This window comes from Chelonia mydas, chromosome 2 (assembly GCF_015237465.2).
Source record: "Chelonia mydas isolate rCheMyd1 chromosome 2, rCheMyd1.pri.v2, whole genome shotgun sequence".
NCBI lineage: Eukaryota > Metazoa > Chordata > Testudines > Cheloniidae > Chelonia > Chelonia mydas.
The window spans coordinates 5969172-6113350 of NC_057850.1; positions in this window are offsets into that span (position 1 = coordinate 5969172).

The window sequence follows — 144179 nt, forward strand, 5'->3', positions numbered from 1 at the left end:
GATTGGGGGTGGGGGGGAGGTTTAAGGGTCACCTTACGTGGTCCAAATCTGATGGCCCCACCTCTCCATGGGGCTCCGCTCTGCCAGCCGCCCCATGAGTTACTCTAAGCATCCAACAAACTGCTCTGCTCCACCAGCCGCTCCGCTCGCCGTCCCGCAAACTGCTCCACCATACATCTTCAGGCTCCCCCACTACTTAACACAATGCTCAGTGATTTCAGCTCTTAGTCAGTTCAGCTCTTTTGTGATTTCAGCTTGTAGTAGGGGAGCCTCAGTGCTGGTGCACCATTAGCCCAAAGTGAATTCAGCTCAGCAGCCTGTAACTAGACTCCTAATGGAATCAAAATTAGCTCTGATATTCCACAGTAGAGAGAGGAGGAAGTGCAATTAGCATGTAAGGCCCTCTCCAGGGGGCCCATGCCACCAAGTGTTAATACCTGTTTGTTTCCAGCCTCTCAATTCACAGAGTTTTGGAACCCATGTCCCTTGCCTAGCGAGTGCTACTTAGTTGATGGCAAGTCCCTCCATCATAACAAAAGGCCAAGTACAGTTCCACTGTCCTTGATTCCCATAATCAGGGTAATAACAATTTATTCTTCCTGCCCCAATAACAGAGACACTGGGGATACCACAGCAGCCAAAGTGACCATTTGGGCAGCTATGGCCTCATTCTAGGAGGGGTGGGTGTGCCTAACCTGGATTTGTGCTGGAAATGGCTCTACTTGAGGATCACTTTAGATAAGCTGTTGCCAGCGGGGGAGTGAGGTGGGAGGAAGTTTTGTTTCATGGTCTCTGTGTGTATATAATGTCTTCTGCAGTTTCCACGATATGCTATGCATCCGATGAAGTGAGCTGTAGCTCACGAAAGCTCATGCTCAAATAAACTGGTTAGTCTCTAAGGTGCCACAAGTACTCCTTTTCTTTTTACGAATACAGACTAACATGGCTGTTACTCTGAAACCTATGCAAATGAGATCAGCCCCTGAAGTTCTTTTCCACAACTTGCCACACCTCACCACCAGATGTCAGGGTGGAGCTCATCCTGACTCTGCTTACATCTGTTTTAAAGAGTTTTTGTAAGGAAAGCACAACATTCTCTTGCCATGTTAGCTAGGCTCCCTGAAGCATCCTTCTGATCTTAACTCTTTTTCAATGCCATATTTTATTTGCAAAGTAACCTAATAGCCAGTTCTTCTTGGACAGTCTGCTCTGTCTGTCTTGCACCAAATGAGGTTTGGAGCATCATCAGTGCAGCATTGCCAACTCGCATGATTAACTCACACCATTTTAGCACAAGTCTTGTTTTCTTGTTTCTCCAGCTCCTGGAGTCATGTTAACACAGGATAATCTCCATTTTCTTTTTTTTTTCTTTTTTTGGAAAGTCAGTTTCTAGCTCCCATGGTTGCATAGAAAAACTTAAAAATATGAAGCAAGTGAAACCAGAAAGTCAATAAAGAGAACCCCAAATGTATTATTTTTTAAACAAAATCTCATGATTTTAAGAAAATCTTGTTATTTTGCGGGGGGGCTGACCCATGAGGTTTGAATGCTTGCAATGCAGCTAGTATCAGAACAGGACGAGCAGAAAGATTGCAGACCTCCTGCACAAAGAGAAAGGAAATATGATTTTGTAGTTACAATGGTAGAGGAGGGTTCTGAGTTCTATCTCCATCCCTAGCTCTTATATACTGTGCTTTCCCAGCTTTGCGCTCTTTTAATGTGCTTAGTTTCACAACACCCCTGTGAGTTAGGAAGTCGCTATTATCCCCATATTTACAAACAGGGAACTGAGTCACAGAGAGACTAACTGTCTCTCCCAAGGTCTCGTACAAAGTTCGTGACACAGCAAAGAATTGAACGCACATCTCCCAAGTTGTCAGTTAATAACCTAGCCATGGAACCACCCTTCCTCAGCTGGTCCTGCCTCCTTCATGGAACTCCAGCATCACCTTAGACAAGTCACCTTCCCTCTATGTGCCTCTGTTCTCTCATTCGCAAAAGAGGGATCATTTATCTACCTCCCCTAGTGCGGATTCTGACGAGTAATGGCAAGCGCCTGAGAAATGCCAAGAATTATCCAGCAGGCAACAAATCAGCTTGCATCAGCTGTTCGGTTTGCAATGCTGACTGGTCTGCCTGGGCGATTATAAATCATTGCTCAGCCGTCATCAGGAAAGCAGTGTCCAGGAGTACCCAAGGAACGTGTTTTGCCGGAACGACTCATCTCAGACAGCTCTCAGAATGCTGCTGAATTCTGAGCAGAGAGAAGACTTGTGTTCCTGCTCCAACGCTCCCACCAAAGATGGTGTCATAAAAATAAAGGGAAGGGTAACCACCTTTCTGTATACAGTGCTATAAAATCCCTCCTGGCCAGAGGCAAAATCCTTTTACCTGTAAAAGGTTAAAAAGCTAAGATAACCTTGGTGGCACCTGACCAAAATGACCAATGAGGAGACAAGATACTTTCAAATCGGGAGCGGGGGTTGGGTGGGGGAACAAAGGGTCTGTCTGTCTGTGTGATGCTTTTGCCGGGGACAGAACAGGAATGCAGTCTCAGAAACTCTGTTAAATTAGTAAGTAATCTAGCTAGAAATGCAGTAGATTTCCTTTTGTTTAATGGCTGGTAAAATAAGCGGTGCTGGATGGAATGTATATTCCTGCTTTTGTGTCTTTTTGTAACTTAAGGTTTTGCCTAGAGGGATTCTCTCTGTTTTGAATCTGATTACCCTGTAAGGTATTTACCATCCTGATTTTACAGAGGTGATTCTTTTACCTTTTCTTTAATTAAAATTCTTCTTTTAAGAACCTGATTGATTTTTCATTGTTCTTGAAATCCAAGGGTTTGAGTCTGTGTTCACCTGTACAAATTGGTGAGGATTTTTATCAAGCCTTCGCCAGGAAAGGGGGTGTAGGGCTTGGGGGGATATTTTGGGGGAAGATGTCTCCAAGTGGGCTCTTTCCCTGTTCTTTGTTTAACACGCTTGGTGGTGGCAGCATAGGGTCCAAGGACAAGGCAAAGTTGGTACCTTGAGGAAGTTTTTAACGTAAGCTGGTAAGAATAAGCTTAGGGGGTCTTTCATGCAGGTCCCCACCTCTGTACCCTAGAGTTCAGAGTAGGGAAGGAACCCTGACAGATGGTCTCTTGGTCTCTTTTCTCCAGTGGAAGATGCTCCCTTCCCTGCTTGTTTCTTTGGAGTGTTATTATAAAGTACTCCAGCAAGCTGTTTGTGAGACGGAGCACTGCTAACTGCAGGGAGCAATAGAGAACAACAGTAATTTATAAACTCAAAACAGACGGGCAGACGAGCCCCTGGTAATAAATCTGGTTTAAAGCACAAGTAAAATTGCTACTGCTTTATAACGTACCGAACACGCTTGTCTTCTTGATGGCTGCACCTAGAAGAAACCACATCATAAGTGCAGCAGCTTCCTTCCTCTCCACCTGCCAATCAACAGACCGTTTCATTAGGTACAGATGCTTGCACAAGAGTTCATTGCATGACTCTCCCCGGGCTTGAGAATGCCTTGCACCGTTGAGGTCTTGCATGAAAAACCCTTGCACAGACACCTGAGTGCACAGGAGCGCATGGCATGGGTGACCCCTTGCGTGCAGGATTTCCTGCATGAGAGTGCATTGCACGGGTCATCCCTTGCACAACAGCGCAGTGCAGGAGTTACTTCCTGCACGAGAGCACCTTGCACAGGTGACCTCATCCGGTTTGGAAAATGAGTCAGAATAGCGTCAACTAGTTTGTCATTGGAACTGAGTGATGCGATTGGCTGAATATTCCCAGATGCATCATTCATAGAGTTATAGCTGTAAGGCCAGAAGGAACCATAACAATTTTCTAGTCTGACCTCTTGCATAGCACAGGCCAAAGAACCTCCCCCAGAAATTCCTGCATCAATCCCATAACTTCTGTTTGGGCTACAGCACATCTAGAAAGACACCCCAGCTTGATTTAAAGTCTCCAATGGTGTCTCTACACTGCAATTAGACAGGCCCATGCCAACTGACTTGGGCTCCCGGGGCTTGGGCTGCAGGGCTGTTTAATTGCAGTGTAGACCCTGGCAGGGTCCAGGAGCCGGGGCTCCAGCCCAAACCCAGATGTCTACACTGCAGTTAAACAGCCCCTTAGTCCAAGTCAGCTGGCATAGGCCAGCCAAGGGTTTTTGATTGCAGTGTAGACAGACCCTGAGTTATAAAGAATCCACCACACCCACTGGTAAATTGTTCCAATGTTTAATCACCCTCACTGTTAAAAATTAGCACCTTATTTTTAGAGTGTATTTGCCTAGCTTCAGCTTCAACCTTTGCTTCTTCTTGTGCCCTTGCCTGCTAGATTATAACTGCGGTGAGGTGGGGGACATTATATACATCAGTAAAAGATAGAGGTAGCTTCAAGATGACAAACTTCCATCTGGGTCCAGGTCTCAAACACTTTTGAAGGTCAGGGGAATTCAAATCCAGGGTTCTGGTTCAGCCAATCTCTTAATAAAGAGCCTTGTCTAATAAATTTAGACCTGCCTTTGTGTTAGTATTCCTACAATAGCATGGAGATGCACCAGCTGAAATCAGGGCCTTGCTGTGCTGGGCGTTGCACAGACATATAGTGGGTGTGCTGTAGCTGTGTCAGTCCCAGGACATTAGAGAGACAAGGGGCGGGCGAGGGAATATCTCATATTGGACCAATATGAGAGACTGTTGGTGAGAGAGACCAGCTTCGGGGCTCGGAGAAGAGCTCTGTGTAAGCTTGAAAGCGGGCGTCTCTCACCAAGAGGAGCTGGTCCAATAACAGAGATGAACTCTCCCGCCTTGTCTTGCTAATATAACAAGTACGTCCACACAGCCGATGGGGAGTATGATTCCCAGTTGCAGGTAGACAGACGTGGGCTATCCTGGCTTGAGCTAGCACGCTGAAAACAGCCACGTGGCTGAGGTGACCTGGGCTAATCCCACCCAACCAGCTGGGTATGGACTTGGGTGGATAGCCCAAGCGGCTGCCAGGGCTGAGGATTCACGCTGAGCTAGCGCGTCTGTCTACCTGTGCTGGGAATCCCACCTGCCATCTGCTGTGCCGACAGCCCCATTGAGAGAACGTTCCTGCCCCAGAGAACTTGCCACCTAGAAGGTGGTGGCTTTCTGACCGGTGTCATTGTGTGGGTGGGAATCTATGCCATTAACTCATCAACTCCCAGGGAAAAGGGGAGGGTTCTTTCACCTTGGCCCTTCCTAGCTGCTCCAGGAGAAGAAATCAGAGCGATCTGCGTACCTGGAAAGATACTTCCTTGTAAATTCTCTCTCACAGTTTCTGGGAGACTGTGATGGGGGCTGGGGTTCCCTTTCCCGGCACACAGTCCTCAGACACTCCCCTGGCAGGTGCAAACTCCCCTGGCAGGTGCTGTATTTTTACCACTCTCCAACTGCTTGTTCCCCATGGCATAAGGCTTTTACCTTCTCCCCAGATGCAATGTGAGAGGGGGGGAAGAGATCTCACCTCCCTGAGAACCTGGGCGTCTCTGGCCCTTCATTCCAGCCTTCCCTTCCCACCTCTCTTGGAACTGTCCTCAGCTCGGGAGCTGAATCACTTTGTTAATTAATTAATCACCTGGTGCTTAATCAATTAGCTTCTCAGTTTGGCCCATGTTGGATGCATACAACGTGCACAGAGCAGTGAGTCAGCTGCAGTGCTTTAATGAAGATGCTCTTTAAGCCAACAGGAGAAAGCTTCTCCCATCAGCTTCGTTAATCCACCTCCGCGAGAGGCAGTAGCTATGTCAGCGGGAGAAACTCTCGCTGTCAATACCAGCGCTTAGGTCACTATAACCACCTCGCTCAGAGGGGTGGATTATTCACCTCCCTGAGTGATGTAGTTCTAGCAAAAGCGGCAAAGAGTCCTGTGGCACCTTATAGACTAACAGACGTAGTTCTACGGAAGTCATTTTGTAGTGTAGACCGGGGCTCGCTGTATCAGGATTAACTCTTACTCGCCTGGCTTTGTGACACATCCAGCTGTGAAAAGCTCAACGCCAGCTGAACAGGACAAAGGACTCCACCCCAGCTCCTAAGGGAATGAAGGTGACAGATTGGGATCTCCCCAGGTGTGGGGAAGAACAGAAGAAGATAAGAATGGATCAAACCATGCCTCCATCTAGGTCATACCCCATCTGACAGTGCCCACTACCAGCTGCTTCAGAGGAAGGTGCAAGAAAAGTGGGCAGTGATGGGTTAATCTGTCCCCAGGGAATGTTTCCTCCTAACCTGCCATAGTTAGAGGTTGGCTTAAACCCTGAACGATTCCTCTAAGTAACCAGGTTTGCTAGCAGCATCTGGCTACTGGTTAGCATTCCTGACTTTACTCCACTCTGCTCTTGGGGGCTATGACCTGCCCCCGCTGGACTGAGCTCATGAATTTTAAGACGCGTAGTGAGCCACATAATCCCTTTTCCATCATTTCTTTGGCCTCTTCTCTTGCTTCCCCCACCATCCTGTGGAACTGCAGCAATGGCTGAAATCCCAGCTTCTCTGCCCAGAACAGTCTGCCACGCTTGGCATTGTCTTTTACCCACTGGTCTAGATGGGAAAGTGGTTTGGGTTTCAGTTTAGTTTTTTCAGCATGCGCTGCCTTGCATACAACCACAAAAGTTCTTCTCTGGAGCAATCCGGGCCTTTTAGCTGGCTTGAATTAATCCCCTTTGAAAGCGGCATGACTCTCTTCTGGAGTGACCTGCACCACGGTAAGGATTGTGTGGATGTGCAAGGCAAAGTCAGGGCTCTATTTTGGCATGCACACCACAAGGGAATGACACCATCTTAGAAGCATAGAAGATTAGGGTTGGAAGAGACCTCAGGAGGTCATCTAGTCCAACCCCCTGCTCAAAGCAGGACCAACCCCAACTAAATCACCCCAGCCAGGGCTTTGTCAAGCCAGGCCTTAAAAACCTCTAATGATGGCGATTCCACCACCTCCCTAGGTAACTCATTCCAGTGCTTCACCACCCTCCTAGTGAAATAGAGTTTCGTAATATCCAACCTAGACCTCCCCACTGCAACTTGAGACCATTGCTCCTTGTTCTGTCATCTGCCAACACTGAGAACAGCCGAGCTCCATCCTCTTTGGAACCCCCCTTCAGATAATTGAAGGCTGCTATCAAATCCCCCCTCACTCTTCTCTTCTGCAGACTAAACAAGCCCAGTTCCCTCAGCCTCTCCTCGTAAGCCATGTGGCCGCAGCAACCTCATCATTTTGGTTGCCCTCCACTGGACTCTTTCCAATTTGTCCACATCCTTTCTCTTGTGGGGGGCCCAAAACTGGACGCAGAACTCCAGATGTGGCCTCACCAGTGCCGAATAGAAGGGAATAATCACTTCCCTTGATCTGCTGGCAATGTTCCTACTAATGCAGCCCAATATGCCATTAGCCTTCTTGGCAACAAGGGCACACTGCTGACTAATATCCAGCTTCTCATCCACTGTAACCCCTAGGTCCTTTACTGAAGAACTGCTGCTTAGCCAGTCGGTCCCCAGCCTCTAGCGGGGCATGGGATTCTTCCGTCCTAAGTGCAGGACTCTGCACTTGTCCTTGTTGAACCTCATCAGATTTCTTTTGGCCCAATCCTCCAATTTGTATAGGTCACTCTGGACCCTATCCCTACCCTCCAGCATATCTACCTCTCCTCTCAGCTTAGTGTCATCTGTGAACTTGCTGAAAGTGCAATCCATCCCATCATCCAGATCATTAATAAAGATGTTAAACAAAACTGCCCCAGGACAGACCCTTGGGGCACTCCGCTTGATACCAGCTGCCAACTAGACATTGAGCAGTTGATCACTCCCTGTTGAGCCCGACAATCTAGCCAGCTTTCTATCTACCTTATAGTCTATTCATCCAGCCCATACTTCTTTAACTTGCTGGCAAGAATACTGTGGGAGACCGTATCAAAATCTTTGCTAAAGTCAAGATATATCATATATATATGTCTTGGGGTTGCACATAGAGGGATGTTTCCCATCTATTTCTGCACCAGCTGGGGGACCCCATTCTGGTAAACTGCAGTGCTGCGTATCTCCCTGGTTTGCCCATTCGCTTTTGGAACAGAGCCCTGCTCCGCTTCCTGGGGACTCACCTCAGGGGAACACCCTCCAGTATTAGGACAGCCTGCAGAGGTGTCCATATAATTACTAACCTGCCCCTTGAGGATCCCCCTTCCTTGGCGCTACACCCAGCCCCCCCATCAGCATTAGTACAGGGAACTAAGGTGAGAAACATTTTACTATCTCCTCGCGCACCCCAGCCTTGGAAGGGCAGAAGGGAAAGAAAGTCCAAAATTAAGAACAAAAAGCAGCATCTGATCATTGCTGGAAGGGAGACCAGGATCGGGAGCGGACAAAAATAACTTGTGCTCTTTCTCTGTCCTCCTAGCACCTGGCATGACCCGGCCCTCACGGAAGAGGCATGATCAGTCACTCAATGCCTGGCAAACTTCCAAGGGAGCAGAGAGAGGACGAGGGAGGATATCTTTGATGACAGCGTCCTGGCAGAGGGCCATAAAGACCGAAACGCGGCGGGAAGGTTTCTGGAGATGTTAATGCACTTTGCACAGCACCCCACCCCTAGCCAGGTCTTGCAGCCCACGAAGGACACAAGATCCTGGGAGCCCTTCCCATGCCATTCCACCCCCACCAACACACAAACAGCAATGAGCCCACCCAGACGTTTCTGTCACCCTCATCTGCACAAAGACGTGTGCACTCAGCCCTTGGGCCATGGCGGCCCCGTTTCCATTGGTTTTTAGCTCTGCGCTGTGTTAGCTGTTAAACCAAACAAGCCAACTCAGCCTGAAACGTCTAACGGAGGAGCGTCCGTTACTGCTCCCCGCAGTAACATCCATTCCCAATACAATTGTTACACAAAGCGGGGTCTTTTCTTCGGTTGCAGAACATGCCTGTCCTCCACCACAACCTGGTCTCAGAGTGGAAGCACCACAACTCCCTCTCCCTGGCTCTCTGCTCTCTTATACCACAGCACCCCCTTCTGGCATTGCCCGGTGCAGCAACCACTCCGCTTCAGTTTCCCAGCTCTCTTCTCCGGCCCTGCCCAGCTTCCAGCGCCATCTGGGTTGCAGAGGTTTAGCACTCTGGCTATGTCGCTTGTAGGGGCACTCAGACCCCCAAATCCCCAAACAAGCCTGAAGCAACATTAGCCCACTCTTCCCCTTTGCTCAGGAGATCTGCTGGGCAGCTGCCTTCCCTGGTAGCGGGTGAACCCCTCCCCATTTGGGGAGGCTAGCCCCCGCCCCACCCCATCTCCCACCACAGGCTCCGCCCCAACCCCACCCCCTGGCTCAAGGACCCGCCCCTATTATACCTACCACCCCTCACCTGTCGGAGCCAGAGGAGCCCCAAGCTCCCCACTGTGGCCTGAGCCCCCCTGGGCCCTGAGCCTGCGGCCAGCCCAAGCCCCTGCCAGCTTCAGGGGAGAGGCGGAGAGAAGGCAGGGCCTCAGGGTGGAGCATGGGTGGGGCCATGGCCTGGGTTTGGGGAGGCTTAGCCTCCCCTGGCCTATTATACCTGCTACCCATGTGCAAAGCATAGCAAGCAGCTCTTGGATGCTTGCTCAGAGGCCTCCAGCCTCGTCACGAGATGCTTCCCCCTCCCCACATAATCTTCCGGATGCCCCCTCCCCTCTCATTCTGCAACTCCTCAGGGTAGAGTGAAACAGCACTGTCCCCCTGTTCAATGCAAGGCTTCAAAAGCCAGGGAAGCGGAGGGCGAGTGGGGCTTCCCACAAGGACAGGAAGAATCGCACAGCCATGAATGGCCATGATGATCCTGGGAGCAAAAGTCCCATTTTTCATTGCCTAAAGCAGGGGTGAGTTTCTAAGGATCCTGCTGTCACCGACACTGCCCCTTATTAAGAATTGTGACCCTTCCCGGGTGATCAACCAGGCTTTGAGGACCCTGGAGCAATGCCCCTTTCTGTTGATGACCCCTGAGGCCTGGTGCATATGGTGGAAATAGTAGGCAGGTGGGTCCCATCAAGGGCCCCCTGTACGATCTGGGAACCCAAAGCATGCAGATCCATCACTAACTCCCTGTGCATTGCCAAGCGGCGCACACCTCCAGGACAGTTGATCTACCAACCCCAAACTGGTTAGCAATGAACCGGTAGCAATCAGGAGGGGTGGCAGGGTGAGATTCCAGGCACCAGCGGCCACACGTTTCTCCATCCTGAAGACAGCGCTCAGGGCGGTTTGCTGCCGCAGCAGCTCCAGGGGGAGATCTGCATAGAGCTCCAGGAAAGTTGCCTCCTGCATCCTGAATTTCTGGTCATCCCAGTTCTCCAGCACTATCCTGTCTTTCTGTTCTGTGTTTGTACAGCACCTAGCACAATGGGGTCTTTGTCTGTGACGGGGGGAATAATAAAGGTGCAGTGGGATCTGGGGGCAGCTGAGTTTTCCAACAACTCCAGCTCTGCAACACTTGCTAACTGCGTGCTGGTGCCCTGCTCTAGAGGGGAAGAGTACTGTGGTCAGCAGCTGATGTGAAAGATCTGGGTATAATTCTCTGCTTCACCGCAGGCTTCCTGTTTGACCTTGGGCAAGTCACTTAGCCTCTCTGAGCCTCAGATTCCCATCTGTACAGTGGGTATAATAGCACTGCCCTGCCTCAGAAGGGTGGTATGAGAATAAATACATTGAAGCGCTTTGAGAATGACTGAGGAAAAGCGCTATACAAGAGTAAGCTATTAGTCTCTCGGAAGGGTGGAGCGCTGTAGACAGCAGGCTTCAGGTATTGTATTCTACCGTGTTTAAATACAAATAGTTTGCGAAATATGACAGCTGCCATCTCGCCTGGCACACCCGGGAATTGAACCAGGGACCTCCAGAACTAAAAGCAGCTGTTACAGCTTGAGCGTTTGGAAGGATGTTTCATTTTGCAATGTCAATCAATTCTAATTAAAAAAGCCATTAAAAAAGGTAAAAAAAACCCCAAACCCTCAACAACAAGATATTTTGTTCAACCTGAAATGACTACCCCCGACCTCAAATTTTTATTTTCACTGAAAAAATTGAAGATTTTTCCACTCTATGATTTCCCTCTATTCAGCACTGGTGAGGCCACACCTGGAGTATTGCATCCAGTTTTGGTCCCCCCACTACAGAAGGGATGTGGGTAAATTGGAGAGAGTCCTGTGGAGGGCAACAAAAATGATTAGGGGGCTGGGGCACATGACTTATGAGGAGAGGCTGAGGGAACTGGGGTTATTTAGACTGCAGAAGAGAAGAGTGAGGGGGGATTTGATAGCAGCCTTCAGCTACCTGAAGGGGGCTTCCAAAGAGGATGGATCTAGGCTGTTCTCAGTGGTGGCAGATGACAGAACAAGGAGTAATGGTCTCAAGTTGCAGTGGGGGAGATCTAGGTTGGATATTAGGAAACACTATTTCACTAGGAGGGCGGTGAAGCACTGGAATGGGTTCCCTAGGGAGGTGGTGGAATGTCCATCCTCAGAGGTTTTTAAGACCCGGCTTGACAAAGCCCCGGCTGGGATGATTTAGTTGGGGGTTGGTCCTGCTTTGAGCAGGGGGATTGGACTAGATGACCCCCTAAGGTCTCTTCCAACCCTAAAATTCTATGATTCTGTGATTTTCATTTCAATTCAACACGAACCACATTTTCCCTCAATTTGGCCACCAGATCCAAAAAAGAAAAATAAATCAGGTATTCACACAGCTCTAGTTGCATACACACAAGCTTTCTGGGCCTTTCTGAGAACAACAACACAAGCACCAGCTATTAAACCATCAGCATAACTTCCTACAGCATTAGGAAGTCTTAGCTGTTTTTCACAGGTCTCCTATCTACATTTTGACCCAGCCCAGCCCTGCTTAGCTTGTTTGATCACACAGATTTTTTTTTCTTTGAGAGTTAAAATGTTCCTTTAGGATTTCCCTTGATTCTCACAGAGATCTCTGGAGTCCAGCTCAGGAGTCAATCCTACCTTTCAACTGGCCACCCTATTTTGCTTATCCTCCAATTATTTGCTGCAGGAGTTTCTCTCTTCCCGGCACACCACTCCTTTCAAAATATCTTCTGCAAGGTTTAATGATTCTCTGCAGACAATATGCCATCTGTGTACTTTACCTCCATTGCTTCCTCTCATTTAAATGAAGATAAATGCCACTAATGAGTTTTGAAAGGCACCGACTCCAAGAGAATGTGGAATGAGCAGAGGAGGAAGTGGTTTGGAATCTCAATCAGCGATCGCCTGGAAGAATCTATAAGGGAGGGATGCGTGACAGCTAGGGAAGGAGATGCAGCTAATAGCCATGTGAGCATGAAAGGGGGTCGGGCTATCAGATATGCAGGGCAGCACTGGTGTAGTGAGTAGGGCACTGGAGTGGGAGTTTGGGGACCCCGTTTGGCCACTAACGTACCGTTTGATTTTGGGCAAATCACTTCTCCTCTTTGGATGTGTCTACACAGCAAAATCTGGGCACAGGGTAGCCTACTGGAGTTAGTTTGAGTCCAGTTAGCATGGGTAACTATAGCAGTGAAGACAACCTGGCACGGGTTAGAAAGCAGAGTCCATTCCCATGGTCCATTTCAGGCTTGTCTTACACGTGCTATGCCGTCTTCATTGGTATTGTTACCCATGCCAGCTGGATTCAAGCTATCTTGGGGAGGCGAATATTATTATTATTTATTTTTTGTACTATACTAGAGCGTAGGAGCCTAAGTCATAGACCAGGCCCTCGCTGTGCTAGGGCACAATGTACAAACACAGAGCAAAAAGATATCCTCTACCTCAAGGAACTTACAATAGGAGACAAGAAGAGATGGAACAGCACAAGGAAATACGGAGACAACATTGATCAGCATGATAGACAATGGTCTCAGCACATGAGCAACCTAACCCTGCACTGCTTCTGCTGTGTAGATGTTCCCTTCGTGTTCCCATGCCAAAGGATACACATGCAATGGAACGTTAAGGCTAATAATGAGGACCTGCCTGGCTTACGGGAAGGTAAAGGGATGTAGGACCTTCAGCCCAGCTATGGGCATAAACAGTGCCTAGACTGTGTTGGCTTTTGACATGGGGGCTGGATGTCACTCGTAGCTAGCAGAGCTCCACCACCATAGTGGGACTGTGCAGCAAATTATTCTGATTTTCATGGACTACATTATTCAAATCACTCCGTTCCTGCTTTCTCTGCTAAAAGCCCATGCCAGGATGGAAATATTGATGGATCAAAAGAAGCGTTAATGGGAGTTTAAGTGGAAACACCTGCGCCGAGTGTCATTATTGTTATTAACATCCCTTTTATTCTATTACCCTGGAAAGCATCATAAATATGAACACCAGGAAAATATTTTTCAGCCCCTGATTTTAGTTCCGCACCTCACAGTAGATTACTTGGCCTCAGGTGGATGAAACCATTAGCTGGAATTGCATTATCTCCTGTTCGCACAACTACAAAACACTAAGCACTCCGGCATCCTTTAAACTCTTGATTCAATGGGAGAAGGGCAACCCTAATACAGGGGAACGCTCCCTTCCTCTTCAGCACTCGCGGTTGTTAATAACCGCAACTCACTTAATCATAGAATCATAGAACCATAGAATATCAGAGTTGGAAGGGACCTCAGGAGGTCATCTAGTCCAACCCCCTGCTCAAAGCAGGACCAATCCCCAATTAAATCATCCCAGCCAGGGCTTTGTCAAGCCTGACCTTAAAAACTTCTAAGGAAGGAGATTCTACCACCTCCCTAGGTAATGCATTCCAGTGTTTCACCACCCTCCTAGTGAAAAAGTTTTTCCTAATATCCAACCTAAACCTCCCCCACTGCAACTTGAGACCATTACTCCTTGTCCTGTCATCTTCTACCACTGAGAATAGTCTAGAACCATCCTCTTTGGAACCACCTCTCAGGTAGTTAAAAGCAGCTATCAAATCCCCCCTCATTCTTCTCTTCTGCAGACTAAACAATCCCAGTTCCCTCAGCCTCTCCTCATAAGTCATGTGTTCCAGACCCCTAATCATTTTTGTTGCCCTTCGCTGGACTCTCTCCAATTTTTCCACATCCTTCTTGTAGTGGGGGGCCCAAAACTGGACACAGTACTCCAGATGAGGCCTCACCAATGTCGAATAGAGGGGAACGATCACGTCCCTCGATCTGCTGGCAATGCCCCTACTTATACATCCCAAAATGCCATTGGCCTTCTGGGCAACAAGGGCACACTGTTGACTCATATCCAGCTTCTCGTCCACTGTCACCCCTAGGTCCTTTTCCGCAGAACTGCTGCCTAGCCATTCGGTCCCTAGTCTGTAGCGGTACATTGGATTCTTCCATCCTAAGTGCAGGACCCTGCACTTATCCTTGTTGAACCTCATCAGATTTCTTTTGGCCCAATCCTCCAATTTGTCTAGGTCCCTCTGTATCCTATCCCTACCTGCCACCGTATCTACCACTCCTCCTAGTTTAGTATCATCCGCAAATTTGCTGAGGGTGCAATCCACACCATCCTCCAGATCATTAATGAAGATATTGAACAAAACTGGCCCCAGGACCGACCCTTGGGGCACTCCACTTGATACCAGCTGCCATCCAGACATGGAGCCATTGATCACTACCCGTTGAGCCTGACAATCTAGCCAACTTTCTACCCACCTTATAGTGCATTCATCCAGCCCATACTTCTTTAACTTGCTGACAAGAATACTGTGGGAGACCACGTCAAAAGCTTTGCTAAAGTCAAGAAAAAATACATCCACTGCTTTCCCTTCATCCACAGAACCAGTAATCTTATCATAGAAGGCGATTAGATTAGTCAGGCATGACCTTCCCTTGGTGAATCCATGCTGACTGTTCCTGATCACTTTCCTCTCGTGTAAGTGGTTCAGAATTGATTCCTTGAGGACCTGCTCCATGATTTTTCCGGGGACTGAGGTGAGGCTGACTGGCCTGTAGTTCCCAGGATCCTCCTTCTTCCCTTTTTTAAAGATGGGCACTACATTATCCTGGCCCTTGGAGAAATATGACCCTGTTATCAGCGCTGAGGAGGAACGTAGTCCTAGACTTGAGCTCACAGAGGAGTCGGGTCTCCTGATACTGGGAGGCACAATCTAAAGTGGAGGACATGTGACTGTCCCATGTGTCTCCTCTGCCCAGCGACCGCCCCCCTCTACACACCCTGCAGCCAGCCCAGAGCCACCGAGTCTCCCCATCTCCACCGAGTTAGCTGTGGGGAGGGAGGGCTCTGTCCTTCTCCTGCTGCCCGCACATTCGGCCGCTCTCCCTGGCAAGCAGGCCCAGGCGGGGAGGCGGGAGGGAGACACTTCTCATGCTGACTAAAGCTGGCAACTCTAGTCATGGCTGCTCTGGGCAGTGCAGAAGCTGCCTAAGAGAGCCTGGCTGGGAGACGTGGCGGAACCCGGGCCCGGCTGCCGGGGACAGGGGCCAAGAGAGCTGCAAACATGCCGGGAGGACGGGGTGGGGGCCTCAGACTAGCTTGGCCCCTGTCCTCGGCAGCCAGGCCTGGGCAGGGGGCAGCCCGTCGCCGCCACGTCCCCAGTCAGGTTCTCTCAGGCAGCCGCCATGCTGCACAGAGCAGTGACCCGGAGTGGTTGGCATGAAAAGCAGGTGGTCCTGCCCGCTCCGTTCCCTGCCCAGCTGCCAGGAGCCGAGCACACTGGGGGGGGCGGGTGCAGCGGGAGAAGGATGGAGCCCCTCTCCCTGACCCCCTGGCAGGCCAAGCAGAAACTGGGGGGGCGGGCGCCACTTGACCCCACATGCTCCCCTACGCATCGCTTATGCTTGAGCTGCACACAGTAAGCATAGCAGGTGGAGGTCCCTAAAGCCAAATCCTGCTCCCACTGAACTCAATGAGAGTAGTGTCTCTGTCTTCGACGGGTGGCAGACCTGGGCCTTTAAAGATATCACATCTTGCCAGGCTGCATAGTTACTGTATGACTGGGGCTCCTTGGTGCATGCTATATCCTGTATGTAATGCTTTTCATCAGCAGATCTCAAAGCGCTTTACAAAGGAGGTCAGTATTATGTGTTATTTCTCCCTACGTGTCTTTAATATACACACACATATATACACACACACACACAAAATTACCACCACTGCATTAAAATGCTCTTAGGAGTCTGATTAAAAGCCAGGATTGAATTTCTAGCCCTCCCACTGGGAGTTTTCCCATTGACTTCAATTGGAACAGGATCTGCCCCCCCCCCGAAGAATAAGGAATTTCATAGTTTCATGATTGTTTCATCGTTAAGCCACTGTTGCTTTTAGGATTTGCTGCATATTGAGGGCTGAATTTTCAGCAACCTGAATATGGGCACATCTCTTTAAGTGTGTCTAGCTTAGGCGTGTAAATACCCTGACTTGCACACCTACCCCAGGATATTTGCACACCTCTGACTGGCACAAAAGTGTGCATGCATGTGTTTGAGAATTCACCCTTTAGCAGGATAACACACTCTTTTGAGACCACCAAAAGGATTTGGAACAGCCATGCCTGGGAAGGAGAGAGCAGCAGCTGGGAATAGGATTGTCTTGGCTTTTGTAGAGTCTTCATTTTAGAGAGACATAGTCAGAGGCATTTAGCCATATGGAGTGGAAATCTATCAACTTCATGAAAATTTGTTAGTCTCTAAGGTGCCACAAGTCCTCCATTTCTTTTTAGGGGCATTTCATTCACTCCTAATTCCTGTCAGTCTTTATTCCCTATTGGATAACACAGCTGGCACCCATCAGCGTTATGTTTTCACTCTCATGCGGTAAGCCTGTTTTCCAGGAGACCACTTAGGGCGTCTATAAACTTGACTCAGCTACGTTTACAGCCACAAAGCTTGAGACTTATTCCAAATCACCAGCCTTGACGTTTGAATGCATCCCTTTGTCACCTCATACGCAGTATTGCCAGCCGCAGACATTCAAAACCCGTGGGTCAGGCCTCCCGAAAACATGAGACTGGCTGAAAAAATCATGAGATTTAAATAATAGTACGTCTGAATTCTTTTTAGTTCCCTGCTGTGTGTTGAGCCTTTAGGGTGCGTGGTTTTAAGCTTTTCCCTACAACCAGGAAGTCTAAAAATCTGACTTTTTTTTTTTTTAAATGTAAACTGAGTTCTGCAGCTGGGGCTTTAAGACCGAGAATAAATATCACAAGATTCATGGTCTGATCATGAGAGCTGGCAACACTGCTATGACAACGGCACAGAATCCCAGAACAAGTCAATTCCTCTAACGCAGACAAGGATCTTTATTAGAATAAGGGAAACACTCGTACCCCTAAAGCTCTCTGCTTTGGCTTCACTGCAGTGCATCTGCCTAGACTCTGCCCCAGTCTCCCTCTTGCCTGGCTTCAAGTACCCACATCCTCAGACCTGTCTTCCTCTCTGAGCAGTTTTCTGCTTCAGCATTAATTGCCACTAAACTTTAATAAGACCATAGAACCATAGAAATGGAAGGGACCTTGAGAGGTCAGCAAATCCAGCCCCCTGTGTCGAGGCAGGACCAAGTGAACTTAGACCATCCCTGAGAGGTGTTCATCCAACCGGTCCCTGCTCTGAAGATAATGGGACCATGTGGGAAAATATAATCATGTGGGATTATGAGATAAACCTTTAACTAACTAGGTTATTGATTGAATGACTTTTTGGGCCAGAGTTCTTTCCACTGCAGCTCACTGTGTGCGCGATGGAGAGAAAGTGCACTTCCTTGAACTGGAGCAGACAAAAATATTTTAACTGTCTCCCTACAGCAGCTGTGCCAGCCTGAGATCAGCTAGACCGCTGTAAATTCAAACAAAGTCCATTGGTTTCAATAGAACCAGGTTGGGTTGTCCACTGGTCTGCACGTAGGGTGACCAGACATCCTGATATTAGCAGGACTATCCCGATATTAGGGGCTTTGTCTTATATAGGCAACTATCCCCCTACACTCACTATCTGGAAACAGAAGGGGGGACTCCTACCTTCTCGACCAGCAGGAGTGGGATGAGGGACCCTTCTCTGGTCAGGAGGCAGCTGCGGACGCTCCCTTCTGTCTGTGTGTGGGAACCCATGGGTCAGAGGGGCAAGAAGGGCCTTGGCCAACCCCTAACGAGGTCCCTTTGCTCTAGACATGCCGTCCTGAGGCCATGGGAGGCATCTGGAGAACATGGCGGGGATACGTCATGCGGCTATCATTTGTGTGAAGCTAAGGATTTGACTGGAGGTGTCAGACTGCTGAAGCAGAGCCGTGGCAGAGGAGGTCACGAGGGAGGATTCATTTGCACACTCTGTTTATCTAGAAAAAAAGCCTGGAGTTTCCCTGCATCCCACGGACTGGTGTGCTGGGAGGCTGCCAATCAATATGGCCAACATCTGCTGCACGAGGGGCCGAGCGACATCAAGCCTTGATTTTGGCCATTTGCAAATATAAAAGGGCTTCAAACCCACATGACTATCCAGAGTGGCCACCAGCCAGCGTGTTGTTTAGCTGGGGGATGGACCTAAAGCATCTGCGCTCATCTGACATGCTTGTTGGCTCGTGTCTGCTCCAGAATTCTAGCCCGCAGCCCTTCAAGGCTGTATCCTTCAAGTGAAAATGACTGAGCTTGTTTGCTTGAGCTGGGCGTCAGGGGCTGCGTTTGCCTATTTGCATTTGCTCACTGCAAAGGTATGCAGATCAGCTATTAGGGAAATCAGCCCCTGGCAGAAAAGCTGTAGGTGAATTCTTGGGTAAGCCAGCGAAAGTTAGAGGGAGGCTGTGGGGTTTGCATGGGGATACAGCACTCTGATCACTGGTGTTTGAGAGTCTGGAACTCACTGCAAGCCCCACTCTTGCTGGAAACATTCAGAGCACCCATGTGGCTCCCTGGCAGGAAGTGATGGGGTCACAGAAAGGGGACCTGTGACCAGGCGGCCTTCAGGGGCCAGAGGGGATATTTCTTCCCACCCACAGAGGTTTCCAACCAGTAAGACCATGGCTTAGAAAGGTGGCCAGTTTGTAGGGGCCTGTAATGGCATTGACACCCGCCTCTCACAAGCACCCCCCTGGCCCAGGGTTCTCTCAGCAGATCTTCAGCGATTCAGCCCTCTGGCCAAACACACTGTCCCCCCTTTCTGGGGTATACAGTCCTGAGTTCTTATCATGGCCCTGGTATGGGCTGTGTGATGGGTTGGGTCACAGAAACTCCCTCAAGACGGTCACTAGATGTGCTGGGATACCACTGAGAACACCCCCCCCCCCCGCCAGAAAAGGTTTCCCTCCACTCCCATCTTGCTGAGCTAGACACACCAGTCTGCTCCAGCACAGACCAAGAGGTTGGGCCACGCCCTACAGCAGTTCAGCAACTAAGATTCACTTTGCCCAGGGGCTTCTCAGTTAACAGGGACTTTCCCAGCACCCACTATTCAGTCTTTCTGGGAGCCTAAACCCCAAATAAATCCATTTTACTCTGTATAAAGCTTATACAGGGTAAACGCATAAATTGTTCATCCTCTGTAGCACCGATAGATATGCACAGCTGTTTGCTCCCCAGGTATTAATCACTGACTCTGGGTTAATTAACAGAAGTGATTTAATTATAAAAAGTAGGATTTAAGTGGTTTCAAGTAATGACAGAACAAAGTTACCAAGCAAAACAAAACAAAACACATAAGTCTTAGCCTAATACATTAAGAAACTGATTACAGATGAACTCTCACCCTCAGAGATGTTCCAATAAGCTTCTTTCACAGACTGGACTCCTTCCTAGTCTGGGCCCAATCCTTTTCAGACCAATGTTGTAGTTTATGGGCTGGGTCCAGCAATCACTCACACTCCCGTAGTTACTGTCCTTTGTTGCAGTTTCTTTCAGGCATCTCTTTGGGGTGGAGAGGCCATCTCTTGAGCTAGCTGAAGACAAAATGGAGAGGCTTCCAGGGCCTTTTATATTCTCTTTTGTGGGTGGAAACCCCTTTGTTCTGCTGTGCAAAAATCACAGCAACAAGATGGAGTTTGCAGCCATCTGGGCCAGTTACATGTCCATGAATGATTCAGCTTTTTGCATGCCGACGCCATTGTTTACATGTTACCTTGAATGTTCCCAGGAAGGCTCCTCATATGTGGATTGGAGTCTCCAAGGTCCATTGTCAGTTAAGTGTTTCTTGATTGGGCATTTAATCTGAAGAGTCCCTTCACAATAAGCTGGCCAAATGTATCACTGGTGCTACTTAGAATCAAACACATTGAGATACAAGTACATAGCCAATATTCACAACTTTAAATATAAAAAAAGATACAAGTAGGATGAATATATTCAGTGGAACATAACCTTTGCAGAGACATGTTACATGGCATATTTAGCATAAAACATATTCCAGTTAGGTCATATTTACACTCATAAGCATATTTCTACAAAGCATTATGGGGTGCAGCATCACAGGCCATAGCTCTTAGGTTACTTCCCAATGGCACTGCTTCAACCACCCAGCTGGGACCCATCTCAGTAACCTCAGCTAGTGTCCTTTGCAGCAGCCCTCCCTGGGCTCAGTCTGAAACCAGACCAGCAGGGACCATCTCAGTACCCCTGTCTGGTCTGGCTAGATTCTGTGCTGAGTCACCCTGGGCTCAGCCTGCCCGCACTGACCTTTCGATAGTCCTGCTGCTCATCCTATCCGGCCAGCCAGCCACCTGGTCTTTGGTAGCCTTCCCTGAGCTCAGTTTTGCCTAGTGAGCTCTCTGTGGTCCTGCTGCTTATCTAGCCAGCCAGGCACCCAGTCCTCCCTTGTCAGACTCCACACAGGAATTGAAGGCTCAGCTCTGCTGCTTGCCTTTTATCTGGTCCTTCTGGCCCTTTATTGGTTGCTCCTGCAGCCCCTCTGATTGGCCACTCCTCTGCAGCCACTCTAGGCTGCCTGGAGGACTTCTCGCTGCTCTGTTCTGGGACAGGGTGACGCAGGGTTGCAAGACCTCCAGCAGGGAGCCTCTGAACTTAGTCCACCCTGCCACAGGGCCTCTCATGCAATAACCATGCTTTGGGCTTCTCCAGAACCTTTAATCCAGAGCTCTCCAGGCTCTTAATGCCATACGCCTTGTAAAACTCACGGAGATTGTTATGCCCATTTTACAGAGGGATTAAACTGCAGCATAAAGGAGTTAGGAGTGTGGTTCAACAAGTCAGTGGCAGGGAAGAGAACCCAGGTGTTCTGACTCCTATTCCCACCCTAGGCTCTTTGAGAAGCCAAAAGAGGCAAGGCTAGCTTTGCCCCTCCTAGGACGCTATTCTGTTCAGTTTCTGATATGGGACCCGTCACCGTGGTATCTATTTCTTTCTAATTAGGAGTGGTTTACCAGGAACTCTCTGGCTGGTCCGATTTACTTACAAAGCGCCCTCACTACTTTCCTTTGCACCTGCAGTACACTGGCCGTGCTAGCAGGCCTCCAAAAGAATTGATGCATCACAACTCTCTGTGCTAAGCTACGGCAGGAGCTAAGCGTGTACCTTTCTCCTGTATAGTCTCTCGAAGACCACATCAAACAGCCCTGCTTGTGTTGTGTGGTACTTTGGCACCAGAATTTCCATACAGCAGGCCTTTCAGTTTCTTTGTGTTGTCTCCCAAGTCTTCTGTTCTCGCTCTTCCTTTCCTTAGGTCACCCCACATTCATGTTCCCTTCTGTCTGCCTGAAGCTTTTTTCCCTTTCTTCCATCTCATCACCCTCTCCTCTTCATTGCCCCTTTAGGCTCTCCTCCATTCCCCTCCACTTGCCCCCCCAAATTCACTCCTCACCCTGGAGGAGAGAAGTTGCTGATAGGGCCGCTCCTGGGATCTTGCTTCCTGCAGTTGCCAGGGGGTGCTACAGGGACCCAGGTCTCCTCTTAGAATCATAAAATCATAGAAGATTAGGGTTGGAAGAGACCTCAGGAGGTCATCTAGTCCAACCCCCCGCTCAAAGCAGGACCAACCCCAACTAAATCATCCCAGCCGGGGCTTTGTCAAGCTGGGCCTTAAAAACCTCTAAGGAAGGAGATTCCCCCACCTCCCTAGGGAACCCATTCCAGTGCTTCCCTGCCCTCCTAGTGAAATAGTGTTTCCTAATATCCAACCTAGACCGCCCCCACTGCAACTTGGGACCATTGCTCCTTGTTCTGTCATCTGCCACCACTGAGAACAGCCGAGCTCCATCCTCTTTGGAACCCCCTTTCAGGTAGTTGAAAGCAGCTATCAAATCCCACCTCACTCTTCTCTTCTGCAGACTAAATAACCCCAGTTCCCTCTTGAACCTTCTGGTGGTGAAGGTTCTCCATGGTTCCCTGGAGGGAAGAGGCAGCAAGGACAGATGTGGAAGGGGCACCTCTCTTCCTCCAGTTCAGTGCTGCTGCTGCCCCACATACTGGTCAGGCTCCATCCCCACCAGCTTCTCCCACTGTCTTGTGAGCAAGTGCAGGAGCTCTCCCTCTCCTCTTACCCATGCCCCTCCACACTTTAACCCTGGGGCAGAGCCATGAACAGATCCCTGGAGCCCCCGTCTAGTGCTTAGTGCTGTCAGGTCCTCTTTCCTGCCTGGCAGTGGGGTTGATAACAACCAGCCACCACCGACTCAGCACAGAATGGATTTCCAGCTGCCACTCAGGGCACGTCTACACTATGGGCGCCACAGCGGTACGGCTGCAGCGCTGCGTGTGTGTTGCTGTAACGCCGTAGTGTCGATCGAAGGGGTCTTTCTGTTGATGTAGAAAATCCACCTCCCTGAGCAATGGTAGTTAGGCTGATAGAAGAATCCCTCTGTCGACCGAACCATGTCTCCACCAGGGGTTAGGCTGACTTAACGACAGCGCTCAGGGGAGTGAATATTTCACACCCCTGAGTGATGTATCTAGGTCAGTCTAAGTCTCAAGTGTAGAGCAGGGCTCAGCTGTGAATACCCCCATTATGCCCTGAACCAGCAGCCTCTCCTGACAAAGAAAACCAAAAGTAATGCAGCTCACCTTCAGCTATAGATCCCTACTCCACCCCCTCCCCACTGCGCCACACCCCAGCCCCCTAAAGTATTCTCCCCCCGCAGGAGCAATGCAAACATTAAGTTATGAGGCTGTGATTTGGCTGAATCTGGACCACCTGTGACTTGAGGCTCCAGCCAGTGACCAACATTGATTTTCTTTCCCCTACCTCCTTTTTGGTGCAGGCCGTTTGATTTATAACGTTATTATTAAAAAAACAACTAAGATCCTACGATTACTATTTCAATAGCCTATTGATCTCCTCCACCTTGCTTCCTTGCACCGTTCTCCTGAAGCTACCCTGCTTATGGTTTATTTTGATGTATATATTCTTAAACTGATGCTTTACTCGTCTATGAATCATCCCAGCTGACAACGATATTATTAAACTATAAAGCATGGGGAACAGAGGGCAAGGGGATAGATTGATGTAGCAATCAATTACACATTGCTTAGAGCTGCTGTCACCTTGTGATCGATTGATATTTGGACCATATTGCTCAGTGGTACATGGAAAGCCCTTATGAGGGGTCAAGCCAAGAACCCCACATTCAGAAGGATGTACCATGACCCCATGCTGAGCTCTCAGTTAAAGGCTGGTGGATTTTTGCCATGCTGCTGGGTTAGTATCTTTCCAGGAGATCTAGTGGTCTCCAGAGCTCTGAGTTTCCTTCTTGAGGAAGATAAGAGTCTCACATAGGAGTAGAACTTCATGTTGTAGACTGGACATAGTCAATCAGACTTAGTGCTTAGAGTGGGGAAAGGTTTCAGAGTAGCAGCCGTGTTAGTCTGTATTCGCAAAAAGAAAAGGAGTACTTGTGGCACCTTAGAGACTAAGATTCCTGGTCCTGCTTGCAGGCCAGGGAGCTCTGTAGGGAAGTATGCAATCACAGTCAGTATGGAAAGAACCAGATTAGAACAAGCTTGGGTGCGATGTACCACTCTGCCCTCGAGAGCAGCCTTATTTGTCTCTCTCTGGTTTCGGTTACTATGTGTTATCCTTCTGGATTCTAAGGGTAAAAGTAGTTGCAAGAGTATTTGATGTTTTTATTTGACTTCTCTGTTCTCATGAAAATAACACTTGGAAAATTATCTTTTCAGCCACATTCTGAATAGAGATAAGTGTGGCAAGATTGTGTCTGTCAAGGCCAGAGAGAAGGATGTCAAGATGCTGAGAGTCTGCATGAGAGTTTTAGCTGGGTGGGTGGATAGGAAATGCCAGATATCAGAGATGTTTTTGTAAGGGTTTAGACACAGCCCGAATGTGAGGAACCGTAGAGAGAAGCAAGTGTTATCTCTGTTCATATATTTAGTTTGTAAATAGAGCTCTGTGTGGATAGAAAATTTGTATCTGCATCCGATCCGCCATCTGCAAAAATAATCCACAGATATCCACACCCATGGATGTGTATATCTGCTGATATAAAGCAGATATCCACAGATTTTCAGGGCTTTGGATATGAAATTTGGATCCACTTCCATCTGCAATCTGCAAAAATGGTCCATGGATATAAAGCAGATATCCCTGGATTTGCAGGGCTCTATTTGTAAGCTCTTGGGGCAGAGACAGTCTTTTTGTGATATGCGAGTATAAGCACAATGGGGCTCTGATTCCTGATTGGGGCATCTAAGCATCACCCCAATATAAATAATCATTGTAATAAAACACAAATTCTTTTCCAAAAATATTATAGGATAGATATTCTCTCAGTCCTGGCAGAGGCATTGTGAGGGAAGTTTGCATTCTCTTTGCACTTAGTTTGCAGACAAAAAGAGGATTTCAGTCTCGACTACTCAATCCATTTTGAATTAAGAAAGAAAATCCTGGTGGAATCACTATGAAAGTAGATCCACACAACTGCAGTTTGCTGGGCTTTTTCATGTACAATGGGACATAAGCCAGAAGTGTTTTTTTAATGTATGACAAATAATTCTGGCATCATGTATCTGTCATACTAAACCCCCCTTCTTTACTGCAATGTAAGAGAAAGTTTTATTGATAAATTTCTCTGAAAATATGTCAGTCATTCATGAAACACTCATGGAAAGTCCTGAGCACGCTTCTGAATGAAGACATATGTGCACAAGGGAATATGGCCAAAGCAAGCAACATTCAAGATCTCTGATTCACCATGTTCTGCTTCCACTGAGCCGACTCATAAATCCTGCGCTAGGGTTTCAATATTTCAGTGTCAGGAAGAGACTAGTTATGCAATATTTATGGCAATAAATCACAGCGTTAATGAGTGAATCATAGAGAATTCAGAATATTTTTAGGAAATCAGTTTTATTTTTAAGCTGCTGCATACTCTGCCCAGAAGCAAGTCACATTTTGATTTTCCCCAATCATGGAAACTCCTCAGTCATCAGGGTCTGATTCAAAGTTCATTGAAGTCGAGGACAGTATTTTCTTTGACTTCTGTATACTTTGGATCAGGCCCTATATCAGCCCTTTTAATCTTCAAAGTGCTTTATGCATGTGAATTAACCTACCCTATTAATCACATCAAAAGGCCAATTAAAAGGCCAATAAGGAAGAAGAACTGAAAAGTTAGGAAATGCCAGCATTAAGGTTGCCTGTGCCACCTTAATTTAGCCCACTTGGGAAAATGCATAATGATAGTTTTGCTCAACATCAAATAGGAAGTCCCTAACAGAGACAAGAATAGAACCCAGCTCCCCAGAATCCCTGTCCAGTGCCTTAACCACAAGAAAACATCCTTTCTCTTCTTATAAGCCTTTACCTCGTTCACTGTCCATCCTGCCCATTGACTGAGGCAGGGACACTCTAGAATAAATAGCATGTGATCATGTAATTAAAGGCTGCTTCGTAATGCACATGAAAAAAGCAGCTGATGCAAGGTTGCACATGCCACCAAAATCCTGGCATTTCCTGGCTTGACTTTGCCATCTTTGCATTCTTATAACAAAGTTTTTTGTATGTAATTTCCAAAGTTTTTATAAAAAAAACACAAGCAAGCAGAGAAAGCAGAAGTTCTAGGTACCATGGGTAGCAGCACTGCAAACTTTCCCTACACTAGCCCTTCCAATGTGTTTCAACATTGCGTGGGCATCACCCCCTCTACTGGTAAAAGGGCAGTCTATCTCAGTCTTTGTTCCTAAGAGACCCTCATTGCCACGGTTCAGAGTGCCTCTCTTGTGTTAATTTCGATGCAATAAATGGGCCCAGCGAGTCAAAGGCGTTACCATGACCCTGTCACTGTCCAGCACTATGCAGTTAAACAAGGTTTGGGGTTTCAAGTACAGAGACCTTGGTGGCCTGTTTAGTCCCATGGCAAACACACCATGAGAGGCACAGAAAAAGAAGGGAAAGGAGTTAAAGTATCTGAAATGTAAAGTGTTAAGTGAGGCTCTCATTTTAACAGTGCCCCTTGTTCCTTTAGCTGTAGATTGTTTTTAGAAGGATGGTCCTCCTGTTTGACAGTCTCTCCGATGGTATTAAAGATGGAAATAAATGTCCTTTTTGGAGGCGGAAAGAGAAGAAGTCAGTTGAGCTGAGCTGAAACTGTTGTGGTTGCTGTTTTTGTAAAAGCTCTATCCTGCTTCCTTAAAGACAGATCAGGACAAAGACACACAAAAGGGGAGAGAGGAGAACAGCAAAGATGGAGAATGCAGCTCCTGTCTCTGGTGCGGACTCTCACCTGCAACTTCACTACAGCAGAAACATCGGCACTATACACAGTCTGATCAGCCACTCTGAGACCTGGAAAACTTGTACCAAAATTGGGCTGCTTAAGGCAGTGCTTTTAGAAGCCATTCTGGTCACAGGCTTACAGTGGCATTGCAAAATATCAGTCTTGACCAGCTAAGAATGGCCACACTGGGTCAGACCAAAGGTCCATCCAGCCCAGTATCCTGTCTTCTGACAGTGGCCAATGCCAGGTGCTTCAGAGGGAATGAACAGAACAGGGAATCATCAAGTGATCCATCCCCAGTCACCCATTCCCAACTTCTGGCAAACAGATGCTAGGAACATCATTCTGGCTAATAGCCATTGCTGGACCTATCTGCCTAAACCAGACTCTTGTTACACAGAAGGCAAAAGGAGCAGGATAGGAAAGAGAAGAAGTAAGGTGGGGAAGGAAAAGGCCACATGAGGGAAGAGATGACAGCAGGAACCACGTCTCACATCCCAGGTGGTGTTTGGGATTCAACAGAAGCCAGCGGAGGTGGTGATGAAATCTGGGTCCCTCTCTTTGTCCCGGTGTGGTCAAGACATCTCTAAGGATTAGGACCAGCTGGGTCCCAGGAGATGGTAGGGGTGGCAGCACAATGGTGAAGCTCTCCCCTTCTCATTTCCCTGTTTCTCCAGCCAGTAGTTTAGTCATTTTAAGAACCCACTGCTAGGCAGAACAGATTATCCCCTCAGTTAGGCTTAATTTCCAACACACCAGTTTTGGTCCATTGATTTCCAGTCTCGTACTCTTTTTGTTTACCAGACGGGTTCTTAACAGTCTTTAAATTATATCAGGAGGCTTTTTTGGTTGGGCTAATTCAGTCTTTTTGTCTCCCTTTTTGTACCTTGCCCATCCACGTTTGTTTGTATAGATATTGGGAACATTTTCTAAATTTTTATCCACGTTCCCAGAGTTGAGCTCACAATTGGGGTAGGCCCGCCAGGTCCCAGTTATTACAACACCTCACAAACATCAATAGATGTATCCTCACAACAATGGTGACAGCTGGCCTGCTATGACTGCTGCTTATCATGCTGACCTGTGTAGTCTCAGGGTTTCTTTGTGCACCCCAGTCTGTCTATCTGCTATGTTTTGTCTTATGACTCATTCCAAGATGAAAGCTTCCAGAAAACCTTTGACAGGTCCCCCACCAAAGGCTCGTAAGCAAAGTAAGTAGTCATGGGATAAGAGGGAAGGGCCTCTCATGTATCAGGCTATAAGATAGGAAACAAAGGGTAGGAATAAACCAACGCTTTTCACAGTGGAGAGAGAGAAATAGCAGGGTGCCCCAAGGATCTGTTCTGGGACCAGGGCTGTTCAACATATTCATAGATGATCTGGAAAAAGGGGTAAACAGTCAGGTGACAAAGTTAACAGACTATGGAGAATTACTCAAGATAGTTAAGTCGAAAGCAGACTGTGAATAGTTACAAAGGGATCTCACAAAACTCAGTGACTGGGCAAAACAATTGCAGATGAAATTCAATGTTGATAAATGCAAAGTAATACACATTGGAACAATGGTTCTCAAACTTTTGTATTGGTGACCTCTTTCACATACCAAGCCTCTGAGTGCAACCCCCCTTATAAACGAGAAACACTTTTAAATATATTTAACACCATTATAAATGCTGGAGGCAAAGCAGGGTTTGGGGTGGAGGCTGACAGCTTGCGACCCATCATGTAATAACCTCGCGATGCCCTGAGGGGTCCCGACCCCTAGTTTGAGAACCCCTGCATTGGAAACATAATCCCAATGATAAAATTGGGGTCTAAATTAGCTGTTACCGCTCAAGAAAGAGATCTTGGAGTCATAGTGGCCAGTTCTCTGGAAACATCTGCTCAGTGTGCAGCAGCAGTCAATGTTAGGAGCCCCTAGGAAAGGGATAGATAATAAAACAGAAAATATCATAAAGCCACTATAGAAAGCCATGGTACGCCCACACCTTGAATACTGTGATCGCCCCATCTCAGAAAAGATAGATTGGAAAAAATACAGACAAGAGCAACAAAAATGATTCGGGGGATGGAACAGATTCCACATGAGGCGAGATTAAAAAGACTGGGACTTTTCAGCTTGGAAAAGAGACGATTGAGGGGGACTATGACAGAGGTCTATAAAATCATGACTGGTGTGGAGAAAGTGACTCAGGACGTGTTATTTACTCCTTCACATAAAACATGAATCGGGGTCACTCAATGACGTTAATAGGCAGCAGGTTTAAAACAAACATACGGAAGTACTTCTTCACACAACGCGCAGTCAACCTGTGGAACTCATTGCCAGGGGATGTTGTGAAGGCTAAAAGTATAACTGGGTTCAAAAAAGAATTAGATAAATTCATGGAGGATAGGATCCATCAATGGCTATTAGCCAAGATGGTCAGGGATGCAACCCCATGCTCTGGGTGTCCCTAAATCTCTGACTGCTAGAAGCTGGGACTGGATGACGGGGGACAGATCACTTGATAAATTGCCTTGTTCTGTTCACTCCCTCTGAAGCAACTGGCATCAACCACTGTCAGAAGACAGGACACTGGGCTAGATGGACCATTGCTTTGACCCTGTATGGCCATTCTTATGTTTTTGTGATCTTATGAATCATGGGATAGTGGGAGAGGAAACATGGGAGTTTTTGAGTTTGACTCCAAATCCCGGAATTCCAGTTGCTTCTGGCTGACTTCAGCTATATATCCCACACTGAACAGTGAGAAACATCCCAGAATGCATGGAGCCCAGCAGCAAGGCAAAGCACCATGGGATACCCTCCCACAATGCCATGGGCTTACTCCATACAATGTCCCTGCTTTGTACGCGCAGGGATTCATATTGAAGCAGGAGACAGCTGACAGTGTGCATGCAATGACTGCAGACTATCTAAAGTGCACAAAAACCAGAGTGTGAATTAACCTCCCCTGCCAGGCAGACAGGGCCTTCAACTTGGCCCTTTGAGCAAGGGACTGTCTCTTTCTTCCATGTTTGCACAGCATCTACCACAATGAGGCCCGGATCCATGACTGCAGCTCTTAGGTGCTACGGCTAAACTAATGCTACTAACAAACTCCCTGAGAATTAGGGGAATATAATCCCCTTGGTGCAGCTGAAGAACTGAGCCCCAGAGACGGGAAGGGACTTGCCCAAAGTCACAAAAGAGGCCTCTGGTACAGCTGGGATTTGACAGGGGAGGGTTTCTCCTGTAGCTAGGGGTCAATTCTCCTGCTTCATTAGAGGCTTCCTGGGTGACCTTGGGACTTTCAGTTGTGGAAACGTTGCTGGAGGAGGTTTTGTGGCCTGTGCTGTGCAGGAGGCCAGATTACATGACCATAAACAGGCCTTGAAATCTGTGACCCCAGATGTCCCAAGTATTGGCCCCAGAATTTGAACCCAATGGCCGTCCTTCCTTCATTCTCCTTGCCTGCTCTGCTGGGACTGCGTGAGGATCTGAGTTGATGCTCGTTGTGATGGTGGTGGCTGTAATGTGTACACCTCCCTCCGAGGTGGTGGTCTGGTCACTTGTCTTGGTGGGGTTGTTGCTGATCTTTAAGTTTGACTGAGGCACTTTGATTGCTTCTTACAAAAATGCTGAAGATCTTGCAGTTCTCTCCCCCCCATCTCGTTTTATTTTTTTAGAGTTTAAAATTAACATTATTTCCACAGGGAGGCGGGAAAAATATTAGCCTCTTCCAGCTGTCTTAGGTCTGTACCGGCAAAGGGTTCAGTACAGTGGAGCTGAGTTTCTGTCTAATGGTTTCACTTTGCAGCTGTGTTAGAATGCTATTAACTCCTCTTTATGGGTTTTATCTTCAAGCCATTACTGTATACATTTCAACTAAGCCACGAAAATGATGATCCTTCTTCTAACTTGTCCTTGGAAGTCTGCCAGGGAATGTGAGTCTCTTGATAGGGCCAGCGTTCTCTTTGGAGGGAGCATCTGAGGATGGAAGGGTGTAGCTTTGCAGCTGTTCCAAGGTGAATGTGTGTGGGTATGGGTGGGTTGTGAGTCACGTGGCCTGTTGATTGCATACTGGGAAGAAGGAATTCATGGGCACCAGTGCAGGTATGAAACAGGGAGGAGAGTAGAAAGGGACTTGCTGTGTCCAATAGAATCAGAGAAATGTAGGGCTGGAAGAGACCTCAAAAGGTGATCTAGTCCACCCCCCTGCACTGATGCACAACCAGTAAACCTAGACCATCCCTGACAGGTGCTTTACAACCTCCAGTGATGGGGATTCCACAACCTCCCTTGGAAACCTGTTCCAGTACTTAACTACCCTTATAGTTAGAAAGTTTTTCTTAATATCTAACCTAAGCCTCTCTTGCTGCAGCCTTTAACATATTTGACAACTGTCAGATTCCCCCTCAGCTGCCTCTTCTCTTGGTTAAACACGTCCAATTCTTTCAGCCTTTCCTCACAGGTCAGGCCAGGGCAGGGCAGGGCAGGGCAGGGCAGGTTTTCTAACCCTTTGATCATTTTCATTGCTCTCCGCTGGACTCGCTCCAGTTTGTCTACATCTTTCCTAAAGTGTGGCGCCCAGCTCTGGACACAGCTCTCCATCTGAGACCTCCTCAGCGCCGAGGAGAGCGGGACAGTTATCTCCTGGGTCTTACATACAAGGCTCCCCAGAATGAGATTAGCCTTTTTCACACCTGCATCCCACTCGTGACTCATATGCTCCCATGCAGCGTCCGCCACAACACAGCTGGAGGGTGCAGGCTGTGCTCGCTGCTCATGTTGCCACAGATGGTAGCTGCCTAAAAGCGAGCTGGGAGCATGAGGAGAAAGCCAGGTCCTTGTAGAAGAATGGACTCAGGGCTAAAGCACGCCCCCTTGTGTCTGGTGCTCTCTTCTTGCACCCCTGGGTGATGACCACCTGGCCCTTGGTGGTCTGGCTCTTCTATTGACTCATCTCTTAGTCCCCACCTACGAAAGTAACAGAAAGTCCAACAGAAACACATGTCCCATCGCCCTGTCCCACCTGCCACCCTTGATTCTGGGCCTGGTGGTCCATACGCCTTTTATCAGGGCTTCCTTACTCCTTATGTTAAGAGCTTCACACCACCTTCCCTGGAGAGCTCAGACCTTCTTCGACGCTGGGCTCCAGTCCAGGCAACCTAGCAGGGTCAGCAAGGTTCCCTGCACCAGACTCCTTGCTTGTACCTCCCTGGACTTCTTCCTATCAAACCTTTCCATGGGCTTTCTCCTCACCCTGTAAGAGTCTTTTTGCTCCCTACAGGCCTCTTCACTCCGTACTACCAGGAGAGGGACTGCAGAGTGTCTCCCTGCAGCCCGCTTCGGCTCTAACTTCCTCTGTTTATAGCACCACCCACCTCTTCCCCAGTTGCGTTTCATCATTCATTAGGCCAGGCTGACCTTCTAGGTACAACCAGATGGGCTAATTGGCCTCTCCAGCCCACACTGGACCTTTCCTCTCCTGTGTGGGGTAGGCACCCCATCACACCTTTCTGTGTGCTGACTGGGCGCAGAGGGAGGCACGACGGAGCTGCCACTCCTCTGCGTGCTACCCACGACATCCCAGTAGGAATTCCAGCTGCGTCACGCCGTGGCGTTGAAGAGCTCTGGATCAGTGAGGGGCCTGGTCCTATTGTCTCCTATTGTGACTCCGTGTTTAGCCCCCACTGTCAATGAGAGCCGAGCCGAGCCCATCCCCATGTGGAGGGGGACATGGGAGCGGCGAGGGCAGAGAGACACGCTTAGAGGAAGAAAGCTATCCCTTCTACCCGGCAAAAATATTTTAAAAACTAAAATCTGCATGGGGTTATTTGCAAGAGCGCCAATCTCTACAGCTGGCTGAGAAACGGGGTGAAATTGTTACCACCATTTTTGTGACAAATTTTGGCCGCTTTTGAAATCAAGCTTCCAAATTTCAATGAAAAACGTCACTGGGGGATGGCACAATGGTCTGGCCAACTCCACCGTGCTCCTCCTGGCTGGCTGGTGGCTTATTTCAAACTCAGCCTTTGAAACGGGATGATGGCCCAACGGTAGTTTCATTTCCACCTGCTGAAAACGTTGGCTTCACTGAAGTCACTTATAGACTTCCACAGGGGGGGAAATGCAGACTTAAGCCTCTGTTCTCTCCCCCCTTCCCTTTTCAGTAGCTTGAAGATATCGTTCTGAAAAGAAGACGTCATGAATTCCCCCAGAATGGGTCTCTCAGCCACAGAGCCCCACCCAGCTCAGGAATCGTTGAGGGAGCCCATATACACAGCTGCGTTCCTTCCTTCACACTCCCTTGCCTTTTCCAGAGAGGCCCCAGCACAAACTGATTCATTATTATCATAGCATCTGGAGGCACCGGCTGAGCACGGGGCCTTCTTGTGCTAGGTGCTGTACAGACACATGGTGAAGGATACGCCCTGTCCCAAAGAACTTAGACCCAGACCCTCCAAGGTATTTAGGTGCCTAACTCCCAGTGACTGAGGATCTGGACCTTACAGTCTAAACAAATCCGGAGAGGTGAAATGACTTGGCACACAGCAGCTCAGTGGCAGAGCCCAAAATATGCTGGAGGACTGGGTCACTGACTGAGAGAGGGAAGCAGCAAGCCTGTTGAAACCCCAGAACCACTCCCTTCTCCTGAGTCCCAGCACTAGGCCTTACCCACTGGATCTCACTCCCTCTTCGGGAGAGTGTCCTTCCTTCCTGTTGTGTAGTGGGTCTCAATGACTGGGTAGCCCAGGCGAGAGTGATGGAAGACTTTGTGGTGGAGGCAATGCCGATGCTCTTGCTCCCTCCCAGCCTCTCCCCCCATTGACTGTAACTCTGCAGGGTAGCACTGCCCTTCTTTTCCCTGTGCCTTTAAGAGCACAAGGCCCTGTTCTTATGGCAGAATTATTATTATTACAGATGCAGCCTGTGGCTCATAAAATCGCAATGACTGCTCCGCTTCCTGCTTTGCAATTAGCGGAGATCATCTGTGGCACTAAACAGCGATTCGTATTGCACAGGAGTTAATCCGGATGGATAGCAAAGGCCAAGTGCCCGTGGATGCTGCTGTGGAATTATTACGATTATTTACTATTTGTATTATCCTGCAGCACCACAGGGGCTGAAATACGGTTGACGATGTTTCCTCCTAAGCACCCCCAGCAAGTCATTTTGAGCAGGGGGGGCTCTAAATGTTTTTTTAATTGGTATTTTGTTTTCCAGTGGGAGGCGTATGTGGCTGCCATAGCAAAACAGTCCATATCACTGTCTGAACCCTAAAGAGCCCAAGTCACATTCTTGTTTGGTCCAGGGAAACGGAGTAATCCGAATATTTTGTTTGGATATCAGGATACTCCAGTGACCAGTGGGTCTCGGGAGATTTGGGGTTTACTCCTAGCTCTACCAGTGACCAGGTGCGTGCCTGTGGACTGTCACTTTTGGTGTGTCTCCATTGCATGCTGACTGGTGGTGGTGTGTAAGGTACCATAGCTACATGCCGCGGTGAAAGGGTCTGGCGGGGGGATGCAGCAGGGAGAGGCTGCGGCAGCTCCTGCCATGGGGAAAAGCTCCCTAGGCAGGACACTACGCTGCTAAAAATAGCCGTGTAGATGGGGACGCACTGCTTGGACATGTAGGGAGCCATGTAGGGGACATGCCTAAGGTTCTTGTCTGTCTCTGCTCACCTATGCAGTGCCTGAGTACGAATACATACCCATGCTGTACCCAACCCACACTACTGCTAGAAGTGCGGTTCCATCACCAATTAGGGCCCCAGTCAGCTCATAGGGTTGCACATTAAACGTCAGCTGGCACCCGCGTTGCAGATTTCCTGCACACGTTGACATCCACGGCGAACGCTCTGTTGAATGGTATGTTCAGGCGGGCAGTCTGGGAAACAGCAGCTGCTAATTGCCGAGCTCGAGAAATGTTTTTGAACTCCCCTTGTCCGACCCTTTTCGCTTAGGACCTCCGACGAGACCCCAAGAGAAAACAGTAGCAAGAGAAACAATGACCAGGAAGCTTTAAGAATGTGCAAGATAAAATAGGGAGCATTCCCCCAGTTTAATGTACACATTCTTCACCTCCTAGGTTCTTGGAGTGTGTTACACTAGCATAAACTCCCTTACATGTCGGCGAGTGGGTGTAAACAGGTCTAAAGGGCCTGAGTGAGTCTTACATTAGTTTACATATCATCAAATTTGGCCCACAGAGTGTCTGCTAGGGGACAGTCAGTGGTTTTAATGGCCTGTGATCAGCTCATGTTACTCCCCCTCTGTATAATTTATAATAATGGGACATGATTCAATCAAAGAGACTATTTAATGTTACCTTGGGTACTCTCACCAATTTCATTTGGCTTGGATTAGCAGTGAGAAAGCAATGCTAGGAGTCAGGAAATGTGAGTTCTAATCTTAGCTCTGTTACTGACTCGAGGTGACGACAAGTAAATTATTTCACCTCTCCGTGTCTCGGTTTGGCTGCTCTCTTGCCGACCTTCACTGATTGCTTTGAGATTCTTGGGTGGAAGGTGCTACCTGGCTGCAGACTGTTGCTACCAATCTGTGGCCAGTGTTCAAATGCACTGGATTTTCATTCTGCTCTGTAGCCTTCTCGAGTAGCTTGGCAGCTGGAGAGGGGTGCTTGAAAAATTAAGTTTATTATTATAATTATGGCATCAAAATTCCAAACTATTAAACAGATAATTGAGTTTATGCTACTCCCTTCTGCCCTCTCGGTGTCTCCCTGCCCTGCTCATCTGCTTTTCTCTCGCTTTTCTTCTAAAAAAACATTTGATGAGGACAACAGTTATTGACATGAAAGAACCTTCCAATTCGCTAGAGCCCAGCCAGGGTTGAATGAGTGGGACCTGGTCTGGGGATTGATGGGAAGATCATGCCTTCATAGCTTGAACATATTGCATCTTCCATTAATGTGAATGAGCAGCTGCTCCATTCTCGAGTCGTTTGCACCTCTTTGGTACATCCAATTTGACAGAGCCTCAATGATCATTTCAGCTAGAGAGCAATGAAAGTCAAATTCGCATCTGCGCATGAGATTAAAAAAGTGGGAAAGATTAATTTTTGAAAGCTGCTACCTTTCATGGGTGACAGGATTCATTGATTGGACATACAGACCGCGTGTACAAGCCTCTCTACGAGAGAGGAAAGGAAAACCTCAGCCACCTTTCTTGCTTTGCCTAGCATCGTCCTTGCAGGTGATAAACACTTTTGTTTGTTCCCATAGGGCCTGGATGCTTTAGCTAGGCATAGAACTCGTGTGGCTTTATGCAAACAAGACTTCATTTGCAGTAGTGCTTTCCCTCGGTCTTAAAGGGGAGACTATCACAATACACCCTGCAATGAAGCAATCAAAACCTGCCTTTTGGCGACAAAACAGCGAGAGCGTACACACTGTAATGCGACGTTTTTCGGGAAACATGCCCGGTTTCGGCAACAAAAAACTTCCACGCCTGCGAGAGACTTTTTTCATTTCACGTCCCTTTATTGCAGACGCTGCTGATTGTTCTGTCCACAGAACTGACTTCCGCCAGTATCCCCCAGTGCCTGCCCTGATCACTGGAATGCAAATGCAAGTGGACTGCAAATCATTGGAATGCACCTGTTCTGCCCTGCAGCAGGAACACAGCTGCAGGCAGAGTATTGTCATGGGTGGGGGGTAGGGGGGGCAGGGGAGGCTGCTGCCCTGCTTTGACATTCCTCAGCAGGGAGAGCTCACAGAGCTACTCATGATGAAGCTCCCGGCAGGGGAGGAGCCTGGGGGAGAACGCGGAGGGAATCCCACGATGCGCAGCGATCAGCTCCACCGTCCCGCAACACTGCACTGTGGGATACATACCCACAGAGCATTGCTCACGCTGTCGATGCTGGTGCCCCCAATGTGGACGTGATCTGTCGACAGAGAGAGCAAGTGTGAACACCCTTTGGCGATATTTGTTTTGTTGACTTTTGGGTGTCGACATACGCTTTGTCGACAAAACTGAATAGAGTAGACAAGGCCTCAGTGTGAGCGTGTGGCTCCCCCTCCACCCCCACCCCTTATTCTGTTGGCGTTCTAATGATTAGGGAAGTGATCACTGTCAATTTTAAAGGGGCAGTATCTCAGCCTGCAATGGAAAGATCCCCCAACTTTGCATGAGGGAAGCCGAACTCGACTTTGCATCATATTTTGCTTTGCTGTTTGGTAACTGGAGGAAATAGAAACTATCTGGTTGCCCGTTTATGGTGAAATGAGCCTGGTGGCCTGGGCCCAATTCATATGCAGTGTGACAAAGTTCCTGCTCTACCTTGGTGGGTCTTGCGCTTGTTGGCAGATTTGCTCGCCTTGGAGCTTCACGGCAGCCCTCAGCTTGGCCGTTTTTATGAACCCACATTCCAGGTCGACTCCTCCTGTGTCTGACCAGGAGTTGGGAGGATTTGGGGGGAATCCGGGCCTGGTCTCGACTCTGGATTCCAGCCCAGGGCCCTGTGGAACGCAGCTGTCTAGAGTGCCTCCTGGAACAGCTGTGCGACAGCTACAACTCCCTGGGCTACTTCCCCATGGCCTCCTCCCAACACCTTCTTTATCCTCACCATAGGACCTTCCTCCTGGTGTCTGATAATGCTTGTACACCTCAGTCCTCCAACAGTCCGCGTTCTCACTCTCGGCTCCTAGTGCCTCTTGCTCCCAGCTCCTCACACGCACACCACAAACTGAAGTGAGCTCCTTTTTAAAACCCAGGTGCCCTGATTAGCCTGCCTTAATTGATTCTAGCAGCTTCTTGATTGGCTGCAGGTGTTCTAATCAGCCTGTCTTAATTGTCTCCAGAAGGTTCCTGATTGTTCTGGAATCTTCCGTTACCTTACCCAGGGAAAAGGGACCTGCTTAGCCTGCTCTCCTCCTACCGCTGCCCTCTGGCCTGGGCTTTTCTTGCTTTTTGCCCCTGCTTTCGGCTTACCCCCAACTGGGCCAGACGCTCTCCCCCTTTTCTTTCTTTTTGTTGTTTTTTTTTCTTTCTCTGTTGTTGCTAGAGTGCTGGCCGGCTGCCAGCCGGCTGCTAGACCCCCCCACCCGCCCTCGGACACTGCTGCCGCTCCAACTGAAACCCCCCCCGGGGGGGGGGGGGCTGCTGACCCGCTCCCCAGAGCGGGGGAGTGGAAGGACCCAGCCCCCAGACCCAGCCGCTTGCTGTTTGTTTGTGGACCCATCTCCGGCTGAGAGAATTTCTTATCACCTGCTCCGGCATCCCTGGAATGTTGGAGCTGCGAAAAAGAAAGCCCGGACAAGGAAGGGAAACAGCCGTCTACCGGAGGAACACCGCCCGGGGAATCTACAAATTGCCGTGGAGGGGGCCCAAGATTGAGTAACTTTCAAACTGTGTTCTCGTGTGGGGGGAGGCCTTGACTGGTCGTGACTGTGTTTGTAGGGACACAGGGGTTGTGGCACGGAGCTGCCCCCCGATGCATCTGTGTCCCCCCCCACACACACTACTATCCTCATCACTGCCCCCTCCATCGTCATTGCTGGCTGTTTAACATCTGCCTCTGGACTTAGCTGCTCGCCCTGATTCCACCGTGTGGGCCAGAAGCACCAGCCAACCAAACAGGACACTCTGGACAAGTGTACGGTGGTTCATGTGCCCCCCCCCCCCCGCCCCTGAACTGCCCATCCCACAGTCTGTCCCTTTTTACCTGACCCCAACTCCAGTTAACCACCCGCCACCGCTGGGGCATCGGCAATGGAGGGCACCGGGGTGACCTCCACCGCTGCTATGCCCACCCCCTCCCCAGACTCTAGGTGAGCCCCCCAGCCGGCGGGAAAGGCCAGGGCAAGAAGAAGGGGAAGGACCCCGCTAAAACCACCAGGCCCTCCGTGGCAGGGGCCACCCCCACTGCTGCGGCCCCGCCACCGACCATGGCGTCCCTCCCTGCTGCCCCCTCCACCGACTCTGTGGGTGTCCCTCCCTCACCCCCCAGGACGTATGCCCAGGCGGCGGCAGCCCCCCCGCCTGCCATCTCATCATCTCTCCCGTCCACCGCCTCCACCACCATCAACAGCGGCCAGGGCCCCTTCCCCACCGTGACAAGGAAGCAGTGTCCGATGCCTCCTGGTGCCCGCCTCGCCCCATGTGGAGACCTACGTGCGGGCATTGGCGAGGGTGGTGGGGCCCTCGGCCATTGTGGCGGCCTCCAAAATGTATGGGAAGGTCGTCTTCTTCTTAGCATCAGAGGCTGCCGCCCAGGAGGCGGTGGAGAGGGGCCTGGCGGTGGGGGGGTGTGTTTGTCCCCCTAGAGCCGCTGGAGGACCTGGGCATCCGCCTGGTCCTGACCTCTGTCCCTCCTTTTCTCCCCAATGCTGCCCTGTTACCTGCCCTTTCCACCCTGGGGAAACCTGTTTCTGTCATCAGCCCTCTCCCGTTGGGCTGCAAGGACCCCACCCTCCGTCACATCTTCTCCTTCCACCGGCAAGTGCAGCTTCTACTGCCATTGGTGGCGCGTGACGGAGAGGCGCGCGAGGGGTCCTTCCTAGTCCCCCACCAGGGGGCCCATTACAGGGGGAAGCCCGGTGCTACCTCTGCCGGGCATCAGGGCATGTCCGGAGGGACTGTCCCTTAGCCCAGCAAGGAGGGGCACCTGGGATCCCCGAGACCTGGCAGGACATCGGCCCCATCATTGCTGACGCCCCTGGCCGCCCGATACCCAAACCTGCCCCCCCTCCTCTTAGGACCACCACTTCTCCCACTCAGGCCCAAGGGGCACCTCCCCTACAACGCCCAGATGAGCGGGAGAGCCCCGCCCTCGCTGCTGACAATCTGGCAGGGCCTATGGAGGAGGATGTGTCAGAGATACCACCAGGCATGGGAGAGAGCCTGCCCCAGGGAGAATCCTCCCTCCCTTATGCCGCCCCACCGTCCCCCCGCCAAGTCCCTGAGCCATCGCCTTTGTCCCCTGACACGACCCCTGCTAACCAGCCCCCAGATGATGCCACGGAGGCTGGGCCCTAGTCCAGGGGAAGCGAGGCAAGCGGAAGGCTCGAGCTCCGCCTCATCTACCCAAGGCAGAGGCCCCCTGGAAGACCAGGAAGGGGGGCACCGATGCCAAACTTTCCGCTTTGCCCACGAGTGCGTCCCATCCACCGATGTCAGCCAGGAAAGACGTGGTAGCACCGGAAGGTAGTGTCTCCCCTCCACGGGAGACCCTCCCCTCCGAGACCCTCGAGGAAGCCCCTTCTGTCCTGATACTACCCGAAGCCCCCGTGAACCCCAAGGCAACCGTCGTGGCAGGTGCCAGTGGGGAGAACCCCGGGGCGACGGAAAGTGTCCTCTCCTCCATATTCGAGGAGATCGAGGCCCTAGATCTGACCCCGGTTGCCCGGGGGAGGATGACCTTTTGCCAGCAAACCTCAATTTGGGTGACCTCACTCCACCCCTCTTTTCCCCATGCTCCCTCCCCCTAACTGCTGTTTCTGCTCCCACCTCCGAGGAGCCCCGGGACTCCTCCATTGACCCGGCTGCTGATGGCACCCCGCTGACGACCACCGAGCCTGCTCAGGTAACAGCCAGCGCCACGCAGCCGGGACATGAGCCACCAGGGGCACCCCCCGTTGGTGGAGAACAATCGATTTCCTTCCCGGGCAGGGGCCCAACAGAAGATAATCCACCTCCTGATGCTGTAGCCGCTAAATTCAACATAGAGCCCGCACCCGGTATCACTGAGAGCTCCCTCCCCACCCCCTTAACCCTCGAGCCTGATCGGGAGGCGCCACCATCCAGCTGCTTGCCTCCCGAAACCCAGAATTTCGCCTCTGCCCGTGCCCCTGCCCCTATCCAGTCTACCTCCTGCGATGTTATCGCCACCCCCAGGGCTGTCTCCTTCCCTTTTCTAACTGATGACCCCCAGGGTACCGTCTTTGCGTTCTCCTGCCCCGACCCATTAGGGGCTTCTATTTTCCCTCCACCGCCCCCTATCGCCCCAGGGTTTGAGGCTGGCCTAGAAGCTCCAGCCCATCAGGCACCCCGTCGGGGGTCCGCACCCTGCTTGCCCATTTTAGTGGGCGATGGGGCTGCACCAAGGGCCCCGCCGGGGAACAACCGGGAAACCGTAACCCCACCCCCCCATGAGCTGCGAGGAGAGCTGCAGAAGTTTTTAGAGGATGTCCGTGGCTCCCGCAACAAGGTACAGCTTGCTCTCCAGCGATGGGGGGATTTTTTTCAAATCCTCTGGGCCACAAGGGCCCTCATGGGGGAAGGTAAAGGGACGGGGAAGCAGGATGCCGTGGCCTAATGGCGGCTCTGCGTCTTCCGTGACCAATTACTCACCTACGGGATGGGTCAGGGACTGTCGCGCAGCCCGCTGGGGGATGCGAGCGTCTCTGCCAGTGAGGATCCCCCCCAACCCCTCCCCATGACACCTCTCACCATCGCAACGTTGAACACCCGGGGTTGTAGGATAGCTCTCCGTAGGTCCCAGGTGCTCTCCTTCCTTCGGGAGGGAGGGTACTCTGTGATTTTCCTGCAGGAGACCCATACGGATCCGACCGCCAAAGATAGTTGGCAGCTGGAGTGGGGGGACAGGGTCTATTTTAGCCATTCCACGGTTCGAGAGGCTGGAGTGGTGACCCTGTTCTCCCCCGACCTACAGCCCAAGGTGCTAGGGGTTGCCGAGGCCGTGCAGGGTCGCCTGCTGCAACTCCGGGTCCGTATAGAGGGGCTCATGGTTAACCTCATTAACGTCTATGCCCCGACATCGGGCCTGGAGCGGCTGCAATTCTATCAGCAGGCGTCCGCCTTCCTCGGCACCTTAGATTCTCACGAGTGCCTGGTCCTGGGAGGGGATTTTAATACCACCCTTGAGGAGCGAGACCACTCGGGGACCGAGCAGTGCCCAGCCGCCGCGGACACCCTCCGGGAGATAGTCTAACATCACTCCCTAGTGGACATCTGGTGCGACCACCACCCGGATGACACTTCCATGTTCACCTTTGTCCGGGTGGAAGCCCATCGGTCGAGCCACTCCCGGTTGGGCCGCATTTATTTATCACGCTTCCATCTCTCATGAGCCCACTACTCCAGCATTCGGCTGGCCCCATTTTCTGACCATCATCTAGCCACCGTGACAGCCTCCCTCTGTGCAGAGAGGCCGGGGCCGGCCTACTGGCATTTTAACAACAGCCTGTTGGAGGATGAGGGCTTCGTGACGTCCTTCTGGGAATTTTGGCTGGCCTGGCGAGGGCAGCGGCATGCCTTTCCCTCCTCGCGGCGATGGTGGGACCTGGGGAAGGTGCGCGCCCGGCTTTTCTGCCGCGACTACACCCGGGGCACCAGCCGACGGAGAAATGCGGCGATAGAGCAGTTGGAATGGGAGGTCTTAGAGCTGGAGAGGCGTCTGGCCGCCAACCCCGAAGAGCCGCTCCTCTGCGGAGCATGCCGGGAGAAGCGGGAGGAGCTCCGGGCCCTCGAGGACCATCGGGCCCGGGGCGCCTTTGTTCGATCCTGCATCCGCCTCCTTCGGGAGATGGATCGCGGCTCCCGCTTCTTCTATGCCCTGGAGAAAATGAGAGGGCCAAGAAACACGTCACCTACCTCCTGGCAGAAGACGGCACCCCCATCACGGAACTAGCGGAGATGTGTGGGAGGGCCCGAGCCTTCTAAGCAAGTCTTTTCTCCCCGGATCCGACTGACCCTAGTGCTTGCAGAGTGCTTTGGGAGGAGCTCCCTATGGTCAGCACGAGCGACTGAGACCGGCTAGAGTTGCATCTCACTCTGGCCGAGTTCTCGGAAGTCCTCCGTCGTATGCCCACTAATAAGTCTCCAAGCATGGATGGGCTGACTGTGGAGTTCTAATGTGTGTTTTGGGACGTCCTCGGCTCAGACCTAGTTACTGTCTGGGCCGAGTCTCTGCAGAGCGGGGTCCTCCCTCTTTCGTGCAGGCGATCGGTGCTCGCCTTATTGCCGAAGAAGGGGGACCTCCGCGATTTACGAAATTGGCGTCCCGTCTCGCTCCTCAGCACGGACTACAAAATCGTAGTGAAAGCAATTTTGCTGCGGCTAGGGTCTGTGCTGGTGGACGTGATCCACCCAGACCAGATCTACACCGTCCCGGACCACAGTATCTTTGATAACCTATTTATGGTTCGGGACCTTTTGGAACTCAGGCATAGAGATGGTCTGTCGTTCGCTCTCCTGTCCCCAGATCAGGAGAAGGCGTTCGATAGTGTGGACCACGGGTACCTCCTGAGCACTCTGCAGGCCTTTGGCTTCGGACCCCAGTTTGTGGGTTTTCTCCAGGTGCCGTACGCTTCCTCAGAGTGTCTGGTTAAGCTCAATTGGACCCTGACCGAACCGGTCATCTTCGGGCGAGGAGTACAGCAGGGGTGCCCCCTCTCGGGCCAGCTGTACGCTCTGGCGATCGAGCCCTTCCTCTGTCTCCTCCGCAGGAGGTTGACAGGGTTGGTGCTGTGGGAGCCGGAGCTGCGGCTGGTCCTGTCAGCGTACGCTGATGACGTGCTCCTCATGATCCAGGACCCCGGCGACTTGGCGCGGGTGGAGGCTTGCCAGGCCATCTATTCGGCAGCCTCCTCTGCCCGAGTCAACTGGGTCAAGAGCTCTGGCTTGGCGGTGGGGGACTGGCGGCAGGTGAGCTCCCTCCCACCCGCGCTTCAGACCATCTGGTGGAGCGCGGGTCCGCTGCTCTACCTCGGCATTTACCTTTCTGCCACACATCCCTCTCCGCCGGAAAACTGGGAAAATTTAGAGGGCGGGGTGATAGAGCGGCTCCGGAAATGGACGGGACTACTCCGATGTCTCTCCCTCTGAGGGAGAGCGCTGGTGCTTAACCAACTAGTCCTGTCCATGCTCTGGTACTGGCTCAACACCCTGGTCCCGGCCCCGGGTTTCCTGGCCAACCTCCGGACATCGATTCTGGGGTTCTTTTGGTCAGGAATGCACTGGGCCCCTGTAGGGGTCCTTCATCTACCCCTGAAGGAAGAAGGACAGGGCCTGAAGTGTCTACTCACTCAGGTCCGTGTCTTCCACCTCCAAGCCCTACAGAGGCTCCTCTATGGTGCAGGCAGTTCGGCGTGGAGCACACTGTCGCACGTCATCCTGCGCCGTATCCGAGGGCTCCGATATGACCGGCAGCTCTTTTATCTCCTTCCGGGAGGTCTTCCGCGAGACTTCTCCGGGCTGCTGGTCTTCTACCAGGACCTCCTCCGGACTTGGAAACTGTTTTTAACGACCAGGTCCATGGTGGCCACCGAGGGGGTAGATCTCCTCACAGAGCCCCTGCTACACAAACCCCAGCTCCGTGTGCAGGTGGCGGAGTCCCGCTCGGTGCGCCAGAGCTTGATCCTGGCAGAAGTCATGAGAGTCTCCTCCTGGACTACGACCGGGGAGACTGGCTGGATCCCCTGACGCTCGCTCGGCGCATGGGGCTCTCCAGACCTCGTACCCCCCGGCGTGTACTTCAGGAGGCGAAGGCCGCTTTGCCGCCCACTGCTCGAGCTTACCTCCACCGGGTCCTGCTCGAGGGCACACCCTGCCCACCCTCTACCCCAGGCCCGCCTGACTTTTTAATTGGTCCCCTGCCCCGCAGATCCAATTGACCTGCAACCGGTACGCTTCCAAACCGCGCCAAGGAAACATCTATACATGCTCGCGCTCCACACCCTTAACGTCCTCACCCTAGTGTCTCGCCCCGACACAAAGTGGTGAGACCTTGTGCCACCTTTGGAGGGTGAGCATCTCCGGTGGGCCAGCCTATATTCCACCTTGATTCCGAGGCCCATCAGGGACATCAGTTGGTGGCTCCTTCATGGAGCTGTGAGCACGGGCACGTACTTGGAGCGGTTCACCCCCATCCCAGATACTTGTCCCTTTTGTGGTGTGAGGGAAACCCAGACACACATATATCTGGAGTGCGCCCGGCTGCAGCCCCTGTTCCAGCTCCTCACAAATCTCCTATTACGTTTTTGGTCGCATTTTTCCCCTCACCTTTTTATTTATGCAGTCCCCATCCATGGCTTCACAAAGTTGCGGGATCTCTTAGTTAACCTCCTCCTGGCCCGGGCTAAAACGGCCATCTATAAAACCAGAGAGAGGAGGTTGGCCGATGGAGTTTCCTGTGACTGTGGGGCCATTTTCCGATCCTCGGTCCGTTCACGTATCTGGGCGGAGTTCCTCTGGGTGGCGTCCACAGACTCCCTTGATGCTTTTGAGGAGCAGTAGGCGCTGTCTGAGGTTCTCTGCTCGGTTTCCCCATCAGGGTCCCTTTGTCTGACCCTTTGATTGGGGGAGAGAGTAAGGGACCCCAGCCCCAGCCATTGCTGCTGTGGACACCACCACCCTAGAGGGGTCCTTTCACACGTGGGTGCACGTGACCCCCCCCCGGATTGTCCACCCCACAGCCTGCCCCTCTTGTTGGGTGCTTTCAGAGGAGAGAATTGTTGGTGACACTCGGGCGTGGCACCAGGTAACTTGAGGGGGTGGAAGACCACGAGAGTCGATGAAGCTCCCTCGCTCTGGGCCACCAGGTAACTCGGAAGGGTGGAAGACCTCAAGAGTCGAGGAAGCCCCCCACTCTGGGCCCGGGCAAGCTTGAACACACCCCTCCCCTGAAGCTAATGAGAAAACAATTGTGATTGGTTGCTGTGTTACACATTGCATATGCTGCTGTTTTTACTTTGTAAGTGTGTTATGCAAATAAAAACATCTTTTGCTTCAAAGAAAAAAAATTACTCTCCTAGAGCCATCCGGCCTGACCCTGTCACAGCAGTCATGTAGCAAAGTCATCACATCTTCTGGTGTTCTTTGGCCCTCTTGCTGGCAGTGTGTCCCTGCAGAATGCAGTTAGGTATAATGGGGTGGAGATAAGGTTATCTAACTTTATACTTGGTTTTCAGTAGTAAATAAAGGTCATTTCTTACCTTTCCCTAACAGCTCTAATCAGGTATATGGTATTGTGAGAATGTGCTTTCCCCAACGGCTCCACAAACACAGACCACACACAACAGGTAAACTCCAAACTTAGCCCCATCCCAGGGTTTGGCTTTACTAACAAAGAAACAACAAGATAGCAAGGATCCACACAAATCATTTTCTCCAGGTCTGGCTGCTCCCAGGTTCCTCCCTCAGGGAGACTCAGCCCACACCCTACATCCTCGCACTCCCCAGATGGCCATTCCCGAGTCTCTTATATCCAGATGGAGTAACTAGCCATTTGCCTCAGTGAGTCAGCAGAAACCCATCCCTTTCCCAGCAGCATCAACACTGGCTAACAGGGTGCATTGTTTCAGGCAAACACTGCCAGCCTTTTACAAGCAGCTTTTACATTAGTTAGCAGAGGCATTAAGGTGGATGGGAAGCAAGGTCTGTTGGTTAAGGCACAGGGGCATAAATCATGAAACATGAGTTCTGTTGCTGAGTCTATCATGCACTTCTGCAACTGTGGGAAAGTCAAAGCCAAATTGTCGACCAGAGGTGCCTAACGTTAGCTACATACATCCGTAATTAGGCACCTGGGCCCTGACGCTGAGCTGGGCCTCTTGGGACGCACAGAGCAGGTTATTCAGCTCATGAGCTTTTGTGCCAACCCAACTGCTGGGCATAACTTAGAGCCCCCTTGAGGCTGCTGTAATTTATGGGCCTGTAGACCATGTTGCAGCCCACAATAGACAGAGTCCAAAGTGTTCTATGTTTTCAACACACCCCTGTGCTAGGGCCTTGGCAGGGGTATTTCCCAGGGACCATCTTTCCACGGGTGTAGGATGCTTGGTATAGTAAGGACTGCGGCAGAACAAGCTTTCTCCACACCTGCCCCCTGTCATTTATTTCAGATGTGATCACTTGGCTCTCACGCTGGGGGAAATAGCCTGCCCACTCTCACTTCTTTCCGTATGTATTTTTAAGAAAAGGCAAATCAATCAAATATAAAAGAAACTATGGAAAGGCGCCTAAAATGAACGGATGTCTCCCCCCCCACACATATATAATACCACAGGGCCGGATTCTGATCTCACTCCTTTCAGTTCTGCAGCAGTGTAACGCTATTGGGCCAAATTCTCAGCTGGCATAAATCAGCAGAGCGCCACTGAACTCAGTACAGCTACATCGACTCTCAGCAGCCGAAGATGTGGCCTGTTGACCTCAGAGGCGTTTCCGGTGAATTGTGCTGGTGCCGGCGAGAACAGAATCAGAGGCAGAGTGCTTCAGCAAATGATTCGGCTCTTGGTTACGCTAAGAGTCGCTCCACTGACATACGCTGCTCTAAACCCGTCACACGTCAATGGAGAGGACAAGAGGATCCTGTAGATGGCAGGAGCAACTGCCCCCTCCTCTGCCTGCCTAGGAGCAGCCACCTGCCTAATCCATTCAAGTAAATATCTCCAACGGCTGGTGATGGGACACTAGATGGGGAGAGCTCTGAGTTACTACAGAGGATTCTTTCCCGGTTGTCTGGCTGGGCATCTCGCCCACGTGCTCAGGGTCGAACTGATCACTGAATTTGGGGTTGGGAAGGAATTTCCCCCCAGGTCCGATTGGCAGAGACCCGAGGGGGGTTTTCACCTTCCAATGCAGCAGAGGTCACTTGCTGGTTTGAACTGGAGTAAATGGTGGATTCTCTGCAACTTGAAGTCTTTAAACCAGGATTTGAGGATGTCAGTAACTCAGCCAGAGGCCAAAGGTCTGTTACAGGAGTGGGTGGGTGAGGTTCTGTGGCCTCCGATGTGCAGGTGGTCAGGCTAGATGATCATGATGGTCCCTTCTGGCCTTACAGCCTATGAGTTTAAGCTGTGTTAGCCTCGAACTAGCTGGTTGGACCAGAGCCGAGTATCAGGTGGACTAAGCCGCTCTCGTTGTCTGGGCTGAAACTGACCCTGGGCAGAGATGCTGCGCATCCGTGTCAGCTCAGGATGTAACATCAGCCTCCTCTGTGGTATTGGCGGGGCAGTGAAAGATCACTGTGTTCCCGTCCAACGTTATACAGCAATAAATGGATAGCGATCCGAGAAAGAAAGTGACATATTCTTTGTGCCCACAGCATTCTGTAAGTGAGGGGTCAGACTGGCCCCAAATCATTTCCCCCTCCATCCATGCAAGGCTGAGATTGGATGGGCATTTTCCATCCCACCAGCCCCTAAAGGGCTCTGCCACAAAATTAATCCTCACTGAGTCAGCCTGAACTTTTGCATCCATCCCTTCCAGCTGTGCACCCAGACCCCCGCCCCATGTGGGGAGGAGGGAGGATCGGTGTCAGTGACACCGCCTAACAGGCAGGTCCCTGGAGGAACTATGCTGCTGATGTAGCAGTGAAAGGAGCAGGGAGGGAGGGCCTCACGACTGTGGTGAGTTTAAATTCTCCCGTATCGCGTTGCACGAGCCTCGCTGGCGTTTTGCCACAAATCGCAAGCGTGGCGAGCGATGAAGCTTGGATAAAATGTCGTCGGAGGCGAACCCGGGGGAGGGCAAGTGAACTGCAGCAAAGAGCTGAAAAGCCCTCTGAAATTAAACCCCGCGGATTGAAATCCTCGCCGCAACAAATCGACACGAGAATCTATCTGTTGAAAAAAAATGACATTGCGTTGCTTGGGAGCTGCTAGCTAAGGGCAGAGGAGCCCTCCCTGAGCCCCAGCTGTGATCCGCCCAAACCCCAGCTGGGTGAAGTCACAAGACGTTAGGACTCCCTGCGTGACCTTGGCCAGGCACTGAAGCTGTCTGTGCCGCAGCTCCACATCTGTGCAATGAGGCTAATAATGCTCCCTATGTTTTGTTTATTGAGACTGTAAGCTGCTCAGGGCAGGGAGTGTCTGTATGGAAATGTACAGCACCTAACACAATGGAGAGCTGATCTCCATCGGAGACTCTAGGAACTACTGTAATACACAGATTTAATCATAGCCCCTTGTCCTTTATCTGCTCCTGATGTTTCATTTTCTCCCCTCATCTGACTGGTTTATATTCCCACGGTGTCTGAGCACCTTAAAAGATTCAGCTGCTATTTCCTTTGGTTTGAATATGTTCTGCGTGAGGCGATGACCAGATTAAATGGATTTCGGCCCTGGCACGGGCTCCTGTCGTCCTGCCAAATCTTACCCAGAAGCCTTTTAAAAAGCTCCATGTGTTCACACTGGCAGCGACTTCCGGCTTGCCAGACAGCGCTGCCTGTTCCAAACAACCCAGTCGGGACGCATCCTTCCCCACCTGTGTCCTCCTGGTCAGAGCCCATTTACAATGCATCTGCTTCCTGGTTCCCCATTGTCCTGCACTTCTGTCGGCATGCAGGCCTGTGCAAAGCGCATGCACAACAGCCACAGTGGTTAGGCATGCACCCAGCTGAGACTTCTGCTTCCAGTTAACCTGGCCCGACCCTGATCTGGTGTCAATCAGCATAGCTCTGTTGACTTCAGTGGAGCTACGCCAAAGGCCATCTGCTGAGGATCAGGCTGGTTTGTTTTGTTCATGCCTCATGCTCCCAACCTCCATGCTCCATTTGTCTGTTGCCTCAATCAGTTGGATCCCAGTCTGACACCTAGATCATGTGCTCTCTGGGTCAGGGAGTGTCCAGTTTGTTACTTGTTTGTACAGTGCCTAGCACAATGGGGCCCTGATCCTCAATGGCAATTCCTAGGTGCTACCATAATAGAGAGAATGACTAATAATAATAATTCTACACCCATTTTGGCTAGGTGTACGCGGCTGCACAAGGTGCAAAATCAGAACTCTTCGGGCTTGATCCTCAGATAACCTGAAGTTACACCAGTTTACACCACCTGAGGATCTGGCCCTTAGATATGATCTACACCTAGACTGGTTCGAAGTAACTATTTTAAGAATGGGCTTTTCAATCTAGCAGAGACATGTCTAACGTGATCCAATGGCTGGCAGCTGAAGCTCGACAGATTCAGACTGGAAATAGGGTGTAAATTTTTAACGCAGAGAGCGTAATTAACCATTGGTCCAATTTACCAGGGATGATGCTGGATTCTTCATCACTGGCAAATTTAAAATCAAGACCGGATATTTTTCTGAACAAGCTGTTCTAGGAATTAGTGTGGGGAAGTTCTCTGGCCTGTGTTACACAGGAGGTCAGACTAGATAATCACTATGGTCCCTTCTGGCCTGGGAATCTATAAATCTATGAAACAGCAGGTGAGATTTTATATTGATTTCGTTAAACCGGTGCAGCTTGGCGTATGGACATTCTTATAGCAGTTTGAACCTGGATTATATTGGTTTAGCTTGGCCTGTTACCTAAACCTACGTAACCAGTTTTAGAATGATACAAGACAGTCCACACACAAAAGCTGCACTGATTGTCTTATTGTACTCCCCAAGCTGTCTGTTTCTATCTGTTGACACTTGTCTTATACTTAGATTGTAACTGTAAGTGCATGGGGGCAGGGAGCCTCTTTTTGTTCTGTGTTTGTACAGTGCCTTAGCACAAAGGGGTTCTGATCCCTGCCTGGCATCCCTAGTGCTACAGTAATGCAAAAAAGTAATAATAATGTAGCTAAACTGCTTTAAGTTAAACTGGTGCTCCTTCTGTGTGTAGACGAGTTGTTAGTTTCTAAGCCCTATTTCCTTTCCAGTTGTTTTCTGCGCTCATGATGATGCAGGCTTACAAAGATCCCTTTTTGCTCTCTCAGAAGCCATGGTTTTGCTTATCTCTGAATTTGCTGAACACCTCTGTTTCCTGGGGCATGTTATTTGTTGTGTTTTCCACAGCTCCCGACTCCACTGGCGAAAGAGAAAGACGGACTGGGTTAGTCAGTTCAGCTGCCATATCTGGTTGCATTTTGCTTTGCATTGCTCACAAAATATGGTTCAGTGGTCTGTTAAAATTAATTTCACATTAATTGTTTTAAAAGCTACAGCATCCTGCACTGTTTTGGGTGAGCAATTGCCTTTCTCTGCTGGGAAATAATTTTGGCATTTCATTTGGAAAAAAGTAATTAACTGTATGGGTATGCTTAGTTGAGTAAGTCATTACAATCTCTGACTTATGCAAATGAGGTTGTCAGGGTATAATTCAGATCGAGATAATGCAACAGATATATTACACTTTAATTTGCACAAGTCCAAGGGAATATTTCTGTGCAAATAAAAGCTGTTTATGGGTTAATTTACAAATCTCATTTGCATAATCAGTTCTCAGACAGCGTGAAGCAGGCATCATGTGTCATCTTCTCAATCAGTCATTTAGTGGAGCCAGTGCAAACCCCTGTGTGGACACACACACACACTCTGGTGGAAGAATGGTTTCTTTTGATTTAGCTTCAACCTGTTTCTAACCGATTTAAACTAACCCGAAATAAGCTTGGTTTAAACTGAAATAAGAGCGTCCACACAGGAGGGTGCACTGGTTTAACTAATTCGGTATATAAACATGTCTTTGCTTAACGCAGAGCAACTTCTCCATGTAGACATGCCTCAGCAAGGAGGCATGTAAGGGAATGGGGGAGGAACGAAAATAGAAGGACGTTTTTAGTACTGACCACAGATATTGGGCAAAAATGGATTGTAGCTCTTTAATGGCTAAAACTGATGTATTCCTAGGTTCAAATAGCCTAGCACCCATTTTATATGCATTATGCCATGAAACATGCTTTAAGGGTCACCCCCCAGTGGATTATTCCCTGCCTTTATGAGGATTATGATTATTGTTTATTATTTTGTAATATGGGAGTTCCTGGTGGCCTTAATCATGGATTGGGGCAGCATCATTGTGCTCGGTGCTGCAAACCGACATAAAGAGAAGACTGGCCCTGCCCCAGAGAGCTGACAATCTTAAAGATTTTATATTTTAAGGGAACATAAGATCATTTCCTCTGACCTGCTTCCTAACCCATGCCAGAGCATTTCGCTCAGCGAGTCGTGCATCAATCCCAATCTTAAAACACGACTTCAACGCATTCCCAAGACGCATCAGACTCCCTCCAGCCTCCAAGTGCTTTCGGAGTCGTATCTGCTGCTCTTAGCGACTAAAATAAGACTGGACAAGATGGCGAGACCCCAGACTGATACTCAGATCCCAGGCTCACATATTTTTACTGTATGGGGCGTCACTGAAGGGCAATAAACCCAGAACTTTTTTAGAAGTGCATTTCAGAATAGAAACAGACTTTAAGACAGGTTTCCTTAGAGATGGATCAATGGATGGATGGATAGATCCAAGCAAGGAACAGAGTGTGTGTGTATGCCTGTGTGTGTGTGTTGAAAGTGAGGTGCATTTGTACTCCAAAAAATGACTACTGGTGCTTGTTTCTGGCATGTATAGTTCATGGGACAAATGTACACTATTACTGCCTGCTCTTTACCTGGTCTATGTGAATTATGGATACAGGTATGTTTAATTCTAGGATGTATCAATTATGATATCTCATCACATCTTCCGTTGTGTCTCCTTAGCGCTCTTGGTCATCACATACCATCAATAAAGGCAGTAGAAACCCCCTCTCCGGAAATACCTGCTTCTTTGGGACCGGAAGCAGAAATACCAAATGGCTACAAGAACAGGCTTCCTGGGTAAACAGGTGACAACGAATAAGCCAGTAGGTAACTTCCGCTCCATTTTCTGTGTGTGACCAAACTGCCAACCGGTTGTGACTTCTACTGCTGTATTCATGTCACAGCCTGGCTGGCCCTTTAAGGGGAGTTGGGTTCAAGTCTTGCCTGTGACCCAGCAGTTAACCCCTGACTGTGACCCAGTAGTTAACCTCTGGTCCTGCTTTGAGTAGGGGGTTGGACTAGATGACCTCCTGAGGTCCCTTCCAACCCGGATATCCTATGATTCTATGACTGATCCTGAGCTGGGGACTCAATGAGAGTTAGTGAACCCAGCTGTGAAAGGACCAAGGAGGAACCTACAGAGAGGGAAGAGGACTCAGTGAGGGAGGACACCCAGGAGTGAGGGGAGTTTCCTCTGTCTGGAAAGAACCCTGGGGAGCTGATGTGGAAATAGGGCACGTGAGAAGCAGCCAAAGTCCATGGGTAGGGGAAAAGTGCTAGGAAGAACGGCCTCCAGGGAAAAAACCCAGGCAGGCAGTTCTCAGCCAAAGGAGCAAAGAAGGAACTTTGCAGTCTCTGGGAACAAGGATGAATAGCAGGGAATTTCAACACAGCCGGAGAGGGGCAGAAGGATCTTGTGTTTGATGCTGACGTGGATTCTTTATCTGGACTTTAGTTATGCTGGAAGGGGACAGAACTGGAAAGAGGCGTCCTGACCAGAGGGTGGAGGCACAGAGGACGTAACCAGAGACAGACCATCGCAGGGCCCAAGAAGTGGGCAACAGGGGGTGCTAGCAATGAAGACCTGCGATGCCACAGACTGACAGCAGGAGGTGCTATGTTGGTGAGTGGAACTGATTACAACCCACTGTTCACAACTCTATGGCAAACTTTTGCACAAATAGCTTTCAGCCCAAGTGGGCTGCTTGCAAAGTGGCTGGTGCAAGTTTTCCTTGTTCATGCTATTTGTGCTCTGTGATTGGTCATTTAAGTCACACGGTATCACTTCACTTCCTTGCTCGGATGAAGTAAGCTTTATAAAGAAGGGCTGAGGAAATCACCGGGACTCTGAAGTCTCTGGGAGAAGGTCTTGAGCTTTGAGATCAGTCTGCTAACGGGCCAGACAAGTGGTGACGAGTTTAATTATGAGGGAGATGTTTCTGGAAGCACAAGGTCAGTGACTCTGACCAAGCTGCCCCTTTATTTAGAGAGCAAGCCGTTCCCTGTGTTGCTGTGTGGGGGGCCTTTGTAACAGCCTGGAGCTATTCCCAAGAGAGGTTTCATCTGCCAGAGCTCATGGGCCCAGCCAAGTGGCTTGGTGGCTCATAAAGATGGAACTGTGAACTTACTTAAAGGCAGGGAATGCCAAGGTTACGATTCTGACTGCAGTGTTCGCTCAGCCGCTGGGGGATTCTCTGCATCTGCTCTTCTGTCTTAATCCACTGTAAATTGTTCACCAGGAGATACTCGGGACCAGATCCTCAGGTGGTGTGAATCTGCAGCGCTCTCTTACAATCAGCGGAGCTACACCAGTTCACACCAGCCGACCATCTGGTCCATGCTACCTAGCTCGTTCCTTAGATGCTCCCCCCGCATATTATCGGAGAGGTTCACACATGCTGATAAATGTATCCCCATGGATTGGGGACATTTTATCTCCATTTTAATAGGGGGAGGGAGTAGGACTGAGGCACAGAGAGATTGGATGACTTGTCCAAGGCCACACCAGGAGTCTTTGGGAAACCCACCAATGGGACTCCGATCTCCTGAGTCCCAGTCCAGCACGAGGCTGAAGATGGGCATCAATATAAGGTGAATTTAGATAGACAGAGGATGCAGAGGGGGCTAAATTGTACTCAGTGGAGTTGCGTGGTGGGAAGTGAGAGCAGGATTCAGCTCCCGGCTTGCAAAGGGCCTAAGACTCTATCAGGGTGACAAGCGCTAACAGAAGAGTTGATTCCTCTGCTGATGTACAGCAGCGAGGGTTCACGGTGTGACATTGCACCGCCTGTTCTTCACAGTTGTAAGATTATGATATAATTATGGCATAATTATGATGCATTTTGTACAAGATGGGGCATGTATGGTGCCATTAGAAAAGTTATGATTTGCTGAACATGATTATCTTATTTGTGTACACGCATCATTTTTGTATCTGAAGTTATAAATATTGACTATGTATCTGTATTTCAAATGTAGTTACCCCTGAGTGACACCCTTAGGCAAAATGCTTCCAGTCTAGATAGCTGGTTGTGAAGGGCCTATTCAAGGTAATGAGCCATTAGGAAAAACAATAGGCCTCAGGAAAAGCTTATCCCCCATCGGGTGAGCCTTCCTGAGAACGCTCCAGACAGCCTGTAAAAAATGGCTGCTATAACTCTGAAAGGGCATGTGACCAGGCCACATGACTCTGGACTCCATTTTGGGACTCCTGTATTTTTCCACAAACTGGTCTGGGAACCAAGTTTGAAACAAAGGGTCCCTGCCATATGAAGAAGCTATATAAGGCAGGGAGTGATATGATCAAGTGTTCTTCACTCCCCACACAAGAAGACTCCTGAAAATACCTGAAGAACAAAGACTGAACTTGGGGAAGTGCTGGACCCAGGCTAAAGGGATTTCTAGCCTGTGTATGGAAAACCTGGGGATCCCAAGCTGCAAAGCAGTGCAGCTTGTTCCTTTAGAATCTGCAAGCCTGCTTGTATCATCAGACAGGGGAAGGGACTGCTAATTCATACCCTATCTTTCTAGTATATTAAGCTAGTTTGCGTTTTTGTTTATTTGCTAAGTAATCTGCTTTGATCTATTTGCTATCACTTATAATCCCTGGATATCTATCTTTTGTAGTTAATAAACTTGATTTATGCTTCGTCTACACCAGTAAATTTGGAGTAAAGTGCTTGGAAATCTTAGCTCAAGGGGCAAAGGCTGTTGCATTTCCTCTCCACTTTGAGAGGGAGGCAAACTGGATAGTAAATTCATACTGGTCAGGGTTTTGAAAAGGGCAGGACTATACAGCTCTGGGATCCTAGACTGGGAAGCTGATGGTTATTTTGCCTGTTGCCTCTCTATTGTTGGTTCATGCAGTGGCTGGTCAACCTGCATGTAACTGCAGCTGGGTGTGTCCCTACCCGTGTGAATGCTGGTGGAAGTGTAGGACGAGGAGCAGGTCTGCAGCTTGTCACAGCAGCACAGTGTGAGAGGGAGCCCAGGCTGGTGAGTCAGAGGGCTCAGCGGTACCCCAGTTCCAGGTTGCACTCCGGAGGGAACTGGCCACACACAGGTTCCTAGATCATGAGGCCAGAAGAGTCCACTGTGACCATCAAGTCTGACCTCCTACTCGACACAGGCTGTGGGACATCCCTGAATTAATTCCTGTTTGAACTAGAGCAGATTGTGTAGAAAAAACACTGGATCCTGGCTTTAAAATTCCCGGTGACAGGAAATCCACAGCAACCTGTGATGAGTTGTTGTGGTAGTCTAGGGATAAGTCATTAGGAACACCTCAGTTCTTTTCCTAGCTCTGTTATTGATTTTCTGTATGACCTTTGCCAAGTCACTTTATATCTCTGTCTCTCTTTTTCATCCTTCCTCCTGTCTACTGGACTATACACAGAGACGGTCTCTTACTATGTATCCATACAGTGCCCAGTTCAATGCAGCCCTGCTCTCAGATTTTGCTTGCATGCGCTTCTGTAAAACAAATAATAGAGAAAGAGATGGCCACATACTTTTGCTGTCAGCCCAATAAGCAGAATCCAGTCCTGGAAATCCCCTGAAGTTCAGTAGCTGGTTAACCCTTGGTTAGCTCCATCATGAAAGTTTGTTTCAACTGCATGTCAGATCAGAAAAGTTTCTCAGGGACAGAAATCCCATGGCAAGGTCAAGCTGAGATGGTTGCTGCTTTAACAAACACCTCAAATTGTCTCTGATTAATTCTAAACAAATCTGTGGAGAGGCTTGTGCCTGTGATAAGTGATTTCAGGCAATCGCTGTTGACACATTGAGCTGCTGAGATTAAGGGGAGAAAGTGATGAACAACGGGTGAGATTAGAAACTCTTTGTCAGGCAGATCAGGCCCCTCACAGAGGCAAGAGTAATGGATGAGGGTATCAGGGAGATGGCTGGAGACTTGGGAATGTGGCCAAACCACTCATTAGGCAGAGTCAATAAAAAAAGTAAGCTATGAGGGGAGGACAGAGTTTGAATACGCACATTGGGAAGGAAATGTGACACTAGGATCTGGGTTCTCAGGACACATTTTTGGGTGGCCTCAGAGTGTGGCCACCAACTCTTGCTGGTGGCCGCTCTCACACTTTTTCCTAAAATACTTAATTAGCTTTAGGAAAACCAAATAAATATGCACATGTACACATCCAAATCATTGTAATTTATTTATTGCTAGCTAGTAAGTCTGTTGTGAAAAGTGATGTTAACAAACATACAAGTATCACTTTTCACAGCAGACTTACTCAGCCCTGGCAAGCCTGGGGACAAATTAAACGCAGATGAGGGGGGTCAGTGGAGGCAGCGGACCAGGGGTAATGCAGGGGGCTGAAACCTGAAGCCCCACAGTCAGGGTCCAAAGCCCCGTGGCCAGGGGACAGGGCCTGGGGATGGAGCTCGAAGCTATGTGGCCCAGAGCCTAGAGCCTACCACTGTGCAGCCGGAGCCTGGGGCTGGAGCCTGAAGCCCCAGGGCCAGAGCCTGCTGCCCCATCACCCCAGGGCTGAAGCCCAAAGCCTGAGCCCCCTTGCCCCTGGGAAGGTGGGGAACTCACCGGCTGCCTGGTCCTCCAGCGTTGTGCCCCAGGTGTCTCTGGGGGTGCGGGGGGGGGGGGGGCAGGGCAGGGCAGGGCCCAACCCCTGCTGGCGGCCCCAGCGACCAACACCACGGCTGTACCCCGAGGAGCAATAGGGAGGGGAAGAAGCCGCCATTTTATCCCCCATCCGCCCTCCCCCCGCCATCAAAGTCCAGGAGGCTGTGGCGGCAAGAAAAGCCCCTGATGGCCTCATGTGGCCATGCTGGCTGCGTTTGCGCAATGCTGGGGAGGCTCTGAGTTACTCCAGAGAATTCTTTCCCAGGTGTCTGGTGGGTGGGTCTCGTCCACGTGCTCAGGGTCTAACTGATGGCCAGATTTGGGGTTGGGAAGGAATTTTCCCATAGGTCAGATTGGCAGGGGCCCCGGGGAAAGGATAGGGAAGGGCTGGCTTTCCTCTGCAGCATGGATCATGGGTCATGTGCGGGTTTGAACTAGAGTAAATGGGCAGATTCTCTGTAACTTGGTCTTTAAATCAAGAGTTGAGGACGTCAGTAACTCAGCCAGAGGTTATGGGCTCACCATAGAATGGGCTCACCATAGAAGCAGGCGGGTGGGGCTCTGTGGCCTGCGATGTGCAGGAGGTCAGGCTAGATGATCCTGATGGTCCCCTCTGGCCTGAAAATCTATGAGCTGGGTTAGAAAGAACTGGTTTGGGAAAGCCACAAAACGGGCAGCATGGGGAGGCATAGGGACAATGCACTCAGTTCAAGTGATGTGCTGATCCAAGAAGCTCTCAGGTTTTGGTTTATCTGTGAGGACTTTATGGAGCTCCTCTGTGGGACCCTGTGGCACAAGTCCCGGTGGCTTCAGTGCACCTTGCATTAGCCCCCACCAGTTTCTAAAAGATCATTGGACTGTCACCACTCCAGCACTGGGAATGGTCATACACGCTTCCTTAGTATACGCAGAGGGCTTTTTTCACCCATTACTGAAATGCAGCCACCTCTGTGATGGAAATCTGCAGCTGTCCCACAGTGCTTGGGACAGGAAGTGAAGAAGAATGTCTTATCCAGTTGACACTGCAGAAGGGAACTCAATACCCAGGGGTAGGCTTGGAATCCAGAGCTACAACAGTGAGGTTCACTTTGCTAATCTTAGGGAAGAGAGAAATGGGAACATTAATGACCATAAATTATGAGGAATATTGGTGAGTTGTTTTTTTCTCATTGTCAGCCATAAAATGGCACCTCCACAAATGGTAACTCCCAGCTTAAGCCAGAACATTGGCTCATTTCTGACCCAGAGGAACACATGCCCTGGTATACCCAACGCCACTTCCCCCAGAATCCTTTGCTCTCCTTGTCCATCTCTTCTCCCATATTTGACTGGCCCAGATATCACAGTCCAAAGTTGCGTAGTTGTAGGCTGCAGTAGAGGGGCTGACCCTCGGGAGGAGCCTAGACCATAATAGGGGTCCCATTTTGACAATGGTGTTGAGGCCGCTCTTTTCCTAGCTGACCCCAGAGCAACCCTTTCTCTGCATGAAACACCAACAGCCAAAACAAGCTTCCATACAAATTCATTGGGAGAGGAAGCAACTCTTAGCCAGTGGACTTCACTGGCTAGTGATTTGAGCACAGAACTAGTAGCTGGCTGTTTGTGAGCTGCTGGAAGTGAGTGAAATGCTGCCTGCCTCAGTTTCCCCATCTGTAAAATGGGGACAGCAATCCTTAGCTTAACCCATAAGAGCGGTTCAGAGGACAAATGAGTCAATACCTACAATGTGCTTTGAAGATGAAGCATGCTGAGTGGTCTCAGTGCTAAGTATTAGTGTTCATTGACAATGGGGCTAGCACTGCTTTGACTGTAGAATTTAAAGCCTAATCTGCTCAAGTGAGAGTAACTCAGGTAAGAGTTGGTGAATACCTGGAAGGGCTGGCTTGGGAGGAAAGAGCAATGCTTATGATGAGGCACGATTAACCCCGCCCCCCCCACATAAATAGGCAGATACCTTAAAATAACTAAACATTGATAGCTCGACTGCGTGGCAACAAAGGACAGGCTAAATAATCACAGTCTTTGAAAGGTGTAACTAACAAATCCTGCATGCATCAGCCGTAGAGTCTGAAGTCAGGACCTTCCATGCTGCAACACAGACTTCCACCACTTGAGCTGAAGGAGAACTCAGCGGAGTAAAGGTGGAGTAAAGCACGGAAAAGCCCATGTTCCTTGCTGACAACCTGCATGGGGGTCAGGGGGCAGCCACCAGAGACAGAGAGGTATTACTGGGGGTGGTGCAAGGGGGCATAGCGATGAATAGTGAGATGATAGTAAAGGGAAAATTTAGGCTGAATGACAGGAGCAGAGATCTATAAGGCTGGGGAATAGTCTCCCAAGGGAATGGTGGAAGCACCGACACTTAGCACCTTTAGAACTAGACAAAGCACTAGGAAAGCTAGGTAAGTTCATGGAGGATAGGTCCATCAATGGTTATTAGCCAGGATGGGCAGGGACGGTGTCCCTAGACTCTGTTTGCCAAAAGCTGGGAATAAGCGACAGGGGATGAATCACTTGATGATTACCTGTTCTGTTCATTCCCTCTGGGGCACCTGGCATTGGCCACTGTCAAAGGATACTGGGCTAGAGGGACCATTGATCTGACCCAGTGTGGCCGTTCTTATGTTCTAAAATTACTGCAGGGAACAACCCTGCACTGACTCCAGAGAATGGGTCTAGATGACCTTGGGTTTCTTTTCATCTCGTATTTCTAGGATCCTGTCATTCTGGAGCCTAGTGAGACAAAGGGAAAAGGGGTATGATTTCATCTGGCATATTCCCAGTGACTGCCTGGGACATTTGTCAAAGTCAGCAAATTTAATTTCATCTACTAAATTGCCACTGGATTTCTCTCCTTCCTTCCCCTCCCCCACCCCCAAGCAAAATTAATGCCACTGGCTTATTTTTATGGATGCCTTAATTAGACATTTGCCATTATCAGAAATGTTACAGATATTCAAATCAGCCCCATTATAAGGGAAGAGATGGTTGCTAATGACCCCGGTGTAGTTCCTTGTATTAAAAATTCTTATGAAAATTTATTACTCTATAAAAAATGACTTAATCAAAAGCAGGAAATGCTTATGTGTGTGTACTGGCAACTCAGCCTAAGCTGCAGTTGGTGCATTTGCAAATCCGCTCTCAGGGCAACATAAACAAATATACCAGAACAGTGAACGAAACAAAATATCATGAATCATAAATCAAAGCAATGTAGTAGATATGCAGAGGACACTGGAAATAGATAGGATAACAGAAGGAAATATCGTCTCAGGTATAAATAGCTCCAAATAAATCATCAGCAAACAGGAGTAAGGCAGAAGCCTCCTGAGGTGATGATAGCCACAGCTGGAAACCTCTTGCCTTTGTCTTGTACTTAAGAACATAAGAACGGCCACACTGGCTCAGACCAAAGGTCCATCTAGCCCAGTGTCCTGTCTTCCAACAGTGGCCAATGCCAGGTGCCCCAGAGGGAATGAACAGAACAAGGAATCATCAAGTGATCCATCCCCTGTCACCCATTCCCAGCGTCTTCAAAATGCAGAATGACTGCATATGGAATTCGTCGTTCCAGGAACATGGTGAATCGGTTCCCAGTGCTCCATTCAATGTGTGGTCCAGGGGCATAAACGTAGGACTGGGAGCCAGGAACCTGCTAAATCCTTACCCCATCTGGGACAGTGACTCCCGTGGCTTTGGTAAAGTCACTTAGCTCCCTGTTTTACCTGCTCTGACACCCTGCCATTGTGACACGGCTATGCTGGTGCAATCACAATCACCATAATTCACAGCCACTGGCCAGGTGTAAATTACACCAGCTCGTACCAGCAGTGCACTTGGGGCTGGGCATGTCACCTCAATGGGGCACATTCACCCAAACAGAGGGCTGGCAATGACGCTATTGTTACCTTCCGTCGGGGGTCATGTCCATGGGCGCTGACCTGAAGTCAAGCCAGGGATCCGTAGGAGCTCCTAAGGGGACATGCCGGGTCAGCTCACTCCCTGGTTAGCTTAGTCACATCACCTTCTTCACTGGAGCAACCCGGTCTGCGCTGATCCCTACGACTCCCTCCATCACCTCTGACCTCCCCAGGCAGTTTCATTCCATGGGAACTTGGAAACAGGTGGACCAGACCATTCCTTGGAATGGGACTGAGACTAAGGAAAACATCATAATACCTCACTCTCATATAGCACATTTCCGCACTAGATTTTAATGCAATTTGTAGTTTTTAATGTATCACAGAACCCCTACAAAGTAGGGGAAGTGCTGTTATCCCCATTGTACAGAGTGGGTAAGTGACTTGGCTAAGGTCACAAAGGAACTCAGTGTCAGAGAAGGGAACTGAACATAGGTCTCCTAAGTTCTAGGCTAACACCCAAATCTAGGCTATCCACAAACCTCACTGCTTTCAAAGCTTTCCTCAAACAAACACAAGTTAAAAACAAAACAAAACCCTGAATAATCTGAGCAAGTTACTTATTCCTACCTGCTGGAAAGAAAGAAAGAAAATCCAATGTCTGGAGATTGAAGCTAGAAAAATAGAAATTTAAAATATGACACAAATTTATATTGCAAGAATTAGCAGGTGGAGTTGTCTGGCCTGTACTATGCAGGAGGTCAGACCCAGTGATCATAATGGCCTTGCAATCTGTGAACTGCTGTCATTTCTGTTATGGGGATAGGCACCATGTGCAATCCTAGAAAGAAAGAAAGAAAGAAAGAGAAAGCAGGAAGCCCTTTGCTACTACTTTACAATGACTGCAACGGAAGGAGAGGAAGACAGAGTAAAAACACATATGCATTGTATTCTCTATCTGACTTTGATATAGCTATAAATTGTTAACATAGCTTTGTGGTGGGTCCCTGGCGTGCAGCCTGGACTGTGGGACCACTGGGTCCTCTGTCCCACCAACCTGGGGTATCTGTCGTGAGGGGGTGTGGCCTCCCTCCAAGACTGATGGAGTGCGGAGCCAGGCATGACACACAAGCCACGCCGGAAGCAGTGGGGCAGGACAGGATGTTTAAAAGGTGAGCCCTGCAGCTCCATTCAGCTGGAGCCGGCGAAGGAGCCAGGGGCCTCCCACCTGCCGGTGGAGCTGGAGCCCGAAGAGGACCTCTGCAGCGCCAAGGCCTCGAAGGGACTGCCAGCTGACGCCGCCGAAGAGCTGCTGGGACGGCCGCTAGCGGTGTACCCCGGGGGATGGAGGACACCCACGAGAGAAAGGTAAACAGCCCCGGGGTCATAGGAAGTAGCCCAGGGACGCCAGACAGGAGTCCGGTTGTGGAGCCAGAGCACTGGTCAGCGTGTTTCGGTGGGATCCCTGCTGACCCAGGGGCAGAGTCCTCCACCACTGTCAGGGCCCTGGGCTGGGACCAAGTAGAGCAGGGTGGACCCAGGTCCCCCTCCCCGCTGTGGCTGGCCCACCTCTGGGGCGGCTGCCTACCCACCCAGAGGCCTGCGTTTGTCCGCCATCTGCCAGAGTCAGGACGTCAGGCGGAAGCCTGCATTTAGCTCTGCCCTGCCTGAGGGCCTGAGCCCCTGTTTGCTGCTCCGCGCTGTCACCGGCTGCTGGCTGCTTGGCCCTGCCTAGAGGGCCAGGGCCGCAGAGACTGCTAATTCCCCAGTAAACCTTGCCTTGATAGAGGCACAGGAGCGAGGGGACATGGCCTCCCTCTGAGACTGATGGGTAGGGACGGCCACAACCTCTTCCACGTGGTGAGGAACGCGGGCTAATGGCCTGACCCCTGAGGCAAGGGGCTTGCAGGTGCTCCTAGCCCGTGGCCAAGCTGAGCGATTACGATGGAGCCTGACAAGCTCATGAACTCGTGGGTGGAGAGCCAGCCCAGCTCCAACAGCCACAGCAGCTGGTGCAGCACCTGGGGACCAGCAGCAGCAGCTGCTCTGGGTGCTGGGGGCCCAGCAGCAAGAACAACCACAGCGATGCTTCCAGCAGCTGGCCGCCCTGCTGCCCAGCCCCCCTGGCTCCACTTCCCGGGGTGGCAATGCCTCCGGCAGCCCTGGTGATGCTGGACACCTCAGGAAGATGGGGGTGTGAAGATGACATAGAAGCCTTCTTGATAACTTTCAAACAGGTGGCCTGAGTGGCTGGACAGCCCCCGAACCAAGGTGCCACTCTCCTGGCTCCCTACTTAACAGGGGCAGCCCAGGCCGCTTATCACGGGCTCCCCAGTGATGAGGCCCGTAACTATGGAGCAGATATCCTCGATCTAGACATCACCCCCAAAACATTTTGATGCTGGTTACAGGGAAGTTTCTACCTTCTGGGGGCCCAACTCCGGGTAGTGGCACAGAGGCTCAAGGACACCTGCTGTCCTGAGCGACACTCTGCCACCGAAGTCGGTGAACAGCTGGTCATCGAGCAATTCGTCGACATCCTCCCACCCTGAGGGTGGTGGTCAATTTAATGGAGGACTTCCTGGCTGCTGAGACCCCAGTGATGCCCAGAGCAGCGGCGGGGACAACGAGTCCCTTGAGCTCGGAAAGACCCTCCAGCCCTAAGGTGGCGGCCCGACCTGGCTTGAGCCGTGACAAGGGCTGCCATGGACCGTCCCAACATCCTGCAAAATGCCCACAGGCCACAGTGGAGAGGGAAAATCCCTGAACCAGAATCACTTGGAACACCTGCGAAACCTCAACACCTGGCCTAGCCCCACTGAGGTTGGGCCCTGTTTCACCTGTGACCAGCTTGGATACCTCCAGCGACAATGGACACCTCTAGCTCCTACAGCCAGGTTTGCACCAGAGAGGCCCGCACCCGACTGTGTCCCACCACCAAGGTGACTATCCCCATGGGTCTCTGCGGGAGACAAGTGCCTGCCGTGGTGTGGGCACTGCTGTGTGGGGTACTGAGCCACTTACAAAGATCCCGTAAACATAACAGAGCACTGCATCAATATGGGCAGCTGGGCAGCTGTTTTCCCTGCTGCCACACCTGCTCAGATAGTGTGGGTAGCAACCTGCATGGAAATTTGTAGGGAGGAGCACAGGTTGTGGGAGGGAAGAGTTTTGAGGAGACATGAGGAAGTCAGTTTGCATCCACATGGCTGGAATGCTAGCTGCAGTTGCAGCATCGCTGTAAATAGTTCTCTTAATAAATCACTGGTTTAGTTTTAGAAACATGCAGCCCTCTCATGTCGTCACCTAGCACGTGATACACGAAACATTGTGCACGAGTGCTTATTTAGACATCAGAGAATGGCATTAATGTGTCAGCGTAAGTCCTTTTTACAGGGGGTGGGGCCGTGAGGGCATCTGGGTTTTCTACTCCTAACCTCTAGCAAGCCAAGCTCATGGTAGCCGTAGGCTATGTCTACACTACAGAGTTAAGTCGATGCAAGTTATGCTGATGGTCATAAACTGCAATAATAACATGACTTGTGCATGTTCACACAACGTTCCCTATGTCGATGGAGCGCATCTACAGTTGGTTCTCTACCATTGACAGAGGGAGCAGTGCACCATGGGTAGATATCCCACTGTGCACCTCACCACCTTCTACCCCTCGGAGTTGTGAGTATGGGGAATGGATTGCAGTGCCTCATTGTTGCAGGCTCACTGTCCCATGGTGCAGTTTTTTCTGTCCCATCATTCCATGGGCTTCCAACTACGTTTCACACCATTTTTCAACAGTCCCTGTGAACTGTGTGCCCGCCATCTCTGCCTGAAATCATGGATCCTGCACTGCTCTCTAGTCTTGTGGTAAGTGTTGTGAACACAATGCGGCTGATCACGCAGTATTTTATGAGCTGTGAATCTGAACAGGGATCCGGGGTGCCTGCCCTGCTATGTGCCATGGAAAGAAACAATTCCCGATTACTTTTGGCATTCACGGAGCAGCTACACATGGTGGACTGTCGCTATTGGGGTCGGGAAACGAGCACTGAGTGGTGGGATTGCGTCGTTATGCAGGTCTGGGATGCTGCAAAACTCAAGTATACGCAAAGCCACCTTCCTGAAACTGTGTGCAGAGCTCGCCCCTGCTCTGCGGAGCAAGGACACCAATATGAGAGCTGCCCTCTCGGTGGAGAAGTGCATGCTGATCGCTCTGTGGAAGCTGGCAACTCCAGACTGCTGGGGGTTGTGTTCATGCAAGTTTGCAGGGCCATTAATTGCATCCTGCCACAGAGCACTGTGATGCTGGGAAATGTGTGTGAAATAGAATCATAGAATCATAGAATATCAGGGTTGGAAGGGACCTCAGGAGGTCATCTAGTCCAACCCCCTGCTCAAAGCAGGACCAAACCCAACTAAATCATCCCAGCCAGGGCTTTGTCAAGCCTGACCTTAAAAACTTCTAAGGAAGGAGATTCCACCACCTCCCTAGGTAACGCATAGCGGATGGCTTTGTGGTAATGGAATTCCCTAACAGCGGCGCGGGCCTTCTCTCTTGTTTGCTGCATGAGATAATTCTTCCCCTGCTCGTACCTGTCAGCACAGGGCAGTTTGTCTCATCGGAGGAGCTAGTTTCATGTTAAATGCTGCGTTAGCTGTTTGACATTTTCCTATTAGATGGCAAAACAATCAGCCCTTATTTCCTCGTTGTCTCCACGTTCCTGCTGTTCACCTTTTGTCATCTCCACTGAGGGATCAGCATGTTCTGATCCGCTACCTTTCTGCAAAGCCCTTGGCTCTTCTGGGTGTTTTTGAGGCTCTACTAGATATATTTGAAAGAAATTAAAAATAAAAGGCCTTTTTCTAATTAAATGGTTCGCTGGCCACACAAAGAGTTTCCAAATAGGATTTGCCTGCTGTGCTGGTCGCTCTGGTGACCGCACAGGATGGTCCTTCATGGTGTATTTATGAGAGCTGCTCTGCTGTGATCACTGCTGTGGTGACTGCCTTTTCTGAAACAAGTGCAATGATGACTGATGTGTAGATTTCTTCTCTCAAGCCGTGGGGGCCAGGAGAGGGTGTCCGCACCTTGGATATCAGCTTTGTTTTTTGAGGCTGAAGGCCAAACAATCTGAACAGGAGTGGATTGCAAATTTCTGTTGATCACAATGGGGTGGGGAATAAAGGGGAGGGAGGGTGGTGTCATGTTATTGACTTGAACTGGGACTATATAGAACATGGTTGCAACCAAGATCCTGTACTGGCACCAAATCTTGTATAAAGGGGGTCAAATAAGGTGTCTCAGACAAGGTTATGGTTTGCTGGTTATGATTATGCTGTCTAAAGGTGTGTATCATTTTCTAAGTTAAAGTTATGAATATTGGCTCTATACTGTCTGTATTTCAAATTTATGCTATGCTTCTGGGTGACACCCCCGACAAGTTGGTGTCAGCTCTGCCTAGCCTGCTGGATGGCCCATCAAGGACCATCAGCTACACAATTGACCCATTGAGAGAAGGCGGATACACCTTGGGACTCAGCAAGACATGCAGGGACATGCCTATGGACAGAACTCCGAGGTTTTTCCAGGCCATGTGATGGACAGCTTGTCTTTGGGACAAAGAAAGACAGACCACATGGCAAGAGAATATAAAAACCTGCTGCAGCTCCTCCATCTTGTCTTCAATCCTGCTTCTTACCTCTGGAGGGACTTGGCTACACTGAAGCTTTGAACCAAGGACTGAATGACCCATCCCAGCTGGGGATGTTCTCCTGAGACTTGATTTGAACCTGCAGTTTATTCCATCACTGCTACAAGCCTGAACCAAGAACTCTGCCATTACTGTGTGTAATTGAGTCCACTTAACCAATTCTAGCTCTCATCTCTATCTTTTCCCTTTTATGAATAAACCTTTAGATTTTAGATTCTAAAGGATTGGCAACAGCGTGATTTGTGGGTAAGATCTGATTTGTATATTGACCTGGGTCTAGGGCTTGGTCCTTTGGGATCAAGAGAACCTTTTTTCTTTTACGGGATATTGGTTTTCATAACCATTTGTTCCCATAACGAGTGGTACTGGTGGAGATACTGGGAAACTGGACTGTCTGAGGGAATTGCTTGTGTGACTTGCGGTCAGCCAGTGGGGTAAAACCACAGTCCTCTCTGTCTGTCTGGTTTGGTTTGTGTTAGAGGTGGAAAAACCCCAGCCTTGGGCTGTAACTGCCCTGCTTGAAGCAACTTGTCCTGAATTGGCACTCTCCGTTGGGTCCCACCAGAACCAGCATCGTTACAGGTGGCCACGCTGCAGCGTGGGAAATGAGGAAGCAGGGCAGCTACCGTGATGATGCAGAGCGCAGGGGTCATGGGAGAGCAGGGGACCCACTGGAGCAGGGCTGAGCTGGGGGAGCAGGTGAGCTCCCATTATACTGAAGGGCAGGGTGGAGCTGGAGAGTAGAGGGGGAGATAGGGGAGCTCCCATAATGCCGCAGGGCATTTAGTGTGTTGTAAACGGGATGTGGACCTTATTCCTCCTGTGTCTCTACTCCACCTTCTGTCCATTTTATTCCCTCTAGCGTATTTTTCTGTACTCTTGGAATCCGCGTTCTTTTTTCTTTTTCTTGATGGAATGTAAAGAATTCAGCATTGGCCAGGATGCTGGAATCCACTCGCAGTCTAGGGCAGAACATATCTCCGTGGCTGGGAAGGCACATTTTCCATGGGGTGGTTTCTTCCTGCCGGAAATTAGGTTTGCCTTGAAGGGTTTGATACAACCCAGAGATTGATGATGGCTATGATGCATGGGGCCACGCTGAAACAAATTAATCGTGGTAGGGGAGCATGTAGGTGAGGGGCCTCCATATGCAAAGTGAGACAGAAAAGGAGCAATGGACAAGAGTTAACATGGCGGCTGCCCCATGGCAATGGCCTTTGATCCATTCTGTTACAGAATCAGACCTGTGTGAGTACCAATCCAGCAAAGTGGACAGGTTAGTATCCAGATCCATTGAGATTCATGGATGTACCTACATCCCTCATTGATAGAAAACTACAGGGGCAAGACTGTATTGAGGAGGGATTGGTAAATCACTATCCACTCTTTGTTTTCTGCAGGAACAGCTACACTAGATGAGGTTCTACTGACTGATTCCCTGTATAGTCAGATGTCAACTGATGGATGAACCTCCGTTTGCAACTTCTGGTGTTGCCCATGGCCAGTGACTGGATGGGCATGTGTTAGTTTGCTCAGTGAATGTCACATTCTTGATGTCCTCAAGAAACAGCCAGAGTCCTCCTTGGTTTTGTTTCAATGTCTTCTATGCCTCTGGTAGGACTGAGCCCCCCACCCCCATGGCACTGGTGCACATGGGATAGCGATTACCTCGTCAGGTTGCTAGCCATGTGCTGCTTGGAATCTGCCATTTTTTCCCCACTTGCAAAAAGGGATCGCTGCATAACTCACTTGAGGCTTCACCACTCAGGGGCAATAACATCCCCATCCCCAGCGTATCCCACCCAGACATTTATATTGCACCATCTCACCATGGAGTCCCAGATCTATGGAAAACATATATCAGTATCCACAGCTATCAAGAGCATGGCTCAGCATTTCACATGCAGGTGTCTAATGTTAGGCACCTGCCTTCATATTTAGACATCTAACTAAAAGTGGGCTGCTTTTCAGAGGAGCTGAGCACTCGTAGCTCACAGTTGACTTCAGCGGGAGCTGCTGGATCCTCAGCAGTTCCGCATGGCCGGCCGTTTACTTAGGTGCTTAATCTTAGGTGCCACATTTGAAACATTTGGCTTGTCTATGTAGTTAGAGCTAATACAGTGAATGCAATTTTCTCTGTCAAGTCTCTCCCTAGGGAGAGGAAGGATGGCCATACAGATAAGATTCAGGATTGGGACACTAAAAATCTGGGTTCAGCTTCTGCTCTGCTACAGATTTCCTGTGTTGCCCTGGGCAAGTCACTTATGCTGCATGCAGCTGGCGATATGCCTGGCTACAGCTCTGTAGCGTAGATGCAGGCTCCACTGACAGAAGGAAATTTTCTGCCACTGTAGGAACACCAGCTCCCTGGACGATATTAAGACTCTTAAATGGACAGAGCTGCATCTACCTTGGGTGGTTTTGCTGGTAAAGCTCCGTTCCGTGGGTCTGTGTGGAATTTTTTTTCACACCCCTGACCGACATAGTTACCCCACTGTAAGTTTTTAGAAACCGGGCCAGAATTCCCATCTGTACAAGGGAGATAAGAAGCCTTGTCCCACCTGACCGGTCATTGTGAGGTGCTCAGACTCAGAGAGATGGCAGGGGGACCTTCCAGGGGTCAATACACACAGAAAATCCAGCTTTGCACTGCCTTTCCCCTGCCTGCTCTCCGAGCCCAAAGAGCAAACCAGCTCGCTCAGGCGGAAAGAGAGAGATGTCCCTAGCCCTGCTGAGGACTCAATGCGTATTCCTGAGGAAGGGCTGTTTAAAACTTCCTGAGGGGCAGATGCAACAATTAGACGTGGGAGACTTGGCGGTAGGGGGAGATTTACACGATCTCTTTCATCCCTGCCCTCCAGTTGGTGCTCTCCAGCAAAGGGGCATTGGGTTTCTCTCAGCGGGGCCCAGGAGGTGCCGCAGAAGCTCTGGCAGACACCAGCCACCTGCCGAGCTCACCAGCTCCTCCCCCTGTTGCATGGTGCCTCCCCTGAACAACCCATTTTCGATTCATTTCCTGCCGCTCCCCTGCCTGAGAGCTCGTCAGATTTCCCCGGCTCAGCAGCATCCGCCTGAGCTGGCATGTGGCGGGAGACTGGCGTGTACAGCACTGAGGTCGTTGCCCTTTAAATAGTTTGTGACCCCTCCAGGGGCGCTTTTTCAAAGGGATACGTCTCTAGTCCATGTCCTGCAGAGACCTCCAAGGGAAGCCTGCATGCTGTAGGAAAGGGCTTGTCTACTCATCCGGTGTCCCAGCGTAGCCTCAGGGGACACTGAGGTGCTGTCCTCATGAGGAGATGGATAAACTCAGCTTCTGATCCTCTGTCATTAAACAGCCCACGGAACTTCCTTTCTGTAAGAGAACAGGCGTTCACTAATCCCTGGAGAACGGACAAACTCGTATTCCAGTAAGAAAAGGAGTACTGGTGGCGCCTTAGAGACTAACCAATTTATTTGAGCATAAGCTTTTGTGAGCTACAGCTCACTTCATCGGCTTCATCATGAAAGCTTATGCTCAGATAAATTGGTTAGTCTTTAAGGTGCCAGAAGTCCTCCTTTTCTTTTTGCGGCTACAGACTAACACGGCTGCTACTCTGAAACCTGTTGTATTCCAGTAACTCTCAGAGGTCATAAAGCATAAAGCAAGACCTCAAAATAAAGCAAGATCCTCTTGTGCGAGCACTGTATATACATGCATAGTAAAAGGTCATCCTTCCCCTTAAGAGCTTACACTCTGTATAGGCAGGACTGGCAAAGTTCAGCCCTATTTCACAGGTGGGGAAAAAAGGAATTAGATGACTTTGCTGACAGTTGCATGGGAAGCTTGGAATTAAACCCAGATCTCCTGCGTGCTAGGCCAGTGTGTTAATCACGAGCCCATTCTGCACTCAGCCAAGCACGCTTCTTGTCTTAAATTGTTGTGTGTTGCTGCTGTGCCGTATTAATCAGCTGCCACATTCTACTCCAGAGGAGGCTGCATTTCTGTAGTGGATCTGGGCCATGTTTAGACGTAGCCTTTTTTCCCTAGTACGCTTGTAGCATTCTTCCCACGGTGGGTCACCACACACAGAGTTCAATGCCACAGTTATCCCACTACTGCCACCAGTGAGGTGACGAATCCTGAATGCAGCCATTGTTCCAAGTCAGGGCAGGGCATGGAAAATGCATTGCTGCTGACCAAGCCTCACACAAAGCATTTGCAGAGCATGGTGGAAGATGCCTTTTTTCTCCTATGCCTGGACATAAGAAGAGTTAAAAAGAGCATTCCAGTAAAGACTGACAAAGTGGCAACATGGGCAGAAGCAGAAATGATGGCACGAGACAGGCACAGTGGCCTCAGTGGCAGAGGAGGAGCTGCCCTCATTCACAAGCTTATGAAACCAGTCCCTTCCAGTCTAGGGCTCAGCAGATCTGTGGGAAGTGATGGCTGCTGCTTTTGTTCAGCAATATGACACATGCCATGCTCCTGTGCCCAACAGAGGCTGCTTTCCCATTGGAGAGGGAACTACAAGGGCCTATGGAGACTTGTGTTACTCTAGCAAAAGCAGGCGATAAGGACATCCATGTTATAGCCGCCATGTGCCCTGGCAAGAGAGGAAAGTGTAACTAAGCTGTAGCCTTTACCGACTTTACTTTGGAGTCATACGAGGATGAATATGAGTGCTGGGAAATGCAATTATTGAGAGATTTTTGTTCAGAAGAAGAACTATGCAAAGTTAAATGTGTCTTGCAGGGGAAAATAATTTTTAAAAAGGAATTTAAAGGTCATTTAACAACCTGTCTGATGACAGTGAAATGTTCTCCCTTTGCCGTGTATGTCCTCTGTCAAACTTTCCTGGTTTTGTTTTGTTTTTTCAAATTCCACCAGCTCTTAAGATCTGAAATTTTCCATACTTGGAACTCGTTGCCAGGGGACGTTGTGAAGGCCAAAAGTATAACTGGGTTCAAAAAAGAACCAGATACATTCATGGAGGATCCATCAATGGCTCATTTTCTATTCATCCATCAATGGGTCAGGGATACAACCCTGTGCTCGGGGTGCTCTAAACCTCTGGCTGCTCTGAGAAACCTCTGAGAAAGGCAGGGGCCGCTTGTTCCTGCTCCCAAGAGGTGGTGGGGGTCTACGGCCCTTCTGCCCCTCAGCAAGTTCCACGCAGCAGAGCTGCTGCATGGGAGGAGAAGCCAGCACCATCTTAACGGCTCGAGCCTCATTGGCTCCAATGCTCCTCCTGGAGCTGTTTGGCTCTGTGTTGCTCAAGGATGTGGCTTAAAAAGTCACGATCTAGGAACTCGGGAATTGCAGGCTTGGATCAGACCAGATGGTCCAGGATCCCGTGTCACACCTTGGCCAGCATCAAACCCCAGAGAGAGATGTGTCCCGCTAGAGTGAGGTATCATCGGCAGGGCCAGACAGAGGAAGTGTGATAATGAATCATTTGTTTATTTCTAAAGTGCGTCCCCCACCCCTAGTGCTGTGGCAAATGACATCAGAACAGTCCAAACTATCTGGATGCAGCGTGGTGCGGCTGACCAAGTCTAGTGCTGGGAGCCGGGGCCTTGTGACTTCCATTCCCAACTCTGCCATTGATTCCCCTGGTGACCATGAGCATGTCACTTAACCCGGTCTGTGACTCAGTTTCCCCCATCTGTCAAGTGGGAGTGATGATGATTTGCTGCCTCGCAGGGGAGCTGTGACGATGACACAGACCTCCTCTACCCCCAAATATGGCGAGATTTAATTAAACCAGTTCAACCCACCATGCGGACGCTCTTTTTGCTTTCTTTAGTTTAGACCAATGATACTCAGACCTCAGTGGTTCAGGAGCCACATTAGCGATCAACGGTACCCAAAAGAGCCACAATCGTGTGAATTCATTGTTTCATTTACTGTGGCGCTATATCAGGGGTGGCCAGCCTGTGGCTCCGGAGCCAGACGCGGCTCTCCAGAAGCTAATATGCAGCTCCTTGTACAGGCACTGACTCTGGGGCTGGAGCTACGGGTGCCAACTTTCCAACGTGCCGGGGGGTGCTCACTGCTTAACCCCTGGCTCTGCCGCAAGCCCTGCCCCCACTCCACCCCTTCCCGCCCCCTCCCCTGAGCCTGCCGTGCCCTCGCTCCTCCCCGCTCCCTCCCAGAGCCTCCTGCACGCCACAAAACAGCTGATCGGGAGGTGCAGGGAAGGAAGGGGAGGTGCTGATTGGCGGGGCTGCCGGTGGGCAGGAGGCTCTGGGAGCGGGGTGCGGGAGGGAGCTGATGGGGGGCTGCTGCTGTATTACTGTGGCTCTTTGGCGATGTACACTGGTAAATTCTGGCTCCTTCTCAGGCTCCAGTTGGCCACCCCTGTACTATATAGTCATATTTAAACAGTATGACAGGGGCTCTTCCAGAGCAAGGTCTAACACGATCCAAGGGCTGGAAGTTGAAGCCAGAGAAATTCAGGCTGGAAATAAAGTGTACATTGTTGACAGCGAGAGTGTGGAGCGCGTTGCTTTAGCAGAGAGCTCCTTGCTGGTGTGAAAGGAACTCGTCCCTGATCTCCCCTCCTGAGGCTGCCTCCTTGTAGGATCCGTCTCCTGGCACAGCCGTCACCATCGTCTCGCATAGCATTCTGGGATTGGGCACACGTGAGGCACGCAGACGCCCCGCGAGCTCCACTCGCTAATGGCTCTTTTACTGCAATCAGCTTAAAAGATTCCATCTCTTCATCTCCGTCTCGCTGAAGTCCCGGCTGTGAGGGCCACTGAGCGCTGAGCCCCGGGCCAAGCGCTTTGGCTCTCACGCCTGCTCTTTGCCCTGCTGTGACCAGCTCAGAGCAAACAGGCCTGATGAGTCAAACCCTTTCAAAGGACCCAGCCCCGTGTCCCTGTCTCACCCTGCTGCCTGCTGTCCCTCGGCCATTAAATAACACCTCGTTTACTCGGTGCGCTTTGGAGCCATGGCTTGTAGAAAGTTCTCCTGCGGTTTCCCCCCCAGGGGCTGCCTGGAGTTTGGATTTGTGCAATTTTTCTTTTGTTAAAGGAGGAAACGACACTGCCCAAGTGACCAGCCTCTGTTGGCGGGGCAATCAAAGGCGAAATCATGCACAAAAGGAGGTGAAAGGGCTCTCGGCTCTGTGGAAAAATCCTCCCTCACTCGCAACCACCTTCTCCCCCCAAAATGTTGCTGTAGTAAAGTGGTCACGGTAGGGTTACCGTGGTTACTCAGATTATTATGTGATGGAGCCATGCTCTGTTCCTCCCTTGCCATCCTGTTTCTTAGGTGGGGGCTCCCCCTACCCCGAGACTCTGTTGTGATGCAATTGAATAACGCAGATAGTTCCCAGCCTGCCGTGCAATGAGAGGAGAACTGGGTTTTGCTGAATAGAGCTGTCCCTTTAAAGAAGTTACAAACACGTGGCAGATGCTGAGGGCGTTAGCGTCAGAGCACTGGGCTCTGGCTAGCTGGCTAGTGGCTGTGGTGATGGTAAGTCGGGAGAAGAAGGACGGGCTCATGGGTTCATGAGAGCTGGATTTGAGGCCTAACTCTGCTATCAATGGCCACTAGGTAAATTCCTCAATCTGTCTGATCACTATCTGTGAAATGGGGTGATAGTGCCTCTTCTCGGCCTATCCTGTGTCTATCTCTTATTGGCCTGGCCTTTGCTGGAAAATTTGGGTTATGTTAGAACACCCCTTTGAGAAACTGTGTTAAGTAGGAGTGGATTGCAGTGTAAGCACGATGGGTCCGAGACCAGCACCGTAGACATAATTTAAAATAAAAATTATGTTCCTGGCCCTTACGCTTGCAAAGAAAACATTGAAAATATGTCCCAAGCATAAGTGATGCAACAACCCTAGCCTGAGTCTGCAGAGAGCCTGAAACAATGGCTCTGAGGGGGGAGGAGGGGACTGCCTCCCCATTCATTATTGGTTATTATTTCTGATGAGAACGTCACCAACATCACCCCAGTGTGTGGGGTTACCCCTTTGCTGGCAAGTTCCCACTGTGGATCTGTTCTGGGGTGGGGTCAGCAACCCTCCCCTACCAGAGTCTGGAGGCAAGTCAGCTAGAAGCGAAGTGGTGGTGTGACCCCTGACAGACCAGCCGATGGGTCTTTTGTGGGCAATCCCTACAACTACTGCCTCACCTGGAGGGAAGCACTAACCACTGCTTGCACCATGGCTATTGAGCTCAGGTCTCGATTAAAGATAGTGGTGTCCTCATGACCTCAGTCACAGGCGGCTGGTTTCAGGAGGCATCAAGGCTAATAGGGGGCACATAGTAGAGGAAGCGTGGTCCAATGGTTAGAGTCTTAGCTTAGCAGACATGTGCAAGTCCCTGCCCCTCCACCAGCTTCCTGTGTGAAGCTGAGCAAGTCATTGAACCACTTTGTGCCTCAGTTTCCCCACCCATAACATGGAGATAACAGTACATTCCTGCCTCACCGGTGTGCTGTGGGGATAAAATCCATTAATGACTGTGAGACACTAAGACAGTAGGGTAATAGCACTACTTAAGACAGACCGCCTCAGATCATGGAATTGACATGCTCTGGGACAGGATTTGAAGTGTGTGAAAACTAGCCGGCTTACAAACAGCCCTTATAAATGCGTAGCAGCTGTATGTGGTGGGGCATATTCTTAGCTGGTGTAAATTGGCATCGCTTTTTGTCATTGAAGCAACGGTGACATACACCAACTGAGGATCTGGCTCTCCGTGCACAGCCCTTAAGCATTTAAATGGCTGTTTGTAAGCCGGGTAGTTTTTAAAGGGTTAAATAGCTCTGGCTGACTTGGGAGAAGCTGTAGCCTGTTTCAGAACTCTGGGGCCAGCTTGTTCAAATTTTGTGCTTCACCCTTAGAAGAGCAGCTCCGCTTCTGGAAAACACAGGCTGGTAAGTTGCCCCCACCAAAGCAGGATGTCTGCACTGATCTCAATCAATGGAGAGACAGCTGCTAGGTTCCAGATCTCCCCATCCCCGAATCTCCCGGAGAAAGCAATTTCAATGCAGTCCATTCCTGGTCTACAAAGAAACTTCTAAGCCCCCCACCACCCACTGACCTTCCCCCGCAGAACAAACCAGACCATGCCAGTGAACCCTCCCGTTAGAAATTCAGGGGTCACTCCTCGACGTTCAGAGGCAGGCGGCTGTTGCCCGATATATTATTCATTACCAAAGGCAAACTTCATTTCCTCCTGAGGCCTGCACTGCAAATGCAATGTGACATCTTTCCCCAGTCTCCGGGATGCAACGGGGAGATCGGTGGCCTGCTGCAGGGAGCACAGGGAAATGGATATGTCAGGGTTTTCGGAGGGTTTTTAAAGCTATGAATAGCGGCACCAAGCAAAGCACAGAACTCTCAGGGTCCGGTTAAGGGGCCTGGATTGTGCTTGTTTGCCTTACAGGGGATGAATTACAGAAGGATGTGATTGGATGATGTGATTGCGATTGGAATAACAGAGACTTGGTGGGATAACTCACATGGCTAGAGTAGTGTCATGGATGGATATAAGCTGTTCAGGAAGGACAGGCAGGGCAGAAAAGGTGGGGGAGTTGCATTGTATGTAAGGGAGCAGTGTGACTGCTCAGAGCTCTGGTATGAAACTGCAGAAAAACCTGAGAGTCTCTGGATTAAGTTTAGAAGTGTGAGCAACAAGGGTGATGTCGTGGTGGGAGTCTGCTATAGACCACCGGACCAGAGGGTTGAGGTGGACGAGGCTTTCTTCCGGCAACTAACGGAAGTTACTAGATTGCAGGCCCTGTTTCTCATGGGAGACTTCAATCACCCTGATATCTGCTGGGAGAGCAATACAGCGATGCACAGACGATCCAGGAAGTTTCTGGAAAGTGTAGGGGACAATTTCCTGGTGCAAGTGCTGGAGGAACCAACTAGGGGCAGAGCTCTTCTTGACCTGCTGCTCACAAACCGGGAAGAATTAGTAGGGGAAGCAAAAGTGGAGGGGAACCTGGGAGGCAGTGACCATGAGATGGTCGAGTTCAGGATCCTGACACAGGGAAGAAAGGAAAGCAGCAGAATACGGACCCTGGACTTCAGAAAAGCAGACTTTGACTCTCTCAGGGAACTGATGGGCAGGATCCCCTGGGAGAATAATGTGAGGGGGAAAGGAGTCCAGGAGAGCTGGCTGTATTTTAAAGAATCCTTATTGAGGTTACAGGGACAAACCATCCCGATGTGTAGAAAGAATAGTAAATATGGCAGGTGACCAGCTTGGCTTAACAGTGAAATCCTTTCAGAGTAACAGCCGTGTTAGTCTGTATTCGCAAAAAGAAAAGGAGTACTTGTGGCACCTTAGAGACTAACCAATTTATTTGAGCATAAGCTTTTGTGAGCTACAGCTCACTTCATCGGATGCATTCCGTGGAAAATACAGAAGATGTTTTTATACCTACAGACCATGAAAAAAATGGGTGTTTATCACTACAAAAGGTTTTCTCTCCCCCCAACCCCACTCTCCTGCTGGTAATAGCTTATCTAAAGTGATCACTCTCCTTACAATGTGTATGATAATCAAGGTGGGCCATTTCCAGCACAAATCCAGGGTTTAACAAGAACGTCTAAGGAACAGTGCCGGGGGGGGGGGGGGGAGGGGGGGGGGGGGAGGAATAAACAAGGGGAAATAGGTTACTTTTTATAATGAATCAACCATTCCCAGTCTCTATTCAAGCCTAAGTTAATTGTATCCAATTTGCAAATTAATTCCAATTCAGCAGTCTCTCGTTGGAGTCTGTTTTCGAAGTTTTTTTGTTGAAGGATAGTCACTTTGAGATCAGAAATCGAGTGACCAGAGAGATTGAAGTGTTCTCTGACTGGTTTATGAATGTTATAATTCTTGACATCTGATTTGTGTCCATTTATTCTTTTACGTAGAGACTGTAGGACAGGCCTAACAAAGAAAATAACAGGATGCCACTAGCCGTCACCTTCAGCCCCCAACTAAAACCCCTCCAACGCATTATCAAGGATCTACAACCTATCCTGAAGGACGACCCAACACTCTCACAAATCTTGGGAGACAGGCCAGTCCTTGCCTACAGACAGCCCCCAAACCTGAAGAGAATACTCACCAGCAACCACATACCACACAACAGAACCACTAACCCAGGAACCTATCCTTGCAATAAAGCCCGTTGCCAACTGTGCCCACATGTCTATTCAGGGGACACCATCACAGGGCCTAATCACATCAGCCACACTATCAGAGACTCGTTCACCTGCACATCTCCCAATGTGATATATGCCATCATGTGCCAGCAATGCCTCTCTGCCATGTACATTGGTCAAACTGGACAGTCTCTACGTAAAAGAATAAATGGACACAAATCAGATGTCAAGAATTATAACATTCATAAACCAGTCAGAGAACACTTCAATCTCTCTGGTCTCTCGATTTCTGATCTCAAAGTGACTATCCTTGATTATCATACACATAGTAAGGAGTGGCCCACCTTGATTATCATACACATTGTAAGGAGAGTGATCACTTTAGATAAGCTATTACCAGCAGGAGAGTGGGGTTGGGGGCAGAGAAAACCTTTTGTAGTGATAAACACCCATTTTTTTCATGGTCTGTGTGTATAAAAACATCTTCTGTATTTTCCACAGTATGCATCCGATGAAGTGAGCTGTAGCTCACGAAAGCTGATGCTCAAATAAATTGGTTAGTCTCTAAGGTGCCACAAGTACTCCTTTTCTTTTAGTGAAATCCTTGCTGATCTTGAACACAAAAAAGAAGCTTACAAGAAGTGGAAGATTGGACAAATGACCAGGGAAGAGTATAAAGATATTGCTCAGGCATGCAGGAGTGAAATCAGGAAGGCCAAATCACAATGGGAGTTGCAGCTAGCAAGAGATGTTAAGAGTAACAAGAAGGGTTTCTTCAGGTATGTTAGCGACAAGAAGAAAGTCAAGGAAAGTGTGGGCCCCTTACTGAATGAGGGAGGCAACCTAGTGACAGAGGATGTGGAAAAAGCTAATGTACTCAATGCTTTTTTTCCTCTGTCTTCATGAACAAGGTCAGCTCCCAGACTTGTGCACTGGGCAGCACAGCATGGGGAGGAGGTGACCAGCCCTCTGTGGAGAAAGAAGTGGTTTGGGACTATTTAGAAAAGCTGGACATGCACAAGTCCATGGGGCCGGATGCGCTACATCCGAGAGTGCTAAAGGAGTTGGCGGATGTGATTGCAGAGCCATTTGGTCATTATCTTTGAAAACTCCTGGCGATCGGGGAAGTCCTGAACCGCTGGAAAAAGGCTAATGTAGTGCCCATCTTTAAAAAGGGGAAGAAGGAGGATCCGGGGAACTACAGGCGGGTCAGCCTCACCTCAGTTCATGGAAAAATCATGGAGCAGGTCCTCAAGGAATCAATTCTGAAGCACTCAGAGGAGAGGAAAGTGATCAGGAACAGTCAGCATGGATTCACCAAGGGCAAGTCATGCCTGACTAATCTAATTGCCTTCTATGACGAGATAACTCGCTCTGTGGATGAGGGGAAAGCAGTGGACTTGTTATTTCTTGACTTTAGCAAAGCTTTTGACACGGTCTCCCACAGTATTCTTGCCAGCAAGTTAAAGAAGTATGGGCTGGATGAATGGGCTATAAGGTGGATAGAAAGCTGACTTGATTGTCGGGCTCAACGGGTAGTGATCAATGGCTCCATGTCTAGTTGGCAGCCGGTATCAAGTGGAGTGCCCCAAGGGTTGGTCCTGGGGCTGGTTTTGTTCAATATCTTCATTAATCATTTGGAGGATGGTGTGGATTGCACCCTCAGCAAGTTTGCAGATGACATTAAACAGGGAGGAGAGGTAGATACATTGGGGGGTAGGGATAGGATACAGAGGGACTTAGACAAATTAGAGGATTGGGCCAAAAGGAATCTGATGAGGTTCAACAAAGGCAAGTGCAGAGTCCTGCACTTAGGACGGAAGAATCCCATGCACTGCTACAGACTAGGCACCGAATGGCTAGGCAGCAGTTCTGCAGAAAAGGGGTGACAGTGGACGAGAAGCTGGATATGAGTCAATAGTGTGCCCTTGTTGCCAAGAAGGCTAATGGCATTTTGGGCTGTATAAGTTGGGGCATTGCCAGCAGATCGAGGAACGTGATCGTTCCCCTCTAATTGACATTGGTGAGGCCTCATAGAATCATAGAATATCAGGGTTGGAAGGGACCTCAGGAGGTCATCTAGTCCAACCCCCTGCTCAAAGCAGGACCGATCCCCGACTAAATCTGAGTTCTCCCTTCATAAAATGGGGATAACAATGTAATGACTAAATCCCCTACTTATCTGGAGTACTGTGTCCAGTTTTGGGCCCCACACTACAAGAAGGATGTGGAAAAATTGGAAAATGTCCAGCGGAGGGCAACAAAAATGATTAGGGGACTGGAACACATGACTTATGAGGAGAAGCTGAGGGAACTGGGATTGTTTAGTCTGCAGAAGAGAAGAATGAGGGGGGATTTGATAGCTGCTTTCAACTACCTGAACGGGGGTTCCAAAGAGGATGGATCTAGACTGTTCTCAGTGATAGCAGATGACAGAAGGAGGACGAGTGGTCTCAAGTTGCAGTGGGGGAGGTTTAGGTTGGATATTAGGAAAAACTTTTTCATGAGGAGGGTGGTGAAACACTGGAATGCATTACCTAGGGAGGTGGTGGAATCTCCTTCCTTTGAAGTTTTTAAGGTCAGGCTTGACAAAGCCCTGGCTGGGATAATTTAGTTGGGGATTTTACCCTGCTTTGAGCAGGGGGTTGGACTAGATGACCTCCTGAGGTCCCTTCCAACCCTGATATTCTATGATTCTGAGGAGGGGAATAGCTTAGCATCTCCTCTGCACATTGACACAAGGGACTGGGATAGCAGCTATTAGATGTTATTTATATTACTGGGGTGCCTAGAGGCCCTAACCAAGACCAGAGCCCTGTTGTGCTAGGTGCTGTACATACACATAAACAAAAAGATTGTCATTGTCATGGCTGCCATCTTGGCTGATGTTGTGGGGATTGAACTGGGAAGGGGGACCACCAGAGCTAAAAGCATGAACTGCTACAGCTGTAGTGAGTGCTGTCAGAGTTTCCTGTCCTCTGGGCCTTGGGCACAGTGGTGGACCTGTAACACACACTCATCACTGCATTACATTGTTATCCCCATTTTACAAAGGGCGAACTGAGGCTCAGACAGAGCAAGTGACAAGACCAACCTCCCGCTCCACACAGCCACCCTCTCTAGTCTAATACAGTTCAAGACAATTTCCTAATATGATAATGGCCATCTAGGCTGACTCTGGGGATACAATGAGCGAGTTCCAGTGCTGAAAGTGAGGGGTTACCACAAAACTGACACCCTCTGTAGTTCAAGCACAGATGGGGATACGTAAAGCACGCTTACCCACTGAGTTACGCTAACTATTCTCAGCGGTGGAAATCATTCATGTCAATTGCAATACTTTGCTTTCTATAGCAATGTTCACGTCAGGTTTTCAAACTGTTTTAGGCTGAACGCTGTGGCGAGATGGGTAAAGCGGGGGGGCTGTTCATGGGCCCACTTCCCCCACCACTGCAACGCAGCCGTATCACTCACGTCACTTGTGTACTGACCACATCTTTCTCTGTTGGATGTACAGCACCATGCATCCCATTAATGCCTATCCGGAACAGGACAGGGAGGAGTAAGTTGTCACAGTGCAAGCCCCATTTTGCACCAACTCAGCATAATAGGAGTTTGCTTCGGTGTAGCTACATCGGTGCAAATTTCCCCGATGTAGATGGACCCAGCGACTCGCTGATTTCTCCAGTATCTCTCACTGCTCATTTCTACATGACCATGACTATGTGGGGAAGTGGGGGAGGTACCAATGCCTGTTCTCAAATGGACCCGAGACCTGGCTGTCCATCTGGATGGTGTTTATATTTATATGTCTGTGTACAGTTTTGTTTCTTTTGCCTGGCCTTTAAACTTGCCGTTCAGCTGCCGTAATGGCCTCATCCAACTCTCATTTGAAGGCAAAGGAAAGGCCCGTTAGCTTTCATGGGAACTGGAGCAGGGCCTAACTGCACTGCTGTGAACTCTGCCAGGTGAGCGCCCGCTCTTGGAGGTGACTGTGTAAGTGTGTCTCTCCCCGTGGTGGAGCTGTTCAATGCAGACGAAGTCGGCCAGCTGATGTGAAGAGCGGTGTCGAGGGGGTGGGGGGGGTGGGCCACCACCCGGTTTAGTGACAGATCTTGTGTGATAAAGCCCTTTGGGTGTTGATGCTTTAAAGCAAATAGTTGTTCTGCAACCATAATGCTTCAGTAGTGTTGCAAGTGGAGAATACAGTGGGTAAAGACTGCAGAGCCCTGGTTCTATTTCCAGCTCCATGGTCTTGGCAGCTCACATTCCCTCCTACCTCTGTCTGTCTTGTCTATTTAGATTGTAAGCTCTCTGAGGCCAGGACAATCGCTTGCTCTGTGTCTGTACAGCACCTAGCGCAACGGGGACCTGGTCTCGGATGGAGCCTTTAGGGGCTATTACAATACAAACAATAATTATCATACACTGTCGTTTGCTAGGGCCTCATCCAAGGCTTCTGAAGCCAGAGGAGGACTTTCCTTTGACTTGAGAAGAAAGTTGGATCTTCCCAGTGACTTCAATGGGTTTTGGATCAGTCCCTTTGTGAGCTAATGGTACAGAATCAGAGGGCTTGTAGCACATTAAAAATAACAGCAGAGGGAAGGCATTAGTCCTGCAGCTATTGTACATTACTAGGGATTTGGGCAGGATATTAATTTCTCAAAATATAATTCTAAATAATTAACCCCCTAGCCCTCCGGAGACTGCCTTGGCTTTCTTCGCCTGCCATCCCTCCTCTCTGAGTCACACATGGGGCCTTGCATAAGGACAGGTTTCAGAGTAGCAGCCGTGTTAGTCTGTATCCGCAAAAAGAAAAGGAGGACTTGTGGCACCTTAGGGACTAACCAATTTATTTGAGCATAAGCTTTCGTGAGCTACAGCTCACTTCATCGGATGCATCCGATGAAGTGAGCTGTAGCTCACGAAAGCTTATGCTCAGATAAATTTGTTAGTCTCTAAGGTGCCACAAGTCCTCCTTTTCTTTTAACATGGGGCCTGATTCTCCGCTCCATGACACCCCCGTAAACCAGGGATCATGTCACTGAATTAGTGCAGTCATGTAGGCGTAACACTAATGTCAGTGAGAGGACACGGGGGGCGGGCCTGGTGACGTCCAGAGGATGGTATTAAACAGTAGAGCTGGTTGGGAATTTTTCCACTTAACGCTTTTCATCGGAAAATGCCGATTCATCGACATTGGTTTTTTTGGAGGGAAAGGGGTCAGATTCAACTCATTTCTCAACTCAAACTGTTTTAAAAAAAATTAAATTCTGTAAATGTTTTGTTATGAAACCTTTGAAATAACAAATTCTGATTTTCTGGTTTGAAATGACTTGTTGTTTACAAATTTACGCTAACGATAGTACGTACAATATATAATAACTAAAAATGGCCAACGTTGCAATGAGACATTTCAATTGACCCAAACTGATTTCTTTTTTCTTTCAGATTTTTGGTTTGCAGAAACTTTTGAGATTTTGATTATTTTTTTCCACTATGGGAAAGGGTTTTTTTGATATCTGAAAATCTTCATGAGACAGGAAAACCAGTTCCCTCCCAGCTCTCATTAAAAATTACTGACTTAAAGCTTGACTCATCTACCTTTCCTTGACAAGATACACAGCCCACATCTAACGCTGAGAAGGTTTTGACTACCGATAACTTCAGCAGGATTCATTAAAAATGTTAATGCTTTGTGGCTTTATTTAAATCATATGGTTCAATGCAGAGCTGCATTTTTATTTGGCCTTTCCAGTTACAAGCATAGAATTAATCCAGGCTCTCGGTTGTTTTGCCTTTTCAAGAACTTCCAGCTTTTGCATATTATCACGTTTGTTTTTTTTACTTTACCTGTTCGGGGAAAATGGATTTTTAGCTCTGTTGGTCTAGATTATTTAGTTGGCTGCACAAGGCTGGAGGAAGGCTGGAATCCAGGAGGTAGCACTCTGGACTAGGACATGTCCATTCATTTCCTGGTTGAGGGGAGCCACGTCATTTGTCTTTCCCCTCCTACTTTTTCTCTGTCTTGTCTACTTAGATTGTTTGGGGCAGGAACCGCACCCTGGGGGCCTGATTTTAGGCAAGTCTTCTATAAATATCTAACCGGATTGCGACTTGTGTGTGCAGAGGAGTAAGGATGAGCCAGGGCTGCATCAGGGAGTGGGGTTTGAGGCACACATGGCTGCTTCGCTGCCCAGGTTGCGGCTCAAGATGAGGCTGGGCAGGGGAGCCGGTGGGGGTCAATTCCTTCTCAGTCCCATGTGTCGGCCTGACTCACAGTCTAGCCCGGAAGAATAGCTCTTCCCCTAGAGCTCACCATATTTTGCCCTCTGGCTCTCTTTGAATAGTGCCTTCCCTGACAGTGCAGTGGAGCCTCTTGGAAGCCTAGATATGGGCAGATTGATTTTTTAAGGCCAGAAGGGACCATTGTGGTTATCTAGTGTGTCCTCCTACATGGCACAGGTCAGCGCCTCCCACCCAGCGATTCCATAACTGGTGGCTGAGCTAGGGCAAAGAATCATAGAAGATCAGGGTTGGAAGGGACCTCAGGAGGTCATCTAGTCCAACCCCCTGCTCAAAGCAGGGTAAAATGCCCAACTAAATCATCCCAGCCAGGGCTTTATCAAGCCTGACCTTAAAAACCTCAAAGGAAGAAGATTCCACCACCTCTCTAGGTAACTCCTTCCAGTGCTTCATCACCCTCCTAGTGAAAAAGTTTTTCCTAATATCCAACCTACACCTCCCCCACTGCAACTTGAGACCGTTGCTCCTTGTTCTGTCCTCCAAAGCATGGAGGACTCTTGGTTTTCCAAGCCCTGAATAGCTGCATCTGAGGCCTCCTCTTGCAAACTCATGCCGGGAAGTATCCAGATCCTGGCACAGCGAGATCTCACCGATCACCTGCCTCAGCTCTCCGCAGGACACTGCGCCTTTGCTGGGACAGGTCCGAGAGAGGGTGGGGCTCCATCGCTTCCACTTTTCTCAGTCCCTTCTTCCCACAATGAACAACCCTTCCGAATATTGCTTTCCCCAAAGCGTCTCTTTGATGTGGGTCACTACTGGATCTTTATTTCTATTTTCCCCCTATTAGCTGGCCTCTAAGGGTACGTCTATGCATGGGCGTGGCTGGCTCGGGTCAGCTTATGCAGGCTCAGGCTGTGGGGCTGTAAAATTGCAGTCTAGATATTCAGGCTCGGACTGGCACCAGTGCTCTGTGGCACCGCAAGTGGGGAGAGGCTCAGAGTCCGGGCTCCAGCCAGAGCCTGAATGTCTATGTTAGTATTTTTAGCCCTGCAGCCTGAGCCCTGCAAGCCCAAGTCACCTGACTTGGGCTCTGAGACTGGGAGCCACAGGCTTTTTATCCCAGTGTAGACATACTCTAATTGTCTGGTGTGGTGGCTATAGCCTGTTTTCACTGTGCTTTATAATGGTTTACATACATGATTCTACCCCAGTGAACTGGCTGATGTGTGTACACCACTGCTCTCTACTGGATATAATTGGAACTTCTGACCTGTGTGTGTCATAAGCCCTATACTGCTAACAGCACATGGAGATTTTCCTTCACCCTAACTTGGAAGGGGCCTGTGTTTTTGGAGGAGCTGAGTTCTATCCCAATTGCCATGTTGTGCAGCAAAGTGACAGCCGTGAAGTTCCTGTTGCAGAATGCCCAGGCCTTGTGCGTTCAAAGAGAACCCTAAAATGGCTGGGTGATCACCACAGAGTCATTAGGTGCTCATGGGCAAGCCGGTGGAGCACTGAGGGATGTGACTGTGACGCAAGGCGCTTCAACACTACGGTGCCACTGGCAAGTCGGTACGTGAATCTTCTCTCCTTTAAGGACAGCACCATCAATATTCCATTTCTGGAGACCAAGCCTGTGAAATTAATAAAGAAATATGGCCGGCTTGGCTGACAAACCAGCCACTCTTATCACTGCGAGCTGCCACTGATGCAGCCGAGGGGAAAATTAGGGGCAGCTCCCAAGCGTGACGCAGGGCATGGCTCAATCTCTCTGCGTTAGTGCTGAGGAATAAGGATGGGCTGAGCGAGGCGGGACTTGCAACTCAGCAATGCTCAGACAGGTACCGGAACTACAGAGGGCAACTGGAGTTTTCCCTCACCCAGGGCTGCTGGGAACAAGTTCATCCCCCCAATGCAGGTTAAAGCAGGTCTTAGAGCTTCCCCACTTGACCCTGGTTGCATAGGGCCTTAAGGGCACAACAAGGATATAGCCCCTGCTCTAAGCACTCCTCCCAGCTATATACCCTCTACAATTCCTTTGCTCAATTGGGCATCCTGGAAAGGTAACTCTATCGTGGCCTGTAGGAGGTGGTGTTATTCAATATTTGCTAAGTGCTGTCTGCGTGCTTGGGGCTGTGAAAAAGGAAGACATGGTCCCTGCCCCAAGGAGTTTACAATCGAGCTAAATTATGTGCATGCATACACACACCACTGCTAGCTCTTACATGAGGAGAGCTCAAAATGCTTTACAAAAGCCGTCTATCATTTATCCCCCTTTTACAGGTGGGGAAACTGAGCCACCGAATTATTAAAATGACTTTCCAAAGCAGGCTAGTAACAGAGCTGGGAATAGAACCAGGTTGCCTGAGTCCCAGACCAGTGTACTCTCTGCTAGCTTCTCTTTGGGGCCTTTTGGGTTAGACGCTTCAAAAGAGCCCAGCCTGCTGGGTATTGTGCCCATTTAAAAATCTGGCCCTATTTAAGGATGCTGTCTGGGCCCTTCCAAAACTCCTGGTTTAAGGCATTTATCAGCATTTAGCTGGTAGAGTCATGGCTGAATAGGCTGCCCATCATCTGTTCTTTATACATGATACATTACTGGTAATTTGAATCCAAATGGGGAAACACCCAGAGCTGCATACAGAACACTAGAGCATCATGTAGCACTGTCCCCAGTAACACACCAGTGTCGATCAGTTAAAAGAATAAGATTCCCAGGCATAGCAATCCCTCCTCCGATCCCTGTCATGGCAAGTTTGCCAATTCAGTGTCTCAGGTAGTGGATTCGGGCTTCTGAATTAACTGATGATTCCTTTGCTGTCCTCATTCTAAGGACCACCTGGCAGAACTTTCTGTTTGGACATGGCTCGTTGCCCTGAGTAGGCTTATTATGATTTATGCAAACACAGAGAGGGGTTGGCAGTTGGTCATCTGGCCCTGTGAAATGGCTAATCAGTTTTGCTTGAGGAAACAGACGAAGGGGAGACCCACAATCTTCTTTTTGTTTTTCCTTCCCCATCTTTGAGGTTTGCAAACAATTTAGCCAAGGGAGTCGCTGCATGTGTGATCGATGGACATGGGCTCAGCTCTGGTTCTGTGTTTGCTAGCTTCAGAAATCTGGCTAGTTTTGCTCAGAGAATGGAAGGAAAGAGGCTAGCCTGGATGTCTGGCACTGGAAAGGCAGTGCAGTTTTGTGGTGAATGCCTTGGACTGGAATCAAAGAGATCAAGGTTCAGTTCATAGCTCTGCCTAATAGGAGCCCGGTGGCATCACCTTGATTTGCTCATCAGTAAAATGAGAATAATGCTACAGGTACTTTAAACGGGGTGTGGTGAGACATGATTCATTCATGCTTGGGAAGTGCTGAGCTACCCGGCCAGCAGGCGCTGTTGAAGGCCAGTGTGCTCCTAATAATCACTACACTGGTAACAAAAAGGAAACTAAGCTCAAGATCCATACAGATCTTTTGTGGAGCACTCCATGCGTCATCATTTCGTTTCCCCCTCCCGCCCCCTCAATACAGCTGCAGCCAGAGATATAGGGATGCATGCAATCTCTCTTGTTTTATGTTTCGTCTGGAGAAAGGCACAGCTGTACACCGCTACTTTGTCAAGAAAATGTCACTTCGCACTTAATTGCCCGATAAAGAACGACAAGATGGAAACAATGTAGATAACATGCTAAACAGGTTTTTTAAATATAATTTAAATTTGCTGATGGCTGGGTTTAAAGCCAAGACAGGCTGAATGTGATTCTCAGGGATAATTTCCCCATGAAATGTACTCAGTGAAAGGGATTTTCCCTCCTTCTCTTAACCTCTGCTCTTCATGGTAGTGGCCTAACACCTCTTCTCAGCAAAACATCTGCTTCATGAATAGATTTTTAAAGTGTATTTTATGCAACTTTATTTTCAGTCTTCTTTACCACTACATTATGTTTACAGAGATGATATGCATATATTTTGAAGTGCACATATGTGGAGGTGACAACCATGTGATAAATTGCAGTCATGTGATAAATACATTCCTCCTGTGCATTTGACCATGTCATCTCCGAGGTGGGTCACTCACTTTCTTGTGCATCTTGCGAATGCAGGGGGCATACACCAAGTTCAAGGTGCTCTTCGATCTTGCTGTAGGACTCAAACCCAGTCGCCTCTGCAGGCCACTACAAAGGTTTTAGAGGATTTTCTCTAAACTTTGGTCCTTCTTTGCTGTAGAGCACTGCAAGGAGACATCAACCTACTTGATCTCACGATCAATGACCCTCACGGCCTGCGGGGACTAATGGTCAAGTGACATCTTTGGTTTTCCAGCTGTCCGCACCTGTTTATCATAATGCCTTGGAGCTGTCCTCCCCTCCTGATGCTGTCTTAGCTCATTAGAGATGGATTCCTTTGCATGTCAACGTTGATATTCATCGGCCATTGTGTTGCCCATTCCCCTCGCTTGGTGAGCTTGCTCAGAAGTTCCTTACACTCTTAACTCGCATAAATGATTTTGTGGCATCTGCAGCTTTTGCCACCTCGTTGCTCACCATCTTTTCCGGTTGCGATGGGTCTGCTGACCCCACCTTGAACCAGCAAGGGGTAATTGAGCTGCTGTGGGTCCGCTCAGCCCTGCCTCACTAAGTGATGAAGGGGCAGTTAAAAAGGGCAGAGCTCAGCTCAGCTGCTGGCTGGCCAGGGAAGAGAACAGATAGCCTGCCCTTTGTTACCCGTGGAAAGGACCAGCCCTGAATCTCTGCAGGGACTGCTGGATGAAACAGTCCTTGAGGAGGAAAATAGGCCTGGCACAGGACTAAAGAGCTTGTTTTTCTTTATGGGTATTTTCCTTTGCTTAGCCTGAGGGGCCTTACAAGATGGTTGCAGGGAACCCCTGCCTGTGTGTGTGTGTGTCTGTGTGTAGGGAACAGCCGCAATAAACTCTGATTTTTGCACCCTACTCAAGTGTAGCCTGTGGCTTGGCTTCCGAAGAGTGAGGTTGCCTGGATCACTAATGGTTATGTTAACCATCATGTGTATAGGACCCTGGGCACCCTGCTGCCAACCTTTGGCCATAAAGCAAACCGACCATTTATTCCAACTCTTCATCTTCTGTCTCTTAGCCAGTTTCTAATCCTTAATAGAGTTTCTACTCTCATCCCAGGACTACTTCATTTCCTTACTAGTAGGGCTGCTAGAAAAACCAGTAACAAACGTAAGTTTTTACTGGTTTTTGAAAATTTTTGAAATTTCAATAGGTTTTTTTTGAGGGCGCCCAGTTCCATTCTTGTGAGGGACTAGGTCAACCCTGAGAGTGGTTGAGCAGCTGGTGAGCTGAGACCACTGCTGACCTGTACCTTGTCAGTGTTTTCTTGTGCTTCCACTTCAGTCTGTCCACATCCACTGCTGCGTCTTGTCTTACGTTTAGATTGCAACTCTGTGACTGTCTTTCGGTTCCATGTTTGTGCAGCACCTAACACAATAGGGTCCTGATCCATGATACTAGGGCTCCTAGGTGCTACCACAATATAAATAATAACTTTGCTAAAGGCTTTCTGAACATCCACATAATGATTTCCTCTGGTTTTCCTTTATCCGCTTGTCTGCTGTCAAGTTCAAATAGTTCTAATGGATTACCGTGTCATTTGCAATTCGTGTTGCCAACTTTCTATTGGCACAAAACTGAACACCCTAGCCCCACCCCTTCCCTGAGGCCCCGCCCCCCGCTCGCTACATTCCCCTTCCCTCAGTGGCTCGCTCTCTCCCACCCTCACTCACTTTCACTAGGCTGGGGCAAGGGGTTGCGGTGCGGGAGAGGGTGAGGCCAGAAATGAGGGGTTCAGTGTGTGGAAGGAGGCTTCGGGCTGGGGCAAGGAGTTGGGGTGCGGGAGGGGGTGAGGGCTCTGGCTGGGGGTGCGGGCTCTGGGGTGGGGCTGGAGATGAGCAGTTTGGGGTGTAGGAGGGGGCTCCAGGCTGGGGCCAAGGGATTTGGAATGTGGGAGGGGGCTGGAGGTTGAGGCAGGGGGTTGGGGTGTGGGAGGGATGAGGGCTCTGGGGTGGGGCTGGGGATGAGGGGTTTGGGGTGCAGGAGGGGGCTCCAGGCTGGAGAGTGGGATGAGGGATTCGGAGTGCAGGAGAGGGATGCAGGTTCGGGTTTGGGGTGCTGGAGGGGGTAGGTCTCTGGGGTGGGGCCAAGGATGAGGGGTTTAGGGTTTGGGAGGGGGCTCGGGGCTGGGGCAGGGGGTTGAGATGCAGGGGGGGGTGAGGGCTCTGGGCTGGGGGTCCGAGCTCTGGGGTGCAGGAGGGGGTACGGTCTCTGGGATGGGGATGTGGGCTCTGGGATGGGGCCAGGGATGTGGGTTTGGGGTGCAGGAGAGGGCTCTGGGTTTGTGGGGGCTCAGGGCTGGGTTGGGGCTCGGGGTTGGGGCACGGGCTTACCTCGGATGGCTCCTGATCAGCAGTGCAGCTGCGGAGCTAAGGCAGGCTGTTTGCCTGTCCTGGGACACTGCGCTGCACCCCAGAAGCGGCCAGCAGGTCCAGGTCGTAGGTGGGAGGGGGTGCAGGAGGCTCGATGGCGTGCGTTGCTCTCGCCCGCAGACACTGCCCACCCAGCTCCCATTGACTGTTTCCTGGCCAACAGGAGTGTGGAGCCGGTGCTCAGGTTGACTAGCCTGCCTTGGCTCCGCAGCACCACCGACCGGACTTTTACCAGACTGGTCAACGGTGCTGAAGGAAGCCATCAGGATCCCTTTTCGACCGGCTGTTCCGGTTGAAAGCTGGACACCTGGTCACCCTATTTGCAATGCGTGCATTCCACTGTGTGGTGTGGGAATCCATGCCTTCTTCGCTCAGCTCTCATTACATGGGAGACCGGCTCAAGGAGAGAACAGGACGTGACTTCAGCTTGTGTTGGGAGCAGGTGCAATTTGAAGAGTGCCCTCTGCTGTCCCTGTCTACTCGAAGTGCCCATTCCTGACAGGGAAATGGAGATGGGGATGTGCGTTTGCATCTATCCTTCCATGAGACGCTTCCAGACGAAACCTCCATTCTCTCTTTGAGTATCCAGAGGTTCATAGAATTGTAGAACTCAAGGCAGGACTAAGTATTATCTCTAGACCATCCTTGACTGCTGTTTGTCTAACGTGCTCTTTAAAATCTCCAGTGATGGGGATTACACAACCTCCTTAGACAATTTATTCCAGTAATCCTGACAGTTAGGAAGTTTTTCCTAATGTCCAACCTAAGCTGTCCTTGCTGCAATTTAAGCCCATTGCTTCTTGTCATATCCTCAGATGTTGGCAAGAACAATTTATCTCCCTCGTCCTTGTAACTTGAAAACTGTGCTTGAAAACTGTTATCATGTCCCCCCTCAGTCTTATCTTCTCCAGACTAAACCAAGCCAATTTTTTCAATCTTCCCTCATAGGTCATGTTTTCTAGACCTTTAATCGGTTTTGTTGCTCTTTTCTGACTTTCTCCAATTTGTCCACAATTTTCCTGAAATGTGGTGCCCAGAACTGGCCACAATACTCCAGTTAAGGCCTAATTAGCACAGAGTAGAGCAGAAAAAATTACTTCTTGTGTCTTGCTTACAGCACTCATGGTAATACATTGTCATTGTGCGCTTTTATGTGCCTTTTTATTGGCTTTGAATTTGCCACCTTCCCATTCCATTGAATGTCCCCTTTTTCTTGTAACTTGGTAATTGCTAATGATTATTATTACCAACCCCGGTTTGCGGTAACACTGAATATTTATATGTATAAGATAGGGAGTAAAGCTCAGTGAGATTTCTCTTAGTCGGTTGGATAGGTGCAGGATAAAGAAGCCACAAGGGCTCCTCGTTGTTTAAACAGGATACATTGCATTATACCTGGAAGATGTTTTAAGGACGACACCTTTTGTCATGCAGACCCATCTTCCCCAGCATCCCTCTGTCTATCTCCACCCTGAACACATAATGGGCTCCCGTGAGCCCTCAAAGTCCAAGGTTGCAAGTTGGAAGCAGCAGTGGAAAGAACCTCTATCCGTCAGTCTGACAGGCCTGTACGTGGCACACCAGGGAAGCTCCGGCGGACTCCAGAGTTAATTTGAATGATGCTTCTAATATTCTCATGAAGGTCAGGAATGGGGCTTACTTTGTCTCTCCCGTCTACTGTTTGGACAATACGACAGACAATATTTGCAAACCCCGGGGCATTCACAGTTCCGTCCTGTGCCCAGCACCTCAGCAGCTCATTGATATCAAGGCTGGTATGTTTTCAGCCCAGTGTCTAAAATATACAAAGAGCCATTTCCAGCTCAGGGAAGCTTAGAACAGGGCTCCTAGTGGCTCGCAACTGGCACAGATATCAGTCCTGCAAGGTGTGGCACTCCCTACATTCCCGTTACAATCAGCAGGAGCATAAGTTGCTCAGGACCACACGTGATTGGGTCCCAAGTCTGTTCCAGCATATATCCAGCAGTTGGCAGACACGTTCCAGCTCTGCCCATTCAGATCCCCCTCCTCCCGCCTCCCACTGAATTGCCTCTGTCTGTCGAGGAATTTATATGGCTCCCATCACCACAGCATCTGGACTCCTCCAAACCTTTCCCTTAATGCTGTCTCCACCAGTATCAGCCACAACCATGCTCCAGTCCATAACACTGACACATCCCTGGCAGGACAATGCCAACCTGGTAACAAGTTCTCTCTTTCCAGGGACTGGAGAGTTCATTTTGCTCTTCATCAATGTCACAGCCTTCACTCCAGCCCCGAAAAACCGTGTCTGCAAACTGAGCAGAGCTCGCTCTCGTCTGCTGTGGCTCATTAAAAGGCTGACAGGCAGGTGTGTTAATAATCCCTGTATTCTCCCCTTACAGGGACGCTCCTTTTCCTCATTAATGAGACACCTGTCAGGGAAGTGCCGAGCCGTTCGCTAGGCCGTGACAGCTGTAAGATGCGCAATCCCCTTTTGTGACAGCAGGGGTGCTCTGTAGCACCATATGCTTTAGCTGGGAAGGCAATGAGCCACGTGGCGGGGAGTCCTTCTCACCACTCCTAGCGTCTTGGGTTTCTGTCATTCGCTCCAGGAACACCTGTGCTGCAGTTTTTCCCGTCAGCGCTGACTGGCAGGGTCAGGCAGCTCTCAGCGAGGTGAGAGGACGCATCGATTGTCAAAGCTGTTGCAATTTCAGCCTGAGGTCAAGCAGAATGAGGCAGACCAGATCCCTGGTGTCGGCAGGAGTGCAAGGTTTGTAATTAGTGGTTTTGGGACATTCCTGGGCAGATTTAGGCTGGGCATTGGGGAAAAGCACTTTCGAGCAGTGAGAGCTGTAGACTTACAGAATTGTCTCCCCAAGGGAAGTAATGGAAGCCCCATTGCTTGGGACATTTAAAACGTGATATGCCAGCGTACTAGAAGATTAAAAAGGCATGGTAGGATGGTCTTGTGGTTCGGGTACTGGCATAGGTCTTGGGAGACCTGAGTCCGGTTCCCAGATCTCCTATGACCTTGGGGTGTAGCTTTGAGCAAACTAGTTAATTTCTGTTTCCCATATATCTATATGTGAGCTAGCCTCCAAAGGGGAATGTGGAGGGTTATATACTCCCTAAATCCACATGTGGGTCACTGTTACACCCCTTGATCTCACATCTGTATGGGATTTGGACTACTATGGACCCCTCAAGCGGCATACACGCTTCCTTGGCTAGAGTCTTACAGCGTAGCCCTCTGTCCTTTATTACTTGTAATCCTAGTACCTAGGAGCCCGTCACACACCCCATTGTGCCAGCTGCTGTACAAACACAAAACTTTCCTGCCTGCAAGAGCTTCCAGTGTTTTGTGAATCACGCCACCCCAAACCTCACCAAATGCACTTCTATTTTCTAAATTTTAAATATACTTTATTGTAAGTAAACACAGCTGGATGATTAAATATTTTTAAAGCTACTCGTTAAAACACGAGAGGCTGATCCAGACTCCACGGAGGAGAGTCTTTCTATTCCCTTCGATGGGCTTTGGATCTGAGTCTGAGTGCATAACCAACCTCTCCCTCTCTCGTACGGGGAAAAGGAGAGAATAATCCAAATACCCATTTATCAGCCAGGATTCTGGATACAGGTATCTTGAGATGTGTGAGATAAACTGAAAAGACTGCAGTTCCTGGGCCATCCCTGAAGGTGTCACAGGCACCATGAGGTATAAACTCCTGGCTGCTGCAGCAGTAGTCCTGCCCCATTTCTCGAGAGGCGCCACGTGGTAATGTTAACAGGAGGATATTGCTGAGTGCAGAAATCCAATCCGATTAGTTGAGACGGCCGCAGGGAGGCTCCCCGGGAAATACAGGCGTGCGGCTGTTACTGGGATTAAGCTGGTGTCTGGAAACACCCCGCTAAACTGGCAATGGAAACAATAGGTTCTGTCACGACATTAGCAGCTGGCGCTGCCCTGTGCCATGGGGAGCTTTGTGGAGCAGGTGCCCGGGGCGGGGGCCGAGACTGCAGGCTGGGGCCTAACAGCCCTGGCGCCTGCTTTCCGTGCAGGACGGCCTGCGCTTCCAGCGCGCCCCAGCCCCACGCCCCGAGATGATCGATTTGTTTCATGTACCCCGCGACTCCCAGTGACAGCAGTGCCGCTCGGTGCCTCAGAGGAGCAAGTTCAGGGTTCGCTCCATGAGACACGCACACCCAGTGCATTCACGTGAGGGTCCCAGGCAGGGGTATAAGTTAGGAGGGACGCGGGAGGAGAAGCGCTGCTCCCTCTCTCCAGCTGAATGCAGAGAGGGCCACTCCTCCTGTGTCCCAACTGCAGGGGGAATGGCCCCGCGGGACCTCCCTGCCATTGGCCTCTCCTCCTGGAGATGCCAGGACCATAGGGATCTCGTGCTCTCTCCGGGAGTCCTTCCTGGGCAGCTCTGCTGCCAAGGCTGTGCTGTGATTTAGGAGGCCCACATTCAACACTCAGCTCTGCTCCATGTTCCCCCTCTTAATCTCTCATAGCCTCAGATCCCCCTCTGTGAAATGGGAATAACATTGCTCCCTTTTCCTGTCTAGTGAGACGGTAAGTTCGGGGGGGCCGGTACTGTTTCTCTGCATGTACATACAGCTCCTTGGGTGATAGCCAGCTTCTTGACTGACACATCAGGGATTGAACCAGGGACCTCCATCTTGGCTGTACCATCTTGGTGTAAAGGTCCAAGGCACTGTAGCTCGTGGCTGAGTAACAGGTGCATTTCCTCTGTGGATGGGCACAGAAGGGGAACCTGTAACCCAGGGGTTCTCAACACTTTTCTTTCTGAGACCCCCGCAACATGCTATAAAAACTCCACGGCCCACCTATGCCACAATAACTGGTTTTCTGCATATAAAAGCCAGAGCCGGCATTAGCGGGTAGCGAGCAGGGCAATTGCCCAGGACCCCTTGCCAACTACATTGCTCAGGCTTCAGCTTCAGCCCCAGGTGGCGGGGCTCAGGGCCCCGGGCTTCAGCCCCATGCACTGGGGCTTCGGCTTTCTGCCCTGAGTCCCAGCGAGTCCCTGATTGGTGGACCCCCCCAAAACCTGCTCACGGCCTCCTAGAGGTCCCCGGACCCCTGGTTGAGAACCCCTGCTGTAACACACGCTGACCAGTGGATTACTCTTGCACGAGGCCTTGATCTCTAGCTGGTGCTATAACGCAGTGTGCAATGATGCTCGGCCTGCTCCCTAAAGCAATCTGAGAGGCCTCTGGGTGAAAAGCCCTGTGGGAGTGTGAGGCATTGGTATTTCACACCGCCCCATATTTACCTTAGACTTCAGCATGCATGGAAGCCCAAAGCCAAAGAAAATTCAGTACGGTCCCAATCCTGCCGCCCGCTCGTTAATGGGGAATATGGAAACAAAGTGATCCCAAAGTGCCCTCAGCACTGCCGAGGCTGGGAAATTGAGGCTGCGAATTGCTCAGACCAGCTGCAGTGTAGCCAGCTCCCACAACTTCATTGCTACTAAGGGGATTTTGGCCTCCCACTTCTTACTCTGTGTCTGTACAGCCCCTAGCACCATGGGATACTGGTCCGTGACTCGGGCACCTTGGCATTATGGCAATACAAATAATAAATACTGCTAATAATAATGATGACATCACAAGCTCCAGTATTCACATGACTTCCAGCCCTGATTGGCCCGCTGTGACGAAGTGGGAATGTTCTTAATGTTTTCTCTGAATACTGTGTGGGTGCCTCAGTTTCCCCTAGGCATTTCTTACGTATCTAGGTGGTGGGATAAGGGGGTGTGATTGTTGCAGAGCCCTAGAGGGCCAGTATGATGGTGTCTGCACAGAGAATGGCCGACATCCTGTTTCCTGGCAACTAAGGGCCTGGGCCCCTCCTCTGTAAAGGTGCCAACTGAAGGTGTTGGAGAACAAAGAGATCAGGTGTGCTCCTGGCCCAGGAAAAAGATAAAAGGCCAGAGGAAGGGTGGGAGAGTTTCAGTTTGGAGCTGGCTGGGGAAATGGAGGGAGGCCCAGATGGGGCTCTGGCCTCCCTGCCCGTGAAGACGGACCTGACTGAGGGGTCCTGTTCTGTGTACCTACAAGCTCTGTTATAGACCATGTTCCTGTTGTCTAATAAATCTTCTGTTTTACTGGCTGGCTGAGAGTCATGTCTGACTGTGGAATTGGGGTGCAGGGCCCTCTGGCTTTCCCAGGAGCCCCACCTGTGCGGACTTGCTGTGGGAAGTGCACAGTGTGGACGGGGATGCTGCATGCTCCGATGTCAGACTCAGGAAGGTCGAAGCTGTGTAAGCTTCTTGCCTTGGAGACAGTCTGCTCTCAGAGAGGAGGCTCCCCCAGAGTCCTGACTGGCTTTGTATGGAGTAGTTCCAGAGATCGCCTGGGATCTCCGTGACACCCACCTCCTGGGGACAAACGGCCAATAAGAGCCCATTCAGGAGGCAGCGAGTGTTCTCTCCCTGACCCCTCTGGAGCTCTCAGAAGTTTTTGGGTCAGAGAGGGAGCAGCCAACTCTTTTCACATTTATGTGCCTCAGTTTCCCTCATCTGCACTATGGGGATAATAGCCCGGCCCTACCTCACAGGGGTGTTGGGAAGAAAAATGCATTAAAAAGTTGTGAGGTGCTCAGGTGCTAGAGAGATGGGGGGCAGATAAGTATCATAGACAGACAGAGCCATTTGGATTCCAAATAGTGGTTTGATTCCCCCATGTCCAAGCCTCCTTGCTATTCAGTTTGTGATCAGTTTTCGTTCATACGGATATTTGGGAAATGGCTGCTCTCCATATGATTCCCTGTATTCTCATGTGAACAGGAACCAGCTCTATACTGAACCTCTCGGCGTCCTTCGGGTGTCGCCTCGCCTGTCTGTGCCTCGGTTTCCCTTCTGTAAAATGGGGATAATGATACTGACCTAGCATGTGGATGTGTGCGTGTGTGTGTGTGCACGCATACAGGGGGCTTTCAGGATGTTAAGGGCGGCTATTAATAAGGGGCCAACTTTAAAAGGATTGACGGTTCCATGTGGACGAGAGCTGGAATTTTTTTGACAAAAAGGTTTATCAACCCCCCCCCCCAACTTTTTGTGGGAAGGGATGGGGTTTTGGTGAAAAAAAGCTCTTCTGGACAAGGTTTCTCAGATCCAGGATGGAAAGCAGAGAGAGAGAGAGAGACAGCAATTCACCCCAAACGAGCCTGATGGTCAGGGCACGCAGCTGGGGTGTAGAAGGTGCAGGGACAAGCCCCTGCTCCAAATCAGACGCAGTAGGAATTTGCCATGAATCTCTCCCAGGTGAGTTCTCCAACCTCTGAGCTGTTGGCTGAGTCTCTCTCGCTCTCCACTTTCCAGGTCTCAGGTTTGTCCAGTTTGCAGAACAGGAAAATGTTTCTGAAATCTCAAAAACTTTATTGGGAGCAGGAAAACTGTTTCCCACCCAGCTCTAATCTGGACACAGCATCCAAAATTTGGCCGTGGCATCACAATCATATTGGAACTATTCAATCTGCTTTGCTATGCAACCCTGGGGTGCAAATTGGGTGGAAAAAAAGGTCCTCTGTCAATTTCCAGTTCTTCCCCCTCACACGTAGCTGGAGCTATCCCAGGGCCAGCCTTTGGCAAGCTGGTCAGTGCTTTTATAACAGCCATCCACAGGGCTGGTCAAACAGAATTTGAACCCACTGCAGCACAGACCTCGACCCCTGAAGCTAAAGGAGTAATGCACTAGTGGAGAGAAGTTGGCTGCTAGTCTGTAGTGGGGTCGCCATTCTGTCAGAGATGGGATTTGATCCTCCTCCTCTTGAAGTAAATGGCAGCCTTTCCAACTGACCTCACTGGGCGTTGGAACAGGCCACTGGGTGAAAATCCAGCCACACAGACACCGGGGAAATGTTGACCAGACTTTTCCGAACCTCAGATTCCTGAGTGAAGGATGGCTGGGGTGTGGGCGGGCTCAGAGGAGAGCAGTAAAGATATGATTTCCTCCAACCTTCCTGCTCAGAACAGGTACATTCAAACTGTGGTTTATTTCTCCTGCCTATCCTCCACAAGGCACAGTAGCTGTCAGCTCCAGCGTGATAGCCTCTCATAAGAACGTAAGAACGGCCATATTGGGTCAGATCAAAGGTCCATCTAGCCCAGTATCCTGTCTTCCAACAGCGGCCAATGCCAGGTGCCCCAGAGAGAATGAACAGAACAGGGAATCAAGTGATGCATTCCCAGCTTTTGGCCCTCTTGAATGCTAATGTGATTTTTAACGCTCCCTCAGGCTCCAGGGGAATTTTTAGAAACCCTCTATTAGGAATAAGTGCACATTGTTGCAACGGTTACTGTTGTTTTCAGCAGTGTGCCTTCTCAAGGGTGCTGACAATGCCCTGGTTGAAAGGCTGCGGTTATGTTGTTCTCAGGTCTAGGATATTTTAATTCTCCTGGTTGTCCATGTGGCTCCTTTTCTGCATCTGCTGCTCCTTTTATGGTCAGGTTCTCTTTTCTGGGCTATTCATAATACATTTTTTAAATGCTGGTATTGGACAGTTCAATTAAGCCAGGGGGTTGTAATGTTTTTTTATCCCACTGCAAATGTCATGGTTCCATTTATTCCAAAGACGGTTGTTTAATTTTCCCAAAGCAAAAGGGTGTTTAAGGATTTCTTGCAGCTAACACACTGCCTCCCTTTTGTTGGCTCGCTTTACAATCCCATTGACATGCTTTGCAAAGAGCTCTACTAAGTGGCTGCTGATGTGGGCTAGATTGCTGGGCGCTTGTAATTTATATACTGAGGGCTTGTCTTTTCAGAGTTTCCCTGGTGTGATTTAGGGGGTGAATTTAACTGATGTAGTTAAACCAGTGGAGAAGGCCACCTGGACATTTATTTTAGTTCAAAATCAGGATTATTTCAGTTTAGTTTAAGTCACTGAGCAGCTAGTTTAATCTAAACCACAATAAGCTATTCTTACACTGAATTAACAACAATACCCGGCTCTTTGATAGCATTCCTCATCCACAGATCTCAAAGCACTTCCAAAGGAGGTCAGTATTATCATCAGCCCTGCTTTACAGGTGGGGAAACTGAGGCACGGGGAGAGACCCAACCAATGCAGCAACAGAGCCAGGAATTGTATCCAGGTCTGCCGATTACTAACCCAAGACCCTAGCCTAGGCCATACAGAGGTTGTCTGCAACTTAATGACGCTACTTTAATGACGTGGTTTAATTTAACCAGTGCAACCACAGACTAAGGCTACGTCTGCACTGTGGACCTTTCGGCAGCACTGCTCCAGCTGTGCCACTCTAAGGTCTCTTGCGTAGCTGCTCTTTGCCAGCGGGAGAGATCTCTCCTGCCGGCATAGTTTCACCACCCCGAATGAGCGACGTTAGCTATTCTCCTGCCGACATCGCACTATCCACACCAGCACTTTTGCTGGTGAAACTTATGTCAGTCAAGGGTATGGCTTTTTCTCATCCCGACCCGAAGGGGGGTTCCAAAGAGGAGGGAGCTCGGCTGTTCTCAGTGGTGGCAGATGGCAGAACAAGGAGCAATGGTCTCAAGTTGCAGTGGGGGAGGTCTAGGTTGGATATTAGGAAACACTGTTTCACTAGGAGGGTGACGAAGCACTGGAATGCGTTACCTAGGGAGGTGGTGGAATCTCCATCCTTCAAGATTTTTAAGGCCCGGCTTGACAAATCCCTGGCTGGGATGATTTAGTTGGGGATTGGTCCTGCTCTGAGCAGGGGGTTGGATTAGGTGACCTCCTGAGGTCTCTTCCAACCCTCATCTTCTATGATTCTACGACCGACAAAAGCGCTAGTGTAGACATAGCCTAAGGCTCAGTAGGAAGGTGAAATACACGCAGCTTTATTGCACACATCTGCTGTGGTTCAACATTGATTTGGAGGGAAGAGCGCCCCCTTCTGAATCACCCAGGCCACTCCCAGCAGCACAGCAGCCTCCAGCTCTGCACTGGAGCATTAGTATCAGAGTCATCCCCACTGTTCCCTGCCCCACAGCGGCTCTGGCATTGCACTGGGGGTCAATACCGACTCAGAGGAAACAGCGCCCCCTGCTGAATCACCCAAGCCACGCCTTGCAGCAGTGTCCGCTAGCCGACTGACACACAGGGCTCAGTACTCTCTTAGAGGGAAGAGCATCTCCTACTGTGTCACCCACACTGCTCTCTGCAGTACGGCGCCCTCTAGTACTGAGCTGGGGAACTGGGCTCAGCACTGGCTCTTGTCCACACTGTCAGCAGTGTGTAGGATATGTGTAGCTACACACTGCAGTAAAAGGCAGCCTTTGTCCACACTGCGGTGTCTAGCTACATGTGTCAGTGAAAGGCTGTGGCAGGGGGGAGGCAGAGGGAAAAGGCTCCAAAAGCTCCCCAGTGCCAGAGCCTTTCACTCTGGTGAGCAAAGGCTCCAGCATCGGGGAGGCAGTAGGATGCTACATGGCTAAAAACAGCAGTGCAGACAGGAGAAGGCTGCTTGGGCATGTAGAGATCTGCATAGGGTCCTTAACCTAGAGTTCTGGCAGGTCTTCACCCACCTCAGCAGTGCCACCTTGTCTACACTGCTATTTATATGCTGGGGAGAGTGCAGTGCATATACTCTACATGCGGCCATAAGTGTTGACATAGCCAGAGGTGTGAGAGAGTGCCCCCTACTGACTTACCCACATTGCTCCCTGCAGCATCCTGAGCTTTCTTTGAATGCCCGCCATGCAGTGAGCCTGACACTCCTAGGTCTGGTCTTTATTATGGAAATGTTTCTAACAGCAGCTCGGTCCCACTGGTTTTAGCAATGCTGGGAGCCCTAGAAGAGCTGGGTCGGTGGCATTTTGAGAACTGGCGGTAGCCTGTGGCTGGTCTAAACTGTAGCTCCCAAGGTGGCTAATGCTGGTGGAGCTGAGGTAGAATCAGCAATGGTGTAGACAAGCCTTGCTTATTCCATTTGAAGCAGCTGCAGCTCACGGGTCTGCCGGCAAGGATCACTGAAACATTCTGACTCCCAACAGCTGTAGCCTCTGGGTCCCCTCCCGCTGCTGTCAGAGACAGGGGAGAGGATTTATGAGGGGGCAGATTGATCCTCTCTCGTACCGACTGTCTTGGCCTCGTTATTTCATGTTCCCGTGTTTATTCCCCATGGTAACTTAATGCGTGGCCGGATGGGATTGTTATCAAACCTGACAGGCTGCAATCGGCTTTAACAAGCGTTGATAAAATAATCATAAAAGCTGAACTGACGTAAGGCTGGAGAGGTGCACTGACCTGTGAGACTGCCTTTTAGAAAGGCCTGATTCCGTTCCCCTAGAGCTGGGGGAAGCCAGCTGACTAGCAAACTCCCTAATCCTCCACACAAAGGATGGCCGCTGGAGCATCTGCGAATTTGAGACCAGCCCTGGGCTGCAGGTACCCAGGAGTCCGAGCCCTGCCTCCAAAGCTAACTCTCCCTTGGGCCAATCACGTCACTAGGGGAGGTTAAATTTGGCCCAAATCTTTTGCCACGGCGTTGTTCACTCTGCTGGTATGTTCTACTCCCTTCTCCCACCCGGTGCCTCTCTGGTCTATTTAAATTGTAACCTCTTCAGGGCAGGACTGTTTAATACTTGGTTTGTACAGTGCCTAGCACAATGGGGCAGAGGTGCCGGAACAGGGAGTCCAAGGGGCCATGGTCCTCCTACTTTTGAAAGTGGATGGGCCTGACCTGTCCACTTTTCACCATGGGCCCAGGCCCCTGCCCCTCCTCTTCCCCCTAAGTCCCTGCCCCCGGCCAAGCCAGAAGCTGGAGTCTGGACCGGGGAGCCCAGGCAGCTGTGGGGAGCCACGGACCCTTCAACTGCCCTGGGTGGGGGTCCTGGGGGATGGGGACTGGCTCTGGCTTCCAGTTTGTCTGGGGGGTGGGACCTCAGGGGGAAGAGGAGGGGCAGGAGTGGGACCATGGAGAGGGCGGGGCCTCAGGCACTCCCTGCTTTGAGGAAGAGTCCATCGCCCCTACAATGGGCTCACACTCTTGGTTGGCCATTAGGCACTGCGTTAATAAACATGATTAATATATCATCATAATAAGCAACTATAAAAACTAAGACCAATGGGAATGTTTCTGGGGTATTTTTTTTTTAATTCAATGGAAAATTGTTGTTACTTTTCATAAACAAGTGCCCGTGTTGCCAGCTCTCAGGATTTCATCATGCATGTCATGACAGGTGGCATTTCCCTTCAAGCCCCACCCCTTGGAGTCATGCTAGTTTGTGAGGCTCTCAGCTTTCATTAATAATAATTAATAATTACAAGTTTTAAAAAGATTCTAGCCCTCCTAGTTGCAGAGAAAAGCTTGAAAACATGACCCAAATGTATTTAAAAGGTTCAAAAACCAGAAAAAAAGAACCCAACATTTATTATTGAAAATACAACAATAAGGAAATAAAGCTCGTCATTGTTAAGTCAGTCTCCTGCCTTTTCGGAGCCTGACTCATGATTTTTGAATGTTTGGGGCTGGCAGTACTGTAAAGTAAACATTTCACCGCGTGGCCTGCATGCAAAACATTACAGGATTGTGCTGGCTTCAGGAACCTGACAGGGAACTCAAATGAAATTGATGTACATGCTTTCATTGTCCAACGAGCGAGAAATACAAAAGAGGAAGCAAAAGACAGGAATAGAGAGAAGTAAATTCTTTCACTTTAAATAATTCCAAAGAGTTATTTGCAACATAAAGAAATATTTCAAAAATTAAAATATATTACATTTGGCCTGACCATGTCCCCTTTAGCATCTATGTCTAAGAATGGGCATAATATCTACTAAGAAGGGGTGGTTGTGAGGATTTAAGAGGCCTGATCCTGAACAGGAGAAAAGGGTACATAGAGAAAAAGGAGGAGAGAGTGAATATGGAAGAAGAGAGAGAGGGATGATGAAAGAGTTTTACCTGGATGAATTGTACTGATCCACAACGGGTATGTCTGCACTGCAAAACAAGTGTGTTTGTAACTCCTGTTAGCTGATCGGCATTACTTAATTCAAATTAAAACAGAAGTGAAAACAAAGCAGGTTGGCTTGGGTTGGCTTGGAAGTTTGAATTGAACTCCAGGCTCCCCATTAGGCTTTAACTTGAGCTGCTAACCCCAAGTCAAAAGCCAAGATGCTGTGTCTTCACTGAGGTAAGCAGAGTCTGAATGAATGCTTCCCTGACAGCTAGTTGGGAGGGGCGGAGACTTTTGGTATGTTTATGTAAATACAGTTTGCTCCTGCTCTGCTTAGACATTCAGCAGATAGAGCAGTGTCGAAGTAATCAGTTTTGGCTGGTGCTGATTTACAAATCGCTTTAGTACTGAATGGAGGGGTAGTAAAATACGGTTACTAATGTTGTAATTATTGTAGAAATACAGGGAAGCAGAACTGTGCTTAACCTGTCCCAAATGGGGTCACCCTCAGTTGAAAGAACTTTGTTATGCCAGGGGCTCGACTGCCAGAACTCTGTGAAAGTAAGAAGAGTGGGGATAGGTGTACCAACAGCCAGGTGGATTGGAAACTCTCCCCCAAAGTTCCCCTTGGTGTGATTTAACCCATTCTTCCCCACTGTTCAAAGAAAGAGCTAAATAGACTTTGTTTTGTTATTTTAAATGCTCAGTCAGAGCTCACAACAGTTCAGATGGGGCAGTGTTTCGACCCAGCCTGCAAAGAGCTGAAAATCATTAAGTGACTGATGTGTAGAGGTCACAGCAGAGAGGCAGGTGGTAGCAGACTGATAGTTGGCTGGCGAACTAGGGGCTGGAGAGGCACAGCAGGTGGCCAGCGGGTAGAGAGGTGCAGTGAGTAAGGTGCCTCCTTACCTCCACCCAGGGTAGGAGGTGAACTCTGCAGATGCACCTCTAAACTCTAGGTCTGCACGGACCAAGGACAGCAACTCTCAGTGGGGTGCAGAGAAGGGATGGGCTTGTTAAAGGGACATTTGGGTTGCTGGACTTAAGAGCCTGAGGGAAAAAGGACACTGCCCAACTTTCTTGGGAAGTGGGTCTTTTGCTCATGGTTTATGAACCCTCTTTGCAGTGTTTTCCCAAATTAACGCCAACTTACTTCCCTCCTTTTCTACACTCAGACTCTGTGCTTGCGAGTGGAGAAATATTGCCTCTCTGAGGCACCCAGGGGTGGTGTGTAATTCTCCCAGGTTACTGGGTGGGGGCTCAAGCTGGTTCTGTGTAGTATCAATGAAAGGAACCCCTAGATATTGAACCTGGTCCTGTTGCTGCTGGATCCGCCTGGTAGAAGGGTTACACTGCTATTTTATCCTGGGTTAGTTATCGAGGGTTAAGAACACACCTTTATTCCTTTTGTAGCATTAGACATACCCAGTGCCTTGCAGGAGTCACTCAGCATCTTGCAGGATTGGGCCCAATAAGTGTTTTGCCACTCACTTCATTAGGAGCAGGATCTGAACCTAAGGGTTTGTCTACATGGGAACATACAGGAAAATTAATCCAAATTAACTGAATCTGTGCCTTTAAAGTAGATTAGTTAAATTGCATTAAACCCCAGTAAGGATGCCCTTATTCAGAATAAAAGTGGGCTTAAGTCAGTTTAGTTTACTTTGCTTCCAAAGCAAATTAAACTAAACCGAATTAAACCCACTTTAATTGTGACTAAGAGCATCCAGATACAGGTTTAATGCAGTTGAACCAACCCACTTTAAACGCACACCTTTAGTTAGCTTTCTATTCATTTTCAAGTGAGGGTGGCCTCTGATGCTGTGCAGCTGTTAAGCCTTTTGATTTCTAGTAATAGCACCTTTAGCTCTCTAAAAATTCTAAGTCAGCATCCAGCTTTGGGCTACAGGCTGTGACAGAGGAGATAAACATACACTGTGCGCTCTCCCTCACGGGGAAGTTTACTCCCTTTGTTGTAGTGTTTTTCCTAATCGGAAAAACAAAACAATTCAGCCAAATTATAATAATCAGTGTATCCTATTTTCTAATGAAGACCTCTTAAAATGCAGATGAAAGATGCTGTGGCCTATAAGGGTTTTCAACTGCAGCTGCTTTATTATTATTATTCATATCATTAGCCTGCCCAGAGCCTCCAACTGAGCTTGGGTCCACATCGTGCTAGGCGCTGCACAAACACGTCAAGAGACAGTCCCTGCCCCAAGCTTATAGTCTAAACAGGCAAGAGAAACGCAGGGTGGAGAAAGGCAGTGCCATTACACCCACTTTACAGATGGGAAACTGAGGCATGAAGAGATTAAGCCCCAGCTCCTCAAAGGTTGTTGGTTCCTAACTCTCATTGAAATCAGTAGGAGTTAGGTGCCTAAATGCCTTTGCGGATCTGGGCCTAAGGGTCTTGTGGAAGGTCACACAAAATCGGTGTCACTGCAGAGTTGGGATCTGAAGGGAGGTCTCCGAGTCTCAGGCCCGCACTTTGACCTTCTGGCTATTTTCCCTGAATGCAGAGCCCAAAGGGAATCTGATCAGACGATGACTGAATGGCAACTCGACTGGAGGTTTTCGCCATGGGATGGAGTGAAATAAGGGAGACAGTTCACTCTCTCTGCAGCTCTATAACAGCTGTTTGTTTTTCACACTCGATATTAACATGTAAGAAAATTGTCACTTAATTGACATGACAGCCTTGTGTTGTAACATATGTCTCAGGGCTTCCAATGTGCAAACACACGTGGGTGGTGTTACTTCAGGGGCTTATTGCACTGATTGCCTGTTCCCTGCCCCTCCCCGGCCACCTGCTCAAAGGAGGGAGGAAGCAGGCGAGTAGAGTACGTATCCAGACTCAAGGTCTGGATAGCCAGTGCTGGGATGTAATGTGGGAGTGTTACTTCCTTTCCCAGGGGTGTAGCCCAAGTCACAGTCCAGCCCTGAGAGACTGAGACCAGGTCTACACTAAAAAGGTAGGTTGACCCAGCTATGTCCCTCGGGGGTGTGAAAAATGTATACCCCTGCATGACATAGTTAAGCTGACCTGCCAGGGCTAGGTCAATGGAAGAATTCTTCTGTCAACCTAGCTACCATATCTCAGGGAGGTGGATCAGCCACAGTAAGGGGAGAACCCCTCCTGTTGCTGTGGTGAGTGGTAACACAGAAGTGCTACAGCCACGCAGCTGCATTGGTTTTAGTGTAGACATAGCCTGAGTCTTTTCCTTCCTTGGAGAGTCATGGAGTCACAGGGTGAGTTGCAATCTCTGTGCTCTAGGCCTGAATCCACTCTGAGTGATGTCCATTCCCTAGGTGACGAGCACTCATGTAATGCATTTGAAGAGGTGGTTGAGGGGAAGAGTTCTTTAAGCGACTATAACCACCTGGGATTTTCAGATGTTGGCTCAGATACTCATCTGGCGTAACTTGGTGGCATAGCGCCGTGGACGGATGAGGATCTGGCTCATTTGATTCTGGTCTGTGTGAGCTGAGATTCTTTCCTTCCTATTGCATATAAATAAGCGTTAGTTTATCCCAGGTTTTGCTGAAGAAGTCCTCCATCTTTGTGGCTTTTTCCTCCCCCTCCACTTGGATGAGTCTTCGAAGCTGGGGTTAGGTTGAGCATGGTAGGTAGTGCTGGCATAAATCCCCACCATTTAGTAATATAGAGTTCATGGACTATCCATTCCTGCTAATAAAGCGACATGTTCCTACTTTGGTAAATCAGCAAAGAGCTATGCAAAAGGAACTTTAGGTATTCCTGTGTGAAGGGTTGACAGAAGAGTAAGGGTCAGAGAAAACAGTTGTCTTGTCCTGTCATTAATTAACATACCTATGTGGTGACCAACGTAGGCACCAACTCTGTGGGTGCTCCGGAGCTGGAGAACCCATGGGAAAAAATAGTGGGTGCTCAGCACCCACCAGCCACCTGCTGATCAGCTGTTTGGTGGGGGGTGGGCCCTGAAGACATCTTGGCGAGCGGGCAGCTGGCGGAGAGGCATGGCAAGCAGGTAGCAGGGAGGCTGGCGGAGAGGCGTGGCAAGCGGCCAGTAGAGAAGCTGGTGGAGAGGGCCACAGCAGAGCCCCGCAGAGGTGCAGCAATCGGCCATTGGGGCGACGAGCGAGTGCCCATGCAGTGCAGCATATAAGGTGCCTCCTTACCCCCAGAAGCTGGGAATGGGCTACAGGGGATGGATGACTTCATGATGACCTGTTCTCTTCATTCCCTATGGGGCACCTGGCATTGGCCACTGTCGGCAGACAGGATACTGGGCTGGATGGACCTTTGGTCTGACCCAGTATGGCCGTTCCTATGTTCTTGTGATGTCCAAAGGAGCCAGGCATCAGTACTGGGGAAAGAAAACATTCCTGTATTTGGTTCTTGCCAAGTTTCTCTATTGCTTTAACTAGGGCTGTCAAGCAACTAAAAAAATTAATTGCGATTAATTGTGTGATTAAAAAAATTAATTGCATTGTTAAATAATAATAGAATACCATTTATTTAAATATTCTGGATGTTTTCTACATTTTCAAATATATTGAGTTCAATTACAACACAGAATACAAAGTGTACAGTGCTCACTTTATATTTATTTTTGATTACAAGTATTTGCACTGTAAAAAAACAAAAGAAATAGTATTTTTCAATGTACCTAATACAAGTACTGTAGAGCAATCTCTTTATCATGAAAGATGAACTTACAAATGTTGAATTATTTACAAAAAAACTGCATTAACAAATTAAACAATGTAAAATTTTAGAGCCTGCAAGTCCACTCAGTCCTACTTCTTGTTCAGCCAATCGCTCAGACAAACAAGTTTGTTTACATTTGCAGGAAATAATGTTGCCCGCTTCTTCTTTACAATGTCACCTGAAAGTGAGAACAGGCATTCTCATGGCACTGTTGTAGCCAGCGTTGCAAGATATTTATGTGCCAGATGCACTAAAGATTTATATGTCCCTTCATGCTTCACCCACCATTTCAGCTGACATGTGTCCATGCTGATGATGGGTTCTGCTCAGAAACAATCAAAAGCAGTGCAGAGCAATGCATGTTCATTTTCATTATCTGAGTCAGATGCTACCAGCAAAAGGTTGATTTTCTTTTTTCGTGGTTCAGATTCTGTAGTTTCTGCATCGGAGTGTTGCTCTTTTCAGATTTTAATCACACTGTTAAACAATAGCATGCCAGGTGAAATTTACTACATATTTTGGATGTTTTTCTGTATTTTCAGATATATTGTAGTCTGTGTTGTAATTGAAATCAAAGCGCATATTATTTTTGATTATACATATTTGCACTGTAAAAATGATAAACAAAAGAAATAGTATTTTTCAGTTCACCTCATACACGTACTGTAGTGCAATCTCTTTATTGTGAAAGTTGCAGTGGGGGAGGTCTAGGTTGGATATTAGGAAAAACTATTTCACTAGGAGGGTGGTGAAGCACTGGAATGGGTTACCGAGGTAGGTGGTGGATTTTCCCTCCTTATTCTGACCTCCTGAGGTCTCTTCCAACCCTAATCTTCTATGATTCTAAGATCCAAGGAACCCAGTTCAGAGGCAACTGTGGCTCTCCAGAACTCCCGTGCTCTTCCTGCACTCTTTGAGCTGAAGATGTTAAGAGTCGCTCTGATGCTCAGGCAATGGGTGACCATACAAGAACCTAGATATGTAGAGAATGTTTAGCAACCTGGGGACGGGGGGGAAGGGGGTATAGTATTGCATCTGAACGTGTAAACTAGACTGATCTGGAGAGCAATTCAGGGGCTCATAGATTGCAAGGCCAGAAGGGACCACCAGATTGTCTAGCCTGACTTCCTGTATATCACAAGCCACCCACCCCACCCAGCAACACCTCTAGCCTGGTGCAGGACTCCAGCCCTGTTACTGTGCCACATAGCGCCTTGACCCCAGAGGAGACCAAGAGCTAAGAGGAGCCGCTGGAACTGCCGTCCACAGTTTGCCCAGAGGCGTCTGAGAACTCACAGATGATGGAGCCTTGCCAATGGACTGTGGTAGGAAGTAGCCCACGGGAACCAGATATTAGTCAGGATGTGCTGTCATAGAATCATAGAATCATAGAATATCAGGGTTGGAAGGGACCTCAGGAGGTCATCTAGTCCAACCCCCTACTCAAAGCAGGACCGATCCCCGACTAAATCATCCCAGCCAGGGCCTTGTCAAGCCTGACCTTAAAAACTTCTAGGGAAGGAGATTCCACCACCTTCCTAGGTAACGCATTCCAGTGTTTCACCACCCTCCTAGTGAAAAAGTTTTTCCTAATATCCAACCTAAATCTCCCCCACTGCAACTTGAGACCATTACTCCTTATTCTGTCATCTGCCACCACTGAGAACTGTCTAGATCCATCCTCTTTGGAACCCCCTTTCAGGTAGTTGAAAGCAGCTATCAAATCCCCCCTCATTCTTCTCTTCTGAAGACTAAACGTCCCCAGTTCCCTCAGCCTCTCCTCATAAGTCATGTGTTCCAGTCCCCTAATCATTTTTGTTGCCCTCCGCTGGACTCTTTCCAATTTTTCCACATCCTTCTTGTAGTGTGGGGCCCAAAACTGGACACAGTACTCCAGATGAGGCCTCACCAGTGTCGAATAGAGGGAAACGATCACGTCCCTCGATCTGCTGGCAATGCCCCTACTTATACAGCACAAAATGCCATTGGCCTTCTTAGCAACAAGGGCACACTGTTGACTCATATCCAGCTTCTCATCCACTGTAACCCCTAGGTCCTTTTCTGCAGAACTGCTGCCAAGCCATTCGGTCCCTCGTCTGTAACGGTACATTGGATTCTTCTGTCCTAAGTGCAGGACTCTGCACTTGTCCTTGTTGAACCTCATTAGATTTCTTTTGGCCCAATCCTCCAATTTGTCTAGGTCCCTCTGTATCCTATCCCTACCCTCCAGCGTATCTACCTCTCCTCCCAGTTTAGTGTCATCTGCAAACTTGCTGAGGGTGCAATCCACACCATCCTCCAGATCATTTATGAAGATCGCAATACGAGTCAGCGTGTTTCGGCAGGATCCCTGCTGACCCGCCCCTCTTAGGGCCCTGGCCTGGGACCGGGTGGAGCAGGGTGGGCCCGGGTCCCCCTACTTCCTGATGCCCACCCCACCACTGGGGTAGCGGCCTACTCCCGCTAGGCCTGTGTCTTGTGTGTTGGCTGTCTGCCCGAGCCAGGATGCTGGGCAAAAGGCTGCCTGTTGCTCTCCCCGCTCAAGGTGTCAGAGCTCCAGACTGTGTAAATTACAGGCTGCCCCAACGGGGCTTGGGCTGTCGGCTGAGGGGTTCTCGGCCCCGCCGAGGGGGCCAGAGCCCTTGCCTAATGATTGACCATCAGCTGTGTGAGGTAGTGAGGCAGAGCGGCCTCCTTCCCAGCTTGACAGGGCAGGGGAACCACAGGCAGCTACAACCCCCGAGGAGACTAAGCTATTGTCTGCCTCAGGCAGAGAATGGGAAGGACCGAGATGCCACCAATGCCGGAAGCCCCTGCAACGGCAGGGAATTCAGTGAGATATACGGGCCCGCCGATGGGTGGGGAGGAAAGGAGGCAACTTCCCAGGGGCCTGGGTGATTTAAAAGGGCCCGGGGGCCCCCGGCTGCTGCCACCGCTGGCAGCAGTGCCGCGGAGCTAAGGCAGGCTTCCTGCCCGCCCTCGCTCCGCGCCGCTCCTGGAAGCCCCCCAGGACTCTGCAGCTCCCATTGGCTGGGAACTGCGGCCAATGGGAGCTGCGGGGGCGGTGCCTGCGGGAAGTGGCGTGCGGAGACCCGCTGTGCCCCCCACCTAGGAGCTGCTGCCAGAGGGGTGCCGGTCGCTTTCGGGAGCCGCCTGAGGTAAGCGTCGACCCCCTGACCCCCTCCTGCACCCCAACCCCCTGGCCCAGTCTAGAGCCCGCACCCAAATTCCCTCCCAAAGCCCTACCCTGCACCCCCTCCCACAGCCAAACTCCCTCCCAGAGCCTGCACCCCGCACCCTCTCCCGAACCCCAACCCCCTGCCCCAGCCTGGTGAAAGTGAGTGAGCCTGGGGCAGAGCGAGCAATGGGGGGGAAGGGGTGGGATGGAGTGAGCAGGGGGTGGGGCTTCAGAGAAGGGGCGGGACAGGGGCATGACCTTAGGGAAGGGGTGGGGCAGGGGACGGGGCAAGGGTCTTTGGGTTTGTGCAATAAGACAGTTGGCAACCCTACCGGGCGGGCAGATAAAAGCCCTGGCCAGGCCGGAAGAGCGCGCCCAGCAGCACAGGGTACCAGCCCGCAGAGGCGCAGTACCGCCCAAACGTCCGGCGGACTGCGTCCGTGCGGGCGTGGCCTGTGCGTGCATGGGGACCCATTGACTGTTCTTCCCTGCTGTCGGCAGGGCTGGAGATATACCCAGATGATGGAAGGAATGACCCGCGGAACACCCCCACACACACACACCCAAGGTCCGTGCCAGTCTCACCTGGGGGAAAACTCCTCCCTTATCCCACATCTGGTGGTCAGCTAAACCCTGAGCATGTGAGCAGGAGTCCTGCCTTCTGCATGAGTGCACTGAGCCACACATGTTTATGCTCCTTAGCAAAGGTCCTAAAGGGAATTAGTTCATAACCAGCAATGGATTTTTAAAAAAGTAATATCTCACATCACTGCATTAAAGATGCTGTTTTATTTCCCCAAATAACTCCTCTGAGGACTGCTAACAATAGGTATCAGATACACCCCTGTGTCTGCAGTAGGAAGGTTGGGAGCAGAATGGAAGAAGAAGAATCTGAAAAACTAGCAAGGAAGAGAAAGGAAGAGTAGATAGATACAATTGCGTTAAAAACTGGACAGCTGTGCGGCATAGAATCATAGAATCATAGAATATCAGGGTTGGAAGGGACCCCAGAAGGTCATCTAGTCCAACCCCCTGCTCGAAGCAGGACCAATTCCCAGTTAAATCATCCCAGCCAGGGCTTTGTCAAGCCTGACCTTAAAAACCTCTAAGGAAGGAGATTCTACCACCTCCCTAGGTAACGCATTCCAGTGTTTCACCACCCTCTTAGTGAAAAAGTTTTTCCTAATATCCAATCTAAACCTCCCCCATTGCAACTTGAGACCATTACTCCTCGTTCTGTCATCTGCTACCATTGAGAACAGTCTAGAGCCATCCTCTTTGGAACCCCCTTTCAGGTAGTTGAAAGCAGCTATCAAATCCCCCCTCATTCTTCTCTTCTGCAGACTAAACAATCCCAGCTCCCTCAGCCTCTCCTCATAAGTCATGTGCTCCAGACCCCTAATCATTTTTGTTGCCCTTCGCTGGACTCTCTCCAATTTATCCACATCCTTCTTGTAGTGTGGGGCCCAAAACTGGACACAGTACTCCAGATGAGGCCTCACCAGTGTCGAATAGAGGGGAACGATCACGTCCCTCGATCTGCTCGCTATGCCCCTACTTATACATCCCAAAATGCCATTGGCCTTCTTGGCAACAAGGGCACACTGCTGACTCATATCCAGCTTCTCGTCCACTGTCACCCCTAGGTCCTTTTCCACAGAACTGCTACCTAGCCATTCGGTCCCTAGTCTGTAGCGGTGCATTGGATTCTTCTGTCCTAAGTGTAGGACCCTGCACTTATCCTTATTGAACCTCATCAGATTTCTTTTGGCCCAAACCTCCAATTTGTCTAGGTCCTTCTGTATCCTATCCCTCCCCTCCAGCGTATCTACCACTCCTCCCAGTTTAGTATCATCCGCAAATTTGCTGAGAGTGCAATCCACACCATCCTCCAGATCATTTATGAAGATATTGAACAAAACCGGCCCCAGGACCGACCCCTGGGGCACTCCACTTGACACCGGCTGCCAACTAGACATGGAGCCATTGATCACTACCCGTTGAGCCCGACAATCTAGCCAGCTTTCTACCCACCTTATAGTGCATTCATCCAGCCCATACTTCCTTAACTTGCTGACAAGAATACTGTGGGAGACCGTGTCAAAAGCTTTGCTAAAGTCAAGAAACAATACATCCACTGTTTTCCCTTCATCCACAGAACCAGTAATCTCATCATAAAAGGCGATTAGATTAGTCAGGCATGACCTTCCCTTGGTGAATCCATGCTGACTGTTCCTGATCACTTTCCTCTCATGTAAGTGCTTCAGGATTGATTCTTTGAGGACCTGCTCCATGATTTTTCCAGGGACTGAGGTGAGGCTGACTGGCCTGTAGTTCCCAGGATCCTCCTTCTTCCCTTTTTTAAAGATTGGCACTACATTAGCCTTTTTCCAGTCATCCGGGACTTCCCCCGTTCGCCACGAGTTTTCAAAGATAATGGCCAAGGGCTCTGCAATCACAGCCGCCAATTCCTTCAGCACTCTCGGATGCAACTCGTCCGGCCCCATGGACTTGTGCATGTCCAGCTTTTCTAAATAGTCCCTAACCACCTCTATCTCCACAGAGGGCTGGCCATCTCTTCCCCATTTTGTGATGCCCAGCGCAGCAGTCTGGGAGCTGACCTTGTTAGTGAAAACAGAGGCAAAAAAAGCATTGAGTACATTAGCTTTTTCCACATCCTCTGTCACTAGGTTGCCTCCCTCATTCAGTAAGGGGCCCACACTTTCCTTGGCTTTCTTCTTGTTGCCAACATACCTGAAGAAACCCTTCTTGTTACTCTTGACATCTCTTGCTAGCTGCAGCTCCAGGTGCGATTTGGCCCTCCTGATATCTTTCCTACATGCCCGAGCAATATTTTTATACTCTTCCCTGGTCATATGTCCAACCTTCCACTTCTTGTAAGCTTCTTTTTTATGTTTAAGATCCGCTAGGATTTCACCATTAAGCCAAGCTGGTCGCCTGCCATATTTACTATTCTTTTTAGTAAAAGAACCCTAACCCTTGCTTTGCATCTTGCTTTGCTCCTCGTGTCATCCTTTGTACTCGGTCAGTGTGAATGTAAAATGCCGCCAAATCAAACTGGCCATGCTTTTACACTGACTGTGCAGGTATAAATGAGCACTCCAAGCAGAAGGGCATAGAGGATCATGGGCTAAGGGGGTGCAAACTTGACCGAAGCATATTCATTTAAAGATTCAACCAAATCTTCATAAGAATAAGTGTTTTTGTTCGTTCTTTGTTTTGTTTTTTGTTTTGTTTTCAGTAATCACCAAGCTCTAGGGTTCAGAGTAGCAGCCGTGTTAGTCTGTATTCGCAAAAAGAAAAGGAGGACTTGTGGCACCTTAGAGACTAACCAATTTATTTGAGCATAAGCATTCCACTGAATGCATCCGATGAAGTGAGCTGTAGCTCATGAAAGCTTATGCTCAAATAAATTGTTAGTCTCTAAGGTGCCACTAGTACTCCTTTTCTTTTTGCAAGCTCTAGGGGTAACCTCTTTGTTCCCAGAAGAAAGCATTTATTCTTGTAGGAAGTCTTATGCAAACAGGTGAGTTTTCCATTGAACGCTAAAGATAGTGCCAAGGAGTTCCACAGTCCAGTCTAGGGCAAAATTCTACTGGATGTGCCTGTTGTATATTACCAGGATAGAGCCAGAGTCTTTAAGCTATTAAGGCATAGACACAATCCAGGGTGACCACACAACCTGGCAAAAATAACATACTGGAGAAGAAAACTGCAGGATCTCAGAAGAAATCCAAATGGTCTCAGCTACTGAACTGGCAACTCTGCATTGCCAGCCACTGTCTGATTCCTTTGACTGCCACGTTTTGGGTTTCTTTGCCTTTTCATTAGAGAGCCTTGTAATCACGCTGAGCACTGTTTTACCATCAGCTGAGCAGCTCAGACAGCCTGTTATCTGCAGTAATTGTCCCAGGGACGATTAACATCTCCTAAGGGAGTTTGTGATGCACCCCAGGCAGCATCCTGGCTCCACCCCAGAAGACGTTGTAAGAATCTGAAGTGCCGTCCAAAATCTGAGAGGGACGAGGTGTGGAGCATGCTCTCAGAAGTCTTAAAAGAGCAACTCTCCGACACAGAAACTACTGCACCCGAACCACCAAAAAAGAAAATGAACCTTCTGCTGGTGGCATCTGACTGAGATGATGAAAGTGAACATGCGTCGGTCTGCACTGCTTTGGATGGCTATCGAGTAGAACCCATCATCAGCATGGATACATGTTACCTGGAATGGTGATTGAAGCACGAAGGGACATATGAATCTTTAGCACATCTGACACGTAAATATCTTGTGACACCGGTTACAACAGTGCCATGCGAATGCCTGTTCCCACTTTCAGGTGACATTGTAAGCAAGAAGCAGGCAGCATTATCTCCTGCTAATTGTAACCAAACTTGTTTGTCTGACAGATTGGCTGAAGTAGGACTGAGTGGACTTGTAGGCTCTAAAGTTTTTCATTGATTTATTTTTGAATGTAGTTATGTAACACACACAAAAATCTATATTTATAAGTTACACTTTCACGATAAAGAGATTGCACGACAGTACTTGTATGAAGTGAATTGAAAAATACTATTTCTTTTGTGTTTTACAGTGCAAATATTTGTAATAAAAATGAATATAAAGTGAGCAGTATACACTTTGTATTCTGTGTTGTAATTCAAATCAATATATTCAAAAATGTATTTTATTTAAATAAATGGTATTCTATTATTGTTTAATAGCGTGATTAATTTTTTTAATCTCGTGATTAATCATGATTAATTTTTTTAATCGCTTGACAGCCCTATGCCACACATATTTTATCAGGACACTACTGACCAGCAAATTGTGAGTTTTCAAATGATATCTTACAAGGCATACCTTGTGCAAAGATTATTACAATTGTGTGTAGGGTCTGAATACGGGGGTGTCTTCTGTCACAGGCAGACGTGTTTTTATCCACATTTCACAAACGGGGACAGTAAGCGAGCATGGCCGTCCTTCCGTGTCGGCCTCTGAGGGAGGCCATACCTCCTCGCAGTCTGGTCTGCTAGAGTACTTTCAACACAAAGAAAGGGGGAATTAGCGGTACTCAGTGGGCCCTGGCCTTCAAGCAGGGTTGGGCCGCAAACAGTCTGGGCTCTGGCCAGCGGTCAAGACAAAGTGGTACGAAGTCATAAGCCCAGTCCTCACGCAGGTCGGGGCAGTAACCAGGCAGGGCTTTGGTCTTTAATCAGGCAGAGCTGTAGCACCAAGCACCATCTCTGGGGCTCAGGCAGGGGGTGAGCCCCGATCACCATCTATGGGGCTCAGGCAGGAGGTGCTTCAGGAGCACAGGCCCCAACCCTGAGCCCCCCCCACAACCTGGAGCCGCCTCCTGCACCTCAAACCCCTCATCCCTGGCTCCACCTCAAACCCCTCATCCTGCACCCCCAGCCCAGAGCCCCCTCCCACATCCTGAACCCCTCATCCCCGGCCCCACCCCAGAGCCCGCACCCCCAGCTAGAGCCCTCACCCCCTGCCCCATCCCAGTGAAAGTGAGAGAGGGTGGGGGACAGTGAGCTACTGAGGGAGGGGGAATGTAGTGGGGGGGGCGGGGGGCTTAGGGAAGGGGTGGGGCAGGGGGCGGGGCCTTGGGGAAGGGGCAGGGCTAAGGTGTTTGGCTTTGTTCCAGTAGCAAGTTGGCAACCCTAACACCCAGGGGTGGGGTGGCAGGGGTAGGGGGACGCGGACCTGCCCCACTCCACCGCGTCCCAGCCCAGGGCCCTAACAGTGGCAGAGGGGTCTGCCACTGGGTCAGCAGGGAATCCACCCACAACACACTGACCATGTCTCCAGCAGCCCCACAGCCAGACAGTAATCTGGTTCCCCTGGGCTGCTTCCGACCCTCCCCCTCGGGTGTATCTGTATCCAGGGGTTGTCCTCAGTCTCCCCAGCACACTCGGCCAAGGGTAGCGGTACCAGCTCCTCAGCATCGGGAGTGGCAGGGCTCTGTGGAAGCTCGTGCAGGTCCTCGGGGAAGCAGCGGTTCTCCTTGGCATCCTGCTCCAGCAGCGGAGAAGAAGCATCTGTCTCCCTCGGCAGCTCCCTCCCAAATGAGCTGCTGGGCTGGCCTTTTATACTTCCTCTTCCTGTCCTGCCCCTCTGCTTCTGGCATGCGGGGCACGGCCCTCCTGGTTCCCCGCACCAGGTGGCTTGCGGCGTTCCCTCCGCATCCGCCTCTGCAGGAGGTCACACCGCCTCGCTACAGGGAAACTGAGGAAGTGAGCGATGACAGTGATTTGACCATCAGTGAATTGGAACCTAGATCTCCTGATTCTAAAGGATAAGGATAGACCTTATCATGACACATAGGATCACAATCATTCTTAAACAGGGGGAGTAAATTAAAAAATATATATATAATGAGAGGCCCAAACAAACAGGGTTCCATGCAACTTCAGTCCTAGCTCTGTCTCCTTTGTTTACCAGGGACCACATCCAGTCTGGAATTATATGCAGAACACAGGCATCTCGTGCCTGCATAATACAACTGCAAGTAGACTTACCGACTGTGCTTAAAGGAAAATAATCAAAGTAAAGTTAGGATGTAATCCTGAGAGGCGGTGAGCAGCCTCAACTCCCAGCAAGATCAGTGGGATATGGGGGTACATGGCACCTTTCTGGACCAAACCCCTAATTTTCCAATGACCTGAAATGCCTGGTGTAATTGGGGAATAATTCAGCACTTAATTCTAAAACTGTTCCCTTTCTGAGCATGTGCACATCTCCTTTAAGATGAGAGGGGAGGCAAGAAGCCCATGATGTCCTCTGGCAAGGGGTGCCAAAACCCCCATTAATGCATGTCAGCAGAAGACGAAGCAGGGGAGCCAGCTTCTGGATGTTCTTGAAGTCTGTCTCTTGGATATGTGGCCCTTCTGGGAACACGGAGCCAGGTGTAATTTCAGAGACAATGTAATAATAGACTGCAGTCAATTGTAATTTAGGCCAGATGATCGATAGATGAAGCCCCTTCTCCTTCTCAATTCAATGTCTAATAACCTAGAGGGAGGTAAAATATCTTTTGCCTTTGTTTAACACACTTAAGTAGACAAATACATTTAAAAAAAAACAGCTATTTTTGTTCCTATTGATTTCGTGTTCAAAGGGGCAGGTAGGAAGGAAATTAGAAATCTTTATGATAGCAGAGAATTGGGGCTGTAATAGAACAGCTTGTCCCCACGAGAGCAGATAAATTCAAAAAATATACAGTGGTTGGAAGGAGATGGGCAGAACAAGAAGAAGTGGGAAGAAGATTGTAGAAGAGAATCTAGCAGTGAAAGGGCCACAGTTAGAGCTGTGTGAATGTTTTTGGGAAAATAATTTAATCACCAAAAAATGCAGTTCCAGGTCAACCTCAAAAATTCTTTGCAAATTTGACAGGAATTTGCCAAATAGCTTTGGGAAGAAAAGAGAGTGAGAACATGAAGGCTAATGCCAGAATAGCCTATAGTCTGCCAATTAAGGCATATGTTAGTTGTGGGGAAGACTTGGGTTCAAATCCCTGCCCTACAGGGGGGATTTGAATGTGTATCTCCCCCGTGAGTGCCCTAAGCTGAAAGTTAGAAGCTGGACACCACCTTCTCCAATTCCTTGTTATTTTGTTAATCTAGCCCTTTAAAAATGCTGGACACAAAATGTTTTGGCTCAAACACCATGTTTTATGTGACTCAAAATGGATTGTTTGATTTGCCAAATTTTTTCAGAGTTTTCTGCTTTGGTTTGGGTCAAATCAATTTTTTAATTTTTTTTTCTTGAACTGCCAGCAGACTGAAAACCCGGTTCCTGGCCCACTCCTAACCATGATTCCCAAACAAATACGTTGGATCAGCTGAACATGTTCCATTCCTTTGGCTCTCTGCCTCGGTTCCCTATCTTCACTCTGTGAAGTGAGAGCCAAGAATGATTATTTATAAACCGGGATAACAATGCTCCTCTGGTGCTGAGATATGACATTGACAGGGGAAGAGAGCGGCTGGACTCCTGGGGGACAGGTGGTAGGGGCAGTTAGCGTACAGTGATTTCCCCATGGATGTAAGCCATTGCAAACCTGAAACAACCAGTGCCCATGCCAATCATCCCCATTTATAGATAATAATTCTCGATTGTTACAGCACATAGTAAAGACGAGGAGCTGAGGCATAGAGAGAAACTGGAATGCAAAGCACTCAGCAGCCACCTGCAGGATTGGTCCCCAGGTCGTTCCATTCTAGCTCCTGCTTTGTCCTTATCCTGTGTCCATTGAGCGTAACCCGTCAATGGGCTCGCTGTTAAGATCAATTCAAGGTCTGCAAGCTAGTTCCTGGGATTCACAGAGTAGGCATAGGGCTGAGAGGTGGAATGATGCAGGCACCATGTTGGCTGCCCCTGGGGAACTGAGGGGGTGTATGCACACACACCCCATTCCTGTTTGGGGTGGCTTGTGGGTGTGGTGACATCGCGGTTACAGTCTACCAGACTGTCCTGGGACTCAAGACCATGCAGCTCAATGGCCAAAGTCAAAGCGACTGCCCTTAGGTTCTGGGCTGCATGGCCTAATGGCCCAAGACAATAGGGCCTCCCTGGAGTGCAGGGCTGCGTGGCCCAGTGGCCAGAGTCACTAGAGAAGCCCTCAAGTGTTGAGCTGCACAGCCCAGTGGCCAAATCTGGAGGCCACCACCAAAGTGGGGGTGGCAGCTGGGGTAGGGGAACCCAGACCCACCTGACTCCACCAGGTCCTAGTCCAGGGTCCTAACAATGGAGGAGTGGTCGGCCACTGGCTCAGTGTGGAATCCAGCCACAATATCCTGACCTTACCCGGGTGGGAGATACCCCACGTCACCTCCCTGGGCCACTTCCTGAAACTGTGGAAAAGAGCTTCAGTTTCTGATGGGAGCCCAAGAGCTCACATTGTTCACATGCCCTCGGATGAATTCTGGAGGCACCTCTTGCTAGCTCCGAGTGTCTAACTGTGCTGTGTCCAGGGCAATGATTACACCTCTCACCCCACAGGCCGTTCCCCTGCCTGAAGGAGTAATACAGAGTATAGGGGATAACAAGTCTTCACATGGAGACATCCCTTAGTCTGTGTCCTCCAGGAATTTTCTCCCAGCTGCAGTCGGGTGACGCAGATCTAAGCTCAGGGGACTGGAATGGGGGAGGGTGCAGGGGTCAACACCAGATGCTCCCCCAGGAAGCAAATAGGGAAGGAGGGGCAGGGCCATTTCTCCACCCCATCCCTACTCCCCATGTGTTGGCCTGTGGAACTGAAGAGGAAAGCAAATGGGGGAACATGATAGCTGCTTTCAACTACCTGAAAGGGGGTTCCAAAGAGGATGGCTCTAGACTGTTCTCAATGGTAGCAGATGACAGAACGAGGAGTAATGGTCTCAAGTTGCAATGGGGGAGGTTTAGATTGGATATTAGGAAAAACTTTTTCACTAAGAGGGTGGTGAAACACTGGAATGCGTTACCTAGGGAGGTGGTAGAATCTCCTTCCTTAGAGGTTTTTAAGGTCAGGCTTGACAAAGCCCTGGCTGGGATGATTTAACTGGGACTTGGTCCTGCTTTGAGCAGGGGGTTGGACTAGATGACCTTCTGGGGTCCCTTCCAACCCTGATATTCTATGATTCTATGAACATGCTGTATCCTCTCTGCCCCCTCCCAACTGCTGGGTCTTGGGAGCGTGGACCCTCTCTGAGCTCTTCTGTGCTCTGCCCCTCACTCACAGCTGAGAATAAAAGCACCCTGTGGCCATAAACACATTAAAATAACCAGCAAATCAAGAGCAGGAGGTGCAGGATGGTAAACACCTTTTTTCTTTTTTTTTTGAACAGCGAGTACACTCAAGTGCAATTAGGTTCAAGTGCCATTCAGCTCAGTGTTATGTTAAAGAGTGAGTTCAGTGTAATCAGACCCTTCATTTAAACGTCTAGTGATGCCAGCATTAAGGTCTGGCTGTGCCCTTCAACTCTCTGAAGGCAGCGTGCAGGGACTGAGGACCACACATGGATTTGGGGTAAAATAGAGCTTTGGACATTGAGTGTGTGTGTGTGGGGGGGGAGTTAACAACCGTATCCCACTTAGAACTTGATCCAAGTCAACAGGACTCCTGTCAATCAGCTCCTCAGGATCCAATCCTGGAAGCCTTCTGAGCAACCAACTCCCAACGATTTCACTGCGGCCAGTTGGCTGAGTTGAGGCACCATGGGGCGAAGGAGTGGGAAAGCAGGCGTTGGAGACAAGAGATGGCCTTTTAGATAAAGCATTAGGCTAATGATTAGGGAAGCTGCATTCAGCTCCCTTTTTGAGTGTGTGAAATTGGGCAAGCTGTTTAATGTCTTTGGCCCATATCTTCAAAGGTATTTAGGTGCCTAACTCCCATTGATTTAATCAGTGCATCAGCGCCCCATCTGTAAATAGGGGCTAACTGCTTCCTCTGTCTTGCCTATTTAGATTGCAAGCTCCTTGGGACAGACACTGGCTATTTTTCGGTGCCTATACACTACATAGCATGTTGGAGTCTACAGTTGCTAATGTAATAACAACTACAACAGTGAGACCATGCAAGAGCCTTGGTACGTGGCTAAATAGAAGGGAGCTAGCAGGATTAGGCTTAACTGGGATGAGCCCTGATCTTATCTATTGTGAACAGCATTGATGGCATCTTAACTGGCACAGGGATAGGAAAGCGTCACCATACTGGGGTGCTGTCAGTTAGTGCCAAGGGGTTAACTGGTGCTTAACCAGGTATTCAATGGAATCAGCTGTTTGATATGCACTTCCTGGTTATGGCCAGCTAATCGAAAAGTTAAAGAAGAGGAAACAGGGATTAGCTCAATGCAGGTGAGTGTCACTGTTATTCAGTGCAGCATTTTATGATGTTTTTATTCTTTTTATGGCCCTGATTGTGTGAGGTTCTGAGCAGTCTTGACTTCAGTGGGACCTCTTCAGGGCAGGGACTGTCTGCCTATGTGTTTCTAACAGTGCCTGGCACAATGGGGCCCTGATCCTTGGAGAGGCCTCTAGTACCATCACACAATTCAAATAATAATAATAATAATTAATAATAAAAACTATCTGAAGGAGACAGTGGACTATTCACCACCACTAAATCTGCCTTAAATCCCTGTTTAAAAAAAAAGGTGTGGGGTGAGGAATATTAGTGTGATCAGTGTAATCAGCTATTCAAGAGGGAGGAAGGATGGTGCAGTGGTGAGTGGATTAGCCTATACATTTAGAGACTGAGATTCAATTCCCTGCTCTACCACAGAGCCTCTCTGAGACACTGGGCAAGTCTCTTGGTCTCCCTAGACCTTAATTCCCCCTCTGTGCGATAGGGATAACAGCACAATACTGCTGTGAGGATAAGTTCACCAAAAAGCAGAACTCCCACCCACAATGATAGTGCCATTTCAATAAGGCTGAAGAAACTATTTCAATCGTATCAAAATGAACCATTTCATTTTCTGCTGAAAATCTCAGCACAACCAATACATGCCTATGAGAGGATTCGAGTGAGTCAAATCAGCATTTTCCAGTGGAAAAATGATCTGTTGGAAATTTTTTAATCTAGAGGCGACATGGTGGGGGGGGGGGGGGGTAATGCAGGGTCACATGCTCCCCCTCGCCCCCCAGATTTGCTGTTTGGATTGGACTGAACATGCTCACATGGACTGAGCATGCTCAAATAAATTTGTTAGTCTCTAAGGTGCCACAAGTCCTCCTTTTCTTACTGCTGAAGCCGGCTGCCCTCACTCTACCGCCCCACTATCGGCAGGCACGGGTCCTCTCTTGTGATGGGGTCCATGGAAAGATAGTGGTAGTCAATGATCAGGCTTCTCTGTAGCCCCACTCCTTGCTGGAGACTGGCTGTTGTGGGGTTTTCCCAGTAAGTGCCGGATAAGTGTGCATGAGTATTTACTTTCTAATAATTGCACAGTATTAATCCTCAACGTCGCTGCCTCAGGTTGGTTAGTTAATGTCTGCAGTGTTCTGCCTCCCCGTGATCATTTAAAAATTGTCTCTGGAGCTGCGGCGCCATTTGGTTATTAATTGCCAAGAAGTGTTTCCGAACAGGCTTTTGAAATGGTAAAACAACTAGCCCAGAGCATAGCGGGGACAAGTCAGGCTATGGAGACAGGAACAAAACTCCTACAAAAGGAAAAAATCCTACCCTTGTGTTACTGGCTCACGGTCTGTATTTCAAACAAGCTGAATAATTCATTCTGCCTGCAGACACACGGAGTTCTCATTTGACTAAGATGTGTTGAAGTGTGATTTGAAATGTAAACTGAGGTGAAATGCTGTGAATAGGCCCACAGGGGACCTAGTACAGAACCAGGTTTCCTATTGAATTAGACAGTCTCAGATACTGCGGAGCTCGCTGTTTCAGGATGGTTCAGTTAGGAGTAATGGGACGAGATGCAGCAGTGATATTTCATGCTGGACATCGAATGAGGTAGATGCACAGAATTTAAGGCTGTAAGGGATCATCATGATCATCTCATCTGAGCTCCTGCATAGCACAGGCCAGAAAACCTCACCCAGTACCTCCTGTGTCAAGCCCATACCTTGTAGCTGAGCTATATCGTATCTTTTAGAAAGGCAACCAATCCTGACGTGAAGACTTTAAGGATGGAAAATCCACCTCATCTCCAAATTCTCTGTTACAATAGTTAATTACCCTCAGTATTAGGCCCTGTCTACACTACAGAGTTAAGTCGACTTAAGTTACATCGACCATCAAAAACCGCTGTAACTACATCCCTTGTGAATGTTCACACAACACTCTCGTATTAGCGGAGCACGTCCACTGTGGGTGGCTATCCCACTGTGCACATTGCCATTTTTTGCAGCTAGGAGTTCTGGGAATGAATCGAAGTGCATCATGGAGAGGGATCACTGTCCCATGATGCAGTTTTCTCTGTCCCATAATTCCAACTATGTTTTGCGCCATTTTTCAACTGTCCCTGTAAACTTTGTGCATCCAATCTCTGCCTGAAAGCGTGGATCCTGAACGGCTCCCAGGTCTTGTGATTAGCGTTATGAACACAACTCGGCTGATCCTGCAGTATTTAATGAGCTGCGAATCTGAACAGGAATCCCTGCTGCCTGCCCTGCTGTGTGCCATGGAAAGAAACAATTCAAGATTGATGTGGGCATTCATGGAACAGCTGCACACAGTGGACCATCACTAATGGGCTTGGAAAACAAGCATGTGTGGAAACTGGCAACTCTAAACTGCTACCAGTCATACACAAATCAGTTTGAGTTGGGAAGTCCACTGTGCAGATTTGCGGATTTGGGATTCCCTAACGGTGGAGGGGTGATAGATGGCACGCATATCTGAATTTGACCCCAGACAATCTTACCACAGAGTACATCAAGAGAAAGGGCTACTTTTCTGTGGTATTGCAGGTACTGGTGGATCATCATGGTTGATTTACTGACATCAATGCGAGGTGGTCAGGGAAGGTGCATGATGCATGCCTCTTCAGGAACATTGGTCTGTATAGAAAGCTGCATGCAGGGACTTTCTTTCCAGACTAGAAGATTCCAATAGAGGTTGTGGAAATGCCCATAGTGATCCTTGGAGACCCAGCTGACCTCTTACTCCTGTGGTTAATGAAGCCTTACACCAGAAACCTTGACTTCAGCAACGATCACTCCAACAATAGGTTCAGCAAGTGCAGAATGACGGCAAAATGTGTGTTTGGCAGATTAAAAGGTTGCTGGTGCCGCCTTTTTGGCAGGTTAGACCTCAATTAGGAAAATATTCCCATGGTCAAAGCAGCCTGCTATGCTCTGCATAACATTTCTGAAACAAATGGGGAAAAGTTTCTCCAAGGGTGGGTTGAGGTGGATTGCCTGTGGCAGATTTTAACAGCCAGACACCAGAGCTATTAGAGGGGCTCAACGGGGGCTATTCAAATCAGGGAGGCATTGAAGCAGCATTCTCACAGTGAGCCCTAATAATGTGTGTTTCTGTAACGCATTCATCCAGGCATTGCTTACTTGCCACCTTGAAGGACCCTTGTATTGATTCCTGCCTCAGCGTTAATTGTAGTCTGCAAATTTGCTGAATGCCACAGTGCATGAATTTTTCTTGCAACCACCCTGCGTAGGTCACTGTAAGGCAGTCACAGATCTCTCTCCATCCATCAGGGAGAGATCTATGACTGCCTTACAGGAGACCACACCCCTCGCTACGACACTTCTGGAGTGCTTCGATACAGGGTAAAATCAGCCCACAGTTAGTGCCCCAGGACTGCAGTCAGGCCGAACCGCGATAAATCTGTAGGCCCAGAGCCCTCAATCAGGGCAGGGTGACACACAGTTAAAGGCTCTTTCTAGGGATTTGGAAGAACGGCAATGAGTCTATCTGCTTGGGCTCTCAAGCAGGCGGGGCAGTAATCCAATAGGGCTCTGACCTACAGTCAGTTTGGCAGAGTAGTAGGGAGTCTATTCACCTGGGCCTTCAATCAGGGCAGGGCAGCAATCAGTTCAGGTAGGGGTCTCTGGCCTGCAGCCAGGCAGAGTAACAGTGGGGTTTGTTTGCCCAAGGCCCTCAGTCAGGGTGGGGCAGCAATCAGTTCAGGTAGGGGAGTTTAGCTCTCTCGTGGGAGAGTCAGCAAACCATCTGGCGCCCTAGTTCAGGCGGGTGCCAGACCAGTGCAGGCCACCTGACCACAAAGTGGGGTGGGAAGTGGTGGGGTGGCAAGGGGATGCAGGCTCTCCCGCTCCAATGCGTCCCAGCCCAGGGCCCTAACAGTGGCGGAGTGGTCTGCCACTGGGTCAGCGGGGAAATCCAACCGCAACACGCTGGCCGGCTTGCAATCACTCACTGAACCTTACTCAACTTCCCTGATGTCCTTTCTACCCTCCCAGTCTGGGGGTACCTGAGTTCCGGGGTTGTCATCGGTCTCGCTCGGGTAAACAGCAAGTGGCAGCCCCAACAGCTCCTCGGTGTCCAGCAGCTCCAGCAGTCCTTCCGTGTCTCTGGCATGGTAGTAGCCTCTGTCAGGTCTGGGCTCGAGCAGCAGGAGAGAGACATCCTACTCCTCTGGCAGCTCTCCCCCAACTGAGCTAGAGGGCCCGCCTTTTATAGTTCCTGTTCCTGCTTCCGGTGGGGTGGCTGCGGGTATCCCGGTTCTGCCCGCCGTCCCTGTCCGTGAGGGAGGGAGATCACGTCCCCTCGCTACAGTCACAAATAAAGAATCACTGTATTTGTAAGACTAAATTTTTATTTTACTTTTATTTTTTATTTTACTGTAATGGGCCAGGAACATGTGAGGAATGTGTGTGGGGAGATTGGGGAGAGCATGGAACACAGTTCTGTATACACCGCACGGGGAGTTGAGCACACATGTGTTCCAACTGCAGTGCAATCCGGGACATGAGCATCTCTGTTTGGTCCTCCAGGAGCTTTATCAACTGCTCCTGACACTCTATCATAGAATCATAGAATATCAGGGTTGGAAGGGACCTCAGGAGGTCATATAGTCCAACCCCCTGCTCAAAGCAGGACCAACCCCAACTAAATCATCCCAGCCAGGGCTTTGTCAAGCCTGACCTTAAAAACTTCAAAGTAAGGAGATTTCACCACCTCCCTAGGTAATGCATTCCAGTGTTTCACCACCCTCCTAGTGAAAAAGTTTTTCCTAATATCCAGCCTAAACCTCCCTCACTGCAGCTTGAGACCTTTACTCCTCCTTCTGTCATCTGCTACCACCGAGAACAGTCTAGATCCATCCTCTTTGGAACCCCCTTTCAGGTAGTTGAAAGCAGCTATCAAATCCCCCCTCATTCTTCTCTTCCTCAGACTAAACAATCCCAGTTCCCTCAGCCTCTCCTCATAAGTCATGTGTTCCAGTCCCCTAATCATTTTTGTTGCCCTCCGCTGTACATTTCCCAATTTTTCCACATCTTTCTTGTAGTGTGGGGCCCAAAACTGGACACAGTACTCCAGATGAGGCCTCACCAATGTCAAATAGAGGGGAACGATCACGTCCCTTGATCTGCTGGCAGTGCCCCTACTTATACAGCCCAAAATGCCATTGGCCATCTTGGCAACCAGGGCACACTGTTGACTTATATCCAGCTTCTCATCCACTGTAACCCCTGGGTCCTTTTCTGCAGAATTGCTGCCTAGCCATTCGGTGCCTAGTCTGTAGCGGTGCATGGGATTGTTCCATCCTAAGTGCAGGACTCTGCACTTGTCCTTGTTGAACCTCATTAGATTTCTTTTGGCCCAATCCTCCAATTTGTCTAGGGCCCTCTGTATCCTATCCCTACCCTCCAACGTATCTACCTCTCCTCCCAGTTTAGTGTCATCTGCAAACTTGCTGAGGGTGCAATCCACGCCATCCTCCAGATCATTTATGAAGATATTGAACAAAACTGGCCCCAGGACCGACCCTTGGGGCACTCCACTTGATACCGGCTGCCAACTAGACATGTAGCCATTGATCACTACCCGTTGAGCCTGACAATCTAGCCAGCTTTCTATCCACCTTATTGTCCATTCATCTAGCCCATACTTCTTTAACTTACTGGCAAGAATACTGTGGGAGACAGTGTCAAAAGCTTTGCTAAAGTCAAGGAACAACACGTCCACCGCTTTCCCCTCATCCACAGAGCCAGTTATCTCATTGTAGAAGGCAATTAGATTAGTCAGGCATGACCTGCCCTTGGTGAATCCATGCTGACTGTTCCTGATCACTTTCCTCTCCTCTAAGTGCTTCAGAATTGATTCCTTGAGGACCTGCTCCATGATTTTTCATGGGGACTGAGGTGAGGCTGACTGGCCTGTAGTTCCCCAGATCCTCCTTCTTCCCTTTTAAAAGATGGGCACTACATTATCCATTCTCCAGTCGTCCGGGACCTCCCCAACTCGCCATGAGTTTTCAAAGATAATGGCCAATGGTTCTGCAATCACATCCACCAACTCCTTTAGCACTCTCGGATGCAGCGCATCCGGTCCCATGGACTTGTGCTCGTCCAGCTTTTCTAAATAGTCCCGAACCACTTCTTTCTCCACAGAGGGCTGGTCACCTCCTCCCCATGCTGTGCTGCCCAGTGCACAAGTCTGGGAGTTGACCTTGTTCTTGAAGACAGAGGCAAAAAAAGCATTGAGTACATTAGCTTTTTCCAAATCCTCTATCACTAGGTTGCCTCCCTCATTCAGTAAGGGGCCCACACTTTCCTTGACTTTCTTCTTGTTGCTAACATACCTGAAGAAACCCTTCTTGTTACTCTTAACATCTCTTGCTAGCTGCAACTCCCATTGTGATTTGGCCTTCCTGATTTCACTCCTGCATGCCCGAGCAATATTTTTATACTCTTCCCTGGTCATTTGTCCAATCTTCCACTTCTTGAAAGCTTCTTTTTTGTGTTTAAGATCAGCAAGGATTTCACTGTTAAGCCAATCTGGTCACCTGCCATATTTACTATTCTTTCTACATATTGGGATGGTTTGTCCCTGTAACCTCAATAAGGATTCTTTAAAATACAGCCAGCTCTCCTGGACTCCTTTCCCCCTCACGTTATTCTCCCAGGGGATCCTGCCCATCAGTTCCCTGAGGGAGTCCAAGTCTGCTTTTCTGAAGTCCAGGGTCTGTATTCTGCTGCTCTCCTTTCTTCCCTGTGTCAAGATCCTGAACTCGACCATCTCATGGTCACTGCCTCCCAGGTTCCCCTCCACTTTTGCTTCCCCTACTAATTCTTCCCGGTTTGTGAGCAGCAGGTCAAGAAGAGCTCTGCCCCTAGTTGGTCCCTCCAGCACTTGCACCAGGAAATTGTCCCCTACATTTTCCAAAAACTTCCTGGATTGTCTGTGCATCGCTGTATTGCTCTCCCAGCAGATATCAGGGTGATTGAAGTCTCCCATGAGAACCAGGGCCTGCGATCTAGTAACTTCCGTGAGTTGCCGGAAGAAAGCCTTGTCCACCTCATCCCCCTGGTCCAGTGGTCTATAGCAGACTCCCACCACGACATCACCCTTGTTGCTCACGCTTCTAAACTCAATCCAGAGACACTCAGGTTTTTCTGCAGTTTCATACAGCTCTGAGCAGTCATACTGCTCTCTTACATACAGTGCAACTCCCCCACCTTTTCTGCCCTGCCTGTCCTTCCTGAACTGTTTATATCCATCCATGACAGTACCCCAGTCATGTGAGTTATCCCACCAAGTCTCTGTTATTCCAATCATGTCGTAATTCCAGGACTGTGCCAGGACTTCCAGGTCTCCCTGCTTGTTTCCCAGGCTTCTTGCATTTGTGTATAGGCACTTGAGATAACTTGCTGTTTGTCCTGCTTTCTTAGTATAAGGAAGGAGCCCTCTCCTTTCGAGTTCTCCTGCTCGTGCTTCCTCCCGGTATCCCATGTCCCCACTTACCTCAGGGCTTTAGTCTCCTTCCCTCGGTGAACCTAGTTTAAAGCCCTCCTCACTAGGTTAGCCATCCTGCTTCCGAAGATGCTCTTCCCTCTCTTCGTTAGGTGGAGCCCGTCTCTGCCTAGCACTCCTCCTCCTTGGAACACCATCCCATGGTCAAAGAATCCAAAGCCTTCTCTCCGATACCACCTGCATAGCCATTCGTTGACTTCCACAATTCGATGGTCTCTACCCAGGCCTTTTCCTTCTACGGGGAGGATGGACGAAAACACATTTGCGCCTCAAACTTCTTTATCCTTCTTCCCAGAGCCACGTAGTCCACAGTGATCTGCTCAAGGTCATTCTTGGCAATATCATTGGCGCCCATGTGGAGAAGCAGGAAGGCTTAGCGATCCGAGGTCTTGATGAGTCTCAGCAGTCTCTCCGTCACATCGTGAATCCTAGCTCCTGGCAAGCAGCAGACTTCTCGGTTTTCCTGGTCGGGGCAGCAGATAGATGACTCAGTCCCCCTGAGGAGAGAGTCCCCGACCACCACCACCCGCCTCCTTGTCTTCGGAGCAGTGGTCGTGGAACCCCCAACCCTAGGACTGTGCATCTCATGCCTTCCAATTGGCGGAGTCTCCTTCTGTTCCCTTCCCTCAGATGTATCATCTAGTCCACTCTCCGCATTAGTACTCGTGGAGAGAAGATGAAAATGGTTGCTTACCTGTATCTGTGCTGCTGGTACCTGGACGCTCCCCTTTCTTCTTCTGGCGGTCACATGCTGACAAATTTCTTCACCATCCTCCTGTCCCCGCTGCGCAGCCTGCTCTGAATCTTCAGAAAATTGTGCCCGTAGAAGCATATCATGACGTCTGTCCAGGAAATCTTCAGTTTCTCTTATGCAATGCAGTGTCAATACTTGTTTCTCCAGACCTTGAACCTTCTCTTCCAATATGGAGACCAGCTTGCACTTTGTACAGACAAAGTTGCTTCTGTCCTGTGGAAGAAAGACAAACATGGCACATCCAGTGCAGGTCACAACAGCTGAACACTCCCCATCCATATTACCTTCCTTCTACGAGCTTCCTCAGGAGTTGTATTAACTACTCAGAGAAGCCGGCAAGATGTAAGCCTCAGTGGGCTCTCCCCGGGTGAACTTCCAGGCAAACTCCCTCTGTTAGCCTCTCTGCTGTTCGCTGCTCATCTGGTTCGCAGCTGACTCTATTATCCACTCCATCCCCCGCTTCCTCTCCTGGCTATCCAGTTCTAGTTTTTCTAGGTTTATTGTCTCTCTCCACGCTCTGTGCTCACTATTGGCCTGACCAGACAATTGCAACTTCGCGAAACATGTACTCCTTACTCCTCCTCATTCACCTCCTTGTCTGAAGGAGGCTCTCAGCCGGTGTGTAGAAATAGGCCCTCAAGGACACATCTGCAGAAGGAAAAGAAAGAATACACAGTTATTATTGCGTGTGCACTCACAGTCTTCAATCATGGTGAGTTCGGCCCAAAGAGGGGATGGTGCAAGATGGGACAAAGGGTCTTGGTGGTTTCAGAAGGGGATCACTAAACATGCCTAGGGGCACTATTCTGAATACTGGCACTGTTTTCCACAGGCAGGAGTGATCGAAGCTGAAATCACACTACTGAGGGTAACCGAAGATGCAAGTGTGTGTCTCCTGCATGCATGTGGCTTCAGACTGGGTCTGTATGCTGCTCTGGTTCCTGCAGAAGTAATTACCGATTGGCATGGCAAAGTTTCCTATCATGGAGGAAGAAACAAAGCAGCTGTGCCAAGGAACCTTTGGCAGAGGATTGCAGAGTATCTGCAGGAAAGTTTCCTAGAGATCTCTATGGAGGATTTCCTGGTGATCTCGGAGTGCAATTTGCATTAACAAACTTTTCCACAGGGCTGCACTGTGTAGCTGCCCAGGGGAAAGAGAAGCAGATTCAAACCGTATCTTGTGTTGTTAATTTCGATCCCTTCTCCCACATGCACCATGTAACAAAATAAAGGACACCTCTACCTCATGTAATCATGCAGTATCAAAGCAAAATGAATACTTACCGGAGCTCCCCTCTCCTGCTTCAGGAACGCCAGAACTGGACTGCTGGGACTGACTTGACCCCTCCGGAGTCAAAAAGAGGTCCTGGCTCGCCATGCCACCAGATGAGACTGTCACCTGTTCCACATCCTTCTCCAACTCGACCTTCTCATCCACCACTTTGTCCTCGGGGTTGACTCTGCCGGTCACTGCCTTCAGTCTCCCTGAGGTATCCACAGGACTCTTGGGGGTTGGGGTGTGGTCACCACCGAGGATGGTATGCAGCTCCTTGTAGAAGTGGCATGTTTTCAGTGCTGCTCCAGAACGACGGTTGGCCTCTTTTGCCTTCTGGTACACCTGCCTCAGCTTCTTGAGATTAGCACGGCACGGCTGTATGTCCCTTTCATGTCCCTTCTCATCCATGCCACGAGCTATCTGTTTGTAGGTGTCAAAGTTCCTATGGCAACTGCACAACCTCCTCTCCCCACAGACCCAACAGATCCAGCAATACGGGTATACTTTAGGCTGGAGTGCCTTTGCCGTGAAAAGCTGACATGGTCAGCTGGGAAGATGCGATGTGAACTGTCCACACCGAGCAAACAGGAAGTGGAATTTCAAAAATTTCTGGGGCTTTAAAGGGGAAGGGTATATGCCTGTGTACCTGGCTTCAGGTCAAAGGAGTAGAAACTGCTTACCAGAGGAGTCATGATGGGCCTTGTAGAACACCTCCTGGGGGCCACTTAGAGTGATATAAGAAAGCACAGTGTCTACACTGACACTGCATCGCTCTAACTTCATATAAAAAATGTCTATGCGGCTCGTCAAGGTGGTTTTATTACATCGGCATAGCAGGAGAGTTAAATCGGCGGGAGGAGCATTGTTGTGCGTACACCGCCACTGTTTTGTCGAGGGAACCTGGCTTTCGTTGACAAAACTGTGTCGTGTAGACAAGGCCACAGAAATGTGCAGTTTATTTCTAACCTGACTGTTGCATTATTCCTTTTTCCGCTAGATTAAAGAGACATCTACGATCAGAAATCTCTTACTCATGTAGGTACTTGTGGACTGTGCTCAAGTCTTCTCTTAGATAAACTAAATAGACTGAGCTTCTTTAGTCTTTCACTATAGGTCGTGTTTCCCAGATCTTGAACCCTTTCCAATTTGTCAACATCCCTTTTTGAAGTGCGGACACAGTGTTCCAGTAATGGTCTCACTGATGCTGTAGTCCCTACTCCTAATCAATATTCTTCTGCTTATACCGCATCACACAGAGAACTCTGGTTCAGTTGGTTACCTCCCATGACCCCTATTAAAGACTTCAGGGATAGTCTCCAAAGAGAAGGTGTGGCAGCCACGTTGCTTAGGTTGTTTATAACTGAACCGGCCAAAGCATTGGAGAATATGCTAGTTCAATGGGGTAGCACAAAGGGGCTATAGTCTGGCCACAAATGTCCCACAGCATGTCCCTGGCATGGGGGAACCTCCTGCTGGCACATCTCCATCACAGCTGGGTCTTGTGACCTCTGGCCCTCACGTCTCCTGGGAAAGGAGGTGTGCTGGTGGCAGGAGAAGGTACTTTGGGCATGGAGAGGGGTCATGGCTGAGTCCATTTTAAGCCAGTGACAGAACTTCAGGGTGTCTAGCAGCAGCTTTAAGTTGCATCAGACCTGGACTGACAGAATCAGGGCAAAAGAACTTGATAAGTGCATGGAGGATAGGTCCATTAATGTCTATTAGCCAGGATGGGCAGGGATGGTGTCCCTAGCCTCTGTTTGCCAGAAGCTAGGAATGGGGGACTGGGGATGGATCACTTGATGATTACCTGTTCTGTTCATTCCCTCTGGGGGACCTGGCACTGGCCACTGCCGGAAGACAGGATACTGGGCTAGATGGACCTTTGGTCTGACCCAGTATGGCCGTTCTTATGTTTTTATAGTGTAAAGAAGGGAAACACTGAGGCAGCAGGGCTCTATGAGCGTCTAAGGTGGACGGATAGTGGGGAATAATTCTGCACTAGCTGCAGGTTGGACTAGGTGATCTTATCAACAGAGAGCTAAACCTCTAACAGGCCATCTAGTCCAGTCTTCAGTGAGGGCTATTGGGTCATCCAGTCTGACCACCAGCCAGTTCAGGACTCTTCCATCCTTCCTGACTATTTCTATTGCCCTGTCACTGTTATATCTAAGCACTTTCCAGATAAATTAGATCTGTATAGAATCTTCCTTCATGTATGTAAGTCCAAAGCTGACTGCAAAGAGAGCCCTACATTTCTGTGATGATGACAAAGGAATCTCACAACACTGGGTGAGTGGGCAACAAAATGGCAGATGAAATCCACTGTTGATAAGTGCAAAGTAAGACACATTGGAAAAAATAATCCCAGTTATACATACAAAATGATGGGGGCTAAATTAGCTGTTACCACTCAGGAAAGAGCTCTTGGAGTCATTGTGCATAGTTCTCTGAAAACATCCACTCAATGTGCAGTGGCAGTCAAAAAAAGCGAACAGAATGTTAGGAGCCATTAGGAAAGGGATAGATAATAAGACAGAAAATATCATAATGCCACTATATAAATCCATGGTACGCCCACACCTTGAATACTGCATTCAGTTCTGGTTTCCATCTCAAAAAAAAGATATATTAGACTTGAAAAAGGTACAGTGAAAGGCAACAAAAATGATTAAGGGTATGGACAACCTTCCATTTGAGGAGAGATTAAAAGAGACGTAGATTGTTGAGCTTGGAAAAGAGATGACTAGGAGGGGATATGATAGAGGACTATAAAATCATGAATGGTGTAGAGACAGTGAATAGGGAAGTGTTATTTACCCCTTTACCTAAGGCAAGAACAAAGGATCACTCAATGAAGTTAATAAGCAACAGGTTTTAAATAAACATAAGAAATTACTTCACACAGTGCACAGTCAATCTGTGGAACTCCTTGCCAGTGGATGTTGTGAAGGTCAGAAGAATAACTTGGTTCAAAAAGGGGTTAGATACACTCATGGAGAATAGGTTAATGGCTATTAGCCAAGATGGTTGATCATAAATGATCTGGAGGATGGTGTGGATTGCACTCTCAGCAAATTTGCGGATGATACTAAACTGGGAGGAGTGGTAGATACGCTGGAGGGGAGGGATAGGATACAGAAGGACCTAGACAAATTGGAGGATTGGGCCAAAAGAAATCTGATGAGGTTCAATAAGGATAAGTGCAGGGTCCTGCACTTAGGATGGAAGAATCCAATGCACCGCTACAGACTAGGGACCGAATGGCTAGGCAGCAGTTCTGCGGAAAAGGACCTAGGGGTGACAGTAGACGAGAAGCTGGATATGAGTCAGCAGTGTGCCCTTGTTGCCAAGAAGGCCAATGGCATTTTGGGATGTATAAGTAGGGGCATAGCGAGCAGATCGAGGGACGTGATCGTTCCCCTCTATTCGACACTGGTGAGGCCTCATCTGGAGTACTGTGTCCAGTTTTGGGCCCCACACTACAAGAAGGATGTGGATAAATTGGAGAGAGTCCAGCGAAGGGCAACAAAAATGATTAGGGGTCTAGAACACATGACTTATGAGGAGAGGCTGAGGGAGCTGGGATTGTTTAGTCTGCAGAAGAGAAGAATGAGGGGGGATTTGATAGCTGCTTTCAACTACCTGAAAGGGGGTTCCAAAGAGGATGGCTCTAGACTGTTCTCAATGGTAGCAGATGACAGAACGAGGAGTAATGGTCTCAAGTTGCAATGGGGGAGGTTTAGATTGGATATTAGGGAAAACTTTTTCACTAAGAGGGTGGTGAAACACTGGAATGCGTTACCTAGGGAGGTGGTAGAATCTCCTTCCTTAGAGGTTTTTAAGGTCAGGCTTGACAAAGCCCTGGCTGGGATGATTTAACTGGGACTTGGTCCTGCTTTGAGCAGGGGGTTGGACTAGATGACCTTCTGGGGTCCCTTCCAACCCTGATATTCTATGATTCTATGATTCTATGATTCTATGGTCAGGATACTGGGCTAGATGGACTATAGGGCTGACCCGATATGGCCATTCTTATGACTTCATGAGGTCTCCTCTTCCTCTCCCTTCCCTGGTACAGGAGGATCTGCTTGGGATAGATCTCATGGGTAGGATCCCCTGGGGGACTAACATGAAGGGGAAAGGAGTCCAGGAGAGCTGGCTGTATTTCAAGGAATCCCTGTTGAGGTTACAGGGACAAACCATCCCGATGAGTCGAAAGAATAGTAAATATGGCAGGCGACCAGCTTGGCTTAACGATGAAATCCTAGCGGATCTTAAACATAAAAAAGAAGCTTACAAGAAGTGGAAGGTTGGACATATGACCAGGGAAGAGTATAAAAATATTGCTCGGGCATGTAGGAATGATATCAGGAGGGCCAAATCGCACCTGGAGCTGCAGCTAGCAAGAGATGTCAAGAGTAACAAGAAGGGTTTCTTCAGGTATGTTGGCAACAAGAAGAAAGCCAAGGAAAGTGTGGGCCCCTTAATGAATGAAGGAGGCAACCTAGTGACAGAGGATGTGGAAAAAGCTAATGTACTCAATGCTTTTTTTGCCTCTGTCTTCACTAACAAGGTCAGCTCCCGGACTGCTGCGCTGGGCATCACAAAATGGGGAAGAGATGGCCAGCCCTCTGTGGAGATAGAGGTGGTTAGGGACTATTTAGAAAAGCTGGACGTGCACAAGTCCATGGGGCCGGACGAGTTGCATCCGAGAGTGCTGAAGGAATTGGCGGCTGTGATTGCAGAGCCATTGGCCATTATCTTTGAAAACTCGTGGCGAACGGGGGAAGTCCCAGATGACTGGAAAAAGGCTAATGTAGTGCCAATCTTTAAAAAAGGGAAGAAGGAGGATCCTGGGAACTACAGGCCAGTCAGCCTCACCTCAGTCCCTGGAAAAATCATGGAGCAGGTCCTCAAAGAATCAATCCTGAAGCACTTGCATGAGAGGAAAGTGATCAGGAACAGCCAGGATTCAGCAAGGGAAGGTCATGCCTGACTAATCTAATCGCCTTTTATGATGAGATTACTGGTTCTGTGGATGAAGGGAAAGCAGTGGATGTATTGTTTCTTGACTTTAGCAAAGCTTTTGACACGGTCTCCCACAGTATTCTTGTCAGCAAGTTAAGGAAGTATGGGCTGGATGAATGCACTATAAGGTGGGTAGAAAGTTGGCTAGATTGTCGGGCTCAACGGGTAGTGATCAATGGCTCCATGTCTAGTTGGCAGCCGGTGTCAACTGGAGTGCCCCAGGGGTCGGTCCTGGGGCCAGTTTTGTTCAATATCTTCATAAATGATCTGGAGGATGGTGTGGATTGCACTCTCAGCAAATTTGCGGATGATACTAAACTGGGAGGAGTGGTAGATACGCTGGAGGGGAGGGATAGGATACAGAAGGACCTAGACAAATTGGAGGATTGGGCCAAAAGAAATCTGATGAGGTTCAATAAGATAAGTGCAGGGTCCTGCACTTAGGATGGAAGAATCCAATGCACCGCTACAGACTAGGGACCGAATGGCTAGGCAGCAGTTCTGCGGAAAAGGACCTAGGGGTGACAGTGGACGAGAAGCTGGATATGAGTCAGCAGTGTGCCCTTGTTGCCAAAAAGGCCAATGGCATTTTGGGATGTATAAGTAGGGGCATAGCGAGCAGATCGAGGGACGTGATCGTTCCCCTCTATTCGACACTGGTGAGGCCTCATCTGGAGTACTGTGTCCAGTTTTGGGCCCCACACTACAAGAAGGATGTGGATAAATTGGAGAGAGTCCAGCGAAGGGCAACAAAAATGATTAGGGGTCTAGAACACATGACTTATGAGGAGAGGCTGAGGGAGCTGGGATTGTTTAGTCTGCAGAAGAGAAGAATGAGGGGGGATTTGATAGCTGCTTTCAACTACCTGAAAGGGGGTTCCAAAGAGGATGGCTCTAGACTGTTCTCAATGGTAGCAGATGACAGAACGAGGAGTAATGCTCTCAAGTTGCAGTGGGGGAGGTTTAGATTGGATATTAGGAAAAACTTTTTCACTAAGAGGGTGGTGAAACACTGGAATGCGTTACCTAGGGAGGTGGTAGAATCTCCTTCCTTAGAGGTTTTTAAGGTCAGGCTTGACAAAGCCCTGGCTGGGATGATTTAACTGGGACTTGGTCCTGCTTTGAGCAGGGGGTTGGACTAGATGACCTTCTGAGGTCCCTTCCAACCCTGATATTCTATGATTCTATGATTCTATGATCCTGTTACTTTTTGTCTCTTAGTTCTGTGATGTGTGGCGATGCAGTGAGCCACAAGGGAACACATTGATACCTGCCTGCGTGCAGGGAAGCAGAACTGAGAACTAAGTACGAGACACATCCATTGAACTATCACTGTAGAGGAGGTGATACATCATAGGGAGTTACTGGATGCACATACTGTAAATGAAACAGTGCTTACTGGGCAGGGTTAATGACTTATGGCCCAATCCAATGCCCACTGAATGCAATAGGAAAGCTCCTGTTGACTTAAATCTAAAGGCCACAGGTCTGGATAAGTGCTGAATTTAGAACACATTTAAGGAAATATTTAGGCAGGCAGAGTATCATCAACTTCTGGAATCCCCTGCCCCAAGGGGCACTTCATGCTGTTCAGATAGCAGAGAGAGAGGGGCAGGATATGAGACCCTTATTAGAATGAGAGCCCATCCTCACAGTCTGTGATGGTTCAGAATAGCTCTGAATTCCAGGAACCCATCTCCAGGCTACCAAGAGAAGGCAGGGACCTTCTAAACAAGAAGGAGGATGGGCCAGTGGCTAGGATGCTAACCGGGGACATGGAAGACAGGGGTCAAGTTCCTGCTCTTCCACAGGCTTCCTGTGTGACCTTGGGCAAGTCACTTACTTGCTCTGTGCCATGGTTTCCCCCAGTGTAAAATAGGGACAGCAGCCCTGTCCTACCTCACAGGGGTGCTGTGAGGATAAATATGTCAAAGATGGTGAGGTACTCAGGTACTACAATAATAAAAATCATATAACTGCCAAAGACAGATGAAACCTTCCCAGAAACTCACTCACACATACAGCAGGGGCAGAACCCTTCTTGGGAGAGCACAAATGACCCCCACAGCCTGTTGGGAAATGTTTTTTTTTTCTTCTGCTCCTCTGAGGAAAAAGTTGATGAAATTTTTCTTTGAAAGAATAGATCAACAAACAGAAATTTTATTTGCCAAGTTCTCAAAAAGTCTTTTTTTTTTTTTTTTTTACAAAAAATAAAGAAGTTGATTTTTTTCCCTAGTAAATACATAAGAACGGCCATACTGGGTCAGACCAATGGTCCACCTGGCCCAGTATCCTCTCTTCCAACAGTGGCCAGTGCCAGGTGCTTCAGAGGGGAATGAAGAGAACAGGTAATGGAGTGATCCATCCCCAGTCGCCCATTCCCCGTTTCTGGCAAACAGAGGCTAGGGACACTTCAGAATACAACCTTCCTGTGCTTCCTGCCATGACAAGGGCATAGGTAGCAAAACCACTGGCCTACAATTTAGAGGTGATGAGCACATGCAGCTGTTAATGAAATCAAGGGAGAGACACGCAGAGGTGCACTGAAGGGTTAGGTCCTTTATGTGTTGGATATAATTTCCTTTGCACTCTGGAATCCTCCAGTGCCTACTGCCTCAACCTTTAACGATAAGCTGAAATTTTATAACGACCATTAAAAAAAATGTACTATTTCAAATGATAGGAGGCTTAAATGTGGTGAAACTAGAAGCCGTTCCAGCAAAGTGCAATCATAAAAGGCCAGTAAGTAAGCTGTCCATTTATAAAAAACATAAGATATAAAATTCATTTTTAATGGGCTGTTTCCTTGGAAATGGTCCTTCGTGGAGACGTTTTACAGTGCATTAAGCAGCACAAAAGGTTAAGATGGTGGCCCTGCTGGCCATAATACAAATTCTATGGTTTGTTAAAAATTGTATCCTCTATAAGGTTGATAGCCAGGGACACATGGAATATTTCAGAGCCGTTCATCACTCGCCTGGCAAAATGGAGCACTAAAGTGCACCTAGCAAAGTGGGATCCCATCATGATCTGAGCCATTTGGAAAGACAGGGAAGTGTGTCCCTTGATTATAGGGCTAATAATAATGTGTACATCCAATTCCCATTCAACGGAGGATCTCATTTACAAATATTAATTAGCCCTCCCCCTATAAAATACATGTTTCTTGTCTGCAATATGCTAATTGTTCATGTTGTTAGACGTTATTTATTATTTGTATTACAGTAACGCCCAACTGATATCAGGGCCTTGTGGTGCTTGGTGCTGTACATACAACCCAAGCTCAAAGTGTAGACCTACACTAAGCATAATTCCCAGCTTGAGGAGACGTACCCGCGGTAGCTCTGACTGAGCCAGTGTGCTTAAAATAGCAGTGTACCTGTGGCAGTGTGAGGGGAGGGAGCGACTAACAGCCGAGTACGTGCCTAGCATCTCGGATGGTACATATGTGGGCCGGCTAGCTGCTCATGCTGCTGTGGCTACAACTATTTTCAGTGCACTAGCCCAATCGGAGCTGGTGCAGGTACATTCCCTCTAGCTGAAAATTACACCTCCAACTCAAAGTTTAGTCATACTCTCAGGAAGAGACAGTCCCTGCCCCAAAAAGCTTAAAGTCTAAATAGACAAGACAAAGGGTGGGAGAAGACACAAAGGTACAGAGAAGGGAAGTGATGTGCCTAGTCTACATGCATGACCTAGCTCTGCCACACAAGCTTAAGGCAAAAAAAAAAAACCCTGCCAGCAGCCCCTAGGCAATCAGTACTGGAACCTATAGCCAAAGTGCCTTAGCTTATAGCAACTTTTAGAAATGTCTCCCAGAAAAAAAGAGATGGTCTTCTGACTAGCTGAGACTCAAACCACACAGAGCTACAGACTTCAGAAAAGCAGACTTTGACTTCCTCAGGGAACTGATGGGCAGGATCCCCTGGGAGGCTAATATGAGGGGGAAAGGAGTCCAAGAGAGCTGGCTGTATTTTACAGAAGTCTTATTGAGGGCAGAGGAACAAACCATCCCGATGTGCAGAAAGTATAAAAAAATATGGCAGGCAACCAGCTTGGCTTATCAGAGAAATCTTCAGTGAGCTTAAACACAAAAAGAAAGCTTACAAGAAGTGGAAACTTGGACAGATGACTAGAGAGGAATATAAAAATGTTGCTCGAGCATGCAGGGATGCAATCACGAACACCAAAGTACAATTAGAGTTGCAGCTAGCAAGGGATGTGAAGGGTAACAAGAAGGGTTTCTACAGGTATGTTAGCAACAAGAAGAAGGTCAGGGAAAGTGTGGAACCCTTACTGAATGGGGGAGGCAACCTATTGACAGATGATGTGGAAAAAGCTGAAGTAATCAATGTGTTTTTTGCCTCGATCTTCACAGACAAGGTCAGCTCTCAGACTTCTGCACTGTGCAGCACAGTATGGGGAGGAGGTGAACAGCCCTCAGTGGTGAAAGAGCAGGTTAAGGAGTATTTAGAAAAGCTAGAGATGTCCATGAAGCCGGACCTAATGCATCCGAGGGTGCTGAGGGAGTTGGTTGATGTGATTGCAGAGCCATTGGCCATTATCTTTGAAAACTCATGGCGATTCGGGGACGTTCCAGATGATTGGGAAAAGGCAAATATAGTGCCCATCTTTAAAAAAGAGAAGAAGGAGAATCTGGGAAACTATAGTCTCACCTCAGTCCCTGGAAAAATCATGGAGCATGTCCTCAAGGAATCCATTTTGAAGCACTTGGAGGAGAGGAAGGGTGATCAGGAACAGTCAACATAGATTCACCAAGGGCAAGTCATGCCTGACCAACCTGATTGCCTTCTATGATGAGATAACTGGCTCTATGGATATGGGGAAAATGATGGATGTGATATATCTTGACTTTAGCAAAGCTTTTGATACGGTTTCCCAAAGTATTGCCAGCAAGTTAAAGAAATATGGATTAGATAAATGGACTATAAGGTGGTGTGATGGAGAAAGGCCAGATGGCTGTAGGAAAGTAGTAAGAAACAGGTATGTTAGTCCCAAGCTAAAGACATCCCTGTTATCATGGTAACCAAATGGCAGTTGCTCCAGGTTAATCAAGACACCTGGGGCTAATTAAGATCCTTCTAGAACGCAGGGGAGACAGCTAGGTTGATTGGGACACCTGAAGCCAATTAAGGGCTGGCTGGAACTAGTTAAAAGCCTCCCAGTTAGTCAGTTGGGTGCATGTGTCAGGAGCTGCAGGAGGAAGCCGTGCTGCTGGAGAAACTGGGCAGTACAAATGCTATCTGGCACAAGGAAGGAGGCCCTGAGGTAAAGGTGAAGCAGATGTAGAGGAAATGGGGGCTGCTGTGGGGAAGTGGCCCAGGGAATTGCACTCATCCCGTTTCAAAAAGTCAGCTACCAATAGTAAACCCGCATAACACTTTTAGAAGATGAATCTGGGAGCTTAAATTTATAACTTTGCTAATATTAAAAAATATTGACGGAACAGAGACACCGGATTATGGTTTATTATGTCAATCTATAACCCACTAACCCCCTCTGACCCCCGCCTTTTTTTCCCTTTCCCCCTAAGACAGGAGAGGTGTTAATAGGCCACTTCACCTTGGATAGTCCCTTGAAATATGTGCTAAATACTTATGCTAAACCATCTGTTCCAACTTATATTTGGCTGTGACACTCTGTGGGTATTTCCCAGATCTAAAGAAGAGCTCTGTGTAAGCTCAGAAACTTGTCTCTTTCACCAACAGAAGTTTATCTAATAAAAGATATAATCTCACCCACCTTGTCTCTCTAAGGAAAGGGTAAAGCAGAATTCTCTCTTCTGTTTTATGACCTTATGAAAATGAACCAAGGGCTTCAGACCTAAGCAAAGGATGGTGCTGAATGGATATTTGACATCCAGTAAATCTACCTGTAATAGGAAGAACCTTGGGCTTGAAACTGTACCTAGTTAATTTAGATAAATATTGCAGCGGCCAGGCTCGAAAATACTTGAGTGTTTGCCAAACTATTTGGCACATCCACAGGCCTATCTTTTATCTCAAGTGCAGCCTCTGTATTCGTAAAGGCTATAAAGTATTCGCTTATTTTATGACTGCACAAATATCCCCACATGATCAGCTATGAACTAGACCTCTTTAATGCATGCTGGGGATAGATGGATGTCCCACAGCCATTTGAAAGATGATACAGGCCTTGACAGATAGCATCACACTCCAATATATTAAGATGCTCCTATCCTGGGGCTTCCCACACACTCAATGAGGCCTTTCTCTTTGACTCTGCCATTTTATTTCTGCTCTCCCATTAACACCTCTGCTTCTCCTCATTTCTGATCCTCACAGTGTCGAGTGCTGCCCATTCAGGTGCAATCAGCCTTTGATGAATGATAGCCCCTGTCATAACCGTAAGGATAGCCTAAAATTCCTCCTTACCTGTAAGGGGTTAAGAAGCTCAAATAACCTGGTTGGCACCTGACCAAAGGAACCAATGGGGACAAAAGATACTTTCAGATCTGGGGTGGGGGGGAGAGGCTTTGTTTTGGGTTCTTTGTTTCTGCGTTCATTCGCTCTTGGGACTAAGAGGGACCGGACATCAATCCATGTCCTCCAAACCGTTCTGAACCAGTCTCTCATATTACAGAAATTTAAGTACAGCCAGGTAAGGCATGTTAGTTTATCTTTGTTTTCTCAACTTGTGAATTTTTCCCTTGCTGGAGGGAGGTTTATCCCTCTTTTGTTGTAACTTTGAAACTAAGGCTAGAGGGGGTTTGTCAAGGTTCCTTCCCCACTCTGAACTCTAGGGTACAGATGTGGGGACCTGCATGAAAACTCCTAAGCTTACTTTTACCAGCTTAGGTTAAAACTTCCCCAAGGTACAAACTATTTTACCCTTGGACTTCCATTGCCACCACCAAACTTTATCTGGGTTCCTGAAAAAACGTAGTTTGGAAATGTCTTTCCCCAAAAAATCCTCCCAACCCTTACACCTCACTTCCTGGGGAAGGTTTGGTAAAAATCCTCACCAATTTGCATAGGTGACCACAGACCCAAACCCTTGGATCTTAGAACAATGAAAAAAGCATTCAGTTTTCTTACAAGAAGACTTTTAATAGAAGTAAAGGAATCACCTCTGTAAAATCAGGATGGTAGATACCTTACAGGGTAATTAGATTCAAAACATAGAGAATCCCTCTAGGCAAAACCTTAAGTTACAAAAAAGACACACAGGCAGGAATATTCATTCTATTCAGCACAGCTCTTTTCTCAGCCATTTAAAGGAATCATAATCTAACACATACCTAGCTAGATTACTTACTAAGTTCTAAGACTCCATTCCTGTTCTGTCCCCGGCAAAAGCATCATACAGACAGACACAGACCCTTTGTTTTTCTCCCACCTCCCAGCTTTTGAAAGTATCTTGTCTCCTCATTGGTCATTTTGGTCAGATGCCAGCGAGGTTACCTTTAGCTTCTTAACCCTTTACAGGTGAGAGGATTTTTCCTCTGGCCAGGAGGGATTTTTAAGGGGTTTACCCTTCCCTTTATATTTATGACAGGGTTCCTCTGTCTTCTGTGCATCTTTTGTTACCCTGTAAAGTTATCTTCCAACCTGTT